At 37.6% G+C, this 119,873-nt stretch overlaps 1 protein-coding gene across 3 annotated transcripts; it reads right to left on the bottom strand.

Annotated features, from left to right (window-relative positions):
* Positions 1-30,633: 30,633 nt before the first annotated feature.
* Positions 30,634-110,555, bottom strand: TAB2 (TGF-beta activated kinase 1 (MAP3K7) binding protein 2). 3 transcript variants are annotated; one of them, XR_014022045.1, is made up of 9 exons: positions 110,099-110,555; positions 87,175-87,322; positions 73,329-73,519; positions 58,222-59,719; positions 39,004-39,164; positions 38,697-38,790; positions 37,374-37,454; positions 32,219-32,566; positions 30,634-31,689 (listed from the first exon to the last, which is right to left on the bottom strand). XR_014022045.1 is itself a non-coding variant. In XM_081294795.1 (8 exons), exons 3-8 carry the CDS (start codon positions 73,428-73,430, stop codon positions 32,424-32,426), a joined length of 2,079 nt encoding a protein of 692 aa, XP_081150921.1. In that variant the 5' UTR covers positions 73,431-73,519; positions 87,175-87,322; positions 110,099-110,555; the 3' UTR covers positions 30,634-32,423. The 3 variants fall into 3 exon arrangements, 2 of the variants coding, with proteins under 2 accessions (XP_081150921.1, XP_081150922.1); XM_081294795.1 differs by having other exon boundaries at positions 30,634-32,566; XM_081294796.1 differs by lacking the exon at positions 87,175-87,322 and having other exon boundaries at positions 30,634-32,566.
* Positions 110,556-119,873: the final 9,318 nt, after the last annotated feature.

Genomic DNA, 119,873 nt, shown 5'->3' with positions numbered 1-119,873 from the left:
CTCCTCCTCCCCTCCTCCTCCTCCCCTCCTCCTCCTCCCCTCCTCCTCCTCCTCCCTCCTCCTCCTCCTCTCCTCCTCCTCCCCTCCTCCTCCTCTCCTCCTCCTCCTCCCCTCCTCCTCCTCCTCCTCCTCCCCTCCTCCTCCTCTCCTCCTCCTCCTCCCCTCCTCCTCCTCTCCTCCTCCTCCCTCCCCTCCCCCTCCTCTCCTCCTCCTCCTCTCCTCCTCCTCCTCCCCTCCTCCTCCTCTCCTCCTCCTCCCCTCCTCCTCCTCCTCCTCCTCCTCCTCCCCTCCTCCTCCTCTCCTCCTCCTCCTCTCCTCCTTCTCCTCTCCTCCTCCTCCTCCTCTCTTCCTCCTCTCCTCCTCCTCTCCTCCTCCCCTCCTCCTCCTCTCTTCCTCCTCCTCTCCTCCTCCTTCCCTCCTCCTCCTCTCCTCCTCCTCCTCTCCTCCTCCTCTCCTTCTCCTCTCCTCCTCCTCCCCTCCTCCTCCTCTCCTCCTCCTCCCCTCCTCTTCTCCTCCCCTCCTCCCCTCCTCCTCCTCCTCCTCCCCTCCTCCTCCCCTCCCTTCCTCCTTCTCTCCTCCTCCTCCCCTCCTCCTCCTCTCCTCCTCCTTCCCTTCTCCTCCTCCTCTCCTCCTCCTCCTCTCCTCCTCCTCCTCTCCTCTCCTCCTCCTCCTCCTCTCCTCCTTCTCCTCTCCTCCTTCTTGCAGTACTCTGATGTTCTATCACAGAGTCATATTCCCAGTCCTTTAAAAATATATATTTTTTTAATTTTAAAATTTTGAGACAGGGTCTCACTAAGTTGCTGAGGTTGGCCTTGAACTTGGGATCTTTAGCCTCCCGAGTTGCTGGCATTGCAGCCATGCACCTGCAATGTTTAAACGTCACCCTTGGCTAATGTTTAAAAACTCTTGTTACAGCTGCTCCTTGAGCAGAAGATGAATGGGGGACAGTGTGGGGACACTGGGAGGGACCAGGCTGCTGCTTCAGTTTTCTAGGTGAGCTGGTGGCAGCCAGCTCATCTGGGAGCCAAAAGGGCAGAGGCCATGTACAGGAGAGGGGACTTTGTGGAGCAAAAAATATGGGTGTGGCCTTTAGTCTCAGGCTCTGGCTGTTCTTGGCCATTCCTGGAGGATACGGTCCATGACAGTGCTGCTGTCTCATCAAGGGCTTTAAAAGCAGCTGCCAGTTACCTGTCATTATTTGCCCATGGAGAAAACATCTGGATCCCAAGTTGCAGCTGACCCAGCTGTCAGACCACTGGGCCATGAGACACTGTACTCTTGAGGGCCCATGGCTGACACAGCGTTTTACGGAAATCAGAAGACCCGGAGCCACCTGAAGGCCTGCAGGCGGGGATCCTCGGTGGCCAATCATCCCAGTTTGCCCAGGACTGTCCCACCTAAAAGCACCTAAAGCCCTGCACTGCTCAGAAACCCCTCAGTCTTGTGCCAATCTGATGACCCTGAAAAGCAAATGGCCAGGTGGGACGTTCCCGAGATGCCACAGGGCTGGGCTCCCCCTCCTTCCACTCCAGTGTCCCTGATGACGGAAGCATCTCCTGAGACAGTCTTGAAGTGAGCCCAGCCACCCATTTCCCAGGAAGAGAAACAGCAGGAAGCCAGGGAATCAGATGCCGTCAGGGCAGCCGGCCACGACCAGGCCTGGGCTGTCCTGGGCCTGGTGGCACCGACTCAACCCTACTGTCACCTCTGTGGGAAGCTAGCTGTCCCCCTGCATTCCTAGCTTTGCAACTGTCAAATGCATTAGGCAGGTAGCTTGTCACTGGCTGGGGTTGTCACCAGCTGAAGGTAAGAGAGGAACTGTACTGCCCTGGTGCCCCCCACTGTCTTCCTTCAGGACCTTGTGAAAATCAGCTCTCAAAGCCCGGTCGGGGGATCACTTTGGGGCAGGGAGACTTGTCCAAGTCCTGGAGCCAGGCTGTGAGGAGCTGGTTCTGCTCTTATTTGTAGCCACTCACACATGCTGCGGTCACAGTGATTCCTGGGTCCAAGTGCCTGGTGGGTTCCTTGCAGTGTGAGGTATAGGAGCTCTCCCCCGGGTCCTGACAGAGCACCTGCATGTTCCCTTCAGCAGCTACAACCACAACAATGACAAGAAATAGCTGGCTTTTATTTTATGTCATGTTGCTTGTCACATTATTTCATCTTCAATAGCAAATACAATTTTTATCAGGCCCAAAAGCTACCTTGGTGCAGCAATATCATGGATTCATTCAGTTATGGGTCTATTTGTTTTTTTTCAAAGAGTTTATCGAAAGGACAATTGAATGCTAGTGGGAAAAATATGAAATAATCAACCAGATCTTATCTATTAATCCTGTTCCCTTAACTGGGCTCAGCCACATCATTACCCATTCAAAATGGCTTGTAAAATTAAGAGCCAGAACACATTTTTTTAAAAAATTCTGCAACATGTTTGGTAGAAATGAGTCAGGAATGACTGATGTTTGAGATGATCATACAGTGTGCACACGGCATTTCACAAATAAGCAAAATTTCAGAAGTTCTTCTGATTAAATTAGTCATTGCTATGAAGAAGCTTCCAAAGATGGGTTAACCAAACCCAGGGGGAGCTACACCCTAATATGGCACACCAGCCTTCATTAAATTTCTATGCATTGCATTACATAGTTTTTGGATTAATTCACGACAGTGTGAGGTAGGCTATAAGCCTCACAAGTTCATCTTACTCAGCTAGTAAATATTTCGAAAACCAGGGGCCAGTCCCAGCTCCTTCTATTACACCTGCAAGCAGTGAGTGGGTGGATTTCTTTGCTTCTTGCTGTTTTGTGAACTGACCCTGGTCTCAGGCAAGCTAGGTACAACCCTCAGCTCTACCTCCTGCCATCTGCTGTGTGTCCTAAGCAAAGTTCCTTAGCTTCTCTGAACTCAACTTTCTCATCAGCAAAAGGAGCACAGAGAGCCCATTGATAAGATTAAAGCCCGTTGGGGCTGGGGATGTGGCTCAAGCGGTAGCGCGCTCGCCTGGCATGCCTGCGGCCCGGGTTCGATCCTCAGCACCACATACCAACAAAGATGTTGTGTCCGCCGAGAACTAAAAAATAAATGTTAAAAATTCTCTCTCTCTCCTCTCTCACTCTCTTTAAAAAAAAAAAAAAGATTAAAGCCCGTTGATAAGAGCTTGTTGATAAGATTAAATAAGATGGTGTAAGACGTGAAGTGATCGACAGAGTTACTGTTCAGTATGTTGGCAATTATTACTGTATTGTTATCCAAGTAAATTATAAAACTAGTAGAAGTGGACGCTGTAACCTTTATGGCTGTGCTTTGGGTGCAGCTGGTTGGTTTTCAGTAAGTCTGAAGGGCAAAGTACTCTGTGCGTTTATGATTTCGATGTCAAAGCAAGTAAGCAGTTTTGTTAGCAGTCTGTTATTTGCAGATTTAGAGCTTGCACCTGGCTGAGAGAGGCGAAGCCTGACCTGTTCTGCCCCAAGGTATGCTCCCCGTTTGGGAACCCATTCTCATTTATCCTGATTTGTCCCTAGTCACATGTACCTGCAGGCATTTCAACACGTCCCAATGTTCCATAGGGAGTCGGTCATGTGAAGTCCACAATTCGTCCAGCCCTAATATCTATGATTTTTCAAAACCTCTTCAGGCATCTCTGGAGCATCACAACCAACTCGCTTTGAAATGGGAAAAGAATGTGGTCCCAACCCAGTCAGAGTTTCCCTTCCTAACTACACAAATGTTTTTCTCCCTCAAATCTCACTTGCAGTGTGGGTTTGAGGCATCATTTTTAAAGGGCTCCCACACTGCTTTAGGGTCAGCTGGCGCTAGGAAGCTCTGCAGAGAGCAGACCTCACCCCCTTAACTTTTGGAAGTTAACATTTAAAGTAGTTCAGGTCTTCGGGGGCAGCACGTCTGCTGCTGCTGAGAAAGGAGCTGATAAACTGTAATCCTGTCCAGTCCCACGACCTTCCTGCTCTTTCTCACAGAGGAGCTGGAGGAGCAGGTCATCAATAAGCCGTGGTCCCCAGCCCTTCCCACCCGAGAGCGCATGTGGTTCCCCGCAATGACCATTAGGTGTCACTGTTGTCGCACAACACGTTGACCTGGGCGGGAGACCACACTCCAGCATCCCCTCAAGTCTAGAAGGGGAAGTACCCAGGGAACAACCGATGACAGTGACACAGGAAAACTACCATACTTGCGCTCCAGCAGTTATGGCTGTTTGTGATGGGAAATGTGGTAGCTGTGGGTATCGTGGTGTACTGGAAAGGCGAATTGCATATATTTTTAAATTCATGTATGTTTTAAATTCCAAACATACAGAAAATTACAAAGAACATTAGATGCCTGAACTGAATTTTAATATTTTGCCTTTTTTTTCATTTAATGATAATTTGAAACTTTCTCTAGACAGGAATTGGAACCTATTTTATTGAAATTGTTCCAGGGTAGATTTTATTGTTATTATGATTATAATTGGGTTCTTTTTTTTTCTTGACACTTTCTCAGTCTACTCTTTTTTTTAAAAAAATATTTATTTTAATTAGGTATATAGGACTGCAGAATGCATTTTGATTCACTGTTCACAACTGCAGCACAACTTTTCATTTCTCTGGTTGTACGCGATGTAGCGTTGCACCCCCTGTGCAGTCATACACGTACTTGGGTAATGATGTCCATCTCATTCCACCATCTTTCCTGTCCCCATCCCCTCCTCTCCCTCCCTCCCCTTTGCTCAAAGTCCCTCCATTTTTTCCCACCTCAGTTTACTCTTGCTATATTTATTTTTATATGAATAAATCTTGAAATCCCTGAATGCTTTGTTTTTATTAGTTGAGAAGATTATAATCTTTCATCTGTTAATGTGAATTTTTTCTAATATTTTTTAACATAGAGTCATCTTTGCATGTGGGACAAGCCGGTTGATATTCTCCACCTGCAGTGACAACAGGCATTTCTGTGCTGATTGGAAGGTTCTGCCATGTCCCAGAGGAACGCCTTGGACATGCAGCTCGTGAACATTTGTAGTGTTGTCATGTGACCCTGGAACTGAACTTTAAATTTTATTTAATTGTACATTTAAATAGCCACATGCAGTTTGTGGCTGTCTTGCTGGAGTGTGGGACCCACTTGTGTGCCTGGTGGCGCCTGGTGTGACACCACTGGGGGTTTATCTTCCTCAGTCCCCTCACTTGAATGGGCTCTTTGCTGATAGCTTTTGAGCGAGTCTCTCTCGGTCCTTACTTCCTGCCTACCCTTAGGAAATAGGGTCAAGAATGCAACACTATGGATTTTCCTAAAGAAATATAAAAAAACTGCTGAAGCGGACTCTAAACTTGATAACTTGAAAAAATCCCTTGACTTCTTGCCCCGTGCTGGATGCTGGAACTTTCACTCTTTCAGGGATTTTGCTTTGCGCTCCTTTTCATAAGACAGGAAATTGCACCCTACCTCCTACCCCACTGTGTGCCTACTATAACCAAAGTGCAAACATCCATTTTAAGTGAAAAGTCCTACTATTAATTTTTCTTCAGAAGAAAATGTGTGTGAGTTCATTTATTACAGAAATAAATATCCTATATAGAAAATACAGGAAGTAGTAACAGGAAAAAAAAAAACCCACCCACTTACTGTTTTGGTGTATTTTCTTCCAATATATTTTCAATATATTGTTTTGCTGTTGGTTTTTTTTTTATTGGTTGTTCAAAACATTACAAAGCTCTTGACATATCATATTTCATACATTAGATTCAAGTGGGTTATGAACTCCCATTTTTACCCCAAATACAGATTGCAGAATCACATCGGTTACACATCCACATTTTTACATAATGCCCTATTAGTGACTGTTGTATTCTGCTACCTTTCCTATCCTCTACTATCCCCCCTCCCCTCCCCTCCCATCTTCTCTCTCTACCCCATCTACTGTAATTCATTTCTCTCCTTGTTTATTTTCCCATTCCCCTCACAACCTCTTATATGTAATTTTGTGTTGTTGTTTTTAGGTGTGTTTTTCTGTTGTTAGTTGTGTGGTTGAGATCATTCTGCTGATATAATTTAAGATGATTTTTTTTCTTATACAAATATATTTCCTCATCTAATTATAAACTTTGCAAACATGGTCTGCTAGAACTATATTTTTCTCAATGGAGGAACTATGATTTACTTAATTTATTGCATATTATTTATTTCTTTTTTTCACTATTATAAATGTAAGTAATTGTTGTATAAAACTTTCCAGAATCTACCCAAAGTATAATGATATGAGAAAAGCCATTGATAAAAAGAAAAGTCATTGATACTTTAGGGCCTCTGAGTGCTGAACTACTTTCCAGCAAGACAAGCAAGTGTATAGCACTTTTCATGCCATCACCAGCAAGAGCTCATTAAAAACAAAACCCAAACTAAAAACAAAACCCAAGCTACCATCAGAAGCACTGCATCAGTAACTAAATAGACACAAAGTTTCAGCTCTGCCAGTTCACACCTACAATCCCAGCAACTCTGGAGGCTGAGGCAGGAGGATGGGAAATTCAAGGCCAGCCTGGGCAATTTGGTAAGACCCTGTCTTGAAATGAAAAATAGAAAGGGCTGGGGATGTAGTTCACCCAGAAAGCACCAGTACTGGAAACAAACAAATATCAGTTTCAATTGCATTTCTCTGATGGACACCTTTTCCATGTATTTTATGTTTATTTCCTCCTTGGTGAATTGTCTGTTCAAGTATTTTTCCTACATGGTTATCAAAATTTCTCTGTGTGTGTATTCACTGTGAGAACACCGAACCTGGTAACAACAGTATCTATTTCATTTGTTGTGAACATTTCCATTTGCTTCTTAAAGCTTGGCTGTTTTGATATACTGGTATTTCCAATTTTCCTTTTCCTGCCATTTTCTCCTGTTCTGGCCCTGAGTGCTGGACGGGCTACTCATTTCAGTTGCCCAGCATTGACAGGTGACCCTCTCTCCCCTGTACCATGGCCCCTGACAACTCTGTTGAGAATTTTCTTTTTTCTTTCTTCTTTTATGTATTTATTTTTATTCTGTGAGATGGGGTGTTACCCAGGCAGGCTCAAGAGATCTTCCCGCCTCAGCCTGCGTAGTGCTGGGACCACAGATGTGTATCACCTTGCCTAGCTACAGGCAGCTCTTTTGGACAGTCCCTGGCACCCTGCCCTCAAGACCTCTCCAACCTGATGCCACACCTTCCCCTACACCTGCTGGGCTTCCTGCACCTTCTTTCTTTCTTCACTTTTCATATCGATATTCTGCCCATTTTTTTTGGTAGTTGTATATGGGCAGAATTCCTTTATTTGGTTATTTTTTGTGCAGTGCTGAGGATCAAATCCAGTGCCTCGCACACGCTAGGCAAGTGCTCTGCCACTGAGCCACAGCCCCAGTCCATTCTGCCCATTTCTTCATCCCCTCTGTGATGACTCTTCTGGAATTCTCTCCTGGATTACACAAATCATCTTTTTACCCGCTAAACTTTCTTAATAAAGCTGTTTAAGCACATAAAATTGAGAAAATGTATAACATATGCCTATGCATGTGGTATTCATATTTTTATGATTTTAACATTAGCCACCGAATGCATCTAATTGTTAAAGGACTGGGCATATTGTCAATATTGTTACAATGCTCCTATGATCTTCTAAACCTTGCCATCTGTTCCCTTTTTCTAGGGTGACTATGACTCCAAGTCTGGTGTGTGTCCTTCGCCTATTTTTTGTGCTTTTGCTACATACATATGAGCAAGGCACATGGGACTGGAGGTCAGGGGGGAGGTTGTAAGGCTCAGAGGAAGACAGCCTCCATGGCCAGGCTCGTGAGACCTCTCTGGTCAAGGGACCTCGAGGTTCTATGTATGTCTAAGAATACATACTATTTTCCCTTGAGTGGTACCAAATGTCATGTATTCTTCTGCTTGCAATTATTTTTTTTTTCACTTATGATATATTGAGATTTACTGCAGGTGGTACCAGTCTATTTTAATTGCTGAATAAATAGATTCCACAGTATGAACTTACCCCAATTCGCACATCTGCTTCCCTGTTGGGGAGCAGGAAGTTATTTTTATATATTTTTTTACATTACAAGTATGTTCTAATGAGCATTCTTACACTCATCTCCTTCAGCCTGTGTACGAGTTTCCACAGTTTTCCTCCCTAGAAATAAAATTGCTGAGTCGACACATCCTTGACCACTAGATTCTGCAGGTCATCCCCCTTCACGGTTTGAGAACTTGCTCTCCCACATTCTTACCAAAAAGGTACTGACAGCGTTTGCACAGTTGCTAAGTTGCTGGCTGTGAACTGTATCTCACTGTGGTTTAATTTGCACATTCTTGTTTACAAGGAAAACAGCATCTTTCCCTAGAACGTTTTACTCCCTCCGTGAATTGCTTTGTTACCTCCTGTCCCCTCCCACCTATCCCTGCTGGTGACCTGAGTGATCTGCTGGAAAAAGCACCTCTGACCATGCACAGCCAATCCCTCCAGGACCTCCCAGAGGCCCCACTTTGTAGGGTGGCCTCAGACCTGCACCCACTGCACCCTTTCTCTGTGGCTCCACCAGGGCCAGGCAGGGCCTCTTGGTGCTCTGTCCGTTTCCGAGAACTCCAGGCTGCCAGGTCTTGGGCTAGTTCCTCATAGCACAGACTCCTGCCTTTGGGTCTTCAGCTGCAGCTCTGTCTGTTTATGTCCACCCTCTTTCCCCAACTCCTACATCTTTCAAAGCCCCAGCCCATAATATGGAACCTCAGGGTCCCTGGACCAGGGAGGTCTCATGAGCCTGTCAACTGTGCTCCTTGGAGTCTGCCTTTCTCTTACAATCCCCTGGACCCCCAGTCCCATTTGCCCTCTCCTGTGTATCTCCAGTGCCTGGAAGAAGCAACCTTGGAGAGTGGCAGTGACCTGCACTAGGCCACCCGATTGCCTCATGTGCATGGAAACATTAGGACTGAGCAAGGGGCAGGGCTCAGCCTCTCCTGGGGCACAGTCTTGGGTGAAGAGGAGGAGAGCCCTGGGGCTCTCACCTCAACCCCAGCTGGTCCACCTTTTTGCTTGTTGTATGTGATGGTTGTATATGTAAAAATTTTGTTTGGGAAAGGTGTTTAGTTGCTAAAAATATTTTGAAGTGGGCTGGAGATGTGGCTCAAGCGGTAGTGCGCTCGTCTGGCATGCGTGCGGCCCGGGTTCGATCCTCAGCACCACATACCAACAAAGATGTTGTGTCCGCCAAGAACTAAAATATAAATATTAAAAATTCTCTCTCTCTCTCACTCTCTCTCTCTCTCTCTCTCTCTCTCTCTCTCTCTCTCTTTAAAAAAATATTTTGAAAGCCATGGCTTTGGGGAAAAACGGGTCATCAACTCTCTTCCTGATCACTGCAGATTTCTAGTCAGTGATGAAATTTGTGGAGGGTCAGGGTCTTCCCAGGGTGGGTTTGCACTTTGGGGGGCCCAGGTCAGCCTACCAGGGAGACCTGGAGTGGAGGGGGTTGTCTCAGAGGTTCTGGAGGACCCTCCTTTGCCTCGTGTATGATTCAGCTTGACACGACTGCAGCCCTCTTGCGTCATCACTGCCACGGTGCCCTGGTCAGAGTCCCCTCGTGTGCTCCAGCACCCACAGATAGAGCGAACCATGGGGGTGGTGGGGCTCTCCACTAGACCCCGGTGCTGCAGTGCCACTGGTGTCCCTGAAGTCTTGTCTATTAGCTTGAGCTAAGCCAGGTGTGTTCTGATTGGGTTTGTCCTGATCACTACAGACACCCCGGCTTCCGTCCAAATGACAGGGATTCTCTGGTCTTGCTGCCGCCCAGGACCATGCTTTTATTATTATTATTTTAAAAAAATTTTTTTTATTGGTTGTTCACAACATTACAAAGCTCTTGACAAATCATATTTCATACCTTAGAATCAAGTGGGTTATGAACTCCCATTTTTACCCCAAATACAGATTGCAGAATCACATCGGTTACACATCACATTTTTACATACTGCCATATTAGTGACTGTTGTATTCTGCTACCTTTCCTATCCCCTACTATCCCCCCTCCCCTCCCCTCCCATCTTCTCTCTCTACCCCATCTACTGTAATTCATTTCCCTCCATGTTTGTTATCCCATTCCCCTCATAACCTCTTATATGTAATTTTGTATAACAATGAGGGTCTCCCTCCATTTCCATGTGATTTCCCTTTTTTTCTCCCTTTCCCTCCCGCCTCATGTCTCTGTTTAATGTTAATCTTTTCTTCCTGCTCTTCCTCCCTGTTCTGTTCTTAGTTGCTCTCATTATATCAAAGAAGACATTTGGTATTTGTTTTTTTAGGGATTGGCTAGCTTCACTAAGCATAATCTGCTCTAGTGCCATCCATTTCCCTGCAAATTCCGTGATTTTGTCATTTTTTAGTGCTGTGTAATATTCCATGGTGTATAAATGCCACATTATTTTTATCCATTCATCTATTGAAGGGCATCTGGGTTGGTTCCACAGTCTAGCTATTGTGAATTGTGCTGCTATGAACATCGATGTGGCAGTATCCCTGTAGTGTGCTCTTTTAAGGTCTTCAGGAAATAGTCCAAGAAGGGCAATAGCTGGGTCAAATGGCGGTTCCATTCCCAGCTTTCCCAGGAATCTCCATACTGCTTTCCAAATTGGCCGCACCCGTTTGCAGTCCCACCAGCAGTGTACAAGAGTACCCTTTTCCCCACATCCTCGCCAGCACTCGTTGTTGTTTGACTTCATCATGGCTGCCAATCTTACTGGGGTGAGGTGGTATCTTAGGGTGGTTTTGATTTGCATTTCCTTGACTGCTAGAGATGGTGAGCATTTTATCATGTACTTGTTGATTGATTGTATATCCTCCTCTGTGAAGTGTTTGTTCATGTTGATTGGGTTGTTTGTTTTCTTATTGTCTAATTTTTTTGAGTTCTTTGTATACCCTGGATATTAGGGCTCTATCTGAAGTGTGAGGAGTAAAAATTTGTTCCCAGGATGTAGGCTCCCTATTTACCTCTCTTATTGTTTCTCTTGCTGAGAAAAAACTTTTCAGTTTAAGAAAGTCCCATTTGTTGATTCTTGTTATTAACTCTTGTGCTATGGGTGTCCTATTAAGGAATTTTGAGCCCGTCCCCACAATCTGTAGATCGGAGCCAACTTTTTCTTCTATCAGACGGAGAGTCTCTGATTTGATATCTAGCTCCTTGATCCACTTTGAGTTGACTTTTGTGCATGGCGAGAGGAGGGGATTCAGTTTCATTTTGTTGCATATGAATTTCCAGTTTTCCCAACACCATTTGTTGAAGATGCTATCCTTTCTCCATTGCATGTTTTTAGCTCCTTTATCAAATATAAGATAGTTGTAGCTTTGTGGATTAGTCTCTGTGTCCTCTATTCTATACCATTGGTCCACCCACCTGTTTTGGTACCAGTACCATGCTGTTTTTGTCACTATTGCTCTGTAATATAGTTTGAAATCTGGTATCGCAATACCACCTGATTCACACTTCCTGCTTAGAATTGTTTTTGCTATTCTGGGTCTTTTATTTTTCCATATGAATTTCACGATTGCTTTATTTATTTCTACAAGAAATGCCATTGGGATTTTGATTGGCATTGCATTAAACCTATAGAGAACTTTTGGTAATATCGCCATTTTGATGATGTTAGTTCTGCCTATCCATGAACAAGGTAAATTTTTCCATCTTCTAAGATCCTCTTCTATTTCTTTCTTTAGGGTTCTGTAGTTTTCATTGTATAAATCTTTCACCTCTTTTGTTAGGTTTATTCCCAAGTATTTTATTTTTTTTGAGGATATTGTGAATGGAGTGTTTTTCCTCATTTCCGTTTCAGAAGTTTTGTCGCTGATATACAGAAATGCCTTTGATTTATGTGTGTTGATTTTATATCCTGCCACTTTGCTGAATTCATTTATTAGTTCTAGTAGTTTTTTTGTAGACCCTTTTGGGTCTTCTAGGTATAGAATCATGTCATCCGCAAATAGTGATAATTTAAGTTCTTCTTTTCCAATTTTTATGCCTTTAATTTCTTTCGTCTGTCTAATTGCTCTGGCCAGTGTTTCGAGAACTATATTGAATAGAAGTGGTGATAGAGGGCATCCCTGTCTTGTTCCAGATTTTAGAGGGAATGCCTTCAATTTTTCTCCATTCAGAATGATGCTAGCCTGAGGCTTAGCATAGATAGCTTTTACAATGTCGAGGTAAGTTCCTGTTATCCCTAGTTTTTCTAATGTTTTGAACATAAAGGGATGCTGTACTTTGTCAAATGCTTTTTCTGCGTCCATCGAGATGATCATATGGTTCTTATCTTTAAGTCTATTGATGTGGTGAATAACATTTATTGATTTCCGTATATTGAACCATCCTTGCATCCCAGGGATGAATCCTACTTGATCATGGTGCACAATTTTTTTGATGTGCCTTTGTATCCAATTCGCCAGAATTTTATTGAGGATTTCTGCATCTAGGTTCATTAGAGATATTGGTCTGTAGTTTTCTTTCTTTGAGGTGTCTTTGTCTGATTTCGGAATCAGGGTGATGTTGGCATCATAGAATGAATTTGGAAGAGCTCCCTCTTTTTCTATTTCCTGAAATAACTTGAAAAGTATTGGTATTAATTCTTCTTTAAAGGTTTTGTAGAACTCCGCTGTATACCCATCCGGTCCTGGGCTTTTCTTGGTTGGAAGTCTTTTGATTGCTTCTTCTATTTCATCTATTGATATTGGTATGTTTAAGTTGTGAGTTTCCTCCTGACTCAGTCTGGGCAAATCATATGACTTAAGGAATTTATCAATGTCTTCACTATCTTCTATCTTATTGGAATATAGGTTTTCAAAATAATTTCTAATTGTTTTCTGTATTTCTGAAGCGTCTGTTGTAATATTGCCTTTTTCATCCCGTATGTTAGTAATTTGAGTTCTCTCTCTTCTTCTCTTCGTTAGTATGGCTAGGGGTCTGTCGATCTTATTTATTTTTTCAAAGAACCAACTTTTTGTTTTGTTAATTTTTTCAATAGTTTCTTTTGTTTCAATTTCATTGATTTCTGCTCTGATTTTTATTAATTCTTGCCTTCTGCTACATTTGCTGTTGTTTTGCTCTTCCTTTTCTAGGGCTTTGAGATGAAGTGTGAGCTCATTTATTTGTTGGTTTTTCCTTTTTTTGAGGAATGACCTCCAGGTGATGAATTTCCCTCTTAACACTGCTTTCATTGTGTCCCATAGATTCCGATATGTTGTGTCTGTATTTTCATTTATCTCTAAGAATTTTTTGATTTCCTCCTTTATGTCTTCTGTAACCCATTGATCATTCAGTAACGTATTGTTCATTGTCCATGTGATGTAGGATTTTTCCTTCCTTCTTTTATCATTGATTTCCAGTTTCATTCCATTATGATCTGATAAAGTGCATGGTATTATCTCAACCCCTTTATATTTACTGAGGGCTGCCCTATGGCATAATATATGATCTATTTTTGAGAAGGTTCCATGTGCTGCTGAGAAAAAAGTATATCCACTTGATGATGGTTGATATATTCTATATATGTCAGTTAAGTCTAGGTTATTGATTGTGATATTGAGGTCAATAGTTTCTTTATTCAACTTTTGTTTGGAGGATCTGTCCAATGGTGAGAGAGGTGTGTTGAAGTCACCCATGATTATTGTGTTGTGGTCTATTTGATTCTTGAACTTGAGGAGAGTTTGTTTTATGAACGTCGCAGCGCCATTATTTGGTACATAAATATTGATAATTGTTATATCTTGTTGGTGAATGGTTCCTTTTAACCGTATATAATGTCCTTCCTTATCCCTTTTTATTAACTTAGTCTTGAAGTCGATTTTATTCGATATGAGAATGGCCACCCCTGCTTGCTTACGAGGACCGTGTGCGTGGTATATTTTTTCCCAACCTTTTACCTTGAGCCTGTGTATGTCTTTTCCAATCAGATGTGTCTCCTGGAGGCAGCATATTGTTGTATTTGTTTTTTTAATCCATGTTACCAGCCTATGTTGCTTTATTGGAGAGTTTAAGCCATTAACGTTTAGAGTTACTATTGATATATGGTTTGTACTTCTTGCCATGTTTGATTATTTATCTCTTTTTTTTTCCTAATTTAGTCTGTTTCTCCATGATTAGCTTTCCCCCCGTCCTCTGTCTTTACCGAGGCACTTCCCACTGATGGTTTTGGTTATTGTTTTCCATTTCTTCCTCGTGTAGAGTTTTGCTCAAGATGCTTTGCAATGCTGGTTTTCTGGCTACAAATTCTTTTAGCTTTTGTTTATCATGAAAGATTTTTATTTCGTTGTCATATCTGAAGCTTAATTTTGCTGGATACAGAATTCTTGGTTGGCATCCATTGTCTTTCAGTGTTTGAAATACATTGTTCCAGGCTCTTCTCGCTTTCAGCGTCTGTGATGAAAAATCCGTTGTCAACCTTATTGGTTTACCCCTAAATGTAATCTGCCTCTTTTCTCTTGTAGCTTTTAATATTTTCTCTTTGTTGTGTATATTGGATATCTTCATAACAATGTGTCTTGGCGTTGGTCTACTGTGATTTTGTGTGCTCGGTGTCCTGTATGCATCTTCAATTTGTGTATCTGTTTCCTTTTTTATTTCTGGAAAGTTTTCTGTAATTATTTCCTTCAGCAAGTTACTCATTCCCTTGGCATGAATCTCTGTGCCTTCCTCTATCCCGATGACTCGTAAGTTTGTTTTTTTTAAGTTATCCCAAATCTCTTGGATGTTTTTCTCGTGATTTTTTACCAGCCTATCTGAGTTGGCTAGACTCTTTTCAAGATGATATATTTTGTCTTCATTATCTGACGTTCTGGCTTCTACTTGCTCCACTCTGTTAGTGATACTCTCGATTGAGTTTTTAATTTGGTTTATCGTTTCCTTCATTTCTAGAATTATTGTTTGATTTTTTTTATAATCTCTATCTCCTGATAAAGATGCTTAACTTCTTCTTTTATCTGTTTATGTAATTCATTTTCAATGTGATCTTTAAGGTTCCTTTCCATCTGTCTAAGGTGTTCCTTGAGTTCTTTATATGGCCATTTTTCTGATGACTCCAGGTCCTCCTGAATATTTAGGCTGTCTTTCATTGTTTGTACTCCTTTTCTTCCTTGCTTTTTTATGCTCATGATACTTCTTGTTCTGTTTGACTGCTGAGTTACTGTTTACTCTTATAAATTTATTTGATGCTTGGGAGGAGAAGTATTAGAAGGGAAGGGAAGAAGTCACTAAAGAGAGTGAGTGTAGGCAGGTGAAATTCAAGAGAGGGGGAATAAGAAAATTGAAAAGAAATGAAAAGACAGAAGAAAAAAAGTGAAAAGAAAGAAAGAAAAAACGAAAAAATAAAAATTTAAAACAAACAAAAAAAATTATAATGATAATAAAAAAATGGAAATTGAAGTTTAAAAAATAATAGTAATAATAATAGAATAAAAAGAATTAAATAAAATTGAAACCATTAATAAGAAAGTTAAAGAACAACAACAACATCAACTACAAAAAGTGAGAATAAAAAAAATAAAAAAAATACTAATAATAATCATTAAAAAATAATAATAATAATAAATGCAGTCATAGAGCTCGATTAACTTCTCTTCCAGTAGGTGGAGCTATGCCCACTGGGCCAGGCTTCTCCTCTTTATAGGTGGGAACTAATCACTGTGCCTCAGCTCTTCTTCCCAGACTGTGCAGGTCTCCAGTCCTGAGTGCCTAGGTCCTTCTCTTGTGGTTCCTCAATCCAGGCCCCACTCACCTGTGACGCTTACCACATTACTGGCTACACGCCGGGTCTGCTGCTCCTGGGAGCCCTGTTTTCATGGATGCCTGGGCACACCCTTTCTGTTTGCCTCCCTCGAACCCTAAGTTTGTAGGGCTTGGGGCTGAGGACCCCCAGCGAATTTGTTTGCCCTCATGTAGCAACTCCCCTGGTAGCTGGTTCAAGGGACCTCTGTTGTCAGCCCTGGTGGGAGCGATAGCCGGTGGTTCTGCACCGCTAGTCCCACGTCACTCCTGATTCCCTGGGTCTGGCTATGGTGCTCAGTTGGCTTTTATGCCGCAGTCTTGGCTGGGCACAGAATCACGAGCCACCACACAGCTTTGTAGATTCAAACAGCAAATCTTTATTCCCGAACTCACACCGGCCTCCACACACGTACTGGGGTAATCCCAGTTCTGCTGCCTCCCAATTCACCTACTCCACGAGGCTTACTTCCCAAAATGCTCTCTGAATCTCACGAGAACTCCAAGGGAGCTCAGGTAGCAGGAACGCCCTATTTCCAGCAGCAATAATCCTCAACATGAACTTCCCTAAAACCCAAGGTCTTAAACTGGGAACGCCCTAAACCCAAGGACCGGGATACTATACTTCCTCAAACTGCAGGATACACCCTAATCCTGGATCCACCCTGGTCGTTGAGCAGGGTCACCTTTCTCAAACACACATGCAAGGTCAACAGCGAAATTAACATGGGGTACGCTGGCAAGGCAATTTCGATGCGTCATTTCTACTTGGTAATGGCCCTCAGCACTTTTACCTCTGTGAGATCAGGTGGGCCGACTAGTTATTTCAGTGGGATTGTTAGTGCTGAGTCACGAGAAGCAGGCGATCCGGGGCTTAAATGCAGCAGATTCGTGTTCAGTGTGTGTTTTCTGAGGGGCCCAAAGTGTACGCCCTAGCTCCACGTCAGCTCAGCATTGCCTAGTGATCCTGAGCAAATAGGCTTTAGATAATTTACAGCTCCCTATGCCCGCGCAGTTGAAGAGGTCAGAGACTTGATCTCTCCGCGCCTGCCGCCATGTTAGACTTCCTCAATGATATTCATGTTACCCTTACAGTTTCCTGGCATAAGCAAGATCTTGGGGTTATACAAACTGCTGCTTCTGTCTCCAGTCCAGTTTTCTAGAACTGAAACCCTGCTGCCGTCGCCTCCACCTCTGGGCCGTGCTCTTGGGTGCCACGCTTGTCCGCGACCTTAGCAGCACTGCTGCGGCCTCCGCTGCTCCTCGGCCCGGTGCCTAGCACCCAGGACCCAAGCGGCTGCCGCCGCGGCTCTCCAACCCCCTCCTCCGGAGCACGGGTCCCCTCGCAGGGGGATGCCGAACGACCCCAGAGCAGGCTCTGCCCCAAGGTGCAGCAGGGAACAGGCGCCCGAGGCACTTGAGGCCGTGGTCCAGCGTTCGGAGGACAGGGCTCGGCACGCAGCCCAGTTCCAGTCTCTAGATGCGGCAGCTGGACCGTGTAGACAGAGCCATCAAGACAGCATGCAGAAAGCAAATGGCGGCTCCCGCGGAGTGGATTTTCGGCCCCGAAACCACAGCCCAGCCAACCACTAACTCTCCCTGTATAGACAATATTCGAAAAAAAAAAAAAAAAGGCGGGGTGTACTGAGCTTTCTTTGCCTCAGGTACTTACAATCCACTGCTGATTACCCATTCAGCTTCTCTGCTGGGAGCGAAGTGAAAGAGGAAGCAGATGGGCGCAAAGCGCCCGCGGCTCTGAGCAGGAAAGCGTCCGGGAGCCAAGCATCTCTTTTTCAATCTCTTTGGTTTTTCTGCTGCTTGGCCGGGTGGTCCACTACAGATTAATGGTGAAAGGAGCTCTCTGCTTTTATTAGTAACTCCCCAATAAGTGACACTCTGTGTTGGGTAGCAGGAAGACACCGTCCTGAGGGAGCTGGTTAAATCTGCTGGCCTCTTGGTCTGGTCGGGGTCACACGGGCTGATTGAGGCTAGAACTGGAGCTGGAGCCCAGCTGCTGCCGGCCTGTCTCTTTGGTCTCACAGCACCTTGGAGCCGGTTCTCGGCCACCGGGAGCAGGTTGTTTCAGAGCACCTTGGGACTGCCACTTCCTCACTAGCAGAGCACAGAGCAGCAGTCAGTGAGCACAGGACAGGATTTTAGCTGACAACAGGATGAATCAGGATGACGGAAAATCGGGAGGTGGGTGTCTTAGCAAATGCACCACGTGGTAATGAGCAGGGAGGCTGGGAGGGGGTGGGAGGGAGGGTGCAGAGGAAACGCCTCCTGCTGCTGCTGGGGTGCTCCCTGCCGCAAGGCATTGTTCATACACTGTCTTCACCCTCGCAGCCACTCCTAAGGCGGGTTCTAAGATGGGGACACCAAGACCCGGGAGGGAAAGGACTTGCTCTAAATCCCCTCCCTTTCCAGACCCCACAGCTACTCGCAGAGCTTCCTCTGGATCCAGGACAATGCAGCCAGTGCTCTGTTGTGCCCCAAGCCCATCCTCCTTGCTGCTTCAGGTGACACTGAGGCTGTGGAGACCCAGTTCAGTGAGAACCATTATAAGACGACCAGACCAGAGCACAGATGGATCCTTTCTCGTCCTGGTCCCTGGTGTTTCCTTGAGAACACGCAGCTCTCTCTGCCCCAGCTGCTGAGCTCCTCCACATCACAGTGTCCCACATGCTAGATGGCTCCACTCCACTCTGCTCGTTCAACTGCCACACGTGTCTCCTCAGGTTCCTGCTGGGTAGCTGTGATAAGAGCTGCTCAGGAGGCTGAGGCAGGAGGATCACATGTTCAAAGCTAGCCTCAGCAACTTAGTGAGGCCCTAAGTATCTCAGCAAGACCCTGTCTCTAAATAAAAAAAAATAAAAAAATTTTAAAAAGCTGGGGGCAGGGGGAGAAAACTATATAAAGTTTCTAAGGGTAAGAAGGGTATACCTATCATGAGGTTTGAAACACATGTAGTGATGATGTCCAAGGTGACATGTTGTTAACCCAGTGTCTCATATTTCTGTACTCCTTATGAATAATGAAGTCCTTTTTCAGAATGTAATTACATGCTGAGCGTCACAGTGGTAAAATCCAAGTCATGACATTACATTGTTAATATTGTGCCAAGACTCAGGAGGCTGAGGCTGAAGGATGGTTAAGTTCAGAGGCCAACCTGGGCCACTTAGTGAGACCTTCTCTAAACAAAATTTGAAAAAAGGGCTGGGATATCGCTTGGTGGTAGAGCACTTGCCCAGCATGTGCAAGGTCCTGAGTTCAATCCCCAGTACTAGGGGGAAAATGAGAATGCATGGCTTTGCTGACCTGCTGGGTTCTGAATAGCCTCACTCCCAGGGCCATGGCAAGTGTCCTCCTGGATTGCAGGAAGGCACCATCCTGTGAGAGCTGTTTAAATCTGCTGGCCTTGGAGATTAAACCATCCCTGGAGCTAAGAACAGGGGCAGGAGGGGGATTAAGCTGTGATAGACATTGGTCTCTTGCTGAGGGAAGGTCATTGACAGACAGCCCAGCTGCTCCCCCCTGTGGGTCCCCCACTGATTCAGGTGCTCCAGAGATGAGCAGGTGCTTCCAGTCTGGTGGAAGTCCTCATCAGGCCCCTTCCGGGGCTCTGCAGGTCTGCTAGACAACTTCCTCCAAGGACTCCCTGGGGGCCTGTTTGGGACTGACTTGCAGCCTGGGGCTCTTCTCTTTCACCTGCCTGAGGGCTGGCGACAGCCAAAGGCTCTGCTACCTTCTCCTGCTTCTTCATCCTTCACAGAACTTCCTGCAATAGGCCCTTGGAACACCTAGCCCATCTCAGTGTCCACTTCATGGAGGACCTGAACCAAATGCAAGTGGCACCTGGAGTGGTCCAAGGAAACCAGACGGGGAGGGATGGTGGTACTTCTCAGGTTTGCCTTTCCTGCCCACTGAGCTTCAGTGCCACCTCCATCTGAGGGTCTCCAAGGGCCTCAGCCGCAGCCCAGATCTGCACAGCTCCAAGCAGACAAGATCGTAGTGGGAGAGGGGCAGTAAGAGTTCCTCGGTCCTGAGACACACTCACTCACATATGCACCAATCAGAAGCAGATGGCTTTGCGGAGCACTGAAGTGGCCTTCTGAGGACACGGGAAGTACCAGCATCTGGAGAGACTGCTGTTACATATTGGGAAGCTCCCTCTGCCGTGCTGTGTCCCCAGCAAGAACACAGTCTGTGAGCTAGGAGACAGGGGGTGGCCCAGGAGGGCTCCACTTATGGAGGGACCATGTGCTTCCCTTCTGTCTACCTGGACTCTGCAGGTACAGGTCCCAGTTGGAAAGGGACAGCATGCTGGCCCGAGGACATAGCAAGGGTCCATAGGACTATAAAACATTGTGTGGCTGGGGACCTGCAGGTGAGGGTGACCTGAGGATCCATGGGGACACAGGTCTGCTTTTTAAACAGGAGGTCAGGGAGGAATAGGTGTGGAATCCAGCGGCCCACTTGACCACTCCCAGGTACTCTCCTGTCCCTCTGAAATTGCAAATAGATATTTGCAACCCCCCTGGATGCGAGATTGCCAAGGGAAATATTGCTGAGCCATAGCTGAGGGTGAGGGGGGCTTACCTCTGAACACTAGGAGGGACAGGATGGGTGTCATGCCCTGAGACCAGCTGCAGGGACAGGGGCTAGAGTTGTCTCAGGGACAGAGGCCTCTGGGAACCACTGTGGAATTGCCTCCCCACCCTGACTTAAAGAGAAAGCAGTAGAAGAGAGAAAGTCAACCTGGGACATAGGGGTGGAGGCGGCAGCCGTGAGTGTTTGCTCAGATGTGCTGTGGGGGCGGGGCTGCTTGCTGGCCTCTCCTGCGCCACAGCTGTGTGGAGCTCCCGCCCAAGGAGGGGGATGCTAACTCAGGCCCACTGCTGGAAAGCACTGACCCCGAGACAGCAACCCTGTCTGCAGGGCTTCCCTTGCTCTGGCGGTGCAGGTCTCCGCGGTATCCCAGCCGCTTGCATTTGGACCAGGCAGGGATGCCCTTGGGACCTAGAAGATGTGCTGCCGGAGGTGTCTACAAGGGATGAGTGAGGGTCTGAAACAAACAAACAAACAAACAAACAAAAACAAAGTTAAAAAAGACAGCTTTTAACACGAAATCACCTTGGCTTTATGAAAATTCAGTATCTTCTTCCTCCCTCCCTCCGTCCCTCCCTCCCTTTCCCTTTTTTTTTTTTTTTTTTAATTTGGCTACATACAGATCACTAAAAAAAAAAAAACAACAAAAAACCAAAAAACAAAAAAAGCAAAAAATGAAACAAAACAAACAAAAAACAAAACACAAAACAAAACAAAACAAAACAAACAAACAACAACAACAACAAAAAACAAACAGGGAGTGGGACGCTGTAAAAATCGGCCGCGGAGTCCCGGTTTCCCCAGCTTGGTGGCTGCTCGCCGCTGGGAGGTCCCCGCTGGGTTAGCCTGTTACTCAGACTGGGCTATTTAGGAGGCCTTTAGAAAATTATTTAATTCACGACAGCTCTGTGAGGACCGGCGGGAGGCCTGCGTCTCGCGTGTAAGAGCCCTCGTGCGCACTCCGGTCCCGCAGGGCAGGTGACCCCTCCACTTTGACTGGCAGGTGAGGGGCGGGCGCGACAGCACCGCTCCGAGGCCAGGACCTCGGCCGAGCTGCGAGCCCGCTCCCGCTGGGGACCAGCAAAGGGACCCGTTTCCTGTGATCAGAGACCGCTGCTCCGAGGTCGCCCGGCCGCGTGGGTACTGTCCTCGATGCTTTGCTCTAATAGTTCCTTTTGAACCATGCAAATGTCAGCCCTGTAAGGTCACCTTCAGGGGAGAGTGGGGCAGCCTGAGCTTCTCTCTGTGCAGTTTTCCTGGTGAGCAATGTTTTCAGCTGAAATATTCCCTCGTAATTACGCCCTGGGTTTGTGCTTCTCGCTTCGCTTCTGCTCGGCGTAGTCAGAGTTGGGAGGCGTCGAGAGAGCGAGGACCCACGGACCGACGTCCGCCTGTGGGCTCGGAAAGCCAGAGTGGCCGGGTCTCGGCGCCGCGCTTAGCAGAAGAAAGGGGATGTTTGTGAAGTGCCCTCCCTCTCCCTGGGATGATAAGAGGTGGGGTTGAGTGGGAGACGGCAGAGAGAGGAGAGAGATCATGAATGTGCTGCCAGATTTAGGAATCCAATTTAAAAGAAGAAGACAATTTGGTCCGGTTGGAGTTGTGGCTCAGCAGTAGAGCGCTTGCCTGCCATTGAGTGAGACCCTGGGTTCCATCCTAAGCGCCGCATATAAATTAAATAAATAAAGTAAAATAAAAAGATCCATTGACAACTAAAAAAAAATATTTAAAAAGAAGAAGAGGATCTGGTAGGCATACCACAATTAAGATGCAACCCGAGGGGACCTGAAGTAGAAATTCCGGCCCTGGGGCAGTTGTGACATCAAAGGCATGGACAGGCCCATTTCCCTTCCCAACTGCTGCAGCAGCAGCAGCAGCAGCAGCAGCAGATCACAGCTAAGGGCAGTATTGAAGAGACCCAGAGCTGATTTCTGGAGCACTTGGCAACTCCCATTAACTTCTTGAATAATGAGGTTCTCTGTATCCCAGAAAGTAGAAGGCAGAAAACTATTAAAGCTTTAAGTTTATAGATTTTCCTTAAAGGGAATGTTTGCTCATGTTTGGAACTTCATTATTCTTCTGATTTTGAGCATGTGTTACTAACAAGAGAACCGATGTGAAAATATAAGGAGGCCACTCTCGAAGCACTTGGCCACACAGGGAAGGGGCCTACAGAGGCAGGTGGCCTGACAGGCTGGAGAGGAGCTGGATGAGGGACAGCGCAGGGGGTGGCATTCTGTCCTGTTTAGTGTGGTACCCCAGACCCCAGGTGAAGCTTGGCACCTATGACTGCACCCTTTAAATGAATAAATAAGAAATGAAATTTCTAAATCAAGTTTGATCTGTAGAAAGCAGAATACCTGACAGCTGCTTGGGAACATCAGGCAGCACAGGGAGTGCAACCGCAGGGATTTTGTGCATAATAGGGTGACCAGACCTGCATTTTAGTGACAGGCACTGGGAAATGGGAGAACTGAAGGTGGGCGGCCGTCCCTGGAGAATATCCAGGAAGCCTGAGGCTATGCTCACGGGATGCCATCCTAACGCTGGTGGTATCCCTTTCAGGAACATCTGATGGTAGCTGTGTGGGGCTATGACCAGGACTGGGACAAGGAGGCTCCTTCCCTCTTCAGAAAGGGCCATCATTCAGGAGGACCAGAAACCCAAAGCACTAGGCGTGCAGGGATCTGGTTTGCACAGCAACATTCCTGTGGATTCCTCCAAATGTCACACTGAGCTCCCTAGGAGAGAGATGACAAGTGCTCTGAACACATGGTGACTCCAGCGGGTTTCTTCCTACCTTTATTTTGGTAGTGCTGTGGGGTGAAGATCATGCAGCTATGTAGCAATATAATATAGAGGAGTTGGTAAGGTATACTACCAGTATTAAAGAAGTTTTAGCTAAAATATGGGTTAGCAATAGTATTGTTATGGTGTGGATGTGAGATGTCTCCCACAAAGCTCTTGTTAATACAGGAAATTCAGAGGTGAAATGTTTAGGTCTTGAGAACTGTCATCTGATCACTCCATGCAGGTCTGAATGGACTCATGGGTGGTAATTTAGGCAGGAGGGGCGTGGCTGCAGGAGGTAGGTCCCTGGGGTGTTCCCTGCAGGGGTGCATCTCCTCTGTGGCCTCTTTCTCTCTTGCTCTGCTTCCTGTTCCTTCCACAAGCTTCCCTTTGCTGGGCCCTTCCCTCATGATGTTGGGCCTCACTTGGGCCCAGAGCAATGAATTTGGTCCTCTATGGACTGAGAGACCCCTGACTGTCTGCCCTAAATATTTTCCTCCTCTCTTATGGTTGGGTATTTTGGTCACAGTGACAGAAATGCAGCCTAAAACAAGTATAGATTATGGAAATTCTCACAGGAGGACGCCTGTCGTCCCTAGCTTGGCATATATCAGGGCTTTATTTTCTATCTGCTGATTCCCAAGGGGCCTCTGGTTGGTAATGCGCTTTGTGCATTTGCATTTCCCCCGTGTGCCTTCCTTGGGGGTGTTGGTCATTAGGATGGGGGCACAGTATTGATGCATATTCAATATTTCTTCCCCTAAGGTTTCTTTTTAAAAACAACCCTATGATTTTAACATATATGTTAACCTGGTCTGAATGTTTGTGTCCTCACCAAAATGCCTGTGTTGAAATCTAATCACCAAGGTGGTGATGGCCTTTGGGAGGTGATTAGAGATCAATGTTCTTATACAAGAGGCCTCACCCTCTCCCACTGGGTGAGGACACAGTGAGACTGTGCCCTCTCTGAACCTGGAAATGGCCCTCACTTGGCCCCAAATCTGCTGGTGCCTTGATAATGGGCTTCTCAGCTTCTAGAAGTGAGAGAAATAAATTTATGCTATTTAAAAGCCACCCATTCCATATTTTATTATATACAGAATGGATTGAAAGCAATAAAATGCATTCACATTAACACACACCCTCTCTTTCTCTCTCTCTCTCTCTGTATAATGCACCCATTTTAAAATGAGTTTTATTTATTTTTAGTTTTGCAGTACTGGGGATCAAAGCCAGGGCCATGCACGTGCTAGGCAAGCGATCTACCACTTGCTTATACCCTCTGTCTTTAAAATGAGTTTTGACAAATGATTATCCCCCATGTGAACTTGCCACAATCAACACATGGAATATTTTCACCACACTAAGATGTCCCCACATGCCTCTTCTCAGTGAATCCTAGCTCACTGCTGCTTTCCGTCACTATCCATTTATTGGTTTGGCCTTTTTGATGGTTTTATATAAATGAAGCCCCGCAGGATGTCCTTGTCTGCATCTGGCTTCTTTCAGCAACATAATGCATTTGAGATTCATCTATGTCGTATTTGTTCAGCATTTGTTCTTTCTTAATGCTGAGTAGCATTCCAAGCTATAGACATCCTGTAACTTATTCCCCTACCTGTTGATGGACATTTGGGTTGTTTCCAGTTTTGGGTTACTCTGATTAAAGCCACTATTAACAGTTATGTTTACGTCTATATGAACGTTTTCTTTTCTCTTAGGCAAATCACGCCCCCCCCCCCAAACTTTCCATGACTCATTTTCCCCTGTCACATTAAGTACACTCTTGGGGCTAATGGTGTAGCTTAGTGGTAGAGCACATTTAGCCTGCACAAAACCCTGGGACCCAATACACCCCCCCCAAATTAAATACACTTTTTTTTTTTCTTGTACCAGGGTTTGAACCTAGGGGCACTTAAATCACTGAGCCACATCTCCATCCTTTTGATTTTATATTTTGAGACAGGGTTAGGGTTAGTGCTTAGGACCAAGCTAAGTTGCTGAGGCTGGCTTTGAACTTGTGATTTTCTTGCTTCAGCCTTCCAAGCTGCACATTACAGATGTGCGCCACTGTGCCCAGCGAGTACACTATTAATTGTCCTCTACAGAATGGTCCAAATCACCTTTCCCACCTTTCAGCCAAATGAGATTGCCTGCAAATCTCTACATGGCCCCTGAAGTTTCTGAACTCCAACATGGCTCAGTTTTCTCCACATAAAAAGCTTCCCATCGGTGTCACCTATGAGTCCCATTGCAAATGTCTCCCTTTCATCAACTGTCCCTGACTCAACCATGTGTTCCTCCCTTCACTGAACCTTGCCCTTTGGACAGTGCTCACCTTGCGTTATGATCATAGTGGATTCTCTTTATTTATAATGGCAATTACTCTCAATAATCTCTCTGTGAACATAGAGTCAGTGAATACTGAACGATGAAATGCAGGGGCAGGTTCCAAGGAGCCTCTGGACACATTTTCAGAAACACATGACCTTGTTTTATGTTTCTTTTTAAAAATTCAACCTCTGTGATTGGCTACGAACATTGAACCCTTGGCCAACAGCACTGTAACCATGCCTGAAGGAAGTTTCTCTATGTCTGTTTTTTTCTTAAGGTGAGTTGCAGCCTTCTTGGGCTTTGGAGCCCCAGACTGTACTTCAGCTGACTGTTTGGGGGCCATTCAAAATAGCAAAATCACCAACAAAAATGAGAAAACCATGTCTCTACATAGACTGCAGAAAGGGCACTTGTTTATAGTGCAAGGGCTGAAACAGGAGCTGGGAATATGAGCAGTAGTGACTCAAATTTTTGTTGTTCTGTGGAGGTCCATGAATGAGATGGTGCCTTCTCTATCAGCTATTATGAGTGCCTGACCTAGGGCGGAACCTGACAGTAAGAAGCACCTGGGAGAAAATCAGAGAAAAATGAAGTTAGACACTGTTACCAAACAGTGTAACTTAAAATTTGCTGTCCACTTTCTATGTGTCAGACCCAAGCTGGGAGGAGGATATATAGTGGTGAACAAAATAGGAGACACCGTTCTTACACACGGGGATAGAGCCAGAGGAGGTGCCAAGAGTCGAAATATACAATTCCACTAAAATGTAAAGATGATTCTGCAGACAGAGTTGATGACTTACTGCGGTCACACTGAAATCAACTTCCATGTGCACCAGGCAGCACAGTACAGGGTTAAAAGCATGGCTGGACAAGGCCACTTGGTTTGAAATCTGGCTCTGGCCTATCATTAGCTGTATGACCTTGGGCAAGTTGCTTGACCTTTCCTTGCCTCAATTGTTGCTCTGTAACAGCAGGGCTAGCACATCATCTACTTCTTCAGGTTGTCGTAAGGATTATACATTTATATTGGCAAAGCATTTAGAACAGTACCTGACGATTCAGAGGAATCACATTTTAAAAATGCCTACGTAGCACCTAGTTTATCGGAAGATGTAAATCTTGTTGGGTCAATTTGTTTGGGAGAGAGGTAATTGAGGAGCGTGGCTGTTATTTCTATTTCAAATTTTCATCATGGAGCCTGGGAAATGTGGGCTTGAGGGCTTAGGTGATTAACCTTGGTACAAGATCAGCCAGTGGGCAGAGCTGTTCTCCAATGACTGCAGCACCAAATCACAGGTGTTCCTGAGTCATTCCACTCAGTCTCTTGTGAGTCACAACTAACCTAGCATATGCTCAGGTTAAGTGACAAGGATTAACTCAGGGAATGCTCCCACTGAAAGAGAAATTAAAGTTGAAACAATCTAAAACATTAGAAAAACAATTCTGTAAAAATAGCACGAGTAATCACAAAGTAAAAGCATGAATAGATTTAAAAACCAAACTAAACCAAGACTCAGGAACAAAGAGATATTCTAAGAATCAGTGGGGACGATGACATTCCTCTGAAAAGCCCTGGTAGGATAGTATTTGACAAACAACTCCATCATGCCTCTCGTATGGAATCAAAAGCACATAACATGCTAGTGCCAGAAAACAAGTGGGGATCTGTTTTCCAAATTAATTGGGATGCCAAAGCTCCCATGTTCAATGGAAAAAACTTACAAAATGTGATAGAGGAAGCTGTCGTCTAAGGAGTGGAGAATAGATTTCACGAGGAAACTCACGGTTCTGTCTAGAAGAGAGTGCTAAATATTAATTTCATTCTTTTGAGAATGAAAGGCACCTCTCCCCAGTGTTATGCCTATAGTAAATGAGAAAATGGTCACAGAGACTTTAATTAGAGTTAGAAAATCCTTTTATGTGTGCAGATGGATGAATGCTATGATAAATGGTTTAGATGTCAGAGCACGTACATACGCTCAGGGGAAAATGACAGTTGATCTCAAGTTTTCGGGGAATACTGCCTATTCCTTTTTTCACTTGTTTTAGAACTTGGGAACCATCTGTTTTTTGAAATGTGAAGCCAGTACTTGTAGCTGTAGCAGGCGAATGACTGAATGACAGAAAGGAAAGGTTGAGTCCAGGAATACAGGAGCCTGTCTTAAAAACTTTTTTTTTTTTTTTTTTGCCACCAAAGTTAATTAAGAGTCATTACATTTTGGGACACTTTGTGATCACAACAAAAATCACTTATTGCCATCTGTGGGAATGAAACCACGAGTGACTTTTCAGTGGCTTAGTGGAGCCTGGCTATTCACATTAGAATGTTAGTGTTAAACATGTACATGCTGTTCTATTATGAAAGGAACTGGCACTTCAGCCAAAGGTAATGTGAAAGACTTTTATTAAGATTCAAAAAGTTACAGTAATCCAGAAATAACTATTTTAACCATCTCAAAGTATATAGGATGCTTATTTCTGAAATAATAAAAGTTTCAGCCAGAAAAAAAAAAAGATTCAAAAAGTAGTAATCTAAAACTTCAAGCCAACACACATCAAAAATGTAGGCTTGTTTCACGTCACTCGTTACATAGGCATCGTCCTGGTCATGTGGACCCACTTTACAAATATATAAATAGTCCCTGCTGTCTGCTATGAATCCTTTAATCTGAAGCCTGGCTTTACTTAACAAATAAAAAACAAAAACCTGCCATCATGTCCAAGAACAATAAGGCACCCAAACACCCGCTTCCAAAATAAGACAAACTTGAATACTCTGAAATAAAATTTGATGTTAACAAAATCAGGGACTTCTATTTCAAACACCAATTTCTGTATTTTCCAGAATGTCCATATCATATAAAAGACAAAGAAACCCTATTTCTTAATTTCATTTTAACATTTATGATTCCCATTCTTTCAGTATTTTAAATGCAAAGCATTCTAGCTAATTAGTGGTCTAGCTTGGGAACCTCTCTCATCACATTGGTCCTATGGGAAAATATCTGTGTAGTTCAAAAAACATTTCCACAGTGCCATGAGGAATAACAACATTTTTGGAACAAAGATTAATAAGGTGTAATGGTTCTTAGTATATAGATTGGGTTAGAGGAAGGCTGTCCTCAGAAAAGGAAGGGAGTAAAGGATCTGAAGGCATTAGACTAAGAGGAACTCAGGTCAATTTTAGGCTTAATAAAATTATGCAGGTGTGCAAACACTACGGTAAGTCCTTCAAGTGAAGTATTTATCTTCCTTGAGAAACAGTTATATTCCCTAAAATGTACACTTTGTAGATAGGTGGATAAGCAACAGAACAAACACACTTGATCTTCAGGTTGGCCTTTGATAGCCTTTTAAACTCTGCAAAGCAACCCACCTTCGACAATCAAAGGGAGGAAAATTCAATTTCAGTGATTGAAACACCAAATTCCGATCCACCGAGATGTTCCTAAATTCAGAAAAATAAAGAGCAAACTTACCTGTTAATTCTGTTGAGAAAAACACCTCAACCCATTCCTACAAATTTTTTATTTGTTAAACAAAAACATGACCCATGGTTTCAGGTCAATACAGTTCCTAGTGAGGAACTCTAGTGACCGAGAGAAGGGGCTGGCTCAAAGGATTCAATCTTCCATTTCCTAAACCAGTCTACCACACTCTGATGGGGAAAACCTGACTTAATACCAAGCTCTGAAATCCTGTTTTCTTTAGAAGAGAAATTTCTCTCAGTTGCCTAATTGTGTTTTCAGGTGGAAGCAATAAAAATTAAAATGCTAATATGCTAATGCATAACATATATTATATGCTAATACCCAGTGTGCAGATAGTAAATCTGGAACAGCTTTTACTGCCAACAGACTTAATATTATTTTCTAGGGCAACATGCCCAGTTCAACCACTCATGAACTAAATAGTATATCTTACACTATTCATTCTTTTTTTTTTTTTTTTTTGCAGTCTGGGGATTGAACTCAGGGCCTCATACATGCTAGGCAAGTGTTTTACCACTGAGCTACATCCCCAGTCCCCACTATTCACCTCTTAAACCTATCATTGCTCCCTAGAATTTTTCATTGATATTAAACTGGGGTAGAGAAAACTGATGAAATGTCCGTTAATTTTGCTATTATAAATACTTGGACAAAAATATCAGGTTAAAGTTAATAGCTAATATAGTTTTGGAATATCCATGGACATAATTTTCCATATAATTTCAATTCCTCACATAATTAATTTTAGGCTGCAGAATGATTCAGGTTGGTCATTTAAAAAAGTAAATAAACAAAGTAAAGGCATTCTGTCCATCTACAACTACAAACACAAAAACAAAATTAAAGAAAATTTCTTTCATATTAGTTTTTTTTTTTTTTTTTTTTTTGGTACCAGGGATTGAAACCAAGGGCGCTCAACCACTGAGCCACATACCCAGCCCTTTTAATTTTGAGACAAAGTCTTGCTAAGTCCTTAGGGACTTGCTTAGTTGCTGAGGTTGGTCTCCATCTTGTGATCCTCCTACCTCACCCTCCCAAACTGCTGGAATTACAGACATGCGTCACCATGCCTGGCTCTCTTTCCTACCAGGTTTAAACGGCAACTTAAGGCAGGCCTTTGTACAGCTACATCACAGAGACCAGCAAATGCTACCTCATTCTCTGTAAGCTCATAAAAACTGTGCCATGATACTGATAGAGCCCTTATCAACCATCTGAAAACCCAGCATAAATGGTCCAAGAAATCGGGCTTGTTTTTAACAATGGGGTAAATTTTCAAAAATTTAAAAACAGAAAGTTATAACACATTATTAAAAAAAAGCTACATCCACTTTGTTTTGGCTTAGCTGAAATCTGGTTGCTATCAGTTAATAAGCAGCCTGGGGAAACTGACAAAAAGAATCCAAGCCATGTAGCTTCTGAACACCTGGTGTCCTGAGAGGAATCTAGAAGGTGAAGGTTATTTTTAACTTTTTTCCCTGATCTCCATTAACAATTAAATGTTCTGTTGGGGTACAAATTATTTCCTGTCCCACAAACTTTAAAAACAAGGCACAAAATCCACATTAGAATATAAGTTTTTTAATTTTTATAAATAACTTATCTGTTACAAAGATAGTTTACCCAGCTAAATCACAAAACCATCAACTCAAGATATCCAAATTAAGTTTTATTAATAAAACAAGTAAAAACTGATTTATCAATCTTCACATAGAACTGCAGATGAAGCTGAAAAACAAGGCCTATTTTTAAAACAAAATGCATCCAATGTAAGGGCTCTGGGTCTACTGCCTAATTACCTAGGATTGTCATATTTCTTTCCATATACATAATGTAAAGCCTGGAAGCTGAGGCTTTAACATTCATAGAGATCACTGTAATAATCCTGATTATTTAAAACAGCCACTTGCAAACATTTACAGTGGGTGACAGTCTACATTACCTCCTGTCTTTTACTGTATTTCAGCACTTCCCTTAGCCCCATTCTAAGCACTGATATATAGTTTCATAATTCTTTTTAAATGCATACTGTTATCTTTTCTTGATTCCATTGAGTTATATACATTCCTGATCATCTGAATACTTATTTTTCTTACAAAAATATATCATCAAAATAAAGAGATGCTTGAGGTTGCTTCAGTGTTCAAGTTTGCTTATTTTTCTTTTTTTCCAGCTTTTCTTCAGTTGTCCTAAATATGAATAGCCTTGTTTTATAAATACACGTTACTGCCACCAAGTCAGGTTTAGAAACAGATTGTCCCAACAGTAAAGCATTTCAACTTCTTTCCAAATAAAAGGGCTGTCGGTACTGCTGCTGTTGCTGGTTTTGAAACTGTACTTTTCCGATAAAAATCTCCTGTGAAAGTTCTGTGGGGCACCAAGCAGAGGAGGCACACTTTGCGAGTGGGTTAAAATACCTTCTGTTTTAAGCTTCCCCATGGAAGACAAAACACCATGTTGTGCCACCCCACTTCTAAAGTCAGCACATAGTGTGACCTACTGACATAATTCTTGTAATACCTTCTGCAGTTCATTGTGCAGCATCTGTATGTCTTCACAGAACATCGGCACCCATGAGGGCAAAGTACAGGGTAAGTAGAGGAAAGTTATTTTGTGCATAGTTTCATTTCATTAATGCTTTTTTATTTTACGACATTGCTTCTCTTAGGTAAGGCTTAAAAAGGGACATGATCGTGCTTAATCACTAAAAGGAAAAAAGAAAATTAGTTAACAAAAGGCTATTACACTATACATATAGAAATATAAGAAAATAATAAAGAAGAAATCACTTAAAGCAGACTCGAGAGATCTGTACAGTAGGAAAAGCTTTGGGGTATTTCACTGCATGTTTGTACAGACAATGCATGCTGCTTTCCTTTTCATCTTGAGACCCTAGATTCTGGCTTCACAGAGACATTTTCAGGGAAGACAAAGACAAGGCCAAGAGTACCACAGATGTGTGAAGGTCTTCCCCTAGCCAATGGCACTATGCGGCTGCAGTTTTTAAATAGTTAAACCTTGTTCCTTCTCTTGTATGTAGTGTTTCACTGAAAGCTTTAAAAATAAAAAAGCTATCATTCTATTTCTTCCTCCTGTCAAAATTCAGTAGTGACACGAGGGGAAAAAGTACTGGGAACACGTTGGCATTAACATAGTGAGAATTAGCTATAATGGGCTCCTGGTAACACTGTACATGGTCAGGCAGCAGGCAACCAAGTCTTCCATCAGATTACCTTTCAGGTGATGGATTTCAACTGCCCGTGACATTATACTGAGGTATTATTAGCTCTGTGGGCTGACACTTAATATTAGCACAACACCATCTTGTCACACCTTCCATTTGACAAAATCCTATGTAGCAGTGAAATGTTGCCCAGATGACAGACTAGTTTCTTGAACTTTAGATGTGGTTTTAGAGAAGACATAGGGCCTTCTGGCTCAGAAATGCCGTGGCATCTCGCACTGTTCACAGCGGATTAAGGCTGGATGGTTCAAAAAAGTACAGGCAGTGCAATTCCACTGAGCCCCTTCATCATCGTCTGCGTCTTGAGTCTTTGGTGTTTTGATGGTAGACCTTTGATCTGTAAGAAAGAAAAAAATTTATTTTAAAGGCAAAGATTACAAAGTCTGACAAATTACTGGCAACTCTAAATACCATTTGTACTGCATTGCATGAAGCAGTTTGTTAATCAAAGGAAGCTGAAACTGACACGTGCTTGACCACTCCAATCTTCACTGAGCTGGTACTTCTCTGGGGAAGAGCAACACGGACATGATAGAACCACCCCCACATCTCCTTAAGGGAGAAAACAGCATCATTTCCCCCAATTTATAGCAGAAGAAAGGATACCCAATAGCAAACTTTCTGTAATGTCACTTAAAATCGTAAAAGTGTCCAACTGCAAAGCAATACTGAGCGTATTTACGTCTCATTTCTCACTGAAGTCATCTTTGTATTTCCACTAAATGTTCTGTATCTACTGAAAACATTAATCTTGGATAACATAAATCAAATATAGAGAATTAATTTCTTATCTTATTTAACTGTATCAAAAATAGACCTTGAAGAAGTACATCAGTATAAAACTTCTACCAAATTTCCTTACTTTTTAAAAATCACATTTACTATGGTAGAATAGAAATGACCTTAGGTAGTAGCCTTTTCATTCTGTTGAAAAGTTTCCTTTTTGTGCAGAAGCTCTTAAGTATGATGCATTCCCACTTATGTATTTTTTGCTTTTGTTGCCATTTCCAAAAAAAATCATTGTATAGAACAATGTCAAGAGGTCTTTTCCCTATGTTTTCTTTTAGTAGTTTTACGACTTAAGTTTAAATCTTAAATCCATTTTGAGTAAATTTTTGTATACGGTGTGAGGTAAGGTTCAAATATCATGCTTCTACTTGTGGATATTTATTTTCCCAATATCATTTTTTTAAAGAGACTATCATTCCCCCATTCTGTGTTTTGGGTAATCTTGTCAAAGATAAGCTCACCACAGATGCATGTATTTATTTCTGTGCTCTCTATTCTGTTCTACTACTGGTCTGCATATCTGTTTTTATGTCAGTATCATACTGTTTGGTTATTGTAGGTTTGTAATTTATTTTGAAATAATGGGGTCTTCTGTTGTTCCTTTGGCACCCTGAAAGTTAATCTGTGAGTTACTTTGAACAATATTAGTTCCTCTAATCTGTGAATGGAGGATGCTTTCCATATGAGTATTTATTAGTTTCCTTCATCAGTGCTTCTTAATTTTGGTATATAAACATTCCACCTCTTTGGTTAAGTTTATTTGTATTTATTCTTTTTGTTGTTACTGTGAATGGTATTGTTTTCCTGATTTTCCTTTCACAGTTCACTGTGTATAGAAACCTAATTGATTTTTTTTCTTTTTTTTAAAATAAGCTTTTCATATTTTTAAAATATTGTTTTTTTTAGTTATACATGGACACAATATCTTTGTTTATTTATCTTTTATGTGGTGCTGAAGATCAAACCCAGTGCCTCATATGTGCGAGGCAAGTGCTCTGCCACTGAGCCACAACCTCAGCCCCTAATAGATTTTTAAAAAATTTTTAGTTGAACATGGACAATACTTTTATTTAACTTATATATTTACTTTATGTGGTGCTGAGGATTGAACCCAGTGCCTCATGTGTGCAAGGCAAGCACTCTACCACTGAGCCACAACCCTAGCCCCCTAATTGATTTTTGTACGTTGATTTTGTATCTGTAATTTTACTACATTCTTTTATTAGTTTTATTAGTTTTTTGTTTTTGTTGTTGTTGTTGTTGAATCTTTGAGGCTTTTCTACATATTTGTTGTCCTATTTTATCCTTGGGAAATACACTGAATGGCCCCCAGGGGATGCCTGAAATCATGGATCACACTGAATTTTATATATACCATGTTTATTCCTATACCTATATTTATAAATTAAGCATCATGAGAGATTAACAATAACTGATAATAGAATAATTATACTAATATACTGCAACAAAAGTTATTTAAAACTTACTGCTTTTTAGAACATGGTTGACTGTAGGTAACCAATATGAAAGCAAATGCAGATAAGGGGTGACCACCATACAATCCTGTCTTCTGCAAACAGAATTTAACTTTCTCTTTTTTGATTTGGAAATCTATTGTTCATTTTTATTCTCTAATTGCTCTTGTTAGGACTTTACACTGTGTTGAAAATGAGAGGACACAGTAGGCATCCCTGCTTTGCACTAGCTCTCGTAGTGGAAATCTTTCCATTTTCTCCCACTGACTATGATGTTATCTGTGTTTTTCATACACGGCCTTTAGTATGTTAAGTTCCTTCTACATCTATTTTGTTAAGAGTTTTAATCATCAATGGATATTGAACTTGGTCAAATAATTTTTATGCATCTACTCAGTTGACCACAACAGCTTTTACTTTCTATGTGTTGTATCACACTGACTGATTTCTGTAGGATGAATTATTAATTCTTCCATCTTAGGGATCAATCTCAATCATGGAATATGATGCTTTTAGTGTGTTACTAAATTTGGTTTGCTATTATTTTAATGAGGATGGGGATGGTAGCTCAGTAAAAGAGCACTGCCTAGCATACATGAGTCTCAGTACTACAAAATTTTTTTTTTAAATGAAGATTTTATGCATTCATGGTTCAGCAGGTATATCACTTATGAAGATATCTATATCTGGTCTGGAGCTTTTGTTGTTGTTATTGGGAGATATTTTATTACAGTTACTTATTTGTTACTGTGTTCAGGCTACTACTTCTTCAGTTTTGGTAGGTTATATATTTCTAGGGATTTACCCATTTTATAGGTTATTGAGTTCGTTGGTGTAAACACACACACACACACACACACACTAGGTCCTTATAATCCTTTTATGTTTGAGGCTTCTCTCTCAGTTCTAATTTTGAATCTTCTGTTTTTCTTAATCTCTCTAGCTATGAGTTTGTCAACTTTATTTTTTCAAAAAATGTTTAGCTTCTTAATTTTTATATTGTTTTAAAATTCTCTGATTTATTTTTGTGCTACTCTATTATTCCCTTTCTTCCACTAACTTGGGGTTTAGTTTGTTGTTCCTCTAGTTCCTTGAGTATAAAGTTAGATCGTTTATTTGTGACCTTTCTTCTTTTTTTTTGAACTTACCTTTTTGTATTGTTTTTGTTTGATCTCATAGGTTTTGATATGTTGTTTTTGTTTTTCTCAAGATACTACTTAAATTCCCTTTTCATTTCCTCAAAGACCCAATGGATGTTCAAAAGTGTGTTGTTTACATTTACATGAATTTTCTGGTATTATTGTTAATGATTTCTAGTTTCATTCCACTGTGGTTAAAAAAGATAATTGGAATGATTCTGGTCTTCTTAAATTTGACTTAGTTTGTAAACTAACATGTTGATCTACCCTGGAGAATGTTCCATGGGAGCTTGAGATAAATGTATTTTCTTTTGCTGTTGGGTAGGCAGTTCTATATTGTTTGTGCCTTCCTTTTGAACTGATCCTTTATCATTTATATGTAAAAATTATATATATAAAGACTTTCTTTGTGTTTAGAGATATATTTAGACTTAAAAATCTATTTTTTTCTGATACAACCACTCATGATTTCTTTTGGTTACCATTTACTTGAAAAATCTTTTCCCATCCCTTCACTTTCAGCCTATGTATGCCTTTAAATATAAAACAAGTCTCTTATAGATAGCACATTGTTGGATCCTGTTTTTAAAAATTCTTTTATTCCACATTTAAGGCAATAATTGCTAAGTGAAGACTTATCACCATTTTGTTGTTTCTAGTACATTTGGCAGCTTTTTGCTCCTCTGTTTCTCTTTTGCTATCTTCCTTTTATGATTTTTTAATAGTGAGTACTTTGCTTTTCTTTTTATCTTTTATGTATCTATATAAGGGTTCTTCTTTGTCATTAGCTTGACACTTGCATAAAACATCTTTTAACTATACGTTTCTATTTTAAGTTGATGATAACAACTTCAATTGCATACAAAATACTATACTATACTTTCAGCACCCTCATCCTGTCATTTTGTGTTCTTATAGTCAAAGTTTGCTTTTAAAAATACTGTATATTAATATAATTTTAATATTTTAACTTTCATATTAAAGTAAATTATACACCATGATTGTAATGTTATAGAACCTGTATGTATATGTCTACATATTTACCTTCAGTAGTGTGAATTATGCATTTGATTTCATTTCTTTAAAACATACAGACACATTTTGACATGTGTCAATTTGGTATGCGTATATTCCATGACTATCAATGATGTAAAATGACACCAGGTAACATTTTTTGAAAACCATTCATCTGGAATTCAGGATATTTTGATTACGTAAAGTCATATCAATATTAAATAAAATAGGACACTATGAAAAAATAAACTTCCCTAAAAGTGTCATCATTATCTAAATTGAAAGAATACAAATTTTTGCCCTTGATAATTTATTTTAAAACCAAGACTTGCTATTTTGGGAATACAAAGTAATCTCTAAGGTCACATGTATTGCTATTTTTTTACTTTTTTATTATTATTTTTTTAGTTGTTGATGGACCTTTATTTATATGCAGTGCTGAGAATCAAACCCAGTGCCTTACACATGCCAGGCAAGCGCTCTTGTTACAACAGGAGCCACAACCTCAGCCCACATCTATTACTTTTAAGAAGCTAAAATACATTACACCTTTGCATCCTCCCCAGCCCCCAGCATATAAATGAAAATAAACAAACATCTTCCTAATAAAGATCCAAGAATGCCAAAGTTTGAAGTACTTCTAGAGTGGAAGGTTGTTAAAAATAAAAAGTTTCTAAGATCTTGCTTTTCAAAATTAACAGTGTTCACACTTAATGGATACACTAACCTTTGGGTTTTGGTGGCACAGGACCTACAAATCCAATATTGTCATAAAAGTTATGAATAGCGCTGGGGTTAAAATGTGGTCCTGAAATATATAAAAAGTAAATATATCAATGTTTATAGTCCCAAAATACTTATTTTATTTTTTAAAGCAAGCATTTCTTTCTAAAAATGCTACAGTATAAAACCAAAGAAATGCTTTTCATTATCTTCATCTCTATCTCAAATTATATGTAAGATTTCAAAAACATATTTCAAAATATAGGTATAATATAGCATTCATACACAGAGATAAGTGTTAAACTGGGGAAGAAGTCAAACTAAAGATGATAAGAAAGAATTAGAAGCGACCCCCTGTTCTATATTACAAATGAAAATAACATAAAATTTAAAAAGTAACTTTAAATTATCAAGCATGGACTTGAACAACTACAGAGCCTGGCCCCAAGTAAGTATAAAAACCTTGTGCTAATGTGATATAATGGTTCAAATTTTTTACTACATGAATAACGTCAAGGATTATAGTTTCTAGACTAGCCATTTCTTTTCTTCAAAGTTTAAACTGCGGCATTTTTCTATGAATGTTTCAAGATAAACAGCCAATTTTTTTTAAAATTTAAGTAAAATCAATCATCTTTCAGTTTAATGAATGTTGGAAGACACTCCAAAGTAAGACTGAGGATTTCTTTTTTATTAATTTCCTTCCTTTCCCTGTTTTTTTCTATTTTATATATTTCTATTATTTCCCCAATTTCAGGATTAAAGTTTTAAGTGATAAAATTTTGCTTTAGTTTTCTATGGAAATAAATTAAGTCATAAACATTTTTTTACTACAATAAGAAATTATAGCTATTAATAGCTAATTTTTACTGCTAATAACTGCTATTAATAGTTCAAATATAAAAAGCTATCATTGACCTACAAATGTATAACCTTACTTTCATCATCTTCTCTATTTTTTTCAATTAAGGCAGTGCCATTGAGATGGGAATGCATAATTCTTGAAAGGACAAAAACGAAACAGTTACATGGATACATCTGTTAATTAATAAACATCACAAAAGATTCTATACACACCAAAGCAATACATCTGACCAAAAGTGGATCTGAAGTATATAAAGTGTATCAAGTGACTTCTGAACCAAGTATATACTTATTTTGGGGGGGCAAAAGAGGCAATAAAAATCTAATGTTTCTTTAGCATTATCATCTGGCTCCGCCCGAACTGAGGTAGTAAAATTATGACTGATGAGTTCGTTCTCAGCCACAGGAAAAGAGTTGGCAGATTAAGTCAATGAATTTCAGCTGAGTATGCACTGAACTTTACCTCGGGCTTGAAAAAGATCAATTTCTTTGGTTAAGCAGTCAATGTCAATCTGGAGTTGTCTATTACAACTTCTCAACTGCTGCATTTCTTCGAGCTGAAAAATAATTCCACGTCAGAAAGATTTGCATTGAAATCTCATGTTATTAGTTAAGAGAGAATGGAGTTTTTGTCAGGGGAAGGTAAGGACAGAAAAACAAGTGTGAATTAAGAACATTTGTAGAAAACTACATCAAGTCTTTTGACATTATGGCATACAGCCTATTCTCAGGTTCAAGCACAGAGGTCACCACAGTTACATATGACTTACCGAAGGTATTTGGGATATGGAATTTGATCTTTTCAGGCGCCTTCGAGTTAGATTATTTTCCATTTCATTGACCTCAGATTTTAGTTTATCCAGCTTTTTCTTCTGAATCTCAAGTTCTCTTTGAAGTCGTTCCATTCTGGCCTTCTGGTGTACCAACAAAGCTGCAATACATATTAGTAAACATGAAGACCCGCCTACTTCAGTCAGTTAACCTTTAAGCAGACTTGGGAAAAGAAAACAAATGAATATTTCTGTGCCAAACAGGAACTGTCAAGAATCCCAAAACTACATTAAAACAAAATATTTTAAGATTAAACATTTAAAATTCCACAAATAATTGTTTTAATTATTTAAACAAATGTCACTTTATTTAAAAAAATTTTAGGATTTGGATTAAATCCACTTTATGGCCGAAGACAGTGATTTTAGCCTATTACTTTTCTAAAGATTCTAGTCTAGTTAACCTACTCATTGTTATCTAATTCACATCTGACATTTGGAAAGGATAAGCCCTTTTACTCCAGAGTGACATATTTGTTTTTTGCATGAGATATTCTAACATTAAAATTATATATATATATATATATATTAGAAGGGAGTGTGGGAATAGGGTGAAACAGGAAGACTGATTACAAGCCATCTGAGTGTTAACATTAAAGTATTCAAATTGAAAAGTAAAAATAATACCATTTAGAGAAATGACTTTTTATTTTCGTACACTCAGACCATATTTTGTGAAAATATTTTACACACACACACACACACACACACACACACACACACACAAACACAGAGTTTGTAGTACTTGGTATTGAACCCAGAGCTTCATGCATACTAGATAAGTACTGTACCATTGAGCTACATCCCCAGATCCCAAGATTTTTAAAAGAAACAAAATAAGCAATCAATCTTGAACCATGAACTCCCTGAGAAACTTATTAAGCTATGAAAACAGGGGTATGTCTTTTTTGATCCATCTCTGGACAACTGAACCCTCATCCTTTCATCCTTTAGTATACTGGATTGGAAATAAAGGTACTTGATTTACTTTTATAATGAGATAGCTTGGGATGATTCTATCTTGAGGAAATAGGCAGATGGGAAAAAATACCTTAAATTTCTAGAAATAAAGTCATTTGAAATGAAAAAAGTAAAAAAGATTAAATAGAAGATTAATAGTCAAAGACACAGTTGGTGACCTATAAGATCGCTCTAAGAATTTTACCCAGAATGTTCATATAGCACTAGAAAACATGAAGGAGGAGTTAAAGGATCTCACATACAGTCATATACTATATATTGACATTTGGGTCAATGACAGCCTGTATACACAAAAGCAGACCCAAAACATTATAATGGAACTCTAAAATTCCTACTGCCTAACACTTTTACTGTGTCTTTTCTATGCTTATACAGATTTAGATACACAGATAACCTACCACTGTTTTACAATTACCTACAGTTTTCAGTACAGGTTTGCAGCTTAGGAGTTACAGGCTGCATCACACAGTTCAGGTATGTAGGAGGTAATAGCATTGAGGTTTGTCTAAATACATTTTAGGATGTTTGCAGGATGAGAAAAATCAGCTAATGACATATTTTCAGAACCTATCACCATCATTAAGTGACCCATGACTGTACATCTAAAAAGGAATACCAGAAGAAAATAAAGAGGCAAGATGTGAAGAGTTACTATCTGAAAATGTTCCCAAATAGAAGAAAATAACAAATTCCAGAAAATAATGGAATAATTTGCTCATCTAAGAATACAGATAATTAAGACACTTTCAAAGTCTGGGTGATTTCATCAATGATAGATGCCTGTTGAAATAACTACTAAAAATGCTTTTTGTTACGATGATGATGAAATACAAAGGGATGAAGTAAGATATCTGAGTAAATCTATCAAAGAGGAAAAAAACCATGGTGGATGTGGAGAATGACTGAGATGGTCTAAGGGAAAGTGAAACTAAAATCTTAGAAAAGAATAACAAGAAATTGGAAGTATGAAAAATTAGAAAGCATGCTAAGGTCTTCCAACTGTTCAGAGGAGTATCCTCAAATGCTGCTAAGACAAATACACATGTTAGTTTCTAAATTAAATATACAGCTTCTATATTAAAATGTAGTTTCTAAACAGTAATAAGAATGTTTAGTTTTGTTTGGTTTCTAAATTCAGTGACAGAACAAAGACAAAGAGAGAAAATGTGATTAAGCCTATAGAGCAAGTAAGGAGGTTTAAAGGAAAAAAATAGAAAACAAAACCAAAAGCTGACAGAAGCAGTTCCAATTTTATTAGTAATCACAACAAAAGCAGCCCACTTAAAAGTATTGGTTGAATCACAAGAGATCAGCACACCATATTTTAAAAATTCAGTTACATGCTATTTATAAGAAAACATTCCAAATATAGTTCACTCATCCATTCTTCTTAATAAACTGACAGCCCATTATGTGTCAGACGCCATCGTTAGCCATTTGGGAAATGAGGCAAAAGCCTCTGCCCTGGTGGGGTGCACACTACAATGGCAGGAGAGGCTGGGGCAGGAGAGGCTGGGAGGAGGGTAAGAACAAGACTGCATAAGTGGTCAGTGAATTATACAGGACAAATCTGGCCTGTTTTGTGAAGAAAGTTTTGTAGGAATCAGCCTTACTCATTTGTTTACTTAATGGTTATGGTTTTTTCCTGTTATAATAGCACTTGAGTTGTTCTGACAGAAACTATGTGGCCTGCAAAATCCTAAATAATTTACTATTTGACCTTGTACCAGACCACATAGTGCCTTGCTGACCTTATTAAAAAGATTCTGAATAAAATGAAGACCAGATCAATGCACAAAAAGGTATAAAATAAAAGGATTAAAGTAAGAACCTTGTACTTCAAGCACCACTCTCAGAGGCACAAAGTGACAGTAGCCAACTGTTGGAGGTCTGAGGACTGTGGTGCACTGAAGGCAAGGACAAAAGCCAAAGCCCAATAACCTAAGAAAAAAGAAGTGTCCCCACTTCTGGGTGATAATATGATTCCTTCTATTTATTTCCACATAACATTTGATATTTGACAACAATTTATAAGATACACATAAAAGCACGAGAAAAGCCCAACTCATTATCCAGAAATAATGCAACCAACAGAACCATTCTCAAGATGGGTCAGATGCTGGAAGTCTCTAATAGGCTAAAGGGTTGAACTTAAAAGGTGGACAATGTGCAGACAAAGAAGCACAATTTGAGATGGTAGAAACTGCAAATGAATCAAATGCTAGAAATAAAAAATACAGTAGCAGAGATAAGAATTCCTTTAACAGGTTTATCAGCACATGGCACACCAGTTCTGTGGTGATAGAATGTGAATGTGAAGACAGAAATGACCTATATTCAACACAAAGAAAAACGTGGAAAAGAACAAAGAATTCAGGAGTTGTAGGACAACATGAAAAGCATGTGTGTAATTGGCAAGGAAGAAAAGAAAAATAAGACAGAAAAAATGTTTCTGTCTTGGGGCTGTAGCTTAGTGGTAGAGCACCTGCCTCGCACGTGTGAGGCATTGGGTTCTATCCTCAGCACCAAATAAAAATAAATAAAGACATTGTGTTCATCTACACCTAAAAAATAAATAAATAAATAAATAAATTTGAGGGCTGGGGATATAGCTAAGTTGGTAGGGTGTTTGCCTTGCAAACTCAAGGCATTGGGTTCAATTCCCAGCACCACACACACACACACACAAATAATAATAATTAATGAAACAATGAATTATAGATCCAAGAGGCCCAGATAGCCAAATAATATTAAAACTAGAGAAAATACTTAAGACACATACCAGTCAAACTACCTAAAACCAAAGACAGAGAAAAAATCTTGAATGTAGCTAGATTTTTTTTTCCCCTTTGTGGTACCGGGGATTGAACCCAGGAGAGTTCATGCATACTAGGCGAGTGCTCTACCAATGAGCTACATCCTCAGTCCTTTTTAAAAATTTTTTATTTTGGACAGGGTCTTGATAATTGCTAAGGCTGCCTTGAACTTGAGATCCTCCTGCCTCAGCCTCCTGAGTAGCTGGGTATGCTTAATATAGATAAATCAGGCAAAAATAAACTGAAATAAAGCTAGTCTATTCACTTCAGAAATACCTCTTTTAGAAAATAAATTTGACTTTAGGATAAAATGCTTTATGAGACTACGAGGTTCTTAATGCTGAAAGGCAAAAATGCTAATACATGATTCTCATTCTAAATGGAAAATCAAAAAAGATATTCTAATTTATTTTCCAATAGTGCATCATAAAGCATAAATTCCAGGATTCTTTTAGTCACAGCTCCTCTCATAATTCCCAATCTGGTATTTTTAATGTTTCTATCTTAATAGAAAATAAACCAGGTTGAGCTACAGAGAAGGCCAATATTAACTTTTAATAGTGGGCAAAAATCTGATTTAAAGATTTAAAATTGAAGTAGCCTGTTATGATTTGGATCTGGAATGTCCAGCAAAGACTCATGTGTTGAAGGCAAGGTCCCTAATGCAATAATGTTCAGATATGGGGCTTTTAGGAGTCATTAACCTCATGAAAGGATCAATTCAGCATGGTTGAATGGACTATAGGAAGTGGTGTAGACATCAGGAGACGAGACTTAGATGAAGGATTGTGACCTTGGGGACTATATATTTTCCCCAGCTCTTTCCCCTCTCATGCTCTGCTTTCTTTCTTTCTTTTTTTTTTTTTTAGAATATTTATTTATTTATTAGTTGTAGTTGGACACAATACCTTTATTTATTTATTTATTTTTATGTGGTACCGAGGACTGAATCCAGGGCGTGCATGTACTAGGCAAGCTCTCTAACGCTGAGCCACAACCCCAGCTCTGCTTTCTGACCATACTAACTGAGCAGTGTTGCTCTGCCATTCCTGCCATGATGTTTTGCCTCACCAAAGCCAATGGAACCAACCAACCACCATAGACTGAAACCTCTGAAACTGTGTGCCAAAATAAAATTTTCCTCCTGCAACTTGTTTTTCTCAGGTATTTTGTCTTATCAATGGAAAACTGACTAACACAGAGCCACAGTTGCTACAGGTATAGCTATGAAGGAAATGGTTTTGAAATTAAACAGCAAATTTTTCAGAACATTTCTGAAACAGAAAATACTGCATCCTTGGTAATTCACAAAGAGAGAAGTTTTTGCAATGGCTAAAGATTTGGCTATGAATAAGTCTGAGGTTCTAAAGTAAAATATTGCAACTCTAGTGTCTTAAAATTATTTAAGAGGTACTTCTTTCCAGTTTTAACAAAATTTTAGTTACAAAGACTGTATTACTTATAAATGACATACTCGGTTTAGGATCTCTTAAGTATGTCTCTTAGTTATGAACAAGCTAAATGTGATATGAACACAGTATAAAAGGGCAATTTATTAGCAATTCTTTATGCCTCTAATTACTTTTCAATTATAGGTTGGGGTTTTTAGATAGGAATCTGAGGAAGATAAACTACAGAGAAGAAAAGGAGGTTAATGTGAATTTTTAAAATAATTATGAAAATTCAGCTAAAGCTAAACTTTCTTCTTTAATTGCGATTTCTGCAATTTTAATCTTTGTTGTACAAAATATCACCCAATCCCTATACGTTATGAAACAGTATTGTCAGCTTTATTCTGAAGAAGGATGATTATAGTAAAGACACTTCTGTTCTAATCAGCCTCCACCAAATGACCAGGGAGAAACACAATTATACTTCCAGGGTACAAAAGAAGTGGATGTTTGGGGGCTTTCAAATAGAGAGCTACAGTTGCTGAGGGAGGTTAGAAATTTTCATCACTGTTATGGAAAATGAATGTGAATAGAGACTTGAGAAAATTACTTCTCAGGGGTTCCCTTTTTTTTTTTTTTTGGCACATAAAGAAACTGTTTTAAATGAAATAATTCTAACCACATATCGTGATGAACCAGGTTGATGAACATCTACTAATTACACATGAGAAAAATTTGTTGTAGACTTCAGTGAGGGAAAATTTTCTCCATCCCTTTTATTTACATAGATTAATACTGACTTAAAAAGCTAAGCTATAAAGATGGAATTATATTAGCCATGACTTTAAAGATGGTTGACTGCACACTGTACTTCAAGAATTTTCTGTTTCCTGAAAGCCCATGAAAATGACAAGAGGAATAAAACTGGTATAATCCAACAATAAAGAACAGGAAGAAGGCAATTAATGGACAACAGATTTCAACAAGTTTCTAGAACACTAAAAGCAGATGAAATGACGTAGACTAATGAAGGAGAACAGAGAAACCTACAGTCTTGTGGACAAGTGGGCTGCTACAAAGAGCAGTGAGCAAACTTGCCCTGCAGAAACTTACCTATTCAGCACAAAGCAGTCTGTCAAGTGCTAAGTCTCACTTTCATATACAGGGCTCTCAGCCAGCCTTCACGACACTTCCCTCTTAAATATGAACCATCTGCCAAGTATCACAACACATTTGAGGAACGTCTGACGCATGAAAGAACTGAATGAACAGTGAGAAAAACTAAACCAGATTAAGTGGAGATAACTGAGGAGATGAGAACTTAAATTCTAATTACTGTCATTAAGAGATGAGAAATAATATTATACCCATAAACAACTGTTAGGAAAAAGAATCAGAATTAGCACTCAGAAATCAAAAACATTAATGCTGAAATGAAAATTTCATACATGGGCTGGACAAATATTAAGGGAATTTCCTAAAATGTAAAGTAGACAAAGGTACACTATATTGAGGATATGAGAATAAGAAATAAATAGAAAGTTGGTTCAGGAATTTAAACTGCTGAAGAAGCAAGGTTCTATAAAGAGAAAACATGGAAACTAATAAGGACCAGAAAAGAATTTTGCAGGGCTGAAGGGAGAGGTGCTAGCTTTTGAACAGGAGGAGTCCACAGAATGTGGGATGAGATGATTTAAAAAAAAAAAAGAGAGAGAGAGAGACCTAAGCTTAAACATAACATGGTAGAGTTTCAGACTACTAGGACAAAAGGAAGATCTTAAGTATTTTCAGAAAGAAAAGAAATAGGTTACAAAGGCACAAGAATCACATTGACATAAGATTTCCTCTTGTTAGGGGCAGTTGGTGGCACGTTCTGTGGAAAAAATTTTCATCCAAGAATTCTACAGCAAGCTAGAAATATGAGGGCACTTTCAGACATTTAGGACTTAAAAATAACTTATTCTAAGTCTTTTATTAGATATTTGAGATGTTCTAGCAAACTGAAGGCATAAACCAAGAAGGAAGATAAGATCTAAGAGATGGTAACTATAAGAGTGATAAAAACCCAGAAAGCTGTATCAAAGAACTATATAATACAGATAAATTACTTGGCTCTGTTGTAAACATTTACACGTATGATGATTAGACGTGTAATTTCAGTAAGTTCCTGGATTCATAAGCATCCTATAAATCAATACGCTATATAATTACTGTGGTCAGAATGTTTGTATTCTTCCCAAATTCACATGTAGAAACATAATCTCCCAATGGTGCTATTATGAAGTGCCTTTGGGAAGTGATTAGGTCACCGGGGCTGTACTCTCATGAATGGGGTTAGCGCCCTCATCCAAGATGATGCTTGCTCTTCCCATTCCACCATGTGAGGATACACCAAAGGCATCTATGAGTAAAGGGACTTCACACAGAAGGCATCATGAGTAATGGGACCTCACTGGACAGTGAGTCTGCTTGTACCTTGATCTTGAACTTCCCAGCCTCCACAACTGTGAATAATAAATTTCTGTTGTTCATGAATTATCATGAACAAAATGTCAATGTTATCTACTCTGAATATATATTATATAAGTAAAAATAAAGATGACACATGCTGGGTAGCCTGTGTTATCAGCAAAAGCTTTCTGTACCATAGCAAGAAGTTAATAAAAAAAGGTTTAAACAGTATCAATGTTATTTTAAAAGCTGTACTGAAGCTCTCTCTGTATCTATTTATATTTTATAATACATATAATGTAATTACATATAAATAATATACCTTGTATATTGAATATACATCAATATGTCTATAAAATAGTATACCTTAAAATACATTAAGTTTCCACTATTCTGGAATTTAATATAATTTGAATAGTAATGAGGCTTAAGTTATTTTTTGCACTACTCATTCAAAAGAAATTAATAATTCAAAATAATTAATTAATTATTAATTAATACCATGAATGAAGTGTGAACAAAGATAAAGTTATGGAAACAAACTATTTCAACACCTTATATGTTATTACCTTGAAAGCTATAGGCACTAAATGTCTATTAAATATAAAATAGTGATAATGATCTGCTGTTTCTTTTTCTTCTTGGCGATGGAGTGTCACTATGTTGCCCAGGCTGGCATCAAGTCTCTTTTTTGAGTAGCTGGGGTTACAGGCATATACCATCATGCCTGGCTTAACATTTTGACTTTTAATGGGTAGTAAATAGAAATATTGTTGAAGAAAAACCTTGATATTTAAAGCCTCCTTAAAGTTTAGCTTAATTTTTTTTCACTTGATTTATTAATACACTGTAAAAATATGGCAATACTTTTAGGTTGATGATATTGCTTATCAGTGGCTTCTTTATATGCTAGTCCTAGTGGTGTATTTAATATCTCAATAATTTATTTCTTTATTTAGTTTTCTAAACTATTTTTCCTTCCTAAATAGATGAAAATGAGGAATTATAGAGAAAACATATTCAGTACCTTTAAATCTTTTTAGTCAAAATTAATGGATATAAGTAATTAAAGCATGCAGCTCCCTCTTGTGGTTGAAAACTGAATTTTCCTGAATTTAAGTACCAGGGCTCTTAAACCACTCCTTGAGGTATTACAGATGTTTTATATAAAAAGCTTAGTCTTGACCCCACTTTTGTCAGCTTCTAACGAACAACGGAGACAAGTTTACTCATTTTATTTAAAACTAGAAAAACACACTAAAAGTTCCAGATGATGTTAGTGTTAATAATTTTGGGCACTTTATAGTATAAGAATGCCTAATTTCTCCAGAAGCTTATAAACAAAGACACAAGAGAATAGAATATGCTTATTAAAGAAATACCTACGCTACTGTACAGTGTTTCAGGAACTGATGTATACAAGGATTTCAGGCTTATTTAAAAGGAAATAAGAAAACTCTGCCATTGAAAAACATATCAGTACTTATTTCTAGTACTTTTAGGTTTTTGTTTGTCATGATTTTACATGCCTAACTCAGGAATATGCTTCAGACCTGCCTAAGTTATCATACTTAGTACAATGTCAGCCTCTAAAATCCATATTTTTATACAGTATAATTTTGTTGACAGCAGGGATCATATCTGTTTTATAAACTACTGTATTACTAGTCATTTATCTGATGACTGAATCACAAAAGATTCAAAGATGGGCAATTACTCTTTTAAATAAGCATTCTGTTTGCATCTATTTTTCCATTTTAAGAGCAAGTTAAAATTAGGTATCGCAACAGTGCTACAACTGGGCATATAATTGGGGAAGAGATGTATGAACTATGTACAGAACTGAGGAATGATGCTTAATCTCTAAAGACATTTAAATTATTTATACATATTTACATGTATAAATAAGTTAGAAAGACAAGCACTGGTCCTTTAAACAGAACTGGTGGTGCCTCTTGCTAGATAATAATTTGTTTGCATTTATTTGTACATAATTAAGACTTTGCATATAATCTTATAGCATTAAGATACACTGTTCTAAAATATCTTTAGAAATTCTGAACACTTATAGATTTATATTTTAAAAGGGGATAATGATAAGCTACTTTCAAGTTTGTGATGGGATGCCATAGACCAGTTGAATGCAGTTCCAAGGAGCAATATTATAACTAAAATGAAAATATAGCACAAGGTTTCTATTCTTTTTTTCCAAATCTAGGAATAGGAAGATGTTTTCTAAATAAGATACAAAACCCAGAAGCCATAAGGAAAAAAAGTTTGAATATACAAAAGTAAAAAGTGTATAAAACAAAAAATTTTACTGACCAAGTTAAAAGTAATTACAAATTAGGAAAATGGAGTAAACATCCTACAAAAACAGGCAAGTTTACAATATAAGAAATACAACTAGTTTAAGAAAGAAAACATGAAACAGTGTTCAACCTCATATTTTAAATTTTAAAAAAAGCACATTTTTACCTAGTTGACTGACAGAGGTGTATTTTCTCAATCATCTGTTTATGGGAATATAAATTGGTACAACATTTTATAGAGAGAGCCTCAAATTGAATCTGGCAACGTCTATTGTGGCAGTCACTGGCATCCTTCACTAAACATTCCTGGTTATTCTTCTCCTAGGTATGTGGCAAAATTACACCTTGCACTGCCTCTGAATTGGGTGTGGCTATGGGCCTTGTTTCATCCAAAGAATAACACGTCGAGACAGAAGCCTAGGGAAGCACTGCTGATCTGCTAGATCTCCTTTGTCATGGAAGCACAGACAGATATCCCCTTAACCTGGATCCTTGGGTAAGGATAAATGCAGAATAGAGCCCACTACCTAATCTGTAATGGACAAGAAGTGTGAACTAGAAATAAGCCTTTGGTGTTTTTAGGATACAATTTGTTACTGCATTATAACCAAGCCTAAATGATAAATCTATCAAAATTAAAAATGTACATATGCTTGGGCACAGTAAACTGTTCTGCTGACATACTTGGATATGGGCACAAATGTATATACATGAGGATTTTTATTACAGTACTATTTGTAAAAGCTAGATTAGCAACTATCTTAAGGATCATTAAGAAAAAACTGGTTAGATATCATGGTATAATACTATTGCAGTCATTTCTAAAAACGCAGAGCTGAACTTGTTGATCTACAATTCTCTTAAAAACATGAAGACAAAAACAAAACACAGAAAGTAAAACCCTACTTCATTAGTATAAAATACACAGACACTTGATAATTTCAATTTCCACTTGATAATTTCAATTTCTAGACAAACACATAATGAATGGATTGTGACCAGCCACTGCTTATCTCTAGTGAGGGGACCTTTTCATCATATAGCCTTTAGTTTTCTGTGCATTTAAAACACAGCAAATATATAGAAAAATATTTTAAAAGTAATCCCTATTAGAACCTCATTTAAAAGTTGTAACGTCTTCTAAAATTTATATGTAATTACAAATAGCCAAATCCATCTTGAAAAAGAATGAAGTAGAAGAAATCACATCCAAATTTCAAAATTTACTATAAAGCAAGTAATTAAAACTGTAGTATCAGAATGAGGAACATACAGATCAATGGAAAATATTGAGAGTCCAAAAATAAACCCATGTGTTTACAGTCAACTGATCATCTTCAGGGGTTCCAAAATCATTCAAAGAGGAAAGAAAAGCTTTTCAATAAACAGTTGGTTCTTAGCTCAAGCCATTAAACAGAAATTCACTCAAAATAGATGAAAGAAGAAAACATAAGAGCTAAAGTTGTAATTCTTAAGGAGACACCATAGATTAAGACACAAAAAGCATGACCAACAAAAGTACACAAATGGGATTTCAGCAAAATAAGAGACTTTTGGGCTTAAAGGGCATCATTAAGAGTGTGAAAAGACAACTCAGAATGGGACAATAATTGCAAATCACACAAGGAGTTTACTTCTAGGATATACAAACAACTAATACAACTCAATAATAAAACTCTAGATCACCCAAATAAAAAGAGGCAAAGGATATAAATGGACATTTCTTCAAAGAAAAAACACAAACAGCCAATAAGCAAATGACAATGATACTCAAGACCATTAGCCATTAGGGAAATGTAAATCAGAACCACAATGAAATACTCCATAGGCACTAGGAGGTCAAGAATCACAAAATCTGATAACAGGAAGTGTTGGTGAGGATGTGGAGAGAGCAAATCTGCTAGTGGGAATGCAAAATTGGGCAATCTCTGTGGAAAACAACCTGGCCATTCCAGCAGTTAAGATTATCACATGACTCAGCCATTCTGCTCATAGGTATATGCAGAAGAGAAATACATAAACACAAAAACTTGTACAGAAATGTTTATAGCAAAATTATTTGTAATAGCCAAAAGGTAAAAAAATACCAAAATGTGCATCAAGTGATAAATAAACAAAATGCAGTATGTGTGTGTATCTTATCTGACAGGAATGAAGTACTAATACTTGCTACAAAATGGATGACCTTAAGTGAAAACATCTAGTCACAAAAGACCACATAGTATATGTATCTACTTATATGAAATGAGCAGAATACAGAAAGCTAGAGAGACAGGAAGTATTTTTGTGGTGGCCTGGGCTGAGAGTGGTGAAAGCTTATAGGGTATGGGGCTTCTTTTTGAGGTGATGGAAGTGTTTTATTTACTATTGGCTGTGGTGATGATGCACTTATAACTGACTGTACTAAAAACCACTGACTTGAACTCTGTAGAAGTGCACTGTACATAGTACATTAACTGTATCTCAATAAAGCTCTTAAAATGACTAATTTTTTTTAAAAGAAAAAAATGAAAGAGATTTGTACATGCTGAAATGCAAAGATCTTAAGTTACATTAAACAAAAAAAAAATGTGCAACGTTTGTTCTCATACTCAAAACCATGTCTCTTTATTATCTATTGGGGATTGGTTCCATTCAGTTGTCTCTTTATTTAATCTATTGGGGATTGGTTCCATGAACTTTCCCCTGAAGGATACCCAAATCTGAGGATGCTTAAGAAGTCCCTTATATAAAATGGTATAGTGTTTCCTATAACACATACACATCCTCTCATAAATCATCTCTAGATTATTTGTCATACTTAATACAATGTGTTCTATAAAAAATTGTTATATTGCACTGTTTAGGGAAAAACGAAAAGAAAAAAATCTGTATATGGACAGTATAGATGCAATCATCACAGGAATAATTAATTTTCAATGTGCAGATGCCCAAATTCATGAATGTGGCACCTACAGAGAGAGGTAAACTCTATAATTCCACATTTACGTATATATACATGGTATGTTCCCACTAAAAGAAACACATATGTGTACATACATCAGTATATCCGTACACATGAATGAATATAAAGAGGAGGATAAGAAGTGCTAATAGAGCATGGGGGTAGGAATGATGGTGGAATGAGATGGACACCATTATCCTAAGTACATGTATGTGACACTACTTTGTGTACAACGAGAGACATGAAAAATTGTGCTCTATATATGTACTATGAATTGAAATGCATTCTGTCATGTGTAACAAGTTAGAATAAATAAATAAATTTTAAAAAAAGAAGTGCTAATAGAGATTACCTCTAATGGTTAAATAGTTAGGGGATGAGGGTTAAAGGAGACACACTTTTATTGTAGTTTCCTGTTTTGGTTAAAATTTCTTTTACCATGTGCACATGTTATCTTCCTAATGATTTTTAAATATACTGGTTTAGTAATTTAAGAACTTACTTGCTAGTAGATAGATTTCTCCAAAAATAGAATGTATTACTTTAGGTATTCAAGTACAGAATGGATTTACCCTTGGTAGCAATCCTGCAGGACTGAGTGTTGAAATAAGTGGACTGAATAACTTTTGGTACAGAATTGTACAAGACCCTTAAAGTCTCTTCCAACTATGAGATTCACCTTAACTTAAAAAGGCAGTCAAGTTTTAAGACTGGGAAGAATTGTCAAGTAGTAGGGTTAATTTTGGGAAAAAAAAAATCCATAAGCAGTTTGATCTCAATCAATCTTAACTACGGAGTTTATTATTTAACAATGTGATTTCAATGTCAACATAGAGCTCTACCAAAAGGCATTTTGAATAAAGAGATGTATAAAGGTAAACAAAGTGGGGTTGGGGCTGTAGCTCAGTGGCAGAGCACTTGCCTACCATGTGTGAGGCACTGGGTTTTGATTCTCAGCAACACACAAAAACAAATAAAGGCATTCTGTCCATTTACAACTACAAAAAAAAAAAAAAAAAAAGGTAAACAAAGTAAAAATTTAGAAGTCTGAACTAATGTAAATTATATTTTCTTTTGAAAAAAATATCTTGCTCAATGAATGTGTGTCACCCTTAGCATTATATTAAGTCTCCTTAAATAAAAGAATATTGTGGTTTGGAGGGAAGTACTGGTAAAAAATAATAAGGAAGTCCACAGTCAAGGCTACTGCTTAATAGTTTATAACTGGGAAAAAAAGGTGTCAAAGTATCATTAAAATATTTATGATTTTATATATGCTATATTATTTTCAAAACAGTTTGCCAGCTAAGTGAATATGAATACTAGAGAAATGAGAATGAGAAATGATGTTCAGCAGTCATGTCAGTCTGCTAAGAGTTCCTGGCTTCTATAACAAAATGCACAAAGTAGGCCTTTTTCCCATCATGACAACTGGTCTGAAAGAGTAAAGCATTTTGTCCTTGTGTCTATAAATGCTGTAGTGGTACAAAAGGCATACTACTATGAAGGGGAGGGCTCCAGAAAATCACAATACAGTGTGGATAACTAAGTATTTTTTCACTATTTTTCAGAAGTTAGGTACTCAGGAAACTGGCAGCCCAGCCAGGGAACCTGCCTGAGTCCTGGCTGGCCAAATTTGGTTGGCTGCCTGCCTGCAGAAGGAATAGGTAAAGATCTAAAAAGGAAAAAGAAATTTTGTGCAGTTTGATGAAACTGGGAAGCAGTTCGACCGCTTCTCTACAAGTTCCACGGAATTGGTCAATTCACAGAAATAAAAGCCAGGTGATACACACATACAAATTTAATTAGGGTGTGCTCAGCCAAAGAATATGTCAAGTAATAATTCCCCTGGCAACTGTCCTCAGCATGAGGAAATACAGGATGCAGAAAAGCAGTTAATAGAAAGTTGCTTTTAATTTCAAAGGGGGTCTGTTTTAGTCAGGTGGTCAGAATCAAGTGTGTGTGTGTAGCTATGACTGGTGACATTACTACCAATAGGCAATTTTCACCTCTGTATTTGCTATACAGAGGAAAGGTAAAGCCTTCATATCTAAACATTTTAAACTTAAAAATTTCTTCCCACATTAATTTTTTCTTCTATCCAGTACTGTTTTTTTTTTGGTATTGAAGATTCAACTCTGGGGCACTTGACCACTGAGCCACACCCCCCGTTCTATTTTGTATTTTTATTTTGAGACAGGGTCTCACTGATTTGCTTAGCCTCTTGCTTTTGTTGAAGCTGGCTTTGAACTCATGATCCTCCTACCAGCCTCCCAAGCCGCTGGGATTACAGGTATGTGCTAACATGCCGCCACTCATTTTTGTCTGGGATTTCTGTAATAATTTAGTGACTCAAGTTTAATTTACTTCCTTTTAGGGGTGGTTTCGTAGTGTTAGACTCAGTGCCAAGTGGTGGGAGAAGCTTCGTTAATTTATTTTTTTCTTCTGATCACTCTATAGCAGGTAACAAATCAAATAATGTATCTGTTTAAAACTCATTTTTTGAACATTTTTTATTATAGTATTTTTAGATTTCAAATGTTAGACAAAAAAAAAAAATCTTGGTTACCAATTTTGTATGCTTCCTCCTCAATTCGGGAAAAATATTTTCCTATGATTTCAGGACCTGGCTTAGTTTATTTCTTTAACAGTTTGTTCCAGGATCTTTGGAGAGATCAGCTTTATTGCAGGATGCAGAACTGTTTCTTTTCTCTTATCTACACCGCTGGAATTAGGAGTTTGGGAAAGATCCTTTCTTAAATACTGGTTATTACTCAAGTCACTTCATTTAGCACTGTAAAACAGTGCTGTATAAACTTTTGTATCACACATATGTGGGGCAGAAGCCTAAAAGATGCATTTTTCCCCCCAGAAAAGGACAATCCTTTGATTTGTCCTGAACCAAATTAATAAAATACTAGATCAAGATTCTGTTACTGGATGATATACAAATCTGTGTCCACAGTAAACAGAAAGCCACAAGTAGAAGAAAGGTTGTAGAGCAGCATCGCCTCAATATGGGGTACATACACACAGATAATACCACAGCACACAGCCACATGAATGCTATGAAATCCAATGAATATGTAGTTATATTTAAAGAATTTATGTGGTCGAGGTTGTTAAGTTGTCTGAAGGCTGTTTGAGTGGTGGATTCTGGGGAAATCTACTTTGGTAGGCTTTCTGTTCTCAAACCAGACCCTGCCCTTATAAGGGATCTTTTTTTTTTTTTTTTTTAAATTTTCAGTGCTTTAAAAAGTGCTCTCTACATCAGTCAAGTTATTACTCTACTGCTTCAAGTTATTTTTAATTATACCCATTTATTTTGTTTTATTTCTCTACGTTTTTTTAAAATTTATTTTATTTATTTATATGTGGTGCTGAGGATAGAACCCAGTGCCTCACACAAGCTAGGTGAGCATTCTACTGCTGAGCCACAACCCCAGACCCTTGGTTTTGTTTTTTATGGAATGATATTTTACTAAATTCTTAAATTTAGGCAGATATGGTCCCCACAGCAAGTTATTTAATCTGTCTGCTCCTAAGTACTTTAATCTGAAAATAGGAATAATACTAGTATCTATTTTATAGTTAGTTGTGGGAAATAAATATTTAAGACTGTGGTGAAAACATTGTAAGCTTTCAGCAAGTATTAATTACTGTATATCTTAATATTACATTATTTACTCCCCATCCCTTGAGTAAATGTAAGCAGTGATGGAGAGGTAGGAAATGCTGGGTGACAGTTAAGTTTAGATAGGGAGATGTCTCATTAAAAAGGTGATTTTGAGTAAAGACCTGAAGCACAGGAGGGGGCTGTGAATTTCTGAGAGATAAACTGAGACAATATAAATAGCAAGCACAGAAGTCCTAGGGTATAGCTTCCATGCTTAAGGAAGAGTAAGACCAGTAGTGCTAAACCACAGCGGAGCAAAGTGGTGAGTAAAAGGAAAGAAGAGTTGGTGGGCAGGAGCAGTAGCAGAGCATGCAAGGCTTCACAGGTTTTACTCTGGACTAGGCAGCCATCACTTGCAGAGGAGTGACATATTTTTTGAAAAGCATATCCCTCCCTGGTTGTTAAGTGGAGAGAAGACCACAAGCCCCGAGGCAAGGTGAGAGTCAAGTAGACTACTAGAGTATCTGTCCGAGATGATGCTGGCTTGGTCCAGAGTTCTTGGTCCAGAGAATTCTTGAATACTTTTAAGGTTAGTGTTGATAGGATTTGCTGTCAAAATAGATGTGAAATGTGAAAGGAATCAAGGATGTTTTACAAGGTTTCTGTTCTGTTCACTACAAAAATTAAATTGCCAGTAACTAAGGTGGGACTGAGCAAAGGCAGAGCAAGCTGCGGGGAAGGTCAAAGCTGTTTTAAGACACAGAAAGTTTAATATGCCTACTAAATGTACCAGTGAGAATGCAAAATAAGTAGTTAAATAAACCAGCTTAGAATTCAGTGAAGAAATTTAAGCTTGAGTTACCAATTTGGGAGTCACAGGTATATAATGCTATTTAAAGTCTAGAGGCCGAATGAGATCACCTAAGAATTAAGTACAGAAAAAGAGAAGAGCTTTAGGAATTAAGCTGTGAGACTCTGATATCACTGGGAACAAAGAAATGGGAGAGCAAAAAGGTGAGAGGTCAGAGATGTGGGAAAACCAGCAAAGAATAAAAAAGGTGGGAATCCTAGAATAGTATTCTAGAAGCTAAATGAACAAAACATTTCATAGCATAGAGAAGAGGGAGACCTACTGTTTCAGATGCTGCTGACCTACAGATCAAGAGAGATGAGAGCTGACAGATATCCACTGGCTGTATAGTAACAACACTATCACAGATGACCTCCACAATAGTTCTGTTTGACTACAGTGGGAAAATTCCTGACTGCAGTAGATTCAAGAGAGAACGGGTATAGAAAAATTGGAGATGGCATATTTAAGCAACATTTTCTTTTCACATTTGAGTTAAATATGAATAGCTTTGTTGATATAATTTATATCTGATTAAATGAAAGTGTCTACTTGCTAATTTCCTTTGTCAAATTATCTTCATAAAAATTTTTCTCTTCATTAAAGCATTAGCAACTACTCAAATATAAGCAGCCTGCTGTTATGACAGAAGGGGAGAAGAAGAAAGAAGACTTTGGGGAGAGAAAAGGAATAAATATCAGTAGAAGAAATAATAATATACTGAAATTCATGTAATGAAACAAAAAAGAGAAAAAAAAAAATGGTTCCAGTCAGTCACAGATATAAGGAAAATATAAGTTTGAACACAATTTCTAGTGTAATCAGAACAGGCTCTTCTAAGGGTAGGTAAATTCAGTAATAAAGTCAGTGTATTAGAAGTTTTTAAAAGGATGAGTGGTGCTAGGAGTAGTAGGGGCTGCATGCTGCATGGAGGTGACATCACAGTATTTTCCAACCAAAGTTAACACACAGAACAATTCACTGAGGATACAAGGATGACTAAGACATGTCTTTTCTTAAAAGATTCCCACTTAATCTACACACTTGCATCAACATTAAAAAAAAAAATACAACCTTTCTTATCTGAATGAATTTACATTTCCTACTGAAAATTAAGTAGCTTAAGGAGGTCATATAAAATATATGACAGATACTGTCTACTTGAATCAATATGGAAATAATTTAGTTTTATCTCAATATAAACTAGTCTTTTTCAGAAAAGGATAATCAAAACAGATTTAAAACCATCATCCTTATTCATAATTCCAATTAAAAAATAATTAACTGACATTTAGGGAAACTTAAAGAGATAAGTATCAGGAACAAGATTCAGTTTTACTTTAGTTAAATTATTCTAGGACTCTGTAGCAATTTCGACCTTAATAGAAGAATTAAAATGTCCTATCAGTAAAATGAAGAAAATTTTTTTCTTCAAGTATCTGATTAAAGAAGGTAAACCCAACTTATTATTAAAGTGTGTTTATAATTTATAGGTTTTTATTTGCATAAAATTTAAAGGGAAGTCAGCATCAGCACAGGGACAAGAAGAACTGAAAAGAAAAGTGTTATGGACATAAAGAAATAAATAATCTTTAGATTATTCTGAAGAGCTGATAACACTATCAAACTTCAAGTTATATGATAATAAAATTGAAATTTCTATGGATTACTTTCAAATGTTAAGATCAGCTGGGCACCATTTAAAAGATGAAATAATGCTGATGCTGATTTCTGCTTTGGAATCAAATAAACAATAAACCTAGCATGAGAAATTACCCCTCCATTAGTTAATATTACCTTGTGTGTAGGCAGCATCATCAGATCCCATACTCAATTTCCGTGCTTCACTTATTCTATCCACATGTGCTAAGGCAGGGTCCGTGAGGTGCTGAATATTCTCTGTTTCTACATAATGATCAGGATGATTTAGAAGATTTGTAAGTTCAAAGGTAGGGGACACCACCCCTGGTGAGACTGCAGGGGGTTTATTGGGAGAAACTGTAATTTTGAAAGTATATTTGGTATTGGGTTGGGTGACCACCACTCGAGGAGAAGTTGCAGAGTTATTGCCTATTGCTCGACTTTTAGGAGGGTGGTGATGAATGAACGCAGGACCCATGCTCACTTGCCCAGACATATTCCTAGAGGCAGCAGATGCCCCAGAGTTTGTGGATATGAAGACTGTGGGCTGATTCCGCATGCCCTGTTCATCTCCTGTGGTGGCATTAGCTGAAATATAGACCTTAGGTTGACTACGGGAGATCATCTCATCAGTATTTGGGGGACTGGCAGCTATGTAAACAGTGGGCTGATTTCTATTTAAGGTCTGGCTGTTGACTGAAGAGGAACTGCTGGAGGTTCGAGGTCCAGAAGAACGCAATTTTGAAGAATTGTTTCTTTGTGGGGGTTCAAGTTTGATTTCAATTTGGTTTTTTCGAGGTCCCGTTGAAATATTCTGAATGTTGTATTGACTATGGGTAGAAGACTGTGAGCTACCAGATGAATGAATTGTTGGCGGTTGTGGAGTAGTAGGTGAACTGATGGGCATATAGACATGAGAGGTCTGGTGGCCTTGCTGATTTGGCTGTTGGGCTGAGGTATGTGGCAAAGGATTAGATGCAGGATAAGTAGTCCAAGGAACAGGCTGTGAAGGTTGATAGGCTTGTTGAGGGTTCATGGGATTAAACTGAGATACCCAGCCAGAATGTTGCTGTGTCTGTCGAGTTGTACCACTAGTTGTAATGTAAGGCCTAATATAGATAGAATTTCCCTGTGGACTGTTAAGTACAGGTGGAGGTACACCATGTATGTGCAAAGATGTAGGAGTATTACGACCAGTCTGGATATTTGGGGCTAAAGTTACCATAATAGGATTAAATCTGGGAGTCTGTTGAGAAAGGTTAGATGTTCCTTTGCTGCCTAAGTGAAATCCAAGATGTGGTGCTGAATTTGAAGTACCAGATGTACTGGACATTCCAAAAACATTAAAGCCTTGAGGAACTTGAGCTGGTGCTGTCTGTGGCTCCTGCGGAAATAGTTCGTTACTCGACTGACCACCTTGAAGTTGTCCATCACTAATGCTGTGTGCTAGAGTCCTGCTTCCATTCATTCTATTTCCTTCTCTTCCATGATGGTAAACATTCTGTGACTGCAAGTCCAAATTGAGAGAAGTCATGTGATTGCGTAGACCAGAAATTCCAGAATCATCCGAAAAATTCAAGTCTCCTTCACCATACAGATACCTTGTACTCTCTTGAGAGAGAACAGCACAGCAGGCATCCAGGTTATTATTATTCTATAAAACAAAATAAAAACACCTTGATGTTAACAATTAGAAGTAATAAGACTGTCATTACCACAAAAATATTCTGAATAACAAGTTAATGATCAAAACAATTTTAATATATTTGAACTCTTTTGAGAATTATTTTTATGCAGATGGTTAAATTAAAAATTCTCATTAATGTAATGGAAAACTACTAATAGATGAAAGTGAATCAAATCGCTATTTCAGAAGCTACTTGGTATGGATTCAAGCTAACACAATAAAACTGTGTTAAAAATACTATTTTAATGTCAAATAAAATAATCAAGTTGAAGTCCGTAATGCTGTATAAATATTTTTTGAAAAGTTAAATGATATTTTATTAGTGTTTGCACATTCAAATGCTTATAAATCTTATAAACTAATGACTCTTTAACAAATTATCTGTAGAATTTAAATTTTTTAAAAATATTTATTTTTTTTAGTTATAGGTGGACACAATATCTTTATTTTATTTTTATGTGGTACTGAGGATTGAACCCAGTGCCTCACGAATGCGAGGCGAAAGCCCACCCTCTGAGCCACAATCCCAGCCCTCAGAATTTAATTTTTTTTTTTTTTGAGAGAGAGAGAGGGGGAGAGAGAGAGGGGGAGAGAGAGAGGGGGGGAGAGAGAGGGGGGGGAGAGAGAGAGAGAGAGAGAGAGAGAGAGAGAGAGAGAGAGAGAGGGAGAATTTTTTAATATTTATTTTTTAGTTTTTGGCGGACACAACATCTTTGTTTTCTATGTGGTGCTGAGGATCGAACCCAGGCCGCACGCATGCCAGGCGAGCGCTCTACTGCTTGAGCCACATCCTCAGCCCCTAGAATTTAAATGTTAAAAGTTCTAAAATTCATACCAATGTCATCAGTTCCTCCCATGCCTTCTCTTACTTTTGTAAAACATCTATTTACATATGAAATATATGCACCATAAAAATCACTTCTACAGAAACAAATGAAACAAAACAAAAACAAATAGGCTGTTTTTAAAGACTCCTCCAAATAAAATGACTAAGAGTCATAAAGCATCCACAAGTATTTACTGAACACCTACCATATGCACAGCAATGTTTGAGTTTGCGAAAAGACTCAATGACATATATGAACAACTCAACCAGGGAGTCAAATAATAGATTTTTGAAAAAGTAACATTGTTAATATGAATAAGTATGTGAATATTAATATTGAAGTTTAACACAAGTTAAAACTGTAGACTACTTTAAGAAAAGACAGGGATAATTGCTAGGAGCCACAAGCAAAATATATGATGTATGGCACCTTTGGTTGTAAAGCCAGCTAGCCACTGAGGTATTATTATGCTAAGATTTACATTCATATGCAAATTGGGCTCCTGCTGTTCACCTTGGCCTACTACTGGACTCATGTTACGGGGACTCATGGAGAGTTCCCATTGGTTGGGGAAGGATAGTAGGAGGGAATTCCGGGGGAGGTCCGAGGAGACCGGCGGTTCCGGGGGACGGCGGTTCCGGTTCAACACCCGCGTGGGAGGACCGGTTTTTGCTTGCTGGCGCTGAGAGTGTTGGCGGCTTTTTCAAAATAAAGTTTTGTTCCTGCTTGAGTGGCTCGTGATTCTGTGCCCAGCTAAGACTGCGGCATTTGGCGGCCCGGACGGGGAACGCCTGAAACTTAGAGGTGAGTAAAACTGCTCGCCCCTGAGGGAAGGCGACAGAATGGGTGAACATTTAGAAAAACAATGTGTTCTTGTTTTGATTTATTTTGTTTTTATTTCAAGCTCCCTAGCCCTAGAATTTTCTCAGGCGAACTGGGAAAAATGGTTGGCTCAAGGTTTGAAGTTATTCGGCCCTGAGAAAGAGAAAATTGATACAACCATTGTCTGTTCCGTTTTTGTTTCATTCTGTTTTGGCTTTGTTTTATCCTATCTTATTGGGTTACGTTACCTTTATAGTAGATTAGAATCCAGTAAAAAACAAACCGAAAAACTGCTAAGTAAATTGTTAGAGGTCCAGACTATGGTAGAAAAAACGCTAGGTCAAGCAAAAGAGAAGGTCTCTCAAGCTAGTCAGACAGAGGAGAATTTAAAGAAAGCAAGCTTAGAGGAAAAGCAGCCATCAGGTGGAGAATTACAACAGGAGGTTGCTACTAACTCCGTTCTATCACCAGAGGGCGTAACTCAACCAACAGCTCCATCTACCGCTGAGCGGCCCTCAACTCCCGTAGTTGATGGACGGAATTCTGAGGCAGGACCCCAAAGATTAGCATGCCCTGTACTTGAGCAGGCAGGAGGGCAACGAATTCACCGTGCTTTAGATTTCAAAACAATAAAGCAATTAAAGGAGGCTGTAACGACCTATGGGCCGCAAGCTCCCTTCACAATAAGCATGGTCGAATCTGTTACCAACTTGGACATGACACCAGCAGATTGGGCTAACATGTGTCGATCTGTGCTAAACGGAGGACAATATTTGTTATGGAAGGTTGCCAATGAGGAATTTTGCATGGAGACAGCTAGGCGAAATGCAGAAGCTGGTTATCCTCAAAGAAATATGGACATGCTATTGGGAAAGGGACCATATGAGGGTCAAAGACAGCAAATTGAGTATGACCCTGGCGTATACGCACAAATTGCTGTAGATGCAGTTAGGGCATGGAAAACTTTACAGGGGCATGGAGACTTACAAGGTCAATTATCTAAGGTAATACAAGGAACTAATGAACCTTACGCTGAATTTGTAGATAGACTTATTCAGTCAGCCTCTAGGATATTTGGTAATACAGAACAGGTAATGCCATTTATAAAACAACTGGCTTATGACCAAGCAAATCGTTGCTGCAGAGAGGTCATTAGACCATGGAAACATGAAGATTTAAACACATATATTAAATTATGTAGAGACATTAATGAACAAGGGCAAGTCTTAGCAGCAGTACAACAGGCTTTAGATGCCAGGCCAAAAACATGCTATAATTGTAATCAAACAGGACATTTTAAAAGGAGTTGCCCCGTAAGAGGAGGGTTTAACAAAGCTGGGTATCAAAGGAATAGAATACCGGGTATTTGCCCACGATGCCATAGAGGGAAACATTGGGCTAATGAATGCCGTTCTCAAACCACCATAGAGGGTATTCCGTTATCAAAAAACGGACAAGGACCAAGTGTTTACCCACGATATCGTGGAGAAAGGTATCAGGCTCCGTTGCCAAAAAACGGACTAGAGGGCCCAATGCCCCGGGGCCCAAAACCACAAATATATGGGGCAATGGAGGAACCCAACAGCACCATCAAGGTAGTGCCCAGGACGCATTATCCATTAAATCCCTCATCAGACAAACTAGAGGGAGCGCAGGGCTGGACATCTGCTCCTCTGCCAGAGCAGTACTAACTCCAGAGATGGGAGTTCAAATCATTCCCACAGGAGTAAAAGGGCCTCTTCCCCAGGGAACAGTAGGCTTATTATTGGGACGCAGTTCTTCTACACTAAAAGGACTTACGATAAGTCCTGGGGTAATTGATCCCGATTATGAGGGTGAAATAAAAATTATAGCTAGTTCTCCAAGAGGTATATCAGTAATTTCACCAGGAGATAGAATAGCACAGTTATTAATAATACCCAGCCTGCATGATAAATTTTCCAGTTGTAATGTAGAAAGAGGTTCCAAGGGATTAGGCTCCACAGGTGTAGATTGGGCTATGCTGTCTTTGAATTTAGATTCTCGCCCAATGCTAAAATTAAATATTCAAGGACATGACTTTAATGGGCTGCTGGACACAGGAGCTGACCTTAGTGTCATCTCTCGTCAAGAATGGCCAAAACATTGGCCATTACAACAAGCCACTCAAACGCTTCGAGGCCTAGGAGTGGCAACAAATCCCCATAGAAGTGCTATGGTATTAGATTGGAGGGATCCTGAAGGATGTGAAGGAACTATACAGCCCTATGTATTGGATCATCTTCCCGTAAATTTATGGGGACGAGATGTCCTAGATCAATTAGGATTGACATTAACAAATAACATCAATCCTAATGCGCCCACTACTAGGGCTAAACAAGGCTTTAGGAAAGAAAAAAGATTAAGAGAACAAGAACAAGGTATGACAGCACCTATTCAAATAGATCAAGAAATAAATAGACATGAATTGGGTTTTCAGAAAGGGCCACTGAGACAATCAAAATTACTTGGAAATCAGAAAGACCAGTGTGGGTTCCTCAGTGGCCCCTGACTAAAGAAAAGATACAAGTAGCCCATGACTTGGTCAGACAACAATTAGCGGAAGGACATATACAACCTTCCGTATCCCCCCATAATACTCCCATTTTTGTCATTAAAAAGAAATCTGGTAAATGGAGATTATTACAAGATTTAAGAGCCATTAATAATGAGATGGTTATTATGGGACCTGCTCAATCAGGGATTCCTCAATTGTCTGCTTTACCAAAAACCTGGCATGTTTTAGCTATAGATATTAAAGATTGTTTCTTTTCAATTCCAATTCATCCCGAGGATAGTCCACATTTTGCATTTACTATCCCTGCACTGAATCATGAAGGTCCTGATCAGAGATATGAATGGAAAGTACTCCCTCAAGGGATGGCTAACAGCCCAACTATGTGTCAAATTTATGTTAATAAAGCAATCCAGCCACTTAGAAACCAAAATCCTGAACTACAAATATTTCACTATATGGATGATGTGTTATTGGCACATAAAGATAAAAACACATTACTAGAATGTTATGCCACACTTACAAACTTATTGAAAAATTATAATCTAGAGATAGCAATAGATAAAGTACAATTAAATCTTCCAATTAATTATTTAGGAGTTCTATTATCCTCAACCATGGTCCGTCCACCAAAAATTCAAATACGAGTAGATCAACTCAAATCACTTAATGACTTTCAAAAGTTATTGGGAGACATAAATTGGATAAGGCCTTATCTAGGCATACCAACAGGAGAGTTAGGACCTTTATTTGATATTCTAAAAGGTCCATCAGATCCAAATTCACCCCGCATGTTAACGCCTGAAGCAAGAAAAACATTAAAAATCATTGAAACGTATATGGAAAATATGCATTTGGATAGAATTGATATAAGTTTGCCTTTATTATTTATTGTACTACCAACAAAAAATATTCCTACAGGAGTATTTTGGCAGGAAGGTCCATTATTGTGGATACATTTATCTTATTCTCCTAACACTATTCTTACTAGATATCCTGAGGCTGTAGGACAATTAATACTCAAAGGAATAAAAGCAGCTAAGGGAGTATTTGGGATTTCTCCCAATAAAATTATCACTCCATATACTATGGATCAAATTGATGAGTTAGCTAATGAGTTAAATACTTGGGCAATAATCATGTGTAAAACTAGTGTTTCATTTGATAATCACTTACCATCTAATCCTTTGTTGTCTTTTTGGTCTAAGCATCCTGTAGTTTTTCCAAAAATGACAAGAAAAACCCCTATCATAAATGCTCCAAATATATTCACTGATGGGTCAAACAATGGTACAGCAGCAGTAGTTACTCCTGATCAAACTTTTACATTTTTAGTTCCCAAACAATCAGCTCAAAAGGTAGAGCTTAATGCAGTATTACAAGCTTTTATGATGTTTAAAGATTCTGTATTTAATTTATTTTCTGATAGTCAGTATGTAGTTAATGCTATAATATCCCTTGAAGATGCTGGTAGGATTTCACCTTCTTCTACTGTTTTCTCTTTGTTTTCTGCTATACAAAGTCTAATCTGGGACCGAAAAGATCCATTCTTTATAGGTCATATCAGGGCACATACAGGATTGCCTGGAGCCCTTAGTATGGGCAATGAACTAGCAGATAAATCTACACATGACATACATATTTTCTCCACAATAGAAGAAGCTATAAATTTTCATAAAAGGTTCCATGTCAATGCTAATACTTTACAAAAGCGTTTTAAAATAACTAAAGAACAAGCCAGACATATAATAAAACAATGTCAAAATTGTGTGACATTTTTACCACAAGTTAATCTTGGAGTCAATCCTAGAGGACTGATACCTAACCATATTTGGCAGATGGACGTCACACACTTGCCAGAATTTGGAAAATTAAAATATTTACATGTTACAGTTGATACCTCTTCCGGATTTTTGATGGGCTCCCTTCATGCCGGAGAAAAAACTAAAGATGTTATAGCTCATTGCTTACAAAATTTTGCCACTGTGGGTGTTCCAAAACAGTTAAAAACGGACAACGGTCCTGGTTATACTTCCACCTCTTTTAAACAATTTTGCTCATCATTTGGTATTACTCACATAACAGGAATTCCATACAATCCACAAGGACAAGGCATAGTTGAAAGAGCTCATCAAACTATTAAAATGTACTTATTAAAACAAAAGGAGGGAATTGGAAAGGGGTATATATCCCCCAAAGATAAACTTAAAATAACCCTTTTTACTCTAAACTTTTTAAATTTAGATTCATTGGGACTTAGTGCTGCGGAAAGACACTTGTACCCCAAAAATGTACATAAGCCTAAGGTACTTTGGAAAGATATTCTAACAGGACAATGGAAAGGCCCCGATCCAGTGATAGTCTGGAATCGGGGTGCTGTCTGTGTTTTCCCACAGGATGAACAGCAACCGATTTGGATTCCAGAGAGATTAACTAAAACAATTTCTACAGAAAAAGAAGATGATTTGACTCAAATCCATAACAGCTGACATCCAGAGCTCCAGCTTGGCTATTCTTACATCTGCGACAGTGATTAACCAAGGTGTTTTTTTTTTTTTCAATATCTATTTTATTATTGCATTTTTCCCACATCATAAAGTTCTATTTTATTTTATTTTATTTATTTATTTATTTTTTGAGCTCATACAAACCTAGGTTAATGTTTTTCTGATCAGTTTTATTTTTTGACTGTGTTTTATTTTTTGACTGTGGAGTTTTTAAACATTGCAATGGAGATTTCACCTAAGTATAGTTACAAGGCCTTTATTTACTATTGTCTTATGTGTTGTATGTTGTGTGCACACTTCTGTTTTGTGTTGTATGTCTGTATGTGTGTATGTCCATATTTCTTATATGAGGAGCGCTCATGAAAAAATGGATCCGAATTTTTTCTTTATTCACGTGATTTATATGGTTTAATTTAAATTAGGTAAACAGCTGTTAAGGATTGTTTTTAAAGGAGTTTAACAGATCTGTTTGTTTACTTTCACCTTTCCTTTTCATTATATTTAATAATTCTGTTCAGGATAATGTCTCTTTAGCATCATTGCCAGAATTTCCATCTCCATCCCAATTCCAGTGAAGACTGAGATAAAACCAAACTACAGCTTCTATGATAGCAATCACAGTAAACTGTATAAATTGATGCATCAATGAATATAACTCAACAAGTAATGCTATCAAGGACTTGATTTACTTTGGGAGGAAATGGACATATTGATAGACTCCTCCAATTTGAACTGCTTGCAGAACTTGCCTGGACTATATATCAGTTGCATACATTGTAAAATATCATCTGGTGCACCGAATTGTGGTACTGCTGGCATATCTTTGCTGATGGTGTCACCAGTGATGCAATTTCCTTGCCAGCTCACCCCATGTTTATTGTGGTAATACTGGCATATCTTTGCTGATGGTGTCACCAGTGACGCAATTTTTCCAAGGAGCCATCAATTGGTTTAATGTCGTGGCATTTCTGTATCCTCCTCCCTTCTACTAGTGATGGTCTAAAATTTGGGGGCCAACAGAGGTGAGGCAAAGAACCTCACCCCCCCACTGGCACCAAGACAAAATTTGGGGGCCAACAGAGGTGAGGCAAGAACCTCACCCCCCCACTGGTGCATAGGCCTATCCACAAGCATGGCTGAATGCTGGACCGGTAGTCAGTGACGGGTTGATCTGATTACAATGGATTCAACCTAAGACAGGAAGCTGACGCCTAAAGGTCAGTTCTCCCATGACGGGTAAGAACCATATGTTAAATTGGACAACCTACCAGGCACGGTCCCTAGCCACATTGCTTGTTGCTTAATTAAACAGAAGGGGGCAGATGCTAGGAGCCACAAGCAAAATATATGATGTATGGCACCTTTGGTTGTAAAGCCAGCTAGCCACTGAGGTATTATTATGCTAAGATTTACATTCATATGCAAATTGGGCTCCTGCTGTTCACCTTGGCCTACTACTGGACTCATGTTACGGGGACTCATGGAGAGTTCCCATTGGTTGGGGAAGGATAGTAGGAGGGAATTCCGGGGGAGGTCCGAGGAGACCGGCGGTTCCGGGGGACGGCGGTTCCGGTTCAACACCCGCGTGGGAGGACCGGTTTTTGCTTGCTGGCGCTGAGAGTGTTGGCGGCTTTTTCAAAATAAAGTTTTGTTCCTGCTTGAGTGGCTCGTGATTCTGTGCCCAGCTAAGACTGCGGCAGATAATAAAGGAGGTATGGCCTGATGGTTTTCATAGGATATGCAGAATTGGATAAGGAAAGAAATGAATTATTGGTTAAGGGAATGGCATATGTAATGGAGGACATAAATGTAACAGTAATTAAAAATATGTTCCCAAACAAGGTGATTGGAACATATCTGGCTGGAGTTAAAGGTTCATATTGGAAATTTTGTTAAATAGTTGGAAAAGCAGATTAGGATTCAACAATGAAGGATTTTTGAAAAACGAGCCACATTAGAGTTTGACTTTTATTAAAAAAAATGGGGAGAGCTACTGAATTAGAATGAAAAGAGAAATAAAGACACAAAGGGTCATTCTGTTGATATTTCAGATGAAAGGAAATGAAGACAGGATAATGAGTGTCTGATAATGAAATGAATCACATAAGACTAGTCAATGCAACTTGGACATAAGAGAAAAAAATTGAACGAGGACTATATTAGGAGCCTAAGAAAAAGTGGATAGTTTTAGATCTAAAGAAAATGAGGAACAAAGCAGTTCGATATGGGATAAAAATCACATAAGAAAGAACTGGATTAACAAGGCATTTTGAAATCTTGTTGAGAAATACTACAGTCCACACAGTTTGAACAGGTAATATGAAAGTGGGCACTGGTCAACCTTTTCTCCCCCCACCTAGAACCAACAATTTAAATCTCTCATGCTACAAAAATTCTTTTAAGTCTTAAATTGATAGTTTTCCAAATAAAACTGAAAAGTTGGCCACAATTTTGATCATCTGATTACTTATAATAATGAGACTTGAATTAATGTGCCTAACAGGGTTTTTTTTGCTAACTTTATGCTCTTTCTAATATATTCTTCTTACTAAGCAAAAGCTCAGAAACACAGAAATCTTATCTTTCCTTTACCTCCACTAAGTAATCATTCCCATTAGAATGAATATGGCAATAAAATGTATATTCCTACCAAATCCAATTTCACTCCCTTTGTGAATGCTTCCTACTCAATATTTGCAAAGCCTTTTGCTTCAGTTCACTTGAGCTTTCAAAAATCCTTTTAATCCTTTTTAATTAATAATTATTCTATGTTCATATTAAAAAGCAATATTCTAATCCCAGCTCTTCTATAATTCATGTGACTTTGTATTACTTATCCCCTAGAGAAATCAATTTCTTCGTAAATTCTTATGCAGTCAGCTTGATCCAGCTAATGACTATTAGCAGTTATGGATAACCACTATTTAGAAATATTATTTCATTAGGAGTTGTAAAATGGTGGTACTGGTAAAATCCCAATTATAAAATGCATGCTTTTTATTAGCAGCAATTCTCTCTTGAAGACCTATCTTTTAAAACTGTTTGATTACTCTTCTTTTTGTACAGAAAAGACAGTATATAAAGATTGTTTCTATATATTTTTCAGAATAATTTTTAAAGTTGGTACCCTAGAAATCTCCAAAGATGATTAATATTTGTTTTTAGTTTTATTAAAAACTCCTACATCTTCATTATTTTGTTTTGATTGTGGCCATTACATTGCATCTTTAGGCTAGCAGAACAGCGTCACCTTGGCTTCTCTGTACAAACAACATGAACCTAGTAGTTTTTGCAGCTTCCTTGCTTTCTGATAGAACAAGATCATGTCCTACTACAGACCTGGACTTATTTACTTCTCAAAGAAGTCTTGATTATTTTTGGTGGGAAACTGCAAAGAACTCTCTTTAAATGTATCAAAATGGGGTGGAGGGAATGTGAGTTTTTAAATGTTTGAGAATCAAGCCAAGAGTGGTGGTACACTCCTGTAATAGAAGTGACTCAGGAGGCTGAGACAGGAGGTGGATCATAAGTTTGAGGCCAGCCTTGGCAATTTAATGAGACTCTCAGCAAGACTCTGTCTCAAAATAAAGAGGGCTAGAGATTTACTTCAGTACCCAGGTAAAGTGCCCTTAGGTTCAATCTCCTGTACTAAAAAAAAAAAAAAAAAAAGAAAGAGAAAAAGAGTAATCATCATTGTTCTTTTGTACACAGCCACAAATCTGCATTCTCTTCAAGATTACCAAAAAATTCTGAATCATTACTTCTATTTCCCTTTTCATTTTCCCCAAACTCCAAAAATTATAGATAATATCAAAGACTACCCTATGATCAATCTTCTCCAACATTGATTCACTATTTTCCCAAATATGGAAGACCTGCATCCTAGCGTACCCAGAGAGACCCTTTCCATCCCACTTTTGTCACATTTCTTGTTGTATTAGCTAAAAAGCAAATTACTTGGATGAATTAACTTGTTTTTTTTAAAATTTTTTTTTTAGTTGTAGATGGACACAATATTTTTATTTTACTTATTTATGTGGTACCGGGGATCAAACCCAGTGCCTTATGCATGCCACAACCCCAGTCCCATCAACTCACTTTTAAAAAGTGTGGTCTGTCTCACAAATAAGTTGCAAGCAAAATAGGTTTCATTTTAGCCCTCATTAGTAGTGGGGAGTACACCAAATAGACCAGTGAGCTTTTGTGAAACTTCTGGGTGCCCAGAGGAAATCCAAATAATATTTTCTAACTGCTGGTAAAGTTGAAAACCATGCTTAATTATTTTTTTAAAAATAGGTTCCATTTAAATAGATCAAAATAATAAAAAAAGATATGTTGAGAAGTCTTAGTCTTAACTCTATCCCCATCTGGTATGCCCTAACTCTATCCTCATCTGGTATGTCCTTCTTATCCTCTATTGTTAACCATCTTTTATTAACTTTGTTTTTAATTTGGTATTTCTGCAATCAGGGGCAAATATATATTTCGTTTATATTTATGCCCTGTTCTTGTCTATACAGAAAGACATTTGTTTTGTTAGTATGTCCTGAAGATCATACTCAGGAGTACATTAGAGCTTGTCTTTGTTTTTTTTTGTTTTTTTTTTTTTGATTTTTTTGTTTTAATTAGTTACACATGACAGTACAATGATCTTGATTATCATACATAGAGCTTTTCTTTGTATTTTTGAAAATATATTAAGCAATTCTACAAAAAAATGTTTTACTCCCAGTTGATGTTATTTTAAACTCTCTACTGAGTATAGAAGTGTTCTAAATAGTTCTTTCAATATCGAGTCTAAGAAATTTTGAAAAATCTACAGCATTTTTCTATTAATTTTTATTGACTTATTGGACATTCTCAGTGTAAATTTATTTTACTAAAAAATTGTCTTATTTGAAAAGTTAGAGATATTTGGGTTCTGGGGGGGTAGACAATCTTTCCCCACTATCTGTGTTCCTTCCTCATACCTTTGTTAACTTTTTACTATATTCTTATTACTTCTTTTCCCCTCTTTTTTTTTTTACTTTCATGTTCTATACTGACAAATGTAAACTGATTCATTCACGAAATATTTATCAAGTCTTCTACTATTATTACTCCTTGTAGTATTAGCATGCTAACATGAGCACTCATTATGAATCAGGTCCAGTATTATCATATTTAATTCTTTTTTTTTTTTTTTTTTTTGGTACTGGGGATTGAACTCAGGGGTGCTTAATCACTGAGCTACATCCTCAGCCCTTATATTTTATGTAAAGAAAGGGTCTCACTGAGTTGATTAGGGCCTCAGTAAGTTGCTGAGGGTGGTTCTGAATTCTCGATTCTCCTGCCTCAGCCTCCTGAGCTGCTGGGATTACAGGCATACGCTACTACGACCCAGCCTATCATATTTAATTGAATGTGAAGTTTTTATTCTCATGTACAGCTGAGAAAATGAAGGTCACAAAATGAGGGCCAGAGAGGTTAATTAAATTACTGCTAATAATTGCCAAACTTGAACTCAGGTCTATTTACTGCCAAAACATATGCTTTTAACCATTATACTCTAGAAATAAAGTCAGATAAATTTGGAAAATTCCATGAGCTCAGAATAATCAGCCATAGGGTATAGGCAGGAAGAAGTGATAAGACATCATTATGCTGCGGTACAAAAAGCCAGGATTCCAAATGCAGCATGCCCTAGAAAGAAAAAGGCAATTCATTTTGAAGGGCATGGAGAGCAATCAAAAGGTTTTAAGCAGGTAATACATGACAGAATCTGCATTTAGAAAGACAATTAGGCAGATATAAGAGAATGGACTGGAGACACCAAAAAGTGGGCTAGGCTAAGGGCAAGTAGACTAACTAAAAAGTACAGATAAATGGTGATAAGGGTATGAACAAAATTTATGTAGTCAGGGCTGGGGATGTGGCTCAAGCGGTAGCGTGCTCGCCTGGCATGCGTGCGGCCCGGGTTCGATCCTCAGCACCACATACCAACAAAGATGTTGTGTCCGCCGAGAACTAAAAAATAAATATTAAAAATTCTCTCTCGGGGCTGGGGATGTGGCTCAAGCGGTAGCGCGCTTGCCTGGCATGTGTGCGGCCCAGGTTCGATCCTCAGCACCACATACCAACAAAGATGTTGTGTCTGCTGAGAACTAAAAAATAAATATTAAAAAATTCTTTCTCTCTCTCTCCTCTCTCTCTCTCTCTTTAAAAAAAATTCTCTCTCTCACTCTCTCTTTAAAAAAAAATTTATGTAGTCATCTGATATCAGGTACAGATTGAATAAAAATTTCAATCTTTAAAATCATTTGTCAAGAGTAATATGTCTGAATGAGCCCCAATACTTTTTGATAAAAAGATTTCCAGTTTATTCAAATAGGAAGGCATACTATCACTAAACCTTCAAAATTACGGATTTCTAAAATTATGTATACTAAGAATTCTGTAACAATTTATCACATTAATTGGAAAACTTACATATTAAATTAAAAGTATAAAAACAAATTTTTTCTTTAGAATTGAGAACTTGTTAAGTCAAACTCAGTCATTTTACAATAAGAAAACAGAAGTACAAAGAGAGCCTTGCCCAATATGCATGGAGTGTCCAATTAGTATTAGAATCCAAGGTTTCTGACTCTCATAGCTACTAAAAATAGAAACATAATTAGTGTTTTACATTCAGAATTCATTTCATTCCTGCAACTAATCTATGAGACAGGTAGTATCCATATTACAGGTAGAGGACAGAGAACCTCATGTTGGCAAAGGCCACATGACTGTCACACACCAAAGTTCATTTCTTTTCATCACAGCACAATAACTTAGAAGAGTTTTCTTCTAATGTTTATAAAACACCAGATTTGTATTAATAAATTCAGAAATCATTGAACACTGACCTGTAACATGCACCTGGACACAACAACTTCAGGTACTTCAGGGAATTTTTGTCGCAGGTCATGCAAAACCTGAAAATCAATTTGGTGGCTTCCTTGGGCCATTCGTATATTGCCTGATCAGGAGTATCTGTACAGTAGGCAATTCTAGGCCTTAATGGAATTAGTAATCATCTCTTCTGTCCAAGCATTTTCTGTGAAAGAAAGAAAAAAAATTTTTAATGAGAACTGAGTATAGAATGAATATTATGTGGATTTAAAATTTCAGTACAAATGGGTATGTGCCTTAGTACCTACCAATATAAATGATAAAAATATTATTTTGGCCTAAAAAGCTTAACATACACTCTCTTTTCAGTATAATTCCTGATGGCAAACTTTTATATTGTTTATTTCTTTCACATTTGTATGCTCTATAATGGCTGTGGCAAAAGACGTTCTATAAGAAATTATTGTCAGGATTGTCTTCCCTCATTTTTTAAAAGAAGAGCATGAAAAACTTTACTGATGTTTTTCTTAATGATTACAGAGAATAGCCTGAGATATAAAATATCATTTGTTCCACTTAAAATTCTTTAAAAAACCTGAAAAAATTTGGTTCTGTAAAAAACTTTCACATACTTTGTTCAAGGCTTAATAATCTATATCCAATAATACTTGATATTTTGGTTTTATTTTTCAGATATCCTTAAAGGCATAATCAACTCATTCTCAGGAGCTTAGCAATATTATTCCCTCTGTGTCTATTAAATCAGTATTTTTAAAAAATTCTAATATGTGGGCCTCAACCATAGAGTTTTTTATTTAACTGGTCAGGGGGCAACCTGAGCATATGGATTTTTATAAGTTCCCTGGGTGATTCTAATGTATGTCCAAAGTTAAGAACTACCCCTTTATTTTCATTCCTAATGTAAATCATGATTAATTTTGAAAACCTCTTTGGGACATAAACAGGATACAGGTATATTAAACCTAAATAAAATATTAAAATACTTAAACCCATACTATTTGATTATTACTTAAAATAAGACTTCATTTTAGGATAAATTTAACAAGACACAATCTCTTTAAAACTAATTTCTTATTTGTAGTATTTCTCCTTTATCTTCATTAACAACTTTCAATTTTAGGAATGTAAGAAAAAAGTCTCTTTTATTCATTATTGTGTACCTAGCACTTTATAGTCATCAGTCTAATATAGTAAAATAATTCCTGAGCCCTCAACAGAATAAAAACTCATTTAGCTATTATGCATAGTAAGTCTTTTAAGTTGATTATTATTTGATTAAATTTTACTTAATCCTTTTTAACTGATGTGACTTCAGTTCCGTTACATTTCATAGGTAAAATAATTGCCAATCCAAGTTATTTGCATTACAGATTTCCCAAAAGCATTTCTACATAAAAAACACACAAGCACACACAATTTTGGCACTCAAAGTAGTGTTTCTACAAATGGGCTGCAGGGGAGAAGAGTAATACTGGAAACTGGTAAGTGATATTTAACTTAAGGAGTAATTAACATGCTACAGAGAGCTGTTCATCTTAAGAAAGTCTCCTTTGACATCTCTCCGACTACCAGCCTACTTGTCTCATTTTGGGCTAAAGCTCCTCGGAATACCTATTTATACTTAAAATTTAGTCTTTATTCCTTCCTCTTAATCTCTTTTTTTAGGCTTACCCAATCAGGCTTTCGGGTCACGAAATAAGTTCTCACTTCTCATTTTAAAAGATCACTCCACAGTTTATGACCCAGTCAACTATTTCCTCATTCTCTGAACAATTTCTTCATTTGGCTTCTGAGATATGTACTGTTTTGGCTTTCCTTCTACCCACAGGTGGCTTCTTTTCAGTTTTTGTTTTGTTTTTTTTTTGCCAGATCCTCCCTTTTCTGGCCATCTGCATACTGGTGGGCTAATGGAGTTCAGATATATGTCCAAAAATTCAACTTTTAATCTACCCACCTTCCAAACCACCCTTTCCCAATCTTTTCACTCCATCATTCACCTACTTGGTTTTTCTCTTATCCCATATCTAATCTAACATCAAGTCTTGTTGACTTTACTACACATGGTATTTTGAATCTGACTACTTTTCCTACCAGTTATTGCCCTTGCCCAAGCCATCATAATTCACCTAGTTTACACCCCTTCAAGTCTTCTAAATGGTCTCTTCTCTACCTTCATTTCCCCCCCTAACTCTCCTTTCTGTGCTCCCAGTCTTCCCCTAGTAAGCAGGGTAATCTCTGTGAAAAGTAAACCAGAGCAATTACACCCTGTTAACTTTGATGTTATAATGCCTCTTACCAACTACCAACTCTCTAACTTCATCTACCACTTTTCTTATCTCTTCAGTTTCTAATGATCTTCTGGTGAATTCTCAAAGAAACCAATCAAATTCCTCCCTTTGGGCTTTTGGACTTTTGGCTCTTCTGCCTGAAACATTCTTCCCTTGCAGGGTTCCCTCTCTTAAATTCATTAAGATCTCTGATAAAATGTCACTTCTAGGCTGGTGCTGTGGCTTAGTAGCAGAGTGCTTGCCTTGCACATGTGAGGCACTGCGTTTGATCCTTAGTACCACATAAAAATAAACAAAATAAAGATATTGTGTCCATCTATAACTAAAAAATAAAAAAAGATTTTTTTTAAAAGTCACTTCCTCAGAGACTGCTTTCCCCTGATCAATCTATCTAAAATATTGCCACACCTCTTTCCACCACATTCTCATACTTTTTCTTTACTTATCACTATCTGGCATACATTTGATCCATTATCTATCTATCCCCCAAAATTTCTCCACAGAATCAAGGCCTTTAAAGTTTACTGCTGTATTTCCAGGATCTAGTTCATTCCTGTTATACAAAAGATAACAATATTCATTGGATGAAATAAAGGTTTTACTATAGGTTCTTTAATATCATAGTTTCTAATAGATATTGCAAATGAAATTTGGAGAAAATAATTATTTTACACAATTTTAGGGAGAGGCAAATACATCCTCAGTCTAAATGAGGACTACCTTTACTTGAAAGAGGAACTGTGAAAACAAATTGTAACTTATTGCATTATTAAAACATTTTTAAAAAGCTCTTACCATACGTTCTTGCCTTTCTAATATTACAGAGTACACAAAACAAGAAAATTATTCAAATTATTCAAACTGTACAACTGTACTTTATGTACACTTCCTGCTGTGACTCTATAGATTCTACTGAACCAACTCTTAAAGAAATAATATCTATAAACATTAGACAAAGTAACAAAAAACTTCTTTAAGGCAGAAATATAAATAGAAAAAGAAAAGCAAGAATGTGGAAGAAGGGAACAACAGGAAGACTTTCCATTTTAAAATTGCTTTTAGCCAGAAAGTAAGAATCTAATTGGTTTGAGTAGCTAAAACCCAGACCGAAGACCTATAGTCTTTATTTGCCTGAAGAACCAAAGGGCAGACTTCGGCATGACCACAAAGACTCACTAAGAGCATAGTGATTACATCATGGAAAGGAAAATCAGAGAGATGAAGCCTCAAACTCTGTGAATACACTCTGTACATATACGTAATCTCCATACATATGTGAGACAGATTCCAAGCAACCAGGTTAAGTTTAAAAAAACTTATCTGAGATTCCAGTTTGTAGTGTGAGTTTAGTCTACTTAAATGCCTACTAAAACAAACCAAACATCAATATCCATTGGAGGAACACAACAGAACCTGGAATCTCATGTCAATCATATTCTAATTATAATCTAAAACTGTTGCACAGAAGAAAGAGGAATAAAATGATCCATGCCCAAGATAAAAGGCAACCGATGGAGAATAAGTCCAAGGTGGTTCAGCTGCCTGAACTGACTTAAGGATTTTAAAACAATTGTTTTAATTATGCTCATGGATGTAAGAGCAAATATGCTTGGACTTCTCAGTAAAGAGAAGGAGGAAAAAGAGGAAGAGGGAGGAGAAGAGAGCAGAACAACCACCAAATGGAAATAAGATATCTGAAATGAAAAATTCACCGGATGGATATACCACAGATTAGAAATGATAGAAGAGTCAGTGACTTTTAAGGCAAAGCAATCTGAAGGATGGAGATTTTAATCAAAATTTGGATAACTATGACATTATTATTTACAATTGGGACTATCATCATCTATTTATTTATCACTCACAGACTTAAAGAATATCCAGTTTAAGCACCTATTGTGCTGGGGATTCAAGTATTAGAGTCTATGTTCCTGCCCTTCAGATCACAGAAATTCCTAGATTCAAGTTTGATATAAATACAAATTTATAATTAAGGTAACTATCTTAACTTGCTGTCCACCTCCTTCTGCTACCAGATTTGCTGCCTGCCATCTTTCTTTTTGTTATCCCAGCCATGGTTTTCATCTCTTTCACATCATTCAAAATCAGAGGTTAGAAGGTAACATGGTACATCAGGAAAAATTATAAAGAACAGAGAATAATAAAAGCAAGTGAGGATCAAATCATGAACTGCCTTATAGAGGGAATTAAAATTGGGGGTTTTAGCTGGGAGCAGTGGTACATAACTGCAGTCCCAGCTACTTGGAAGGCTAAAGCAGGAGGATCCCAAGTCTGAGGCCAGTCTCTGACACTGTCTCAAAATAAAATAACAAAAGGGAGTGGGTATGTAGCCGAGGAGTAAGTAGAGTGCTTGCTTAGCAGGCACAAAACCCTTAGTTCAATCTAGTACAGTAAAAATAAACAAAAATCTTGGGAGGTTTTATTTTAAAAACAATGGGAAGTTACTGAAATATTCGGGAGAGTAACATGGCTATAGTACTGAGGAAAGAGCAAATGAATATAAGAAAACCAGTTACAAAACTCTGCTAATAATCTACCCTGGAAAAGGTAGTAGTTTATATTGTAGACATGCAATGGAGGCTGGGTAAAAAGAAGTATAAAAATTTAAAGGATATTCAGGAAGTAAATATTTATAGGGCTGGGGGCTCACTGGTGGTGTTTGCCTAGCATATGTAAGCTCTTGGGTTCAATCCAAGTTTTTTTAAGCTTGGTAATGAATTGGATATCAGGATGAAGGAGCAGCATCAAGGTTGACTTCTCTATGAACTACAGAACAACAGAAAAGTCCAAGAATACAAAGAGAATTACAGGTTTGGTTTTCAACATGTGGAGTCTCAGGCTACCTTAAAATATCCAAAGAAAGATGTCTTAAGGTGTTGGGAAATGAGGGTCTGGAGCTCAGAAGGTAAAGTCTAAGCTAAAGACAGAAATTTGAGAGGCATTTTTGGTGCTGGCATTAATTAAAACCCGAGTGCAGAAGAAACAATTCTACCCTATAATTTAAGAACACATGAAGAAATATATTCTGGGTAGTATTATGGTTTAAAATATAATAGTAACTATTAATTTTTTTCATAAAGGCCAACATTCCTTCCATATTCAACAAACCTTAACATGTATAAATACTGATTTAAAGATATTTGAATAATTCATTGTTCAAAAATGTTTTAACATATTATATTATAATGAAAACTTTAATAAAAATTTAAACCAGAAACACATAAAAATAATTTTAAAAGCCATATAATGCTACAAGGTATACTTATCAAGAAAACCTGTGGTTTCTTTGCCTCACATCTCTCCATCCAATACCTATTATGCAAAGGTAACCACTGAGTTATTTCTCCAAGTTCCTACATAAAATGATCATAGGATTACTTCCCGAATTTTCAATTTTACACATTATCTATGAATTTCTTACTATGGAAAATAAAGATTAGCGTTAACTCTGCCCTTACCACTTGGATACACTATACTTCTCTACCTCTGTATCCTTCTGCCCAGTTACTTATTTCACAATTTTTGTTTAATCAGTATTCAGTGTTTATATTACTTTTTTGCCTATAAATATCACCAAGTAATTTCTCAGTCTATAATAAGGAAATGGACCATATATACCTCCAAGGTCCTTTCCCAAACTAGCATTTTGATTCTTAGTGAGTGAAAAACAAAAAACCAAAATATTAAAAAACAACAAAACACCCTGTAGAATATTAATCAAATATAGCCCAATCAAAAGCTGGATTTCCATCAAGCCAATAAAAGAGTAGAACTCTCAAATTCTCATGAGGTGGAGGGAGGATGGGGAGAAAATGGAGAGAGGGGAGAAAGGAAAAGCATTTCTATTCTACAAATGAAGTTATAAATTCAGAGGAGATGTACTACTGTATAGTAAACAGACTACCTTGATAAGAGATTAAAAACAAATATCCACAACAATGTTCACAGAAATAAAGAAAACTTTGTCAAAGATTGAAGCTGATAATCTAAAATGAGGGGTGGGTGGAGAGAATGGGACAAAAAGAGGGAGGTAATTCCATCAAAATAGAGGAAAGATCAGCAGACAAAGGGAATCAAGGGAGAGGAAGAAAGGAATACGGGAAGAACTTTTGTATGTACACAACGAGTACACCACAGTGAATCTCTCCATCAAGTTCATCTACAAGGCACTAATTAAAAAATAAAACCATCGTACAAAGATCAGTAGAGTAAAGGGAAAGAAGTAGGGAGGGGGAGTTCTGGGGACAGAATTAGAGCAAATTATAGTCCATGCTTTTGTGATTATGTCAAAATGTATCCTAACGTTATATATAACTAAAAAGATAAATTAAAATATAAAATAAAAAGAACGTTACAAGAAAAAAAGTGTAAAGAAGTAAATATAGAGCTAAATAATAAATTACCACTTTTAAGCTTAAAAAGTAAAGGAAAAAAGACTGAAACTGACTGCCCCTGATCATTCTTCCCTTTCCCTCATACTTTAAGCCAGATAGTGGCTACCTTATGGACTGTTATGAGAATTAAATTAGTAACCCATGTAAGATAAAAAAAAAAACAGCAATATCAAAAAGCACACAGTAAATACAGGTCAATAAAATAATGATCCCATTATTTCATCCTATGTAAAATGAAAAAGCAAAGAGTTTCAAGGATTAGTGTGAATGCAGTGAAAGTGAACAGTATTACACCTGCCTGGCAGCAAAAAATATAAACTGTGGTAGTAACTATTTATTTTAAATATTGTGTATTTTCACAAAGTAGAAATGCTACCCTGGCTGCTGAATGCTGAAGCTGACAGACCTCTTGAGGCCTTCCTTTCCTACGTACATGGGATGGGTAACAAGTGTAACTGAGGAACTCTGAGAAACCTAGGTGAAAAAGCTCAAGATACTAGGTTGCACATGAGTGCTAGAAAGGATCATAAATTGTGCCACAGGTATTTAATAGGAAGACCCTCGGGACTGAGGGAGGGAATGGGAGATACAGATACTTAAATGATACAGTTGAAGTACCAAGCAAGGTAACCAAATAGTGGACATATTCTGGAGATAATAAGCCACATGTCTGGGTAGAATAAGACAGGAGGGACAAGAGGAAAGAAGGGGATTATGAAGAAGGTGTTGGGGTGGGGAGTTGTTACGGAAGAAGATAAGCAATGAAGCCTTCATGTGTATGATGGTTTTTATTAAAGAAGACCTTGAATACACTAGTACTACAGTTTTAATATTATTATGCAAAACTATATGCATATCATTTTATATTTGTTCCTTTCTTACATGGCATAATTCTAGTGGTACAAATTTTAATTATTCCAACAAAGAAAAATAGTTCATATTGAAAACAAAATAATATAATGAAGAAGAAATATGCCAAATTCACTCCCAACTGTATTAGTTTCTCCCTCATTTTATGAATATGAAGGTAACATTTCAACATATCCTAAAATTAAATTCTGGTTTCCATTATAACTACTAGAAATGATAATATTTTCTGTAAACCATGAAATCCTGAGTTACACAGGATTCTAGCAAGTTGTCTTATAAAAGTTTATAATTTAAGAGGTTAGGAAAAAACCTGTTGGCCACTAGACTCTTTGCTAGACTTCTTCTACCCATCAACACAATTTCACCTCTTACAACCAACCCATGATTATAAACAAAATTCTTCACATGAGTGATGTCAGTTCCAAAGCTGTGAGATCCCTTGCCTACTTCTGTATCCTAGGTACCTGTATATGAAAAATGGATGTTCGGTATATATTTGCTGCAATGAAACTCTAAATAAACATCAGAATACATCTAGCTTTTAGAGACTAGTAATAACAAGTAGTATCTATCTTCCCAAATGTAAAAGTTTTCTTCACCTTCAGCTGTAAGTTAGTTCTACACTGTTTTGAAATGATAAATTTGTTCTAATACAGTTGATATAGTAGAGAATAATTTGAGCATTAGGTGAATTTTGCTACAATTTCACTTGGGAGAATCACTAGGTAAACACAGAAAACCATATCTAACTGCAACAAGCTGCACACAAATCCATACAAAACAGGAACACGCCTCTAACATCTACCTACCAGCTACTTCATCAGCATGTTATAGATTACACATACCCAGTTATATCTTGTGTTACAACTTCCCTTCTGGTTTCAGAAAATCCTTTTTGGACTACTTCACAATAACTCATGAGCTACAACCCAGTGAGCTCACTTCTCATAAGTAAACTTCAAGTCTCCTTCAAGGAGAAGCATAATGTTTATTGTAGTATTTATGTAATTCCTAATCATTTAACATGAGTAAAACTGTATTATCATTTTCATTAAGTTTCTTGTTTTTATTTTTAAAGTTTGCAGATGAAGATTTTGAGTGCTATAACCCTAATCTCCTTTTTTCAACAGGTACATGTCATTTTTGGTGGTATGTTTTTGCATGTCATAGTGATGTTCAGGAAGACATATGTTAAATTTTTAAAAGAACTGGCTATATGTCAAAATTCCTTTGATCTCAACAACTGTTAACACTACCATTCCCAAAATGTCCAGTGGGAAAACCACTTATCTGGTTATCGATATGATGCTAAAATTTCTTCACACTAATTACAATTTGTGTCTTCTGTGGATTGACTGACATTATCAAAACTGTAATGAGTTATTCTGAAATAATATCTTCATCATAAAAAGGATTGATATGCAGTGTATTATCGCCTATGCCAGTTAGATAACATTTGGTACACTACACATTTGATAAACCTTACAAGAATTTATAAATGTCATTAATTTAACCTAAAAGGTAAACACTTTTTATAGCAAATTACTAGAATTATATTTCTTGGAATATGATATAAAGGCAAAACACTTTCAAAAAATCTGTAATAGTTATTTTCTAAGGTAAAATGCAAGAATTTTAGCTGTAAAGTTAAAAATATAAAATTCAAACACTATCACCACTGAAGATAAAAGTAAGAAAATTATAACTAATTTTTAGCATAAAGTTGATCAACAATAGTTCTAACACTGAACCATGTTACAAGGGCAAGCTGTTATTTGCAAAAATAAAATAATAGAAACATCAGTCGTCCAAATACTAACTACTTTAAGTTAGCTATTAGGTTCAGTTTTACTGTTATTTAAGACTGAAGAGACCCAAGGATTATGTTACCAAAAGTCAGATATCTCAACTTTATAATTCTAAAATGGGATAATTTATTTTAAGAGAAACTATAAGCATTAATAGCTAAAGTAACAAGATGATCCATACTACCATCTCTTAAAAAGAAAACTTCCCCACAAAAAATTTTCCAATTTTTTAATTTAATGCATTACTTCAAGACTATGAATGTTGACATTTCTTATGGATAAAAGACTAACCAGTTATAAGTTCTTCTAAAAGGAATGTACAAGTCAAACACACTTGGCAATTTATGTATTGTGGTTTTGTGGTGGGTGCTACCATTTTCTAAGGATTGAGAAAAGTGCAATAAATCTGAGATGACATAGTGTACAACTGACTACCTTGTATGTATTTTCCTATTCATATATCATAATTATTTTCTAATATATTAGGGATTTAAAGTGAAAACAAAGTTACCATTCAAAACAAAGTTACTCTCTTCTCACTATTAGTTTTGGACAATCTACCATGTGCATAAAGATCATCTTTAAAAGAACACAGAAGCTAAATATATTAATAAGTTCTTACTTATGGGAAAAAGGAGGAGAAAAGTAAATGAAAGTGACTGAAAGAACCAGTTTTCCTATTTCACCAACCACAATCATTTTTAATGAATCAATTAACTCAATGATACATGAAAATTGTATTATGGCTGAATATAACTTCAAACTCCACCTTAATAGGAAGATTCAGAGAAAGTTTAAGAAGTTTCATCAACTGATTCCTATATAAATTCAATCCCTTACTTTTCCCTGTTCATCTCAAATAACTTTGCCCATATTCTTTCTAATGTCGCAGCCCTCAGCCAACATACTCCCAGAGTAGACTGCCGGCCAGCTGCTAGAGGGTTGTGTATATGGGGGTGGGGGCAGGGGTGGGAGGAACTCCCAAAGAGAGAAAAACTCCAAGAGTGAATTAAGTTTATGAGTTAGACACAGTGTAAGTGGACGTGCAACTAATAATAAAGTACTGAGAGTTCTATCTTTCTATCCATCTATATACAAACAAAAGCATCTAGAGAAAAACACATGTGTATAAAGAGATGTAAACAAAGGTTGTGTGCCATTACCAAAGAAAAACTCCAATGTCTATCACAAAGGAATAAATGTTTGCATAGATATACTAAGAAACACCATGTGTTTTTTTCTTTCTGTAGCAAAGATCCAAATAGTTATATGGCAAATATTATAAGACATTATTTGAAAAAGATTAAGATGCAGAATTCATGTATAATATGATACTCTGCAAAAAAATGACAGGAAGGTTTATTTAAAGAAAAATATTTGTTTGAATACATAGGAAAGATTATAAAGGTAGTCCCTATAAGTTTAGTTCCAATTCTGTAATGTTTCAATTTCTGTAGGAAAATATATTTATCTATTACTTGAATAATTAAGCATCAACAACTGAAAGATTAGAATTAAAGAAAAAATCTCTTTATAAAACTAATCTCTATATATTTCCCCATGACACTCCTTGTATTTTGATATGGGTGGAATAGAATGAGTTATTTGAAAGTAACTGTATTTAGCCAACAACAGCTACTTTCAAATAATTCAAACTGTTATTGATATGCAGTTAACAGTTGAAGCAATGATCAATTATCAGGATGTTTAAAAAACTGGATACATATATATTTTTCTAACATTTTTATTAGTGCATTATAGTTACATATCATATTGGGTTCATTTTGACATAATCTTTACATGCATGGAATTTAATTTGTTCTAATTTCAGTCCCTGGTGCTTCCTCTTCCCTTCCCCTCCTCCTTCCTCCTATTGCCCCTCCTCTATTCTACCGTCTTCCTTTTATTATTTATTTTTAAATGGCTTGATATACACAAAGGCAGAATTTACTGTGGTATATTTATACATGTACAGTTACATTTTTAACTATTCATATGTTTAGGTTTGTGACTAATCATTTCTAAACTTAGTCTCCTAATTTATGACACACACAGTTAAAACAAAAAAGCCATGTCTCATTTTTTCACCCCAAGGAACTCAAGGTGAACTTCTTACTCAAGCCCTTAAACTAAGTAAGCAATATTATTATTTACCATTAAGAATTTAATTGGTTAAAAGAAATAAGTAGAGTATAAGAAAAAGTAGGTTTATTGTAGTTTAAGAGTTTCTCAATAAACCCTATACCCTATCCACAAAGGAAGAGATAACACACTATTTTATCTGAGCTCATAGTATAATTCCTCTGGTTCAGCACTATGGTTCAGGTCCTATGCTAAATGTTTTACATGTATCACTTTAGTTACTTCTCACTAGAGTCCTGTAGTGAGGATTAAAGAGAAATTACAGGTGAAACTCTACACACAATGCAGGACAAACAGAACAATAGGTATCCTTTATTAGGTATTACTACTACCTAACATCTAACCTTATTAATTCAACCTTCACTTTACTGCAGTCAGTATTCCAAAATACTCAATGACTTACATGCATTAGTGAATTTTCACTAACAAAATAAATGAAAGTCCAAATTCTTTCACCTGACATTTGAAAATATGTATGACATAGCTCCATCTCCTATCAAAACCCCACTATCTTCTAAGCATGTTAGATGCTTAGATAATGTTTTTAGAACATACAACTTAGAAATAATAAAACACTCTTGAAAAACACTCTTGCCACATTCTAAAGTTAAATTCTAACCTTCAGGGCTTGATAGAAACGCATTACCTTCTTTACCAGGTTGAGTCTTTCTGGTACTCTCAAGTAAATACACCATAGTATATTAATGTCTCTACTATGATACTTCCATATTACACTTGTCCCTCAGAATTCAAAAGGGATAAATTCTAGGACTCCTCAAGAATACCAGAATCTGCAGATGCTCGATTAACCTTATAAAATCTTATTCAAAATGGAAATGTACATATACACATCCTCTCATATACATTAAATCATCTCTGGACTACTTATAATACCTAATACAATGTAAATCATTGTATTGTTAGGACATAATGACAAGAAAAAAAGTATACATGTTTATTACAGCTGTAATCCTTGAGGCCCAGCTGATTTCAATCTCCAGCTGGCACAGAACCCATGGCTGTGGAGGGCCAACTATACTTGTCTATAAAGCTCACTGAAAAGGGTTCCTTCATTTCTATATTCCTACTGTGTTTAGCTCAGTGTTTTACACACACAATTTATAAAACAAAAACAAAAAACTCCACCATTACTAATGGTGAAGACTTGGTATGCATATACAATCCCTTCTTCAATTTCTCAAACAATGGTGATGATCCTGTAAGAACTCTGCTAGCTGCTCCCTTTTCAATCCTAATTTAGTACTGAGATGATCAATACTAAATAGATAACCAGTGACCTTAATGCTGACTGGACTGCCTGACACTAACTCAACGCATTAAGTAACACTCTAGAAGGAAACATGAGGAAGGCACATGGTAGAATATTAGGATCATCCTCTAAATTCACAATCGGGATACAAAATCCCTGTTCAATTGTGGGTGAGCTCTAACCTAGAGGAATTGAACTTTAAAAATCAAGAGATATGTGTAGTTATATATAATTTTATTTACATATATAATATTATATACATATGATTTTATTTATGAATAAATAAAAGTTACCTTTTATGGATTGTTTCTAAATGTGTACAAATTAGTAAAAGCAATACATGTTCTTAAAAGCCAATTAACCTTGGTTCTTTAACCATTCATGAGTAGTTTTCTCAGTTAAAACCTAAAGTGTTAGAAAACCTCATTTTTTTTCATCCTGGGACACTCTATGACTTTCTTATCTGGCTTTTTTTTAAGCATTCAAATAAAAAAAATCAGCAAATATTATTTATACACTTACATCTAAAATAATTCTCCAGGTAAAAGTACTACAATACATCATTTGGTTCTATCCAGAAATGTCAGTTCTGACTTCTGAACTATTAACTATTATATGAAGGCATCAGCAGTACAGAACAGCTGAGGATCTCAGGAAGAACTTGTTTCATTCATTTATTCCCTATACTACTTGTATATATAAATCTCTTAAAAGTAGGACAGTTGCTTATTGTTAATGTTCACTTTTCAAAGAAGATCAGAGTACTTTTTGTAAACTTACAGGGCTTAACTCTAGCATTTCAAATCTGTCTTAGACTGTTTTTCCATTAGTTTGCTATTACTAGCAAACAAGTTAAGAAAGAAACATTCAGGCAAAAGTTACACTAAAGGCAATACTAGTTACATGTTACCTAGATGTTAGGGATGTTATTGTACTTTAAAGCAAGAGGACTACAAGTTTTTAAAGTAAAGTTGTGTTTACTACAGATTTCATAGTAAGGCAGTTACACAGGCTAAGGTTGTCTGGTGCCATGGACTTTAGCATACCTGGAAATAGAAAAATTCAAATTGTAGCTGTTCTTGGTTGGCCCATTGCCATTTTTGCAGCTTACAATTTTTAATTAAGTAACTGCAGTGAGCTCATCTCTACTGGATACTTCTTTTCCAGGGCAGGTCCAGGAACTGGGTCTGAAGCCTTGAAAGCAGAAGAGAAACTAGAGTAAACTAGAGGTAGGCAGAATATGAAACGTGACCAGATAACATTATGAGATCTAAGAGCAGTGAGGTAGTTCCTAAAGGCTCTAACACTAAATATTCTAAAGTGGAAAAAGGATTTCTAAAATGACAAGTTACCAGAGGAAGTTATTTTCTTAACTGTTAGTCTCTTAATCTACCCAACTCTAGTCTATAGATGACTCCCAATTCTAGAAATTGAATAGTAGTTTTGATGAAATCTCTAAGGACTTTCAACAACAGCCTGTCCCACTGCGGACCAGAGCAACCATAACAGAAAAAAAAAAAAAAACAACAAAATCCATTTTCATTGGTAAAACTGAAATTGTGAAGTCCTTATTTTCAGCTCATTTTGCTCTTCTGTTTTGCTATTTTATTTCCCATCATTTTCTAACTGTTCTCCTAATTTCCTATTTCAGTTCTCAGGGGTTTCTTAAGAAATACTTTAGATATATCCAAGCAATGAACTGAATTTCAAGTTCCAATTTCTAAAAACACTTGGTAATTCTTAAAAGAAGGAGGCATAACTGAATTTCAAGTTCCAATTTCTAAAAACACTTGGTAATTCTTAAAAGAAGGCTCATAAGATGTGGTTCTTAACCACATTGGAAATTCTTTTTTTCCATTACTAAAATAGATTCATGATTTAAAAAAAAAAGTGTGAGACCCATATAAAAACAAAAACCCCCAAATAAACTTGTAACTATAAAGGTTAAAGAAATGGTAGGATATTAAAAAATGGTAGAATATTGTACTAATTAGATTCTAGGGTCTAGAAATGATGCCCTTATGTTGGTAGGCTGGCACCATTAGGAGTTTTTCTAAGAAACTAACCCCACAAAATAAATCAACTTCTCTGCTGCTGTAAGATGTAAGAATTATAACAGGACAAAAAATAGTGAAAAGAAGGTTTCAAAGAACTTACCTCCCTCAATTTCTAGTAACTAGTAATATAACATAGCAAAATGGAGAAAAATTATTTTGTGGAAAACATAAACTTTCCATCTTTTGTGATGGCAAGCTGCAGGTAAGGATTTCTGGGAGAGAGAGACCTCCATTCAAATTTGATATGAATATGGCCCTGGATTAAAAGTCTCTGCAGAAGTTTCCTTTCAATTAAATGCATACTTCTACTCATCTCTCTGAATTGTCATGAGATTTAGCTCAAGTATATAAAGCACCTAATAGCCTAGCATATACTAAGTGCCCAGTACATTTTTCTGCATTACTAAGGAATGAAACATTCTTCTGTTCTAAACATGGGTACACATAAGTTTTCACTGCAACACCTACATACTAAGTCTTTAGGTTTAATTCATTCAATGCATCACATTCTAAGAGATAATACTGATTCATCAACACTGGCTTCAGAATAGCTACAAAGCAAATGAGATAGCTCAAGTCTGGCAACTGATAATAATTAGATATATTAAAATTTACATTTAGGTTATAAAAAAATTTGTATCGAACAAGAAGACATGTAATTCTTCTTCCTCCAAGCAAAGTAGAAAATACACACTTCTTGCTTTTTAAAAGTCAAAAAGGCAATCAATATATGATATAACTTAGTCTTTAAGTTAGGAAATACTTTAAAGGCAAAGAAGAGCTATACATATGGGCAATAATTTTCCTCTTACTGATAGAACAGTGGGTTCCACCCAAAATTATTATTTACCAAGTATGGCTCAAAGATCAGATTACACCTTCCCTGACATTACAGCGTAATAGAACAAGCATCACAAGCCACAAGGAATTCTTAAAAAAAATAAAAATAAATCCTTACAGTCACGCTAAATGTATTCACTGCCACAACTTTATTTCAAAATAGTTTTAAAAGTTTACATGGAAGCATCTTATTTAAAAGAGATGGTAAGATTAAACCGACAAACTCCTTAGAAAGAAAAAATGTAAACGTGAGGAGGTGGAGAATTACCACTTACTAACCCATATAGATAGGCTTTCAGTTTAAAGATCATCAAGGAAAAGAAAAACACTTTAGAGAAACCATTGTTATGTATTTTAATTTTATAATTAGCCAACACTTTGAAATCTCATTGCTCATTGCAATATTTCAGTTGATTTTCTTGACTTTTCCACATATACAATGTTATCTATAAATATAGTAAATCTGCCTCTTCCCTTTCTATAATTATACCTCCTGTTTTGTTTTTGGGTCTAATTACACTGGTTAACATTTCCAAGACCATGTTATATAATAATAATAATGTTGGTTGGATCTTTTTTGATTCATGACTTTTTAACATGAATTTAGAAATTTACTAAATGCCAATTCTAGTATTTTAATGTTTCTAGTAACAAACCGCTACCTATTGATCTGAGATATAAGAAATTTTAGGAATATCCCTTTATTCTTATTTTACTAAGACTTTTTAGCAGAAATAAATGGTGACTCCTCCTCTTCCCCTTTTTTTATTTCCCTCAAGATAATCATATCCCCTCCCATCAATAAGAATTAATTTGATTTATCGCTACATTCCTAGATTGAATCCTACTCGGTCACAGAACTATTTTGTTAATGCCATACTAAATTCCACTTAACAATTAAGCATATTTTTTGTACCAACTTTTGAGAGACTAGTCTTAGTCTTCTTTTACTCTGCTTTACTCTCATGTTTTTGCCAGCTTTGTAAAAAGAACTACAAAGTTTACTTCTTCTTCTTTGTGTTCTGAAAGTTATCCAGGGCTTGATGTTTTCAAGAATTCATTGGTAAAACATCCTGGGTCTGGTACTTTTTATAGGGAATGGTCTCTTGTGAATAAGACTAACATTTCCTGCAAATTAAAATTATACTGAGATTCCATCTCACCCCTATCAGAATGACAATTATAAAAAATACAAGTAACAATATATGTTGGTGAGGATGTGAGAGAAAGGTACTCTCATACTGTTGGTGGGACTGCAAATTGGTGCAACCACTATGGAAAGCAGTATGGAGATTTCCTAAGAAAACTTGGAATAGAACCACCATTTGATCCAGTTATCCCACTCCTGGTCTATACCCAAAGGACTTAAAATCAGCATACTATAGTGACACAGACACATCAATGTTTATAGCAGCTCAATTCACAACAGTCAAACTATGGAACCAACCTAGATGCCCTTCATCAGATAAATGGATAAAGAAAATGTGGTATATATACACAATGGAATATTACTCAGCCACAAAGAATGAAAATATGGCATTTGCCTGTAAATGGATGGAATTGGAGACTATCATGCTAAGTGAAATAAGCCAATACCACCAAAACACCAACAGTAAAATGAAATGTTCTGTCTGATATGTGGATGCTAATCCACAAGGGAGGGTGGGAAGAAAAGTCCACTGAATTAGACAAAAGGGAATGAAGGGAAGGGAGGGTGGAGGGGAATAGGAAGGACAGTAAAATTAATCGGACATAACTTTCCTATCCTTCTAGTTGAATACATGACCAGGGTAATTCTGCAACATGGACAACCACAAGAATAGGATCCTAGTTAGAATAAGTTACACTGAATGTATATATAACATGCCAAAATACATTCTACCGTCATATATATCTAAAAACAACCACAAAAAGACTAGCATTTTCATTTATAGCTCCAGACCCTTCTTTTACGTTTCCTTAAAGAAACCAATATCCTTTCTTTTCAGTTTCTTCCTTCAACCTATGACCATATATAACTCTTATCCATCGTAAACACACTGTCATGTATATGTGAGCACACACATTCATCCGCACATTCATACCACAAAGTATTTCCTTAGCCTTCAGTGTGAGAATCCTTTATCAAGTATTCATTCACAAACCTGTTTATTAAAATTGTTGCCCTCTATCTACTCCTAGTCTAGTATGAAACACCAACAAGTATGGAAGAAACTGCATTAGCAATGTAATGCCAAACTGCTCTACTATGATTTTTTACAATGGCCTCATTTTGTTTTAACCTACCTTCAAGGTCTCTCTCTTGATAATATTTTTATTCAAATCATCAAATTCAATATCTTCTTCAGGCTCCTCCTCCACTTTTTTGCAATTACTTAAGTTCACTGAATGTTTTAAATTTTACTAGGTACTTTCTAATCTATCATGTCACTAGATCTTCCCAGAAACCACTGAGGAAAGCTAAGTAGTTATTACTGCCACTTTGCAAGATTCAGACAATTAAGTAACCTTTTTTTTAAAACTGATTACCAAAACTAAAAATCAAAGTTAAGGGAAGAAATGTGTTTGTGGTTTTCTAACTCTAGGTCCAGGGTTGTTTCTTCTTTATTGCACTAAGGACATTACTAATAACTTTCCTCTTGAATATTCCTTTTTTGGTCAATACTGTGCAGTCTTTTTCAGTTTGCTAGAATCCTTATTCCTATGCCTTTTCTTAATGTTTGTCAAAAGGATAGAAGCAAAAGTTACGACATTCATTCTTTCACGGTTCCTCTGGCATTCATCTACAATCAGCATAATCTAAGGAAAATTTCTGAATTGTAGTATAAGTGTTCTAATCTACTTGATAAAACATTCAGTATCTTAGAATTTGAAATTAAAAGACTTTAAGCAAAACAAATTCTAAACATAAATTAGCAGATTATGAACAAAAGTTTACTAGACAAAATTTGTTTTATTTCTTATGAATCATCAACAAGGATACACACTTATATACAGTAAATATAAAATAATTTAATGTATTTAAGAATGATTATTGAGCTTTATTTCATTTTTGTTAAAGATTTTCCCCATTTCTAGGAGTTTTTACTTATATAATGATATCAATATATAAGCCTATTTTTCAAAGTAAATGAAAAGGAAGTACAGAATGGTAATACAGTTCTTCCTCAATCCTATGTATTCATGCATTAACTGTCTATATTCCAGATTTCAGAACAAAAGCACATCACTATGTATGCTAATGCTTTCTACCGGAGTTGATGTCCTGACCCAGTCTACAAAGAGAAACACAACAGACTGCTGCTATGCACACAGAGCAAAATCTGCCTCCATCAGTGACCACTGCTGTTGAATGATGACCACGTCTAAATAAATTCATTATTATGAACATGGCCATAGGAGTGATTTGACATATGGAAGAAGATGTGTTAGGTGCCAAATACCTCACTCCACTTCCTTTAGTTTCTTTTCCAGGTTTTGTTCAGTTGAGTAGGGACACAGTCCTCACCCACCAAAAAAAAAAAAAAAAAAAAAAAGGCCTTTCCATCCACTCACAACCCAGAGAAGGTTTTAACATAGAGGTTGCTAGGCTCCTTGTAGATTGCTAAGAATTAAGAGCTCCTTTTAGAAGGAAATTTTACACTCTTAATACTTTCTCAAACTTTCAAGCTAATTTATCCATGTTAAAGAAGATGAAAAAATTAATAAAAGAGAATCTCAGTGAAGCAAAACTTGTTTTCCTTAATTGTGCTTATGTTTACTTAAACTCTTCCCAAATTGGCTTCTCTCCTCAACTCCCCATTTTTTTCCACAGAAGCAGCAATTTTCTTTTCAGTCTGAAAACTGAAGCTGTCTCAACTCTTGTCTTGCCTTTCTTTACCTTCACCCCACTCCTTTAAATCTCATCAATTTCACAACATTCCTCAAAACAACTCCTAAGACTCTCCTCACTGGATGTCACAGTTGACTTCTTCCATAACTCTAAAACCTAAAAAATATTAAAGAGATTTTTCCCCCCACCAAGCTTCATGTTGAAATTTATTTCAAATGGCAAAAATTTGACTTTAGTTGATGTAAAACTATTTATAGGTTTGATTTAGCCCACTTACTGTTGAGTATTTCCATGTTTCACTGAAGAAATACTAGCATTTAATTATAGGGTGATGTCTCAGACCTTGCTTCGAAGAGTTATATAATACACATTACCTCTCCAAAACCCAAAAAATTCAACTTACATAGTTTTCTTTCCAAATCTCTTGAGATTCTACTCCACTTCTATTGCTACCTACCATGGTATTCCTATCATCCAACATCTACATTACCAGACCTGTGCCTTAGCTCCCTGTTAACCTAATCTATGAAAAGTTCCTATGTAACTGCTTCAAATATTTCACTCAGTTGCACAAGAACTTAATTAAGCTGAAATAAATATATAATATCCGGGCAAGAATAGTAAATATGGAACTTTGGTTACCTTTTTTAAACCTCAGTTTATTCATAGCTGAGTGCTAAGAAGAGTTCCCCTTCTCTTAAAAAAAAAATGACAACAGAAACTTCTTCAAACTTTAGAAATTACTAATTAACTTGCATTTATTCTGTAAATGGCACAAAAAAATTCACTGAGTTCCTTTCCTGCTTATCATTTCCACTAAAACCCATCAGGGTGGTTTTCAATGCTTTCTCCAGTTTGGTTCTACCCTAGATCTGGGGTGATGGGCCCCTTTGGTAGTCTTCCAATTGTCTATTTAAATAAAATTACCATCCTCCCCACCAATGACACTAAAGCCCAGTTAACTTGTGATTGATTAATATGCATTTTCTTTATTAACATAGAACACAACAAAACCAACCAGGAGTTTAAAAACCATAATTGTGAAGTAGTATATACATAAATTACATCTAGAAATGCCATAATGATAGATGTGAAAGTTGTCTGTGTTTTTTCTATTAGCAGTAAAGACCGGTACTGCTAATACTATTGTAATCTACTGCTTAAAATCTTAACAGAAGAATATGCCAAGTTTCAGTTAGAAGTAACTTTTTTAATCCAAATGTAAACATCTCTTCTATTATATTACTATTACTACTACTATTACTACTACTACTATTACTATTTTGTGATAGGGCAAGCCCTTTAAAAAATTTTATTTTTATTTTGAGATAAGAGTCTCACCAAATTGTTTAGGATGGCCTCAAACCTACAATCCTCCTGTCTCAGCTTCCCAAGTACCTAAGATTATAGGTGTGTACCACAGCTCAGACCTCTCTAAATTCTACCCTCAGATCTCCTCGGGGACTTGTAGCCTAGATTAAAATATCTCTGCTATATCCACCTACTTCCCCTCCCCCATAAGTCTTCACACCCTTAGGAATCCAGCCAGCCTTGTCTGAACAAATTTGACCTCCCTTTTTCTTTTCCTTAGTACCAACAGCCCTTGCATAGGATGATTTCTCCCTCCTGATACCAAACTCCTAACCACCTTTGAAAATCTTCAATTTCACATTCTTGTTGAATCCTTATTCTGCTTCAGCCCAAAAGGGCTCTATTCCTAGAACTTAAATAATATTTCTGTGGGGCCAATGTTTTGACATTTAAATGAACATTCAATTATTCTCCTGTACTTCCTCTTCTATGTCTCTTCATCAAAGTTACACAATCTCTGGGGAGTGAGCTATATGCTTCCATCTAGGACACTGCTATATATAACAAAGGCACATAAAATGTACTAAATAAGTAAAGTGCTCTCAATAAATCAAGTATTGAAAGATCAGTTGTTTGGCAACTTCAAATACCAAAAAAACCTATCAAGACAAGGCCAAAAATTCCATTAAGCAGCTAAAACAGATATTAGAAATTAAGCTTATAGTTCAGCCCTATGAGAACCTAGATGGCCCTATTGATTAAAAACTCAGAAGTTAAAAAAGGGGGGCTAGGGCTGGGGCTCAGTGGTAGAGTGCTCGCCTAGCACATGCGAGGCGCAGGTTTGATCCTCAGCACCACATAAAATAAATAAATAAAATTAAGGTATTGTGTCCAACTACAACTAAAAAAAAAAAAAATTAAAAACTCAGAAGTTTATTTACTAGGAATTCCAAGTAATAAATCAGAGGAGGAGTACTAAACTAGGCATAAAACAATGATTCATTCTAAAAGTATCTGCAAAGCACCTACTACATGCTAGGTGAAGTTCCGGAATCCATGTAGTCAATTCTCACACAACAACTTAGTGCTGGCACTGGACTAGAACATGGGGTTCCTGACTCATTCTGAAGCTCTTTCTCTCTTCCAGAAAAGGTTTAGTATGCAAGGCATGTATATTTTTCTCTATTTCAGAAAGTAGCAAAGCATATAAAAATTATAAAGAAATAATTTGGGGCTATAAATATCTTCATATAATATAGATATTTTAAAATCTGCACAGAAAATCTATAATTAAATAGATTTGGGGATAAGTTTCAATTATTTTATGGAGTTATTACCTAATGATACTAGATGAATGATGTGTTAGTTGACTCAATGATTAATACCTGAATCACAAATACATTATAAAGCTTTTTCTTCAAAAAGCTTTGCCAAGCTACCTTACTTATTTTCTACAAAAATATAAAAATGTACCAATATAGGTGGCAATAATGACAGTGGTATATTTATTCTAAGTAATTTTTTCAATATGGTAGGGAAAGAGGATGGGAATGTGGTTAAGGAATAAGGAAAGCAATTGCCCTTCACATATTTCAAGCTCTACTGTTGATTATTGGTTAGTTTTTCCTAAAGAGAAGTTATTCCAATGGAATTCAGACATTAGGGGGAAAGGGTGGACTCAGAACAAGTAAACTAACAGCCTGACAATACCATGCTACCAACCTAAATTCATCTTATCCAGAACAACTCATTGCCCCCACCCCAAAATGTATTTCTGTTAATTTTAAGTAGCATGATCCTGAAGCTAGAAACCAGAGCCAAGCCTCCAATTCTTTTACTTTCCACATATAGTTAATGGCAGTTCCAATGATCACCCCCACAAAAACTTTTCGTACTTACCCTCTTCAGTGTTCTTGTTCAGATATCTGCTATCTGGACAATCAAAGTAACACGATAACTGCTTACTGTATAGCTTATTATACTGTTAAGAAGTCTTTCTGTATTTCATAGTGGTGACAACTTACTAGCTTAAAATATAGGCTGGGTCATGTCACTTTCCTACCCAACAGAGGCCAAAGATTTTGTAGAGTTACAATGTAATGAGTTTCATTAGAAGTTGTTGACCCTGATCTAGGGAATAACAGAAAAATGCCAAGGTTAGATAAAACGTGGAACAGAATGGTATCAAAGTTCTTCATATGCTAGGAGAATCTGGATTTTTTGCCAATATGTAATATGGCAAGTAATATGACAGAACACAAAAAGTAGTTATAGGAATAGTTTTTAACAAATACCACTGCAATTTCTTACACATAAACTTATATCCCAAATTTATGTTTCTAACCCAAATCTCAGTTAAATTCCATTTCGAATACTGAATGAATTGCCTACTAGATATCACCAGTTACATGTCTAAAAGACATTAAGGTTAACATGTCAAAACAAAACAAAACAAACACGCCCAGCCCAGCCTAAACTTGCTACTTCACCACTCTTTCCCAACTCAGTCAACAGCAATTCCATATTTCCAATTGCCTGGGCCAAAAATCTTGGGAGTCATTCTTGAATTCTCTTTTATACCTCATATTCAATTCATCAGCAATGCTATCCACAAAGGATTTGAAACACATCCAAAATCTGACATACAATGGGGAGACGTACCATGTTCATGGACTGAATAAAAAAAAAAAAAAAAAAAAAGTTAATGTCCCCTGAAGCTGAGCTATAGATTTAACGCAAGTCTGACAAAAAACACCAGCACTATATTTTTAGAGATCCTGAATTTTACACAGGAAGGAACTAGAATAGACAAAACAATTGGAAAAAGAATAAAATCAGAGGAATGTCACTACAATTTTAAGACTTACAATATAGTTACACTAATTAAGATCATGTGTTATTAGTGAAAGGACAAATAAAAAGATCTTTGAGAAGAATAGAGAATCCAGAAATAGAACCTCATAATTATGGCCATCTGACTTTTGCCAAAGGTACAAAATCAATTCAATGGAAGACCAATAGTCTTTTCAAGAAATTGAAAAGATGGGGCTGGGGTTGTGGCTCAGTGGTAGAGCATGCACCTTGCATGTGTGAGGCACTGGGTTAAATTCTCAGCACCACATAAATATAAATAAAGGTATTGTGTCCATCTACAACTAATAAAATAAAATAAAATAAAATAAAACAAAATGAAAAGAAATGTTGGAACAATTGTTCATCCACAGGCAAAAAACAAAAACAAAACCCACTTTAACCTAAACATCATACCTTACATAAAACTTAAATTGAAGTAGGTCATAGCTATAAGAGGTAAGACATAAGGCTCTGAAAAAACTTTTAGAACAGAATAATCTTTAGGACCTAAACTTAGTTGAAGAGTTCTGAGAGTTGACAAGAAAGGCACAGTCCATAAAAGATAAAATGCATGAACTTCATCAAAAATAAAAAAAAAATTTATAGGCTAAAATAAGAAGCTACATAGTAGGAGAAAATATTTGTAAATCATTTAGTCGACAAAGGACTTGGATCCAGAATGTGTAAAGAACTCTCAAGAAAACAATTCAATTAGAGTATGAGCAAAACAACCAGGCTCAGTGGCACACCTCTATTCCCAGCAACTTGGTAATCAGGTTCAATCCCCAGTACTTAGGGCGGGGAAGGGGGAATTCAGGCAAAAGACTTAAATGGACACTGCACTATAAAGGATATACAGACAGCAAAAAAGCACGTAAAAATATGTTCAGTCAATAGTCATGGTGCATATTAATGTCACCTTTTAGACTGGCTGAAATAAAGAAAAATACTGATAATATCAAGTGCTAGTGAGGATGCTGCAAAGAAACTCTTTCATACTTTGCTAGTGGGTATATAAAGCAGTAACTATCATGCTGAAGTCTGTCAGTTTCTTTTAAAGTTAAACATGCATTTATCACACAGTCTAACAATTGTATTCCTGGGGATTTATGGTATAGAGATAATGGTTTTTCATATAAAAACCAGTAAAAAATAGTTCATAGCAGCTTTGTATTTACAGCTCCAAATTGGAGACCTCTGAAGTCCTTCAAATTAGTAAATGGTTAAATAAATTATGGTATATTCATAAAACAGTATACTTCTTTGCATTAACATAGAATGAACTAATGATACATGTAACAATTTGGATGGACTTTAAGGGCATTACACTGTATAATTCCATTTATGTAGCACTCAGAGTGACAAGATCATAGGGATAGAGATCAGATGGAGCTTGCCAGGGGTTGAGGTTTGTCGGAAAGGTGAGACTATAAGGGGGAAAGACATAATAATCTAAAAACCTTATTTAAAAAGCTTACTTATATCTCATCTGCCCTTCTTCCTCTCCCTTACTCAGTTCCAATTGTACTGGCTTTCTAGCTCTTGGAAGGATGATGGCAAGCAGGCTTTCAACTAAAGGCCTCTGCATTTGCTCCTTCTATGTGGAAATCTTTTTAATCACATCAGGTGCCTGCTCAACTGTTATCTAATCAGAAAGCCTTCCTTGTCTCCCTCAAATAAAGTGATGTTTTCCTCCTTTTTCTCCCTCTACAGGAACCTTAAAATCAACAAACAAAACTAAAAACTTACCTTCCTCACCTATTACTCCCCTGACCTGTTCTGTATCAGTGAATGTTACCACCATGCACCTAGGAACTCAAGCCAGGGAATGTGTGACTCTTATCTTTACTTTATACTCAATATTTCCTTCTCAAGCCCATCATCTGCTCACCTCCTTAATTACCTAATTATCTCAGCCTTAATTCTGATCCCTTGTCAACTCTCAAACAACAAGTTATAAGGCCTAACTCTCTTTTCCAAGTATATCTGTTTTCTTAAGTATTCTTTTTGCTGTAGTATTCTTTGTTTTTCTTAGAAGGTAAATTTAAGAACTTGCATTCTGTCATTAATAGAATGAAGTCAAATCATGCTCTGTCTTCTAATTTTCCATCTCAGTTCCTATTAACCCACCGCTGGAGCCTACCACACTGTGGAATACTCACAATTACTAAATACAGATGGGCATTCCTACCTCTATCCTTTAGACATGCTGTTTTTCTCTGTCCAAAATGCCCTCTTAACTGCAAACCTGTCTTTTCCTTGTCTGAAACACACTCAAACTTAGTGTCATTTTTCCTATGAAGATTTCCCTGTTGTATCCTTTCATCTCTCACTGAATCAGATACTCCCTCCTGTGGATTCAAGTATTTTGTTTAACCCTGTCACAACATTTGTCACAGTATATCATAGTCATTTACACATGTGTCCAAGGACAAGAACTATATCTTATTAATCTCTCCATCCCCTTTGCCTAGAAAGGACCCAGTATACAGCAGAAACTCAAAACTACTCAGTTAGATTTAATAATAAAGAATATAGAGATGAGACACTACAGAAGAACGAGCAAGTCAAGATTTCTTGGGTGAGCAGCTATTCTGCACAGGTATGCCATACAAGGCGTATGAAACTTGGGGGTTTCTTAATATTCTCATGTGATACCCTATAAAACTTTATCTTGGCTTTGGCTAAGATCACCAGATAAATTTTCCCATGAATCTGTTATCATCCCCAAAAGAGTATTTCTCATTCCACTTGTAGAACTACAACAAAGGCACTGACAGTCATCCAGAAAAATCTCATAGAGAGAATGAGGATCTCTCACTCAGGCCAACAAATCACTTCGGCAAGAAAAATCTCAAAGAGCAAGCAAGTCCAATCAATAAGTGTCAGTGCATATTTATATGTAAAAAAGCAGAATCACCATAGGTGGCAGTTGAAATTTTCTTTTGAAATCCCATTTCCATTTGCTTATTTTTCCATTTCCCTAGAAAACCGTCTTAAAAGTGGCAAACAGGACTTAATCAAGTACTATTTGTGTTGGTAAACTGAGCTACATGCTAGTCACAGAATAAGATTCCAATAGTTATTCCCTCATGTAAATATATTTCCAGCACTTTTTATTTGACACTGACACCTTAAGAGTGTTTCTTTGAGCACATTTTTCTCTCCAATTCTAGCAACTACTTAACACCTAGGAGTTGATGTTAAGTCCCATCATCTTAGATGTGGGTTACCTTTAAAAATTTAAGTTGAGCAACAAATATACCACTTATGAAAACTTTTGAAATAAATATTATTTTTAATTAATTAATTTGAGAAAATTAGTTTATAATTAATTTGAGAAAAGCAGTAAGTGAATGATTAGAACATATGACGATATATATAAAGAATATATTAAGTTCTAGATTGTGATTTCCAACCTATTTTAATACACCTGTGTCAACTTCATTGAATTGTTTAAAGAATTGAAAATGTGGGACTTAATGGGTTAAGTTTTAAAAAGCAGAAGTTTATGTTTACCAGACCCCTAATTGTCTTTTTAAAAAACAACCATACCAAGTTAATGTGATATTAGATATGAATGTGAGAATAAAGTGAAATGACACAATCCCTACCTGCACCCAAAGCAACTTTACCACAATTTGTGCTCAATGGTTTAAAATGGAACATGTAATCTAGGTGATTGTAAATTCTTTTTTTTAAAGCAACAATCTTGTTGCCTATATTGCTATCTTCTCTATAATTATTTTATAAGGTAACTTAACATTAAAAAAACCTATAATCTGGAAATATTAGTATAAATAAGAGAATAAAAGATAAAACAGTCCAAAGAATGCCAAGTAGAGAATGTCCAAAATATGGAAACAAGTATAATACAATAGGCTTTATAGTATAAATTTAAACATTATTCATTTTTAAAGGGAGTTTTTTTAATTTTTTTTTTGCAATGTATAACTGGCTTTGCTGCTTGGAAGTCAAACTGTTGCAAACTGTAAAAATGCAAAATCAGGACTCAGAATGTTGCTCAGTGGTAAGAGTGTTGACTAGCATGCATAATAAGGCTTTGGGAAATCAATCCCCTGCACCGCACACAAAAAAGCAAAACTAATTTGCTGACCCAATCATTAATTGTATTAAGTGACCCATATGACAAGATTTACAAATGTTACTTTTCAAAATAATGGCATTTGACCAAAATAAACATAAAATGTTCTATATATGTAATTCTTCTCACTACATAGTGATTTTTGCTTGCAGAAAATCTATTTGGGGCTGGGGATGTGGCTCAAGCGGTAGCACGCTCGTCTGGCATGCGTGCGGCCCGGGTTCGATCCTAAGCACCACATACCAACAAAGATGTTGTGTCTGCCGAGAACTAAAAAAAATAAATAAATATTAAAAAAAAAAGAAAATCTATTTGGGTATAAAAACAAGCCAAAAAGACCAATATGTACCTCACAATTCTTTCTGTAATGATAATATATCATTTATCCAATGATTAATTGCTAGATCCCCATCATAATTTGTGCTTCTGGCTTGACTTTACAGACTGCACAAAAACTGCTCACATGTAAGACTAAAGAGTACTAGTCATTTTAGGATAAGAGACTTTAAATATGTATACACTACAGAATATTCTAAACATACTTAATAAAATGCAGTCCATATTTTAAACTATTTCAGTAGCAACTATAGAGCAATTGGCTTTGTAGTAATAAGTTATTTGTATTATGATCATACTAGAAAGAGTTCTGAAGTTTAGTACATAATTAATAGACAAATTGTATTATTAATATAAAATATTAAAACAGCACTTAATACTAACTAATATAGAAAAGCAAAACAATCACACCAGTTTACTTAATAAATTAAGGCAAACGATTTTAGGAAAAATCAAAGCAAAGACAATTATAGTTAATCCAGCAATAAACGCAAGAACAAGAGAGCACTGTTTCTCAACATGTGAGTACAGACATACAAAAGAATGTTACTGAAATAACTGAAAAAGTAGCTCCCAATTATTTAAGCTATATATCTAATGTAACTAGAACAAGTATTCATCATGTTTACTTCAAAGATTATTACCTTTTATAATTAAACTTTTCGGAACAGAAAATGATCAAAAAGAAGCTAATGTGAGGAAGTTATAGGGAAGAAAACTTGCCTTAAAAAGTACAGGATGGGCTAGAAGCATAGCTCCAATGGCAGAGCGCTTGCTAGCATGCATGAGGCCTGGGTTCAATCCCCAACACCTCCCTACAACCCCCAACTTCAGGATATCATGGAATGTAGTTTAGATTTTGAGTATTATTTATTAATGGCTACTAGGTTCCAGGTTGACACTGTGCTAGGTAACATATCACAGAAAATACAGTTAGAACTACCATGCCAGGTACCTAAAAGAATATCCATTTTTCTTGGATTAGAGCTTGAATGATACCTAAGATCATATAGCTATGGTTAGAAAGAGAACTCATATTTACTTGGGGCTCATCTGAGTTTAAAGCCTACATCTTATTTTACATTGCACAAACTGCCAACATGATAAAATTAAGATATTTAATTAAAATGACAGAGACTGACAATATGACAAGTTAACAAACAGATCAACTCAAAACCAAAATTCATTATACGACTTGGTTCCTTTACAGAATTAAAATCAGGTAAACTCCTTTCTAATCACGTTTCCCCAGTTCATATCAGAATGACTGCTGTTGTCATTTCTCTGCTTCAATCAAACTTGACTGATGTAAGGTCAATATTCTATAAGGTTAAGTGGCTAAACTCAAGTTTTCATTTGTATTATCAAATATTTTCTCTCATTGATGAGGAATGGAAAAAAACACTCCACAAAATTGACATGATTAAAGTAAGCAATATCTTTGGGCTGCCTGGCCGACAAACTGACAGAAGCAAACTTAGGATAGACTTATGGTGTTGACACTAAAAGGTATAAAGGTATTAAAGGTCAAAAGACAATTTCCTTAATGTAAATAAATCTGAGAGTAAAAGTTTAAGCTAAGACTCAAAATAACAGTATTATTTAATGATTCTGATGAAAGTAATTAATAAATCAGGGAATAAGAATTCACAAAAATTACTTTCACACTTTTTTAATTTTTAAATTTTCTTCTTTTTATTTATTAGTTCTGTGTATGTGTGTATGTGTTGCTGGGGATTAAACCCAGGACCTTGTGCATGTGAGGCAAGCACTCTTACCAAATGAGCTATATCCCCAACACTACTGGCTCTTTTTAGTTATACATAACATCAGAATTCATTTTGTCATAATTATAAAAATATGGACTATAACTTGTTCTAATTCAGTCCCTCGTACTTTCCCTTTCCCTTTCCTCCTCTCTCCCCCCATTTTTCCTAGTCTACTGACCTTTCTATTTACTTATATATTTTTTTAAAAGTTTGTGTCTTGTGGATATACACGATGGTAAGATTGACTAGGATATGTTCATATACGTACATAGGAAAGTTAGATCAAATTCATTCCACTATTCTTTCCTTAACCATCTCTTCAATTCCCTTTGATCTTTCTTCTGTTTTTTTTTATCCCCCACCCCTTTATTTTGGATTAGCTTCCGAATATCAGAAAAAAACATACGACCTCTAACATTCTGGGGACTGGCTTCTGTCAATTAGCATGAGTCTCCGGTTCTATGGCAAATTCCATAATTCATTTGTTCTTTATGGCTGAGTAGTATTCCATTGTGTGTGTGTGTGTGTGTGTGTGTGTGTGTGTGTATCTCACATTTTCTTTATCCATTCGTCTGTTGAATGGCACCTAGGTTGACTCCATAGCTTGACTATTATGAATTTTGCTGCTATCTTAATGGATTAATTATTTTTAGAGCAATCCTAGTATTAATAGTCAACATCCATGCATTTTCGCATTTCTTTACTCTGGGTTCCCCTGTCTCTTTCTTGGCAGGACCTTTCCAACCTCTACTTTATTATCTGGCTTCTGTGTCTTCTACCAGGAGTACTGTTATTAGCCCAATTTTTGTTATTCTTTCTTAGGTGATACAAAGAATGCCATTTTCTTTAACAAGGCAATTAAAATACTACAAATTCTTACTTTACTCTGCCCTCCTTTGTTGTACCTGTTTGTGGGTAAATTAGACTTCCTTTCTGAAGCCACTCAAACTAACACCTTGCAGTAGTATTTCTTTCCAGCGGTAGATTATTGTTCAAAACAAGCAAACAAAAAACCCACAAGAGTATTAGAATCTTTAATTGTATGTCTTTCTCATTTGCAAGATAATAAGGTGGCACATCAAATTTGAATATAAAACATCCTATACATGCTTTGAGAGGAATTTTTTTTTTTTTAATTCAAGAAATAGTTTGTGTAAACAGCTAAAGATCTTAGAACCAGACAGAAGCCTTAAATCTTAGGGAAGGTGAAATTATTATCCATGAGGTAGAGGATAACTTGTAACAGAATAAGAAAAAGCTGACTGGTGCTAAGATGCAAACATCTGAGGAACTAGTTACTGTTAAAGTGGGTGTTGGGGCAGTGGTGGGATGTTTTCCCTTTTCTGTGGAAACACCAGTATTTCCCACATCACAGGAATGTTAAGTAAATAACCGAGTCATTTAATTCATAAAGCCAGTACAAATCTACAGTTTCACTGAAATTGCCTTAAAGGGACAAAATAAACTTGACCTTTAAGTTAGTTAAGAGCATGTAATTATGCATGACTTCATTTTTCTATTCTGCTTTTAAAAACTGCTATATCCCCTTTTCACACTGATGTCAACAACATCATAGGAAGAGGATAGGGAACACTAGTATAGTTGCAAATAATTGATTTCTTCCTTTCAATTTCTAGGGAATTTTTTCAAATTAAAAAAAGTTACAATGTTATCCAAGACCACTCTGCTATAATATTTTAGTCTGTACTTAAAAGGGAGACTCAAAAACTTAAGTCCACTGCACCCCTAACAGTTCAGACTCAGAAGGAGTTTACTACCTAATAGGGCTGTGATACAACAACGACAAAAACATTACTACAAGAACCACTCAACACTTAACAAAGTTCCTAGCTGCAGGCTAAGCACTGACCAGATCATGGTGTAAAAACTGGAAGGAAAAGATCTGCTCTATCCTTGAGAAGCTCAGTTTAGTAATCTTCCAGTGTAAAAATGAAAATAAGTATGCAATTTGAATGGCTATTCTGCTCTTCATCAAAAAATCTCATTCACAATTTGCATTATTCTTTTATCTTTGTAACTGTTTTCCTTAATACTTCGTAAATTCTTTGAAATACTCTTCATATACAATAGAGGAGAAAAATGACAAAAGTGAATGCTCACTGAACACTATGTATAATGTACTATACTAAATGTTTTATAAGAATTTACATGCATTGACATTTTAATACAATATTTGTTGATTACTTGTCAAAATGCTGAGATCCAGCTTGTCAACTAACATGACCAAAAAGGACACAATGTTCCTTTACCAGAAAAAGGTTACTCCAGATGTTACACTGACTAGATAACATGCACAAATTCTCCAGAAAGTACTAGAGACTGTACATTACAGTTGTGCTTTGATTAACCTTCTGGTAATCAGGCAAGACAGCTTTAGTTATCCAAATGAAACATTATTACACTATGTCCACACAGAGCTTTCTTGAAGAGTCACCAACTCCAGCCATGCTTTTTTTTAAAATAAAACTCTAGATGTGCAATAAACACTTGCAATTTATTGAGCTTCTATAATTTACATAAGACATACAACTTAATCACTGCAACAACCATACAGATATTATATTCATTACAGATTAGAAAACAGGATCAGAGAAGCAAAGAAACCATAATTGGCCTCAAATTCAACAGCAAATCTCTTAAGTAGCGAAACCAGGATTCAAACCAGGGTAATCCCAAAATTTTCTACTGAGCCACAAAGCAGCTTTCTGAAATATTAACATTAAGAAATCCCTATTAATTGAGACTGATAACTCTGAAGCACAAATATGATCTTGTTCTCAAATTATGAAGTATATTATTATTAAAAGAAAAAAACTTTATGTATTGGATAGTTTTTGTTTTTTGAAATCAAGAATAATAAACTACCCACTAAGTAGTTTTTAAAAGATCAAATAAGCAACATTCCCCAAACTCCTTCGGTTTTATTTTTCTCCACAGTATTTTTTTTTTCCTAGACGCACTACATTTTACTCATTTATTATGTCTTCTACCACTAGAATGTAAACTATATGAGAACATAAATTCTTGTCTGTTATTTAGTACTGCATCTCCACCATCTGCAACAATCCTTGGTACATAGTAAGTACTTAGAAAACATTTGTAAAATGAATGAAAACTTGGCACACAGTAGAAATTCAATAAAATTAGTTTCTTCTTCTTTACTATATAAGATAGCACCCCTCTGATGCCAATTCTAAACTGAAATCAATAATTGGATATACACTACAATCCCTATTAAATTTTTACCTTAAAAATGAATTAGGAAAATAAAAAACCCATATTCAGTGAAGCCTCATTTACCAAGCACCATCAGGAGACAAGGGGGTCTATGTAAAATAATTTTTTAACAAGTGAACATGTAAGTGACAAAATCTTCAAAATTTTTTTCATAGAGATTTTTATTGATATTAATATCCATAACTCTACTCTGCAACAATTCTGACTTGGATCTCCTGAAACATAAATTTGTTTGCTGGCACTTCTCACTGTGCTCACTTCTTCTCTAAGGATTAGGAAATAAGAAAGAAAGCATATTCTATAAAATAAGTGAAAATATATCACTTCAATGTAGGAGTTTCGTGACAATTATTCTGGGACACCCCTCCCCCCCAAATAAAATCCTGGAAGACTGAATGTTGGCAGAATACCATTTACTAATAAAAAGATTGTTTGTGGGATACTTAGAAAATAATGAAAAAGACAACCCTCCCTGCTTATACTTTAGTTATCAAGATCACAGTAAAGTCTAGTGATTAACTTAAGAGAACTCAGAAAGGACAGTACCTGGCAAGTGCCAGAGTACTTGGGAATTTTAGCTTTCTGAGTAAGTGTTCTAGATTTTTTTTTAGGATCAGAATCATTAGGAAAAAAATGGTAAAATATCTTAACTATCTGGGAATATAAGCTGGAGGCAAATAAATATGAACATGCATACATTAAATTCCTTAAAATTTTAATGTTTTCAAATTCTCACTATCTTAAAAGAGAGGGTTTTAAATAAGATGACATGTATAGATTGCCAGAGCCTACAAAAAGATTCAGAACAAATCTCTGTGCCGTTCAGCACGATCATTTTCCTAGGCTTGGCAGCCACCACTACCCACATCTCCACATTCCCAGCTACATAAAACGGTTCATTTAATCCTCCACTAGCATCTTATCCCCTATTTTCTCCTCAATGTTTTGTCCTAATCTTCACACTTGCCTCTATTTTCTCATAATTCTTTACTTTAGAGAGTCCCAATCTTAGACCAAATAAAAATGGCATAAGTAACAAAAAGGAAAAGTGGTACTACTGTTGTCTGGGTAATGGGAACCTGGCCAAGTAGAAATATAATGGGATTAAAACCTTTCTGAATTACGATTTAATTTATGAACTTTATACGTTGTAAAGACTATCAGAAATCTTTTTTTTAAAAGCATCTATATAACAAGGCAAAATTTCTCTTCTAAAGTATGCTGATAATCATACAAAATAAACTTTTTGTCTAGATGTGTTTATATAACTAAAAAAAAAATTGCAGTTTTAGAAAATTCAGACATTCCTCAAGGACTTTTCTGGCAATGTAATTCATAGAGTAAAAGAGCCTACACATTATGCCTATTTTTCAAAATGCAGTAGGTTCACTTCATTCTAAACAGTGGTGTGGGAAAAGAATTTCCCTTACAGAGAAAATTCAAGAAGTAGAACAAAGTTTTATTTCTGCGAAGATACAAGAGCAATCATGTTAAGACATTTACCTAAGAGTAGTAAGTATATTACTAACACTAAAGAAGCAATACTCAATAAAGCCATAATTAGGCATCCAGTAGTGTCTACTCAATTGTGCAGAGATCAGCTCATTTAATTAGATGTAATAACTGTACTCAGGTCTTACAATATCTTTAGATGAAGGGAAATGCTTCTTTCCAAACATAGGTGTTACTTCAATCAAATGGGATTGATTTAAGTTAAAATATATTTTTCAGGGACCATGTACTCTATGAACCTCTGAGTATTTACCCAATTCTTGATGAATTACAAAAGCACAGGTTCCACTATGAGAGTCCACTAAAGAGGGTTTAAATGGTGGCATTTCATCAGTGTCCTATGGAAAATACTTTTAAACTCAGGAAAAGTTATTCCATGCACTCCAGGGAAAAATGAAATAACAGTATATTCGGTGGATAACTTACTCATCTAACTAACTTATTCAATTTTCAGTCTGATTCTTTAAGAATTCAAATTTAAGCCCCCTCTATTAGAAACTGTTTAGGCTTAAAGGGGGGAAACCCAAACAGAAGTTCTGAATCATTGGAATTTTTGTTCTATTTCCTGTTAACACACTGATAGTTACCATCATTCAACATATTTACTGCAAACACATTTTTAAAAAAAGCTAAAGGATCCATAAACTAAATGGGCTCTAATTTAATCTGTAGCTCATTTATCTGACACTTGTAACCAAGGTTTCTAATTAAAGTGCTCAAAGAATACAATAAAATGAAAAGCAGATCTTCCTTTATTAGCAGCTACTACCCTTTCAAAATTTAAAGTTTCAAATTGTCAAGTTTTAAGATCAATGGTGATTTCACAGTTACAAAGAATTTAAAAGATACTTTTCAAAAGGTGTCAATACTTTGCTACTGTATAAAAGTGTGGTAAGCAGCAGTAGTGTAAAAACTGAAAGCAAAAATTGTATTCCATTCCCACCAAAATTCCCAGCCAAATTTGAAATTGCATAACGAGCAATATCTTCTTTGAATACAAGAAACTTTCTTTTATAATGTGAATCAACCTGAGCCTAAAACTTGGTACTTTACAAACTTACCTAAAACAGACAAAATGGATGCAAGATTGTACTGCCTCACGGTTGCCTTGAATACGACCTTAGTGCTCAACAACTTTCCAATGAATAAAGGCAGTGAACAGTCTCCACTTTGGGGACCTAAATTTCACGACCTACTGAGGTATCCCTGTGAAGCTGCAAGTTCCCTTCACTCTCCTGGAAACCTCTCTTATCAGAAACATTTGAAGAATTTCTCCACAACAATTAAGCCGACTTGAATGGAAACCGAACATCTCAAATATACTATATATGGAATGAAACATGGCCAAACACATAAATACAAACTCACTCGGTCTCTTGACACTTGGGTACACAACTCTGCCTCAACAATCCCAAAGCATCAGCAACAGAAACATCCACCTGTCACCTGTTCGGCAATGCCCCAAAGACCCTCGCTGCCTCCTGGTCTCAGTCAGTCACTGGGTTTCAGGGTGAACCAACAGAAAGCTAGCATTTTCCTGTGAACTCTAAGGGGCCACATATTCTCAGCGGGGCTTGCTCCCCACTTTAAAGGCTGAAGAGAACAGTCGTGAAGGGAACGGCGCTCGGCCCCCGACCTCCTCACAACTCCCTCTCGCTCCCAGCACCCCCCGTGAAGTCATCTTTCTGCAGACCTCGGCTCCCAGGAGCTGTGCCTCCCCCGGAGCTGTGCCTCCCCCACCTCCAGCGCACACACGCCTGGGGGCGGGTCGGGGGCAGGGGCCTCCCCACCCCGGCTCTCCCGGCGCTGGGCTCCCACGAACCCCCTCCCCCTCCCCACCGACGCCCCGGAGCCCAGGCCCGGCCCGATGCTCCCCACCCCCACCCGGTCTGGAGGACTTGGGGGGCCTCCCTCTCCGCCTCGCCACCGGGGTAAGGACAGAGGCGGAGAGAGGAAGAGGGAGAGGAAGGCGCGGACGCCCCGCAAGGGCCTTCCCTGCGAGTCGGCAGAGCCGCTTCCCGACAACCGGGAGGTGCGGGACGCGGAGGAGAGCCGCGCTGGGGATCCCGCCGAGGCCCGGCTGCGCTATCCGCTTACCCTTCGCCGCCGCCGCTTCCCCCTCCTCCTCCTCGGCCGCCGCCGCCGCCGCCTCTCCCACTAGGGCAGCCGTCTCCACCGTCGCCGCCGCCGCCTCCGCCACCACGGCCGCCGCCAGCGCCGCCGCCGCCTCCGATTCCACCCGGCAGGGGGGACACCTCAGCCCTCCCTCCCTCCCCGCTCAGCCCCCTCCGATCGGCCGCCGCCGCCAACTCCCTCCGGCCGCCGCCGCCGCCGCCGCTCGTGGCTGAGGGGGAGGGGAGGGGGTCGGGCTGGGTCGCCTCGCCGGCGGCTGCTGCAGATCAAAAGCGATGGCTGGGCGGCGTCGCCGCGGCCCGCTGCTCGGCTCCGGTCGCTCGCCCTCCCTACCTCCCTCTGCCCCCACCCCCCTCGCGCTCGCCTGCCCTCCCCCCCACCCCCCCAGCTATCGCCGCGGCTCCGCCAGCCCAGTCCAAATCAAAATACTGTCACACAATATGGCGGCGCGGAGGCCGGCAAACACCGCGAGATCTGCGGGCGCTGCTGAGGCGGCGGCTGTGACGAGGCCTCCCCCAGCCGGGCGGCGGGGGAGCAGCGGCGGCGGCGGCAGCGGCGCGGGGGTGCTCTTTCCCCGCCCCGCACCCCGCCCCCGACACTCACCATCCCCACACCCGTCTTGGGAGCGCACTGGGCGAATGCTGCTCTGCGGCGCGGACTGGCGTGGGCCGCCGCGGGGCCGTGCGAGGGGGACGCTGGGGCTGCCGGCCGGGGCGGGGGCAAAGGTTCCCTGCGCTCTTGCGGGCTGATCGCCCTTTGGGTGGAAGGGAGAAGGGAGCTCGAGCTCCAGGGTCGGTCGCGCGTCGCTGTGGTCTCGCCGGGTCCGGAAGCGGGCGGCGGGACCCGCGGGGTGACCTGCGGCGCCGCTTGAGGGTCCCGGGGGCGGGCGCGGGGAGCAGGTGGGCCCGCGGAGGCGGGCGCCGGGCGGGCGCGGACACACCCCCTCTGAGCCCGGCCGCGCCGAGGCCGCCGGCTGGCCGGAGTGACCCGTGCGGGGGACCGAGGCGTCCCCAGGGTGTGCGGAGACGTCCTGGAAGCCTCGGGACTCCGGGCTGGGAGACTCAGATCAGCAGCGTGTCAGGCTCGGACTTCTGGAGCGGTGGGGGTGGGGGAAGTGCTGCAAGGGATTTGTTGTTTCGATTTTATTTTAATTGCACGTTCCTAGAAGTCCTAGAAGCAGAGCCAACGACACTTTAGCTTTCAGGGGAGAGGGGAAGACTTCAAGTTTCTATCTTCTTAAAGAAATATTTGTTTAATTCCCCCTACGGAAAAAAAACCAACATACGTGTCTCACACTATAAAATATTTATATAATAATTCTAGCGTTTTCATGGTGTCCGAAACACTCCAGCATTTTTCTGTCTCTGTCCAAAATGTCCATATCGCTGCCAGTTTCTTCCTTGAAACAATTCGTATTCCCGAGAAGAATCTTGAAGGACCATGCTATCTATCTCAAGGATAGCTCTATAGCTACAATGAGAAGTGGATTTTTTTTTTCAAAGCATCCTTTAAGAAGTATAGCCTTCCCTACAGTTAGATATTTTCCCCACTTCTTTGTCCTTTACTCGTCCTTAAAATTACCTGAAATATTGAGCTATGACGCTGATTTGAAACCCTTCATAGTTGCCTAACCTATGCAAGACCCTGGGTTCCATCTCTAGCTCTGCCAAGGAAACAAACAACTAGGACAAAAAAGTAACACTTCAAAGACCAAACTTCAAAAGGCCAAAAGTGCTTTTGATATACAATATCAGAATCTAAGAAATTTCTCTCCAGTGGATATACCATTAAGAAAAAAGTAAAACCGGTTACAAAATGGAAAGATTCTATAGTTTTAATTAATTATATAAGAATACTTAATACTTCATAGCAATTCTCCTTGAGGAATTATTTCCATGCTCAATATGAAATAATTGAAATGATTTCAGGTAAATTAAATCCATTAAGTAAATTTCACACACAAAGCCGACAAGTGCTTTTGAGAATTGTAGAATCACCTTATTTATTTATTTAGGGTACTGGGATCGAACTCAGGGGTACTCAACCACTAAGCCACATCCTTAGCCCTATTTTGTATTTTATTTGAAGACAGGGTGTCACCGAGTTGCTTAGTACCTCACTTTTGCTGAGGCTGACTTTGAACTTGAGATCCTCCTACCTCAGCCTCCCCAGCCACTGGGATTACAGGTGTGCACCAGCTGAATTATGTATTTTAAACAAGAACATTTTCTTTTAGAAATTTGTTGTACAGGGGCTGGGGTTGTGGCTCAGTGGTAGAGGGCTCCCCTAGAAATTTGTTGCACAAAATTTGCAGGTAAATATTCTAATAAAAATGTAATGATTTGGGCTGGGGATGTGGCTCAAGCGGTAGCGCGCTCGCCAGGCATGCGTGCGGCCCAGGTTCGATCCTCAGCACCACATGCAAAGATGTTGTGTCCTCCGAAAACTTAAAAAAAAAAAAAAAAAAAAAAAAAAATATATATATATATATATATATATATATATATATATATATATATAAATTCTCTCTCTCTCTCTCTCTCTCCTCTCTCTCTCTCTCTCTCTCTCTCCCTCCCTCCCTGTTTAAAAAAAATGTAATGATTTATGAATTTTATAATAGGTGTGGTTGGGTCTAGTCTAAGATCCGATGGAAGACAAAAAGATCTGTATAACAATACTTCCTTCACCACCTTTGAAGAGCTTTAACCAAGATCTCACCATGAGGAAGGGTCAGACAACGCAAGCAGAGAAAAATTTTGTAGATAACTAGCCTTATATTTTTAAAACACTGTCAATGTCATAAAAGACAAAGACTGCAGATTAAAAGAAATTAAAAGAACATGACATCTAAAGGCAATATGTGACCCTGAAATGGGTCCTTTATGAGAGGAGGAAAATGTCATAAAGAATATTGAGATGATTGCTGAAATTAGATATGCACTGTAGTTTGACATAAATATTGTGTCAATGTTTAATTTTTTGAATATGTTCTATACAAAATATCCTTGTTCAGAAGAAGATACACTGAAATATTAAAGGGTAAAAGGACACAACTGTGGAATTTTCTCCCAAATGGTTCAGAAAAAATAATGTATAAACCATATATATATACATGCTCACATCTGCTGTACACATGTACAAAAAGAGATTGATAAAATTTGAAGCTTGGAGAATCTGGGTTGTTTTTAAATTAAAACAATTAAATTTGGTGAAGCTGGATATTTTTACAGTATCTTGCAATGTTATGGTAAGTTTGAAATTACTGCAAAATAAATAGTTTTTAAAAACACCTTAGGCTGGTTATAGCTCATGGTAGAGTGCTTGCCTAGCCTGTACAAGGCCCTGGGTTAGAGCTTCAACTCTGGAAAAAAATAATTTAAAAAATTAAGACTTTTAAACTGTAAGGAGTTCCTTTATATCACTAAGAGAAGGAATGGTGTAAGTTAGATATACATAGATGATAGATTCTCTGATTGGACTAATTATCTGTTCCTCAGTAATAGACTAGAATTTGGGTCATCCAGATATTTCTTCTTCCTTATTGAATTTACTTGAGTTTGGAACAAAAATAGCTAGGAATCTTTATAAGTACTTGTAAGTACTTGTAATACACAGTATTTGGGAAATGTGATTATTTATTGATTTAAGTGAATATTCAATGTCTTATCATCCACAAAACTGGAAAAAAATAAGGAGAACAGAACAGATTGTAGCTTCTAGGGGGTCTCTGTAGTGGTTATAGGGAAAAAAATGTGTATATTGCATTCCAGAGCCTATTAGTCTGGTACTGTACTATCTGATACAGTAGCCATTAGCTACTTGTGTATTTAAATTTAAACAAAATTAAAATTCAGCCCCTTAGTTGTACTAGCCACATTTCAAGTGTGCAATAAATTATGTGTTATCTTTGCAGAAAATTCTATTCAAAGACATTAGCAGAAGAGATTACACAAATAACATCGATGCAAGGTAGATGACGATAAATACCATAGATGCTTGGAGAGGAGAGAGTACCTTGCAAGGGTAGAATGGGAGACATAAGGCAAGTTTCAAGAAGATTGCATATAGACAGGCGGCGGTGAAGCTAGAGCATTCTAGGCAGAGATAACATGAACAAAGCGGGAAAGAGAAAGTCATATGTGAGAGATGGCACTTAATTCTTTATAACACAGATTCTATAAAGAAGGATAGGGCTACATGAAACCACAAATGCTGAGCCTAGACTGTTCTCTAGGCAATGGAAAGTTACTAGAAGTCTTTGGACAAGACAAGGGACGTGATTAAACAGTTCCTTAAGAAGGAATGTTTACAGGAGGCACAGTGGTGCTTGACTGCAAACCCAGCTATGTGGGAGACTGAAGCAAGAGTATCACAAGTTTGAGGCCAGCCTAGGCAATTTAGTGAAACCCTCTCTAAATAAAATTAAAAGGGGCTGGGGGCAAAGCACCTATTCAGCATGACCAAGGCCATGGAGTCAATCCCTAGTACAGGGGTGGAGTGGTGGGAAGAAGAATAAAAAAAGGAATCTTTAGCAAGCAGGTATATAAAATGGATTAGCTTTGAAACCTTAAAGACCAGATAAAATTTCAGCAGCCCAAATGAGATATAGTGAGGAGTTGAGGTAGTGTATTCTGCCAGTAAGGATGTGTCAATGCATGTAACAAATCCTAATTTAAAATGTCTTCAATAAGGATTTTTTTTTTTTTTTTTTTTTTGGTGCTTGGGATTGAACCCAGGGGGTGCTTAACCACTTAGCCATCACTTCTTCACTCCTTTTTATATTTTATTTAGAATCAGGGACCCTCAGCTCTTTTTTTATATTTTATGTAGAGATGGGGTCTGTTAAGTTGCTTAAAGCCTCACTAAGTTGCTGAGGCTGGCCTTGAACTCCCTATCCTCCTGCCTCAGCCTCCTGAGCTGCTGGGATTACACATGTGCATCACTGCACTTGGCAATAATAAGGAATTTTATTTCTCAACAATTTGGAAATTCTGAAGTAGAAAAGACTTCAAGAGTTCATAAAGAATCAGGTTCTTCCCATTTCTGCCCTGCTATCTCAGATGCTTGCATCATTCTTTACCTAATAGCAAGATGGTAGAGGTAGTTCCAGGTATCTGAACTGCAATGTCCACAGGAAGAAGAGAGGGAAAATATTTCCCAGGACTTTCCCCCCACTTTCCCCAGCTGACTCCCTGCCCATCTCCAAGGTTATGGTTGAGCCACATGCCCATTCCTGAGCCAGTCCCCAGTCCATGGTGGAACAAATGTTGAGGAATCAAAGACAAAAAACATAGAGGCAAAGATGACTCTAAATGTTGGAGTCAGATGATCCGGGAATATAGAAAGAGAAGTTATGAGAGGAAAGATGATGATTTTTATAACAGTACATATGAGTTTGTGATGCTAAAGAGATTTTTCGGCTGCAGATGAGGGGTGGGGATGCAGGATGAGATAATGATTCCTGATCATCCAAGAGAAGCATCTGAGAACAACATTGAAGGCACAAAAGGAGAGTAACATTTTAGGAGAAGGGTCATTTTCTGAAGCAAAGTATATAAGAAAGGAAGAAAATTGCAAAATTTGTGCGTGATGCAAATTGAAAGCTGGTTCTAAGTTTTATATGGAAATGTAAAGGCCTGGAATAACCAAGACAATGTTCAAAAAAAGAGCTTAAAGATTTATCCTACCAAATTTCAAAACTTATTATAAGGCTCAGTAATTAACACAGTGTGGTATTGGCAGAAAGATAAATGAATACACCAAGAGAACATAATAGAGAATCCAGAAATAGAACTTGAGAACTTGATTTACGACAAAGTCACTGCTGCAGTTCAGTGAGGAAAGGATAATATTTTGAACAAATGGTGCTGGAGCAATTGGCTACTCATCTGGAAAAAAAGGATATTTGACTCCTACCTCACTCCATATACAATAATTAATTCAAGATGCCTTATAGACCTAAATGGGGGGGGGAAGTAAGCTTCTGTTATCAAATGACACCATAGGAGAGTGGGTAGGGAAGAGAGAATTATTCTAAGACATTTATCTGAAAATGGTCTCATACAAGAATATGTAAAAAATGCTACAAAACAATAAGAAAAACTATACAACTCGATTTTTAAAATGGGAAAGTCTTGAACAAGTGCTCTACAAATATGATTTTTAAATGGCCAAGAATATATAAAACTTATGGTAATCCAAGTCAGAGCCTCTGTGGGGAACAGGATGAGGAGTATTGGTTAGGAGGGGTCAAGAAGGGGCCAACTAGGGTAGGTACGTGAGAAAAATTTATTGAGCTCTACACTTAAAGACAAGTGTAATTTAGGCCTTTTAATGAATTTATTTTGTGTTTCAATAAAACTGCAAAAAAAGTAGAAGGGATGGATGACAATGTAAAGAAATTTAAACTTAGGAAAAGAGGGACAGTAGAGAGATTGAGGGGACACCATTCTTCAGATATGTGGAAGCAGGGCCCTTTGCGCTGAGTCTCAGGAAGGGGATTAATTAGAAGTGTGTGGAAAGAAGAGAGTGATGTGAAAGCAGAATCACTCGTTCATTCTTGTTTTATTTCTCTCTGGGATGGATAAGGTGGCTTACATGCATGTGCTCACATGTACAAAGTATGGTACATCTATGTTCTGGGGTGCCACTGTAGGAGAAACTTGGAAATTGTTATGAATCATTGAAGAACTTATTTTAGAGAGTAATAAAAGTGAGGTGCATGAGAAACCTATAGTCCTCAGCACCTATTACGTTGCCCTTTGCCTTGGAGACAGAAGGAACTTAGGGTTCTCTCCATATACCTTAGCATCTTTCATAAAAATAAGTTTCATTTGCATTGGTTTCTCTCAGCCTAATTATTATTTACAAACTACAAAAAACATCTATAAGCTGGACTTTGGAGCTCAATATATTTAAGGTTCTTTTTCACTTTTAGATAATTGTAAATGTATTGTTTAAGAATTCTGTTATCTTCCCTATAGACCAACAATGATTTCTACTTTTGAGACTAGATTGCAATGGAATATCTTAGAAAATATTGCTACCATCTGAATTGATACATTGTCATAATGCACAAATGTGATAAGAACTCAGCATGTACAAAATTTACTACGTATAAGCCAATTAGTACCATTAACATAAATTTTGGTACCATTACCAACATTAAAAGATTCTGAGAATTCAGTAAGTACCTTATCCAATAAAAAACAATGATGCTTTGAACAGATCTTCTGACCTCATATGTTGTCCTTTCCACCAAACCATCATGTAAGACATGTTCTTTGTGCTTAATCAACTTATGAACTACTAGTAGTGGTGATAATAAAATGGACAGTTTAAGAGCAACTAAGTTCTTCTGGGAGTTTAGTAAAGGAGATGATATTGAAATATCACCTTGGAGATGATATTTCAGGTGAGCTTGGAAGAAAGGATGGAATTTCAAAAGACTGAAAAAAAATAATGGGAGAGCATTCCAGACACACGTGATAGTAGGAGCAAAGGCCCAGAGTCATAAAAGCACAGATCAAATCTTGGGAACATTAAGTAGTTTAATTTTGCTGAACTGTAGGAAAAATGTAGAATAATGTGGGAGATGAGAGAAAACGGTAGCAGTGTGTACAATGGGTCATAAATGGATTTATACTTCGTTGTTATAGTTTGGATATGAGGTGTCCCCTGAAAGCTCATGTGTGAGACAATGCAAGAATTTTATAGGTGAAATAATTAGATCATGAGAGTTGTAACCTAATTTGAGGATTAATCCAATGATATAGATTAACTGGGTGGTAACTGCAGGCAGATAGAGTGTGATTGGAGGAGAGAGGTCCCTGGGGTTGTGCCTTTGGGATTTATATATTGTCCCTGGTAAGCAGAGTGCTCTCTGCTTCCTTGTTACCATGTCCTGAGCTGCTTTCTTCCACCACACCATTCTGCCTTGATGTTCTGATTTATCTTGGGCTCAGAGTTATGGAGTCAGCCATTTCTGGGCTATGGCCTCTGAAACCAGGAGGCAAAATATACCATTCTTCCTCTAAATTGTTCTTGTCAGGTTTTTTGGTCATAATCAAAATGATAAGCCAACCAAAACATTAATCTATCCCTTCTTCAGGCAGAGAAGAAAGCAAGAGGAGGTAGGGAGACCATGGTGTCAATTATTGCTAGGCAAAGGTATGGAGAACCTGAAAAAACTTTAAGCAATAAAAAGAAAGAGTTAAGCTGGGCACAGTGGCATATGCCTGAAATCCCCAGCAGCTTGGGAGGCTGAGGCAGGAGGATCGCAAGTTCAAAGCCAGCCTTAGCAATTTAGTGAGGTGCTAAGCAACTGAGTGAGGCCCTGTTTCTAAATAAAATTAAAAATAGGGCTGTGGATGTGGCACAGTGGTTGAGTGTCCCTGAGTTCAATCCTCTGTACTCCCACTTCCAAAAAAATAAGGAAGAGTTAGAAGAAACAAGGGAAATATTCATGGTAGATTTTTCTTTTATAACACTTTAGGCAAATGAAAGAAAGTAGAAATAATGGGAAAAAAGTATCACAGAAGACTGTGATTTTTAAAAACATTTGTTTGGTTATGTATTTGTTTGCTTATTTGCTTGCTGTGCTGGTATTGAACTCAGGGCCTTGCACATTCGAGACAAGCACTCTACCACCAATCTACACCCCTAGTCCAAGACTATGTAATTTTGATCTTGAATATGGAAAATTATACTTATAAACATCCTTTAATTTTATTGTTAAAGTAAGGTAAAGAAATTGCTTTTGATGGGAATAATGAATGAGCATTTTCATATATTGAACAATGATTTTAGTTGTCCTTGGGATCTTCTGGAGCCTTCTCTGTCATTCAGATGTACAAGGGTGAGGGGCTGAAGTCATAGAGAGTACAAATGATCAATAAACATATGAAAAGAACTCAATCTTATTGGTAAGTATGTGAATACAATTTAAAAAATAAAAATTTCTAGCCTATCACATGGAGAAAGATTTAAAAGACAAACTATTCAAAAACAAACTTAGTATTTATAAGAAAATTTAAAGAAAACTTCGTATTTAAAAGAATAAAACTAAAAACCTTGATGAAGGACACAAAGAAATCTGGAAAAAATGGAAATAATATACTCAAATAAGAAGATTTAATATTTTAAAAATGAAAATCATGGGCTGGGTTTGTAGCTCAGTAGCAGAGCACTTGCCTAACGTGTGAAGCACTGGGTTCCAGCCTTTGCACCACAAAAAAATGAAAGAAATAAAATTAAGGCATGCTGTCCATCTACAACTACAAATTTTTTTTTAATGAAAATCACTCCCCAAGTTTGTATATTTAACTCAATCATAATAAAAAGTTGATGAAGTGGTTTTAAAACACATATGGACATTTTAAGTGAAATAAAATAAGCAGACTGAAGAACAGTGTATAGAGCAGGCCATGATTTGAAAACAAAACAAAACAGAGAAATTACACATATATTCACAAAGGAAGAAAACAAAGACTACTGAAATAAAGGGGACTGTTAGTCAGCTTTTTGTCATTGTGATAAAATGCCTGAGAAAAACAGCTTAAAGGAGGAAATATTTATTTTCGCTCACAGTTTCAGAGTTTAAGCCAATGGTCAGTAGGCTCCATTGTTTCTGGGTCTGTGGTTGAGACAGTATATTATGGTGGGAGGTCATGGTTGATCAAAGCTGCTCACCTCATGGTAACTGGGAAATAGAGAGAAAGGAGGAGAGAGACAGACAGAC

This window comes from Spermophilus citellus, assembly GCF_964194105.1.
Source record: "Spermophilus citellus genome assembly, chromosome: 5".
NCBI classification, from domain to species: Eukaryota; Metazoa; Chordata; class Mammalia; order Rodentia; family Sciuridae; genus Spermophilus; species Spermophilus citellus.
The sequence above is the reverse complement of the archived record's forward strand: the minus strand, read 5'-3'. Positions and strand labels throughout refer to the sequence as shown.

Coding starts and splice junctions, on each gene's coding strand:
- TAB2 (XM_081294795.1), bottom strand. CDS start 73,430: ATGGCCCAAGGAAGCCACCAAATTGATTTTCAGGTTTTGCATGACCTG. Junction 38,791..39,003: donor CCATATCCCAAATACCTTCG/GTAAGTCATATG, acceptor ATTATTTTTCAG/CTCGAAGAAATGCAGCAGTT. Junction 37,455..38,696: donor TGATCTTTTTCAAGCCCGAG/GTAAAGTTCAGT, acceptor TATATATTTCAG/GACCACATTTTAACCCCAGC.